The sequence below is a fragment of the Jaculus jaculus genome, chromosome 9 (assembly GCF_020740685.1).
Source record: "Jaculus jaculus isolate mJacJac1 chromosome 9, mJacJac1.mat.Y.cur, whole genome shotgun sequence".
Lineage (NCBI taxonomy): Eukaryota > Metazoa > Chordata > Mammalia > Rodentia > Dipodidae > Jaculus > Jaculus jaculus.
This window is the reverse complement of record NC_059110.1, coordinates 12,678,175-12,822,353: the sequence shown is the minus strand read 5'-3', so window position 1 is coordinate 12,822,353 and position 144,179 is coordinate 12,678,175. Positions and strand designations below refer to the sequence as shown.

At 40.7% G+C, this 144,179-nt stretch overlaps 1 protein-coding gene across 2 annotated transcripts; it reads left to right on the top strand.

Moving 5' to 3' along the window:
* Positions 1-81,010: 81,010 nt before the first annotated feature.
* Oprm1 (opioid receptor mu 1) lies at positions 81,011-137,215 on the top strand. 2 transcript variants are annotated; one of them, XM_004651114.2, is made up of 4 exons: positions 81,011-81,675; positions 118,748-119,100; positions 120,247-120,767; positions 136,760-137,215. In XM_004651114.2, exons 1-4 carry the CDS (start codon positions 81,401-81,403, stop codon positions 136,796-136,798), a joined length of 1,188 nt encoding a protein of 395 aa, XP_004651171.1. In that variant the 5' UTR covers positions 81,011-81,400; the 3' UTR covers positions 136,799-137,215. The 2 variants fall into 2 exon arrangements, with proteins under 2 accessions (XP_004651171.1, XP_012806682.1); XM_012951228.2 differs by lacking the exon at positions 136,760-137,215 and adding an exon at positions 123,321-123,378.
* Positions 137,216-144,179: the final 6,964 nt, after the last annotated feature.

Here is a 144,179-nt window from a genome sequence, read left to right as displayed (position 1 = left end):
ACACAACTTCCTGATTGGAGGAGGATCAGGAATTCGTGGCCAGCCTCAGCTATATGGTAAGTTTGAGAATAGACTGGGTTACATGAGATTGTGTTTTAAATAAATAATAAAATGAAGCAAATTCCTCCCAGTGTACAGATACAAGATGAGTCGAGAGCAACCGTAGGTGACTCTGTGAAGGGTGCAAGGGAGAAGTCATCCCAGCAACAACTGCAACTTACCATGAGGAAATAAATACTCTTTATAGAATGAAGCTTGATTCCCACGGGAGTAGAAACTTACTGTATGTATGTCTGTGTACCAGTCAAGCTGACCTCATGGCCCACTGCCTTAGGTGCACTGGGACTATGTACGCCTGCACCACTTCACACCCCACATCCCAGTTAACACGAGTGCTGGGGAATTGAACTCGGGACAGCCGACTTGCAAGCAGGCACCCTTCTGTGCTACACACCACAGACCCGATCAGGCAACAGAGGCTGAGAGATGAAGAAACAATTCTGACCACCTTAGAGCTACCAACGATCATTCTGTTTCTCCATCCCACGAGGGGCAAGTCTCGTTTCTTTCAGGACAGAGCCCCAAGTCCAAAACCTTTGTGCCTGCAAGCTTCTACCCGGTCCGTCCAGACATCCGGTTCTAGTCACAGCACCTACACACGTACCTTCAATAAGTCAGTCTTGCTCTTTGATGTTGTTTTCCTCCTCCTAGAATTTTGTTCTTGTATTTAGATATCTTCAACCACAGTAAAATGGATCAATTCACTAAGCTCTGAGCATTTATAGGATAAATTACCCAGAGGAAACAAGGTTTTCTTAAATGCCTTTCTCAAATTTTCCCGGGACTCTGCCCCTACTAAATCATATTGTGTCATACCATCATGGGCTTACTAGAAGTTTTTATTAAGAGTCCCTCAAGGATCACTCATTTCATTGATTTTTTTTTCAAACACTGTGGCTTTCACCATTTCCTCGTAGATATATATCTTAGGATCATAGGCATGGAGATTATTTTCCCCAGAAGTGTTGGTAACTTTATTACTGTTAAGTCAGCTGTGAAAATAATCTCAAATGCAATTGCCTACAGGCAATAGAAAGTAGCTCAAATCTAAATAGAAATAGAATTTATGCTGACAAATTTTAATCAAGCCATCAGCTTGCTTTTAATGGGAATCTATCAGAGAGAAAAGAATGTTCACCTCAGATACCTGTGTCATTTCTCTTCATTTAGTTCTGGGGAGAAGTAAAAGAGAAAACATAAATGGGCACATAGAATGTCACAGCTGGGAAGGACTGCCTGGATGAACCATGACCATGCACTGATGAGAAAAATGAATAAAGAGCAAGTGCCTGTCTGCAATCCACATGACCTATCAATATCAGTACCAGATCTGGGTTGTAGCAACTGTTTTTAGTTGCAACATGTTCGTTTATCATAAAGGGACAGTAAATGACTATAACAGCATAGATAGAGGTATTTTATTTTTCCCATTGAACCTGCAGAAAATGACAACTTTGTCTTGACAAAAATATCCCACTGAATTAAACATTTGCTAAACTCAGTAGTGAGTTGCTCTTAAGTTCCTGCTTTTTTGTTATTCCAAAACAACTTCAGACTTTTAAACTTTTAGTACTAGGTCCGCTGCGTACATGGTTTCACCCACAGTTCATGCTTGCCTACATAGGGATTCAGCATCATTGCCATTTCACAGTTAAGGCCAGGGAGGCATGGGGAGTTTCATAAACTTCTTCAGCATGGTTTCCAGGTAAAATTTTCCTGTGGTGAATATTGCAGATGCAGGGCATGCTCACTGCATGATCTGTCCACACACTGTGTCTGAATTTTGTTAAGCATTGTACTGTAGGACTTGTGAGTGGTCCTTTCTTCTGCCCCAAATATTTTCCACCAGAGAGTTTAAAAAAAAGAAAAGGTTACTTTGATATACTTTATTTATTAATTTATTTGACAGAGAAAGAGCGAGCAAGAGAGAATGGGCATGCCAGGGCCTCCAGCCACTGCAAACAAACTCCAGCCAGACGCATGTGTCCCTTGTGTATCTGGCTAACGTGGGTCCTGGGGAATGGAACCTGGGAACTTTGGCTTTGCAGGCAAATGCCTGAATCACTAAGAGATCCCTCCAGCCCCAAAACTTTACTTTATATAGGTCCCATGATTCCTAAAGTTATAGCAGTGCAGGAAGGCCCCTGCTTTGCCTGCTAACCTTGGACAGAGTAGAGTTCAGGTCTATACTTTTAGAAACAGACCATCCACCTTCTGACCATATGAGTAAACCGTAATTAGGATAATATCACAATCCTCAATGAAAACCAAATCACTTTGCAATGAGGGTAGATGAGAACATACGTGCATGCAGTTGGCAGCTAATAGGAGCATAGACTACACATCAGGGTGGGATTTGCCCATAGCTGAGTGGGTTTTGTTTGAGTTTCATCACCTGAACACTTTTCCATCCAGTCATCACTGTATTTCCACCGCAGGCTTCTGTGACAGGTCTACCACAAAGTTCTACATTGCTGCTCTGTCTCTCATTTTCCAATATTGCTGAAAAGACACACCTCCACTGACTTGGCCTTGGGCGTCTATGTTTTGTCTTATCAGCTGTTGTTTCTCAAATCTTTCCTGACTATCATAGGATTTTTGTGCAAGAAACCCAAACATCTTAGAAAGGTTTCCTCAAGAAAAGGGTTCATATGCATACTTTACAACGAGCTATAGTCTATTTATTAAGATGTTCCACACATACAGAACAGAAAAGAATTTAAATGCAGATAACTAAAACTTACATATTGAAATACAACTAAAGTTTGTTAGCAAAGGTATGTGTAAATCCTTTTATGAAATTTCATCTTTTTTGCTCACTGCTAGAGCTGCTGGGAAGCAGCATGCAACTGGCAGGCACTCAGTGACCATCTACTAAATAGGGAGAGAAATTAACATACCTGCAATATCTGGGGAAACATTTCTGATAACTTTGCAGCCCTCTTTCAGATCTATCATCTTTTATTCTTCAAACCTTATTCCTGTGTGACTAGAAATGATACATTTAAAAATCTATCAGTAATCAAAGTACAGGTTTCCATGGAAACCAAACCCAAAATGCCTTCATTTTTTTTTCTCACACAGTGGCAGATTCAAATTTAAAAGGATAAATATTGTTCAAACATTGATGTATCCATTTTGTATGTCAAATATATAATGCGGGTGCCAAATTTCATTTGACTGTGTGCCTACCTAGTTTAAGATTTGAATTTTGTATTTTTTTTGACTTCTTAAATGCATCTATTGCTATTATGGTAAGAAAATGATCATTCTGATTATTATTAACTTCCCTACATAATTTTCAAATAATTATATTTGGTTACTGTCATAGGCTTACTTGAGACACATCAGATTTATTGGGCAATAACCAAAAGTAAATCAATGAATAAATTTATGTCTTGAGATCCCATTATTATTATATTTTCACCAGATAACACATATGGGTACAAACTTTTGAGTAATGTTGTTTTGTTTTATTCCTGAAATAGGCCTTAGGATGCTGTCCACACTGGCCTTAAACTTTGAGCTCAAGAAATCCTCCTAAGCCAGCTCCCACATAGTTAGAACTAGAGACATATATTACCATTACTAGTTGAAACATTTTTGTGAACCAACAAAGTGGTAGTCAATTTCATCTTGAAACTATTTTAAATCCTCCTGCAGATCTCCTGGAATCACCTTCCCTCCTGGTTGTCCTTGATTTTAATTAATGATGCTCAGGATTGAGGCCCTCTTCTCAAAAGCTCAGAAAACATTTAGGTAACCACTCCTCGAACATCTCTTAAAGCACCTGCTTACAAGAAAATCCCCCTAGAGCAGAGCCAGCTACCAAGTTCCCCAGACCGAAACAGTGTCCTGGGACCAGAAGGCACCCCACCTGACAGCAAAGACATGGAGACAAAATAATGCATTGCTCGTGGTGAAACAAGCTGTGTGTGTGGGGGGGGGGGGACACCTAATTGTTACATGGCATTTTCTCTAATCTTCATGTTATTCTTAACACAAGAGTTGTTGAAAAATGGCATTGGGAGGTTTATAACGAATGGCTTGGGGGAAAGACAAGCCCTGAATAAAAGCTGAGAAAATCCTCATCCCGTTGTCCCACACAGCCATTGAAATGGATATATGTAGTCCAAGAAACTTAAAAATTGAATAAAGAAATCTTTAATATCTTTGTAGAATACTCAAAGAAAAAGAAATCTTTAATGGCTTTGTGGAATACTCAAAGGAAAAGAAGACCTTTTATTACTTGCCCTGCTACAAACAGACAGTCTGTCACCAGAGCCATGCCTGTGAATATGCCCATCACACTCTAAGGTCTTAACCTTGTGTACCTGGAATATCCTTTCCTGAAACTGTTTAGAGGCACAAAGCACATGGACTTCACCTGCAGTCCAACTTGTTCTGCCAGAAGCATGCTCTTCTCTCCGCTTCAGAACTCCAAAGATGTTGTCTAAGGTTATTTTGTTGTTGTTGTTTTGTCTGCTTTTCCTCTAATTCTTGTATAAAAATCTTTACCCTATATTCTTTTTCTTTTTTTTTTTTTTTTTAAATTTTTCGAGGTAGGGTTTCACTCTTGCCCATGCTGACTTGGAATTCACTATGTAGTCTCAGGGTGGCCTTGAACTCATGGCAATCCTCCTACCTCTGCCTCCCAGAGTGCTGGGATTAAAGGCATGCACCACCACGCCCTGCCCCTATATTCTTTTCTAACATTTTTATTAGGAACTTTACTACATGAGTGCACGGCAATTTTGTCCCATTCACATCAGGTTACCCTTGACTGTCCCCTTGCCGCCCCCATTCCAGTGAAGACCTTCCTCAAGGTAGTCCTTTCTCTGTTTGTTGTCTCGGTTCTTTTGTCCTATTCATTCTTTAAGTCAAAATTTTTATGAATTCAAGACATTCAGGCCTTAAGGGGGCATCAGTAACTACTGTGGGGTCATGAATGCACCAGTTGGTTCATGTTGGGAAGGCACTGTAATATAGTAAGTCTTATATTCTGTCTGCCCCCTCTTCAGCAATGTTCCCTGAGTCTTGGAGGGCTCTATACTCTTAAAAGGCACAAATTGATTTACAAAACAAAAAAAGAGTCTGTTTGGGCTTCTCAGAAGCACAACTCCTAAGGCACAAACTTCAAGCAAGCTGGAATGTTCTTCAGGGTCTTACAGGTTTCAAACCAATTTTAAAAGTGAAAAAGCACGGTTGGGGAAGAGGGTTATTATGTCAGCTGTTTTTCAGGAAGCTAGATTGTTTGAGGCAGATGGCAGGGTGCCTTCTAAGAAAGAGACTGAGCAATTTAAAAGAATATTCCATTTCCACAAAGGGATGGGGAGAAGACAAAAACAGAAATTTTTCAGAAAGGGAGTTCCAGATAAGAGGACCCTGGTGGACCCCTGTAGGGTGTGAGCATTCCTCTGTGGTGACATACACATAAATTGTTGTGCATGTTCCAGATGGTACAAGGTCATTTTCCTTTTTGTGATAGACAGAACTGAAATTTGGTATCTTGTGCCCTCTCCACCTTTTCCTGTTTATTTTAATGTTTCCAAGCTGTAAGTTAGTTTAAATTACCTTTTACAAAAACTTTGTTGACAATTTTCATACATAAATATGATGTAATTTGATCAAAATCCCTACTCAGTACCTTCACCTGACCCCTGCTTTCCACTGAAATCTTTTTTAGCTCATCCTTCTTCCATTTTGATGGCTTATTTATCTATTTTTATTTATATTTTTGCCCTCACCCACTATCCATATCAAGATGCTGATAAGGGGCTGGAGAGATGGCTTAGCGGTTAAGCGCTTGCCTGTGAAGCCTAAGGACCCCGGTTCGAGGCTCAATTCCCCAGGACCCACGTTAGCCAGATGCACAAGGGGGTACACGCGTCTGGAGTTCATTTGCAGTGGCTGGAAGCCCTGGCACGCCCATTCTCTGTCTCTCTACTTCTCTCTCTCTCTCTCTCTCTCTCTACCTCCTTCTCTCTGTCACTCTCAAATAAATAAATAAAAATAAACAAACAAAAAAAATTTTTTAAAGATGCTGATAAGCTCAATATTATGCAGATTTGTAGTGGTAAATTAGCTTCTTTTAATGCACTTATTGACCACTCATTTTGATTCATTGAAGTTCAGTAAAACTATTCCCTGAACAGTGAGATTTAGAGTAAAATGAAAAACTGCAAAGGAACTGCATATGATGTACAAATTTTAATTAACAATTCACACATTATGGAAGAAGGAGGAATCAAGTGTGTACTTGTGTGTTAAACAACAGTGGATTGTATGTAATTGATGAGAAATTTAAAGGCACTACAAGACATTTTTAAATATATTTGAGCACAAATTTTCAAACATATATGAGAATGCTTATTAGGTAAAAGAGCAGATATTAATACTTGTTTATAATTACAAAAATGCTTGCTTAATCTTTGTGGAATAAGGATGTGTCATGAATGTTATTCTTTCCAAAGAAGAATATGGTTTAAGAGGTGGTTCAGTCAGTAAGTGCTTGAGGTGCAAGCATGAGGTCTTAGCAACCACATAAATGCTGAGAGCAATGGTGTCAGTGAAATGCCAGTGCTGGGGAGACAGGGACAAGAGGTTCCTGGGGGCTTGCTGGCTATCTTGTCTAGCGTAATCAGTGAGCTCCATGTTTAAGGCAACTTGTTTTCAATACCATGTTTTGAAAAATAAGGTAGAGAATGATTGGGGAAGATTCCAGATATAGACCTTAAGCATGCATGTACACACACACACACACACACACATTTTATATATATATATATATATATATATATATATATATATATATATATATATATATGTATGTATATATATATGACATTTCACTGAGTGAAATCAGCCAGGATTTAGAAAACCAGAAACTTAACAGATGAACATGAAGCCATGAGAGGAAAAATATTGTATTTTTTAGAAAGTAGCAAACTCATAAAAGAAGATAAAACAATGGTGCCTACCAGAGATGTGGGAAAAGGGAAGGAGAGAAATGTTGGTCAAAGGAGACAATGCATAGCTTCATGACTACAGCTATTAATACTGCTTTTATACTTGAAGTTTGCTAAGATACTAGATCTTTTCATGAAAAAGAGAGGGGCGGTTTTTAAAAAGAACTTACATTATTAGTTCCATGTAGAGATGACAATCATTTTGATTCCAAAGTCCCTTTTACAATCCAATAATAAAGCATTTATGTGAGTGTACTGGGAAGTACCCTACAGGAAGGCATCGATTTGATCTTGGCTCTTGCTCTAGGCTACGATAGACCAAATCTGAATGAATCACACTCCTAAAGTTAAAAGTTGCCATACTCTGAATTTATTTATCTGTACTGACAATCTAAAAAAAGAAGAAGAAGAAGAAGAAGAAGAAGAAGAAGAAGAAGAAGAAGAAGAAGAAGAAGAAGAAGAAGAAGAAGAAGAAGAAGGGAAGGAAGGAAGGAAGGAAGGAAGGAAGGAAGGAAGGAAGGAAGGAAGGAAGGAAGGAAGGAAGGAAGGAAGGAAGGAAAGAAGGAAGGAAGGAAGGAAGGGAGGAAGGAAGAAAGGAAGGAAGGAAAGGAAATAAAGAAAAGAAAAGAAATGACATGTCATCTGGGAAACAAACCAGCCAGGTCCTCAGACTCATGGTTTGCCATTAACCTTGACATTGGACTGCCTAACATCCAGAAACATGAAGAAATAACCTTAATGTCTGCGTGAATTATCTAGTCTGTGTTATTTTGTAATAGCAGCCAAACTGTTCTAAGGAAATTAAGGAAAATTTGTTTTCTCTGCATAGGGCTTAAATCCCCCCCCTGCTTTTGAGTTCAGACTCTGACTAAAGCCTAACCTCCTGAATCTTGCCCTGGGAATGCAAACCTTGGGTCTTCTCAGCCTCCATAATCTCATTCAGGATCAAAAATCCTGTCTGCGCACATGCATATTTACACCAGCTAGACAGAAGCTGCAAAATATATGTGCATGCTGACTGTGTTTCTTTCAAGTCCTGGGCTGAAAAGCATGCACACACCAGTCCTCCTCTCTGAATGATAAGCACAGAGAGAGTGAGGAAATATGTTTCAACTGGCAGGTAGGTAATTCCTCCTCAACACCTTGCTGTCCTGGATTCTCCCACCTGGGAGAATAATTTAGATTGACCTTGCTGGGTTACAAATTTATGTTTCAAGGTTATGGTAAATCAGGATATCTTTGCTGACTTCATGGAAAAAGATGTTTACAAGAAAAAAAAAAAAAAGATGTTCTTAATCAGGACATATATCCTGAACAGAAGGGGGATAGATCTTTGATAAGTGAAAATAACAGCCTGCTCAACAATGTTTCACAGAGAGCTCTGGCAATGAAGACATCCTTCTCTTTGAGCTCATACAGGGAGGCTCCACTAGCATACCTGACAAAATACAGGACGTTATGCAACCTCTGCAGCTCGGCTTCATATGCAAGATGAGTTTATTTGTATTTATAAGAGAGCCTCTTCTCTTTTTATCCCTTTTTACCCCTCCATCTTTCCTATCTTCTCAAATTAAGAATTTAGATACAAATACAAAGAGAGATGGAGGGAGAAAGAGAGAGAGAGACAGCATTTTTCAAAATATCTGAAAGACATTATAATATGTTTAAAATGCATGTACTGGGATGGAGAGACGGCTTAGTGGTTAAGGCACTTTCTTGCAAAGTCTACAGACTCATGTTTGACTCTCCCAGTCCCATGTAAGCCAGACGCACAATGACACAAGTTCGCACATCTGCACAAGGGGGTGCACCAGAGTTCGATTGCAATGGCTGTCAGCCCTGGCATGCCAATTCTCTCTGCCTCTAAAAATAGGCAGTCTTTTGAGCTTGCCTCAAAAAAAAAAAAAAGTCTTTTCCCCAGGCAAAATCAGTCTTGGTAATTTTTTTTATTAATTAGTTTTGTATTCAGTGGATACAGTCAATTTGGTACCATTGTTAGGTTCCTCCATGTCCTACCCCCTCCCCCTGGCCCCACCTCGTTGAGACATACGGGTCATGCATTCTGGAGTTAGCCCACAGTTATGGGGAGGATAAATGTCTCTGCATATCATGACCCAGCGTGTGGCTCTGACATTCTTTCCGCTAGCATAGACCATGCAAAGCTGATTGGGATGAAAATTTATTTATTTTTTCAGAGAAGGAAAGGCCTCACACTAATGCTAAGTAGGAAATGCCTCATAGTACTTGTGCTCCAACGTGACCAAATCCTGTCCCCTAATTAAGGACCTGTCAGAGTGTCAAGAGGTATGCCTGGCAAGCATGGAGCAGCAGTTCCGCCATCAGTGACCAGAGATCCAAGAGCTGACGGGACAGCAGCGCGAACTGCACAGATGGGTCTCCGCTTAAGTCGCTGCCTTTCTTTGCCAAAGCATTTGCTTATTATAAAAAGGACGGCACAGTACAAACCAGGGGTCTTTTATCGGTGGTTTCTTGGGGATTTAATTCTTATTCAGCTTTGGTTGCTTTTTAGGTAATAAAAGTGTGATCATGGAATATAGAATGTTCTAGCCAATGCTCCAAGCCATACTTCCCAGTGCACTCAACCGTCACCTGGCTCACTGGGATTGTAGCCAAGTGCAAGGTCTAGCCTGGTGCCCTTGTGCATGTGATGTGTCTGGATTTCCTTGAGAAAGTAAGATTACCGACACTCAATGAATTAGGAAAAAGTTCAGACTCAGCCCACAGCTTCCTTTGTGAGCACAACCAAAGAGCCACCTGTGCCATGGAGACAGACCCCCCAACACCCCCCACCCACAGAATCCTCTCCTTGTTTTTTCCCTGGTAGGTCTCTTTATGTGCAATGAAAACAGAAACAGGGGTACTGGGAAAATACCTGGCTCACACAGCTTTCGGATTGTAGTTGTTTAATATGTTAGTATGAAGAAAGGTATTTTCTGGTATTTAAATTCAGTCTGATATTTTAAAAAAAAAGAATATATGGCAACATGTGAATGAAACAACTTAAAATGTTTTCCTTTTTTGTAATTTTTGCTTGTGTGTGTGTGAGAGAGAGAGAGAGAGAGAGAGAGGGACAGTGTACGTAGTTTACGAATGTATATGGACTCCTGACAGAACCCATGCTCTCAACCTGCGGGGGAGACACTTGCCTGTGGTAGCTGAGCAGAATGTGTTCACTCTCTTTCCACCAGTGTTCGTTTTGAGCCAAGATCTCTTATTAATACCTGAGCTTACTGGGTTATTTTTTGTTGTTGTTGTTGTTTTGTGATTCCCTGGCCTCTGCTCCCTTTTGTGGGACTGGCATTCAAGGCACTTGTGGCTGTGCTCAGCTGTGTTACGTAGGATCTGGATATTCAAATTAATGTGTGCAGGTGGTGGAGAGAGGGTCAAGGCTCCCTTAGGCTCTCATGATAGTACAGAAACTGCGCTTAGCCATTGATCCATCTCTCCAGACCATTTTTCTTCAGAGCAAATATTTTAATATTTTACTTTTATTTATTTATGAGAGAGATAAAAGGTAAAGAGAGCGAGAGGTAGGAAGAGAGAGCGAATGGGCGTGCCAGGGCCTCCAGCCACTGCAGATGAACTCCAGATGTGTGTGCCACCTTGTGCATCTGGCTTACATGGGTCCTAGGGAGTTGAACCTGGGTCGTTCAGCTTTGTAGGCGAGTGCCTTAACCGCTAAGCCATCTCTCCAGCCCCAGAGCCAGTTGAACTGTCAGTTAACTCCTCTTAGGCTGGGGTTAGCAGTGTGGATGAGCGTATCAGCTGCTCAAGCTCATGGCGTAAGTTGAAATAAGAGGATAAGGGGCATGCAAAGGGCACAGTGCACGTCTAAAGCAAAATTAAGCAGAATTATTTCTGGGAAGCTGTGTGACACACTGATAACAGCCCAAAGGGATCATTTCTATAGTATGATAATAGCCAAACAGGCCCCTCAATAAATCTGGATCAAATTTAAGATTCTTAACAGTCGGGTGTATGTTCTTTAGGGTGGTGGTGAAAATTACCAACCAATAGTAAAAACAAAATCATGAGGGAAACTTTGTAGTCAGATAAAGCTCACATACAGACTCGTATGTTCAGTAAAAACATTGTCACTAGTCAAGTCCCTCATCTACCCAAATACTCTGTATCCTCTCAGGAAAAAAATGAAGGTCATTTTTTTCTACCAAGATCAAAGCAAAATTGCCATGATATCCCCCACACACAAAAAGCACAGGAAGAGAAAAAATTAAAAGAAAACAAAACCAAATAAGCTCAGATACAAAATGAAAAAAGTAGATTTAAAGAGGGGACTAAAAAAATTTACAGATGAGAGATGGCCTAGCAGTTAAGTCATTTGCCTGCAAAACCAAAGAAGTCAGGTTCAAATCCCCAGGATCCACATAAGCCAGATGCACAAGGTAGCACATGTGTCTGGAGTTTGTTTGCAGTGGCTGGAGGTCCTGGCACACCCATTCTCTCCCTCCCTCCCTCCCTCCCTCCCTCCCTCCCTCCCTCCCTCTCTCTCTCTCTCTCTCTCTCTCTCCATCTCTCTCTTTCTCTTTCTCTCAAAGCAATAAATAAAAAGAGGGGCTGGAGAGATGGCTTAGCGGTTAAGTGCTTGCCTGTGAAGCCAAAGGACCCCGGTTCAAGGCTCGATTCCCCAGGACCCACGTTAGCCAGATGCACAAGGGGGTGCATGCATCTGGAATTCGTCTGCAGCGGCTGGAAGCCCTGGCCCACCCATTTTCTCCCTCTCTCTCTCTCTCTCTCTCTCTCTCTCTCTCTCTCTCTCTCTGCCTCGTTCTCTGTCTGTTGCTCTCAAATAAATAAATAAAAATAAACCCAAAATAAATAAATAAATAAATAAAAAGAAAAATTTCTTAAAGTTACAGATGACAGTTGCCAAAAATCTCAAAAAACTAAATAAACAAGGAATTTTGATAAACATGACAATATTGCTTAGTTTTGAAGGGAAAAATATCACACAGCTAGAAAAGCAAGAAAGACAATTTCAGACATTTAAACCAGTGGAAACCAGTAGCACTGTGCAAGAACATCAAAATAGGCCAGTATATTTTGCTAGCTGCCATGTACTTAGAACTATGCAATAAAATCTGCAATGAGAGGTGTGGATAGGACGCTCATTAGCTTAGCAATGAGGAAGCAAGGCGTATAAATATGTTTGGGCTAAGTGCTCAAGTAGCACGTTTGCTGTTTGTTCATGGTTAAGTTTGCAGAAGGCTTGCCTGTGGGCTTGGGTACATATATTGAGCAGTTTTCAGATTCAGATTCCGCAGTGAATCTCAGTGGCAGCATCTGAAAAGCAAACCCTCAAAATTAGAGCAACATGCACCTCAATAACTATAGCGCCACGTCTGATAGCTACGCTACAATATTTACACAGCAAAAAACTTTCAAAATAAAAATGAGTAATCCGTTGGATGCATATTTGTGGAAAATATTTCATTGTTACTTGCTATATTTGTCTGAGAACTGACTCAATAAGTCACATCTGAGGCAAGTCATGAATAAGTCAGCTGTTGCTTATGCTTGACAACGAAAGACATAATTAAAAGAAAAATAAGGCTATGCCTTCTAGTGATGGCGATGTTGGTGACAAAACAAAGGTGTTTAAAGATGATATGTGAATAACTACCTGCATCATGAAACCCCGAGCATATTTAATGCAGAATTCAGGGCAGCCCTGAACTCACAGGCACAGAAGTGCATCCTCCCAGGCTCAGCATTGGACTGGCTCTATTGTCTCTAAATAGCTGTTCATTTATTCCTTGTGGTTAAGTTCCCTTCTCTCTTTCCTTTCCTTTTGACTTCTCCTTACCTATGATTTTTGACCTTGTAGGATAAAGCCCTCTCCCGCCTCATGGCATCCTCTCAGCTTTTAGCTTCAACCTCCATGCCAGGAACTGGATCTTACAACACATATTTCTAGAATGTACAGTCTGATGGGTGCCACGGCACAGATTTCTGACCGGCCTTTAGATCAGGTGCTGCTTTCGATCAAGACTTCTGCGAATGGGGGTGTTACCTGGGCTTCTCAAGAGGGAATTTAAGTGAGGGAAACTTTCACTTTATAAGGATTGTGGCTTGGTGTCCTGAATGACGCATTCAGTGTTTTTAAGGTCCTCATGCTGAGGAGCGCACATGTTTTGTGGTCAGCATATGAGATATCTGATGTGGAAACCCTTTGTAGATTCTAAAGTGAAATATGTTAGGTAGAAATATTTAGAATTTAAGTCATGTAGCTCTATGTCTGTAATGACTGGCTCTGAAGAGTTTGTGGGCAATCCTCAAGAAGTGGTTGTGAAGGATTCCAAGTGAGCCATCTGTCAGGAGCTATATCTTTTTAGCTGCATCCAGGTCAAATAAGTTCATGTGAATATTCCTTTGAATTCATATGAATTTCCTTCTCATTAGTCCATGTAGAACTGTATCTCAGTGCAGACTCCAAGATTCAACACTGCCTACTATTTCCACAAATCAACAATACCTTACCTTGAAGATATTTTTTCATGGCTGAAAATAGTCATTTATCAATTGCAACTTTCAGAAAGACTCTAAATAAGCTTCTGTCCTCAAGGTTTTACTGTACCAAACAAATGAAAAATAAAAAAAGCACTTCAAATAAAATGGTAAATTATGGGCTTTGAGGTAATTTATCCAACTGTACATTTAGAGGATACAGTCCATCCCACACAAAATCACCTTCGCTTCTGATAGCAATTGAAAGGTTCAAGGGAGCCACCAACCATCTATTTCCATAATTCTCAAAAGTGACTTATTAAAGGCTATTATTCTAGTGGGGATTGTGGCGGGGAAAGGATAGAAATTAGAAATGTCTAAGAAATGGAGTGTACACGTTGCAAGGAAATGAAGAGTTTCTGTTGTCCTCTCATAAGGAGCCAGGGTCATGTCACTCTTCCAGCTTCAGTGGGTGACAACACGTAACCCAAGTTCTGGACGTCCAGAGATTTCAGTAGCACATACCCCCTGTCTTTTCATCGCAATCTCTTCCATAAGTCAGGCTTACAACTTTGGTTTCCTGTTCTTTCAGAGGCAAGACATAAACTGTTTATAAATAACAGATGACCAGAGCCTCCAAGCAATCAAAGATGCCATCTCGAGTATGAAATTTCAGAGAAATAAAGATCGCTTCCAGGTTAGCCTAGGACGTAGACTATTATACAATGACTAAGTGTAGGAAGTGAAATTTAACTTGTTAGTAATTCTGATTTAAAAAAATCCTTATGAAAGATAGAGATGATTGGTAAGGCTATGGAGAATCACATAAAATTGTTTTGCTGTACTTGGCACAGGTGAAAAATGTGGACCAGGGTAAGAGCAAAAAAAGCAGTTCTTTGTATTTGCGATGTTGCCATTTTGTTTGCTTGCTTGTTTGTTTGGTCATTTTGAGGAAGGATTTCACTGTAGCCCAGGCTGACCTGGAGCTCACTCTGTGGTCCCAGAATGGCTGCGAACTCATAGCAATCCTCCTAACTCTGCCTCCCAAGAGCTGGGACTAAAGACATGCCTGGCCTGTCTTCATTTTATAGAGAGTTCTAGTGAGGTATTATTTATAGACCATAGAATTCTCTCACTTTATTGTAAAAATGAAATCAACTTTTTTCTGTAAACTTATAAAGCTGTGAAATCATCCCCCAAAACTCAATGACAGCATACTCATTGTCCTGGGCAGTTCCCCTGTGCCATGTTCTGCCAGTTTTCTCTTCTCAGCCCCAACCATGAGGACCCCTCGATCTTTCTGCTTTTTTATACATTCAACCTTTTTGAACACTGTGCATCAATGGACTCTTATGGTTTGTAGCTTGTTTTTTTTTCCCCATCAGACTTCTTAGCACAGTGTTTCTGACAGTCATTCATAAAGCATGCACCTTGATTTAGTCCGTTCTTTTGCTGAGCGGTATTCCATGCCATCCTCCTCTTACGTCTATCCCTTCTCCACAGATGGACTTTGAATTGCCAGCCACTTCCAATGACACATAATGCTGGTGACATGAGTAATCTTTTACCAGACTTATTGTCATTTTTCTTTCATATGCTATGGTGAACATGTCAGGGTTATTGTAAATTTGTGTTTCATTTTTAAAGAAACTGCTGACCTGCTTTCTACAGCACTTATTGTATTTTATATGCCAACCAAGATGTATGAGGTTTGCAATTCTTCTACCTCTTTGCCAACTCATAGTTCCTTCCCGCTCAGTATGACCACTTTGGTGGTACCATAGTTTCAATGAATCCTCCGGAAACCATAAATTACAAACTTAGTCCCCAAACTCACATGCTAATGGTAACTGCAGGTAAGGTCTTTGGTAGGTAATTAGTATTAGCTAAATTCATGAGGCTGGAGCCCCGTTAGTGGCTGAAAAGAAGAAGGAGAACAAAGCTTGTATGCTTCCTCTCTCTACCATGCTATGATACAGCAGCACGGGAGGCCCTTACCAGACGCTACTGCCTTCATAGGGGACTTCCCAGCCTAAGAACTATGAGCTAAATGAAGCCCTATTGTTTACACATCATCCAGTCTGTGCTGTTCAGTCTTAGCACCAGAAAACAGGCTCAGACCAATATGTTAGGCTTGGCTTCAACCTTGTCTTTGTTCTGAACTAGCTGTGCTGGCACTGTTATCACTGAGGTGCACGCCTGAGGAAGTAGGACGTTCAGTAGCAGGGCTCTGTTTCTTCTCTACTCTAGAGGAAGGAAAGACCCCACTGGGCTTCTTCTGGCTTGACAATTTCATGCCTTTGACCTGTTACTTGTTGCTGGAGAACATCCTGTTATTCTTTATGTGACTGCCACATCCCTGTATCTTTCTGGTGGCAAGCACAGTGTTGTCTTGCCATGATTTGTTTGGACTAAGAGACTGTAGCCACAGTGGAGTGGGTGAGCTAAAGGCAGGAACCCATCAGGACAGATGTGACAGAACATAGGCCGCATTTAGATAAATCATCCAAGCCTTTGCCCTGTCCTGGAGATCTATGTTGTAACTCAACGTCGGATGATTTGGTTAACCTGGATTAAAACTTGAGTTTGTAATAGAACCATTCCAGACATGACTAATCCTTCTCCCCACTTTACACAAAAGCACAAGGCACAAAAAATTGGAAATATAATGAGAAGCCTTAACTACTGAGCCATCTCTCCAACCCTATATTATTATTTATATCATGCATAATAACAGAAAACTACAAATTTTTACTAATAAGTATTTCCTAGTTCAGTGACTTCCAATTGCATGGTACTTATTTCCCATAGTACACATGCCTATGTCTGGAGGCATTTGGAGTGAACTCAACACCTAGTGGGTGAAGTTTAGACATGTCACTAAACACCCTGCAATAACATTATCTACCCCAGAGTCGGTCATTCGGAAGCTGAGGAACACTGCCTTAAGTGGAAGCATACTGATTGTATAGACTGTCCCTGAGTAAGAATGAGTGGCCTAACATCACAAAGCTTATGTGCCCCAGAATCAATCTTCCCCAGCAACAGCGTGGGGTCCACAGACCAAAGAAAGGTGCTTTACAATATGTGTTTGCTTCTCCACATGCTTATTACTATAACGCTAGCACACTAATCAAACAGAAAGCGATCTTACAATGAATGGAGAGATGTCAATGTCTGCCTCCCCATGTGTGCTCTCCCTTCTGCCAATTTGCCTCAAGGATAAAAGGCTGAAGCTATATCCTCATGGATCAAATACCATGGATATAGATAATTGTTTCAAAATCCTTTCCTCTTGCCTATTTGACTTTTTTTTTTTAAATAAGAGCAAAGCACAAAGCTTTGGATTTTGCTTCTTATGCCTGATAACTTCTTTAAAATCTAAATCAAATCATAGGGCTATGTCTTAGAAAGAAAATGAAGGAAGGAAAGTACAAAAGAAGGGGAAAAAAAATAAAAGGTTGGGGAGATGACTAAGTGGTTAAAGGCATGCTGACCCCGAATTCAGTCCCCTTAGGTACCCACAGAAAGCCTGACACAAAGTGGCACAGGTGTCTCTGATCCCAAAACACAATGAGACGTGGATGCAGGAGAATCTGAAAGTTCCTGGGCTAGCGAGTCTGGCACAGGTAGCCATAAAACAACAGGAAAGACCCTCTCTCAAGGGAGGCAGAAGGAGAGGATGGGCACTCTGAGCTTGTCCTCTGACCTCCACATGCCTGCAAACACACACACACATCTGGAATATAAAACTCTATACAAGTTTCAAAAAAGATTCTAAACTTTGCTTGTGCTTAGCAGGTATCTACTGCTCTGTATCCTGGACTTGAATGATTTTGCAACCATCATAGACTTCGTCAAAAATTTTATATTTTGGCTGACCTTTTTCCATGGTGTGATTTATAAGGCTCATGGCTTTTAGCCTCATAGCCAATCATCCACCTTCATGTGTTAATAAACATATTGGGCTTTTTTGGTCACACTTGTGTTTTCCAGTCATGTCTAGTTCCCCCACTGGATGTCTGGGACAAATGGTATAGAAAATACCTCAAATTTGGTCCTTTTTTGAGAGCCAAAAAAACATAAGCTAAATTTTTTTTTAATTTTAATTTTTATTTATTTATTTGATGGAGAAAGAGGGAGAGAGAAAGAGAAAGAGAATGGGCATGCCAGGGTCTCCAGCCACTGCAAACAAGCTCCAGATGCCTGTGCCCCCTTGTGCATCTGGCTTACGTGGGTCCTGGGGAATTGAACCTGGGTCCTTTGACTTTGCAGGCAAATGCATTAAATGCTAAGCCATCCCTCCAGCCTGAAGCTGAAATATTTATGCTGCAGTTACCAGCCATTAGCTAAGGACTGTTCTGGAAGAATGTTGAGGGGAGAGAAAAGATGAAGAAAATATAAATACATAACATTTTTCAGTGCATTTCAGAGATTCACACATACTTTTTTCCCCCTAGACAATAGGTAAATAGTGCATTCCTTTTAGCAGAGTTATAAAATTAACCTCTAAGTGAAAAGGCAATAGAATTTACTTAATCAACATGGAAAAAGAGGGAGGCTAAGTGCCTACATCTTGCTTACCTGGGAATAGGTAGGAAAAGGTGATTCATAAAGAAATGGAAATATATACCTATTATTGACATTTGCAACTCTCCCAGGAGAAGCAGACAGGTGGCAACCACGGGTTAGACTGAATCCTTCCTCCTCACCCCTGAACTACAGGGCCAGCAGGTAGATTCAATGAACTTCTTGTTTTTGGTTATTAAAGCTCAGTCTCGATTTGAATTGTAGGATGGGACAGTGAAGAAGACTGCGTTTAATCTGAGTTCATTTTCCCTTTCCTCTTTTCTGCACTTAGGTCTGGGAGGGAGAGATATGCTGAAGGAAAAGCAATAGGAGCGAGTCACCCAAGTGGCTTTTCGGGTGCTGCTGATGGGACTGGCCCCTGCTCTGTGGGTAGCACTTGGCACTCATGACACTCATCATCCCAAGGGTGCCACAGTGTTTTCTTTGGCCACTGCTGCCACTAACCACCCGTTCAGAGATAGCAGGACTGTCTCCTTTAGCCACAATAATTGATCACCTCCTATTCTAGGATGGGCAAGATCCATCTGGCAGAGCCACAGGACATGCACACATCCTTTGTACCACTTCCAAGGTCGCAGAGAACTGAAATGGATTAGGGGACTGGCTACTCTAACTTCATTCCATCAAACACCACAGTCCCTCCTTGATAACTTGCATGAGAAGCACCCAGTTGGCTTTCTAGATCCTTCCCAAGAGGGAAGGGTTCTCTCAATACCACCCCCATTACTGACTCCTGTAAACCATCTCATTGCTTCTGAAAATGGAAAGACTTTCATCCCAAATATCATCATTCTTGATGTCTGGACCTCAGCTTCTCTTCACTATAAGTGTCTTTGTATAGACTAGGATTAGGAGCATTGATTAGAATTAGACCATATCCATAGCATCTTACTAAATTAACCTTCATTTAATCTCTCTCTCTCTCTTTCTCACATCCAGGCAGAATTTCTCAAACTTAACTTAAACTTATGCATGCATAGCATTTCTGGGTCTTGTTAAACTACAGATCTTCACATTAAGTCTATGTTAAGGCCCGAAACTCTGCATTTCTAACACATTTCCAAGTGATATCAAAGTTACTGACTCACACACTTCAGATGGCAAGGTTGAGTACTTAATCCTACTTGAGGCATAGCACCTGTGCCCTAGTGATGACCTCCAAGGAGAGCTGGAAGGAAACTTACTTTAGAAGCAAGTCATAGAGCTGTGTATTTATTATTACTATATTTTATAATCTTAGAGTAGCCAATGTGAAACTGATTTTATGAAGTCTTGTGAATAATTTGAAACATTTTTTTCTTTACTCTTATTTTTTTAACTCATAAAACAGATATTGTAAACAACACAGAAGCATAAAATTATTTTAAAGAATTATACTCTTACAGAGCGACCTTGAATAATCTGTTTCCTCTTTTATCTGGACTCTCAAGTTGTTTTCAAATACATTTCAGCAAGCTAAGCAGTTCATGTGTTTCTTGCTCAAGATCTAGAGGGGAAAAAAAAAAGTAAATAAAACTGCTTTCCAAGAGACAATTAAAAATGCATTGCCACATTTGCAAAGTGATACTCTACGACTTTTTAAACCCAGAAAGAGTCCAGTCATGTCCTCAGGCATTAAGGATAGAACTTAAGAGCCTGAAACCTCCCAGGGTCCTCCTGCCAAATGAGACCCTCCCTAAAGGGGGCGATTTAACCCAAGAAACTACTTGACGCCCCACTTCTCTCAGAAGCCTTTGGTCTCACCCTTCCACACACATGAACCTGCCCCAGCCTTCCTAATGTGACACGCCCTAACGGAAGTCTTTCTGATTTGCTTTTTTGTCTGCTTGGGTGCCCCTTCGTGTAGACGCTCACTGCTCGACGGTGCGCTGCCCTGATGGATTGAGGATTCAGCTCACAGACTGGAGTAGTCCCGTTTCCTTCCATTCTGGTTCAGGCTAGGCCCGGGTTCCCTGGACTCTCAGCGCCACCTCTGGTCATCCTCTGGAACTGTACGTCAGAAATGGACAGCGTCCTTCTTAAACCTCTCAACTTAACGATCTGAGCTGTGTTTTATTACTTATTTATCCTCATCGTCGTCATGACAGACTGATGGCTACACTTTATAATCTTTAGAGCCCCCAATGCGAAACCGATTTTATGACTCCCCCACCCCCAACAGAAGAAAAATTACAGCCAACTGCTGGGCTTGAGCCCAGCTGTGCCTACAAATTACAGGCTTCAATGTTTGCTCCACCAAAAAAAAAAAATTCTGTCATGGGGATGTTTTACACTGACTCATTTCCCAGTTCTTCGGTGGACATCCAGAAATGTAAAGAATTGCCTCCAGTATCTTCTCGCCTCTTCCTCCCTGGATGGACACTTGTTTGGTAAACCATGCCTAAGTGTTTAAAAGACACAACATTTTGTTCTGCTTAAAGAAGTGTACAACAAATTGTATTGTTTTAAAACAATGCTTAATATTTGAGCAAAATATCATATATGCATTAAATCAAAGTATTTCTGCTAAACTAGGGCATTTTATGAAGTTATAAAGAATATCACTTGTTCATTTTGTTAGTAATTTTCCCTCATTATTTTAAATAGAAGGAATTAATGAATAATATAACCATACAGAAAAAAACTTCAACCAATCTTCTTGCTCAATAAAGTCACTTGTACCACTGCAGTGTTTAAATACGTAAGCACAAGACAGCCTGAGAGAATTTGAAATGTAAAAACATTAATGTGGTTTAAATGATTGTGTGACATCACCTGTGTAATTACATATCAGAAAGGTGTTCTTGAAATGTGTGCCTCACAAGCTGAGTATGTGAAAATTAAATATTTTGTAAAAGTTTTTCTGGCCTCCATCTGATCCATCTTTCATGACTGATTGGTGTGTCTTCCGCACGGCAAGCCCAGCCCCTCAGGAAAAAGTCCTACTTCACATCTCCTGGTTATGCGAGCAGAGTCCTTGCTGCATTCCGTGTAAAATTCACCCTGGATGCGAATCCACTCGTGGGCTGTAGCTCTCTCTTCATCAAGACACAATACTGCGAGCTTCTACTTTGAGGTTCGACCATAGAACTTTTTGCTATGTCACAAAACTTTACAAGCAAAAGCGAATTTACTATTCCAAAACTATAAAAACAAAAGAGCAATAGTTGTTGTTGTTGTTTTTTTTCTCTCCACAGTGGGTTATATTTTGAGGCAGAATCCTGCCATGTGGGAATTGAATTCTTCACATTGTAAAACGTAGGCTCTGTTTGCAGCCCATCTTTGAGCACAGGTAAGAACGGACTGGAGGCATGCTCAGCAGATGAAGTTTAGTCTGTATTCACTTGAGCAATCCTTCTATACTGACTAGATTGACAGATAAACCCCAGAAAGTAGGGAAGATCAAACAGGAATATAAATTATTATACAAACATTCATATAAAATATACACATGTAGAGGTTTTATATTAACATACAGTAAATGAGCTATCATATCAATTTCTGGTTTCTTTGTTTTGTTTTGTTTTTTGAGGTAGGGCCTCACTCTAGCCCAGGCTGATCTGAATTCACCCTGTAGTCTCAAGGTGGCCTCAAACTCATGGCAATCCTCCTACCTCTGCTTCCCGAGTGCTGGGATTAAAGGCGTGTGCCGCCATGCCCAGCTCTCAAGTCAATTTCTTTTTTGTTTTAATTTTTATTAGCATTTTCCATGATTATAAAAAAATCCCATGTTAATTCCCTCCCTCCCCACCTCAAATCAATTTCTTAATCATACTGTTTATAGGAGAGACCCATGCTACCTTGCCGCACTACAGATGCCTTGTGTGTGCTTCCTTTCAGTGCCTAAATTTCCAATAATCTCACACTGCCTCGTATCTGTAAGCATAATGGGATTAACAGCCAAAAGTTAGTAAGATTGAATGTGTTATAGAGTTATTTTTCTATCATTTAGCCAGACCATATTTATCATAAGATATACGTCTTTAGAATTGACTAGGTGGGATAATTAACTTCCAGGCTACCACCTTTTAACATATAAATATTTTAATATTTCTTATATTTGCACAAACAAAAATAGGTATATATTCTTTATGCTTATAGTTATCATATTCATCTTTTTGTTTTGTTTATTTTTTTTTTGAGGTGGAGTCTCATTCTAGTGCAGACTGACCTGAAACTCACTATGTAGTCTCAGATTGGTCTCATAGTCACACCAGTCTCCCTACCTTGTGCATCTGGCTTTACCTGGGTACTGGGGAATCAAAACTCTGGTCACTAGGCTTTATGGGCAAGCCCCTTAACAACTGAGGCATCTCTTCAACCCTAACATTTTTAATCAATATTTTTTTTTTATTTAAAAGATTTAGCTGGGGCCTCTTACATAAGTACTCTAGAAATTGTGTTGATGTGTAGGGAGGTGCTTCAGGAGCAGGGGCATTGTATGACCCTCAAACAACCCCAGAGCACTTTATCTTATGTATTAATAGTTTTACTGAAAAACATTAGTCAATTGGCCTTAGTTATAGAATTTAAATTTTCTGTTTTTATAAGACACAAAGCCATATCTATGATAATATGAAATGAATTGCTAAGATATTATTCATAATTATTTTCTAAATTAAAACAATTCAGGTTAGAGAGTCAGAAGTAATGAACGCACCACCATTTTTAAGTTCAACTTTTTAGCTTTCCTATTCTTCAGTAATTTCTAAGAAATATTATCTTATGAAAGATTGATTGTCTATAATGTATATCTGGAATGAGAGCTGACATTGCCTATTAGCTTGGAGATTATTTCCATGTTGTCTGCGATATGTATCAAAAGTCAAGGTTATAACATTAGATATGTACTTATAACCAGATCAATGAAATGCTTTAGTCTTATGTTGAGTAAAATCACAAATTCGGGCTGGAGGGATGGATTAGCAGTTAAGGCATTTGCCTGCACAGCCAAAGGACACAGGTTTGATTTCCCAGAACTCACGTTGGCCAGATACACAAGGAGGCACATGTGTCTGGAGTTTGCTTGCAGTGGCTGGAGGTCCTGGCATGCCCATTCTCTCCCTCCCTCTCTCTCTCTTTCTCTCTGTCAAATAAATAAATAAATGAATAAAATCATAAATTCCGTGTGGCAAAACATTACAAATGCTGCAAAAATGCTTGGGACAAACATAAATTATTGCTACCCTTTCTTAGTATAGAACAAGTTAAAGAGAACAGACTTCCCAGGTTTAATTTTCAATAAATAAGACATTTGCAATACTGTTCTCTGTACATCAGTGGTCAAGTCATAAGTGATGTGAAATGTTGATTAAGAAATTCCCTTATTTTTTAAATGTCCAAAGCAAGAAGTAAATGATGGGAGACCAGTCTGGCTGGTTTGGTTGTGAGTGTTTAAACCCAGCATAATCCTGAAGACCCAGGAAGGTGGAGAGACACCCTTGCTAGATATGGAAAGAATCTAATCCACAAAGCCTTGATTTACACATGATTTAGATGTGGGGGAAAATGTTCTGAAATGCAGTATAGAATATGTATAATCTAAAATCTAACAGCCATCTCAAGTCCATGGGTACTGTATTGTGTTTTTTCTTTCCTTTTAGTTCATAAAATTGAGATAAGTTGGTAATAAGCCAAAAAGAAAAAAAAACAGTAAAGTTTGACACTAACTTGTAGAGTATGAATCCAGCAGGGGAAGTGTCAAATGGATCCGAGCTTAAGCAAATATAAGCTCGCACTAGTGTTAGACAAAACTTAAATGAAATATTTTGTAAGCTTCACTGAAATTAAACTTTCCACTGAAGATTCAAATTCCACAATCAAAATGGAAAAGGAAATACAAAAAAATCACACTGAAAAATTTAAAAAAAAAAATAGTAACACCCAAAACATGCTTAAATGGCCAAAAACACTACCAGCAAAGTGAGAGAATGTAATTAGTTATGATTTAGATTTATAAGAAATGATTAAGTGGCTGGAGAGATGGCTCAGCAGTTAAGGTGCTTTCCTGCAAAGTCTAATTACACGAGTATGATTCCCCAGTACCCATGTAAAGCCAGATGCACAAAGGGGCGTGTACAACTGAAGTTCGTTTCCACTGGCTGGAGGCCCTGACATGCCCATTCTCTCTCGGTCTCCTATCTCTCTCTCTCTGCTTGCAAATAAAGAAAAATATCAAAACTCAATGCTTCAGACACTTGCCTACAAAGCCTACGGACCCAGGTTCTTAGTACCCATGTAAACCCAGATGCACAAAGTGGTGCATGCATCTGAAGTTCATTTGCGGTGGCAGGAAGTGCTGGCATGCACATACACATCACATTCTCTCTTTGTCTTCTGCTTTCTCCCTCCTGTTCTCTCTCTTTCTCTCTCTCAAATAAAATAAAATAAAATAAATGCTTAGTATATCTACTAAATACTTTCAAGATAGGAAATGGTTGATGAAGCTATTAGATGACTGATAAAAATTAAATCAACTCTTATGAATAAAAGCAAATGGTTGTAACCATGTGAAAACCCATCCAACTTTATTCACAATAAGGGAATATGCAAATTAAAATGATATCCAGAAAGTGATTTTTATTTATTACCTGGGCAAAAATATCTTAAAGCATTTGCTTGTCAAATTATAAAAAAAAAAAAGGCACTTTCATATATCTCTAGAGAGGAAACAATTGCTAGGATAATAACTTAAAAACACAGTGGAAAATAATATAGTGTCTATCTTTCAATAAGAAGTTCCATGTTCCAAGACATTTCATAGAAATACTGTCAAAGTTTGTTAAAAGACACGAATAAGTCATTTTATTATGCAAGCTTTTAGTTAGAGTAACTTAAATGCACTTCAGACGGGAACTGTTTGAGTAACATTGCACAGGCACAGTGGATTAGCACATAGCAATAATGACAAATGAAGACTATATTTACATACTACTAGAGACAGATTGCAGAGAAATAATTTTACTGGAAAAGCAAAGGAAAAAATAGTGGATAAAATGTAATGCCTTTTATCATTTGAAAACGGAATTCCATGTGTTATGTTATTTGTACTTTGTGTTTATAACAAAAAGAAATGAGCAGTTTTTAAAAGGTATCTACAGAGAGAAAGAAGGAATTAGGAGATATAGGAGTACACCTAAACTTTTAAAAGAATGCATTGTTTTGATTTATAAATTATGAGACTATTTAAAATAACCAAATAACAAAGTATATACATTTTTAGGTTTTTTAAAAAGCCTCAAGAAACTTCTGGTTATTGGTGTCAGAGAACAAACCCAAGGTCTTATTCATGCTAAGTATGTGCTTTTCCACAATTCCCTGAAAAGCTTTAAAAAGTGAAACAAATTAATGTGAACATATATTTTGGTGTTACTATATCTGTGCAGACCTAGAAACTTTATCATGTCATGGAAAAACACATTAGAGGTATACTATCACTACTTGGATGCACTGGACAAAAATGACGAAAAAAAGAGTGAAAAACTAAGTTGGGCTAATTTTGGAACAATTATAGCAGTGTCAATATTGTAACTTTCATACCATATATATCACACCATATACATATTAAATACATGAATGTATCATAGGAGGTAAGTTGTATAAATACATAGTTAATGTTCTTTCACTAGCAGTAGCTGTAAGAAGCAGGACTCTCAGGATAAGATAGGAAGTCAAAAGACAATAGAAGAGGCTAATTGAAATTTCCATGGTTTTAAATCTGAGTTTACTATTTACCATTTATTAAGGACATAGGAAACTTTTATTTTTTAATTAATTAATTTATTTTTTTATTTGAGAAAGAGCAAGAAAGAGACAGATAGGGAAAGAATGGGTGCACCAAGCCTCTAGCCACTGCAAACTCCAGACACATGTGCCATCTGTGCATCTGGCTTACATGGAAACTGGGGGCATGAACCTGGCTCCTCAGGCTTTGCAGGCAAGCTTCTTAACTGCTAAGCCATCTCTCTAGCCCAGATGAAACATTTCAGTGTTTCTGGGTGTTTCTAACTGATGGACATGTGGGAGTAGTCACTATTTAGAATCCACAAGTATTACATCCTTGAACTACGATTTTTCTTAGTTGCTAATCTACAAAATAAGATTGTTCTTAACAGCTGTTTTCTGGCCTATTTCAATGAGTTTGGTATGAAGGCATGTTTTAATACTCAAGTTATGACTCTAGAAGTTTAAAGTGATATTGCGTTAGTCAGCTATCTGTTGTTGTTACAAGATGCCTGAGAGATCAATTTAAATATTTATCTGGACTCACAGTCTCAGAGGTTGTGGTTCCTAGACATTGGCTGCATTGGTTTGGGCCTGTGTATGTGACAGAGGAGGTCTCGGTGTTCAGGATGCAAAGAGAGAAGAAAAGAAATAGTCCAGATTCCCGATATCTCCTTCAAGATCACAGCTCAGTGACCTCACTCCCTTCCACTGGGTCTCATGCCTTAAAGTTCCCACAACACCCCAATAGCACCACAGGCTGAGGCTCAAGGTTTTGAAAATGAGCCTTTGGGAGTATCCAAACTATAACAGATATGGAATCCAGTAAGGTTATAATTTCCTTAAAGTGTTCTTAATGACCTAATTGTTTTCACCCATAGGTCAAGACATTCAAGGCTTCTGAGAAAGAAAAGGTACAGGATATATGAGTATTTTTGTCGTTGGTTGTTGGGTTTTTTTGTTGTTGTTGTTGTATGTTTGTTTGTTTTCGTTTTTTTTAGGTAGAGTCTCGCTCTGGCCCAGGCTGACCTGGAATTCACTATGGAGTCTCAGGGTGGCCTCGAACTCACAGTGATCCTCCCACCTCTGCCTCCCGAGTACTGGGATTAAAGGCGTGCGCCACCACGCCCGGCTTTGTTTGTTGGTTTTTATTGTTGGCGTGTGGTATGTGTGTATGTATTTATGTTCAGGTGCGCAGATACATGTGTGTGTGCCCAGGCACATGGGCACACACGCGCATGTGAAGGCCAGAGGACAATGCTGGGAGTCATCCTGTTGTGCTCAGTTCTCTCCACCTTGTCCTTTGAGACAAGGTCTCTCACCGAACTTGAAGCTCACCAGCTCCATGAGGCTCGCTGGCCAGTAAAGCCCAGAGAACGCTCCTGTTTCAAACACATTGCCATGCCAGGCTCTTATGTGGGTTCTGGGATCTGAACTCAGATTCTCATGTTTACTTGCCAAGTACTTTATCCATTCCTGTATCTGGAGGCTATATCGCGAAGTCAGAGTCAGATGGAAGTGTGTCTTATATATTATGACAGCTGTTTATTTGTCGTGGCTTCAGAGGTTAACGGAAACCGAAGAGGAGTGGCGTCCGCAATAGCATTTGGCCTTGACCCTGGTCATCGGGGAAGGGCTTCAACTTCAGATAACCTGGCTTGTCGAACCCAAAATGACAGAAAGCCAGGATTTGCCTTCATTGAAAACAAGCTTCTTAGATGGTAAATATCACAGAGCAAGGTTATGTTGACTGGCATCATTCAGAGTCCTTGAATGATCTAGATCTTTAAAACTAGTTTGATGATCTGTTCACTACATAATTTTATTTAGATATAATATTAAAATGAACACAATTTACCATTGGTAACTGTCTCGTGGAACTAAATTTTAGCATAAAACAAACAAAGTTGGCACATGGCTGGAGGGATAGCTTAGCAGTTAAGACATTTGCCTGCAAAGCCAAAGAACCCAGATTTGATTCCCCAGGACCCACGTGTCTGGACTTCGTATGCAGTGAGTGGAGGCCCTGGCATGCCCATTTTCTCTCTCTCTCTCTCACTTTCTCTCTCTCTCTCTTTTTCTCTCTCTCCCTCTTTCTCTGTCAAGTAAATAAATAAGTAAAAAATAAATATTTAAAAAAAGAAAGTTGGTACAGTCTCTGGTTCTCTAGTAGACAATATAAATAGAAAAAAAATTTCTTTGAATAAGAAATAAATGGGATACATTTTGAACCAAGACTTATGGACAGATCCCTAAAATGGTTTTGTGCTTCCAATTATTTCACCATTAAATAAGATATTTTAAAATCTATAAATGCCTGGGGGTGTTGCTCAGTGGGAGAGCGCATGGAAGGCTGTGAGGTCAACCTCCCATTCCAAACAAGAAACAACAACAAAAGCCATAAATCTATTTAACAATGACTGTTTATTATTTTCCTTTTTTTATAGTCCATCCTATTTAAAATGTTTTAGTTCTATTCTTTTTGTGGATGTCTCTTTTAACAAGTAAATTCATTTTGGTGGAATTCTTTGCTTCATGATTACATTTGATGTGATTCTGGCATTTGGAATCTTACATGCAAAGTGTGATGACCAAGTAGGAAAAAAAAAAATTTGATAAAAAATAATTACTCTGTAATACCTAGGCATTTTTCTTCTTAGAGTAAGAGGTTCATTTTCTCCATATGCAACTTTGTATGCTGATGCAAATTTGATAACATGGCTTTAAACATTAATTTTAATTAATGTTACCTTTTACATTGTGATTGAAAGTTAAGAAAGATTTTTCTTTTTCTCCCTTGAAAGTATTTACTAATGACTTACATACATATACATGCTATATAATGTTTTATAGAGGTATTCAAAATTAGGGGCATAAGAAGAGTGGAATCATCAAGCAAAAAAATGTAACCATTTAAGAAAGCTTTTATCGACTAGAATGGAAAAGATATCATTGTACAATGTTTTTCAAGCTTTAATGAAAACCCCAACTCATATGAATTTCCTCTTTCTTTTATAAAAGAATTTTGATATATCTTATATCGATAAGATTCTCAGAATGATTGAGAGGAAAGCATGCATATTAAAAAATGTTGAGGGCTGGAGAGATGGCTTAGCAGTTAAGCGCTTGCCTGTGAAGCCTAAGGACCCCGGTTCGAGGCTCGGTTCCCCAGGTCCCACATTAGCCAGATACACAAGGGGGCGCACGCGTCTGGAGTTCGTTTGCAGAGGCTGGAAGCCCTGGCGCGCCCATTCTCTCTCTCTCCCTCTATCTGTCTTTCTTTCTGTGTCTGTCACTCTCAAATAAATAAATAAATAATTTTAAAAAAAATGTTGAGTGCTGTCTTCTGAAGGAAAAAGATATGATTTACTAATTCTAGCCTTCTGATACATGACATTTTATATACAACCATTATACTATGTTAGCTATTATATCAAGTAATATATTTTTATTTTATGGTGTAGAGTAGATAAGCCTCAATTTATGTCATCTTGTTCTCTGGGCACCTTTATGTATAAATTTTCTATTGTCCATTTCTGAATTTTAAAATATATAAATTATACATAATCTAAAGATTTCTTCTTTATGGCTCATTCCCTTTTGTTTCTGGGCTTAAGCACTACATGTCAGCTATGCACCAAGCAGCTGTTGCTAGGATGTCTCTGTTACCATAGCAATAGATAAGCTCTTCAGATGCATCTACAATTCCTCTTTTTACTACCATTGCATCCCTTGTCCATATGTAAATCAGTGTCCAAATCTTGAACCATAAAACCTGTTTGAATTTATGGCATCATGAATTTAATGTGCAGCGATGTAGTTCATGGCATGGATTTTTATTTTATTTTATTTTTTTTACTTTTCACTGCATCCTTGCCCCAAGCAGCTTAAATGGTGCAGAAATTCCTATGACCTGGGGATTGACATTTTGCCAAGTTAATGAAGACCACAGACATTTGCTGCCAATGCACTTTCAAAATTAGCAACTGATGAGAATTTGTTTTTTAAAAAAGTCCCAGTACAAATTTCCATTTCTTTGTTTCTTTTTTCTTAGTTTTCTTTAACGTATGATAAAAGAACATGAAGGTACTCGACATGGATTTTAGTCATTCCTTTTACGACTCACGCCCAAATTCCAAACATCAGTGAGCCTGACACTGGACGTGCTTCTGGGTTTCAGAACTTGCAAAGACCTGAACTGTCCATGCCGACCAGGACCCCTTGCTGTACGGGAGGTGATGACATGATCTTCCTCAGTGCATCTAAACTTCTCACGGCATAGTCTCTTGTTTATGGTTTAAGTTTTGTTCAGGAGCTTTGAAAAAACAGGCACGGCCACTTCCATTAACCAACTGCCAGCAGTTCCTAAAGGAAGAGGCGCAATAGAGCTAGCATTAGACCCTTGCATTTTGCTGAATAATCTTTGCCAAGTCCCAAAGTGACTGAGAACCTGGTTGTGTCTGCGAGAAAGCAAAGGTAATGATGGGAAGAAAGAGAATTCTCCACAAATAATATTTGGGTTGACCCTTGGGAGCAAAACTTTATTTAAGAACACAAGACAAGGGCTGGAGAGATGGCTTAGTGGTTAAGCACTCGCCTGTGAAGCCTAAGGACCCCGGTTCGAGGCTCGGTTCCCCAGGTCCCACGTTAGCCAGATGCACAAGGGGACGCACGCATCTGGAGTTCGTTTGCAGAGGCTGGAAGCCCTGGCGCGCCCATTCTCTCTCTCTCCCTCTATCTGTCTTTCTCTCTGTGTCTGTCGCTCTCAAATAAAAAAAAAAAATTTAAAAAAAAAGACAAGACACTGGTTTCTTTACCTAACCTGATTCTTTCTGAGGCAAACTATAACTTTGTGTTTCATACTATGTCTCTTGGGTACAGCAAACATTCATGCTTCCTTAACCTTCCATCTTCCCTGCAGGTATGAGGGGAAAGACGCACACTGTCCATAACCGTACCTACCACGCATCCATCCACACATTGTGTGCACCACAAGAATGGGGATTGATTATAGAGTATCAAGTTTACTAACAACTATTTACTTGGTTATATTTCTAAACAGAGCCAGGCTTCCAGAAGCAGACAAAAGAATAGACGTGCCATAAAAACAATAAAAATATAGCGCTAAGAAAGCACATCAAAGTATGGCTATTCAAGCATAGAAAACAATGAGTTTATCAACCCTATAAACTGGAGATCTAAGACAAGTAAAATTGACTTGATGCTCATTAAGTAAATGGGCAAGAAAAGATGGCAATCAGAATGAAATATATAAGTAATGCCCTGCTAGCTATTGCTAAGTGGCATAATATCTCCATTTTAAAAAAAAATTGTTCATTTTTATTTGTTTATTTGAGAGCGATAGAGAGAGAAAGAGAGAGAGAGAGAGAGAGAGAGAGAGAGAGAGAGAATGGGCGCGCCAGGCCTTCCAGCCACCGCAAATGAACTCCAGACACATGCACCCCCTTGTGCATCTGGCTAACATGGGTCCTAGGGAATGAAGCCTCAAACCGGGGTCCTTAGGCTTCACAGGCAAGCGCTTAACCACTAAGCCATCTCTCCAGCCCATATCTCCATTTTTTGTTTACCTGGAATTCCTAGTTAATATTTTTCACTCCTCCCTCCAACAACATTATAGAACAACTTGTTGGTATTGACTCACCTGAAGTAAATTCCTCAGTACAAATTTAAGAGGTGGTAGATGAGTGTAAGATGGGTAACGGAATATCTGCAATGTTAAGCTATGATTTGTAAAGATGTTTTTATTTATCTACTTGAGAGGAGACACAGAGTGATATAGGTGTGCCAGTGCCTTCTGCCACTGCAAACTCCAGAAGCATGTGCCACTTTGTGCGTGGTTTTATGAGGGCATTAGAGAATCCAACCAGATGATCAGGTTTTGCAAACCAATGCCTTAAACCACCAAAGCATCTTTCCAGCCCCAAATTATGCTTTTTGGTAAATTCTTACTGCTGAGTTATTCTTAACACTAACATCTCTGTACCTTACATTTATCATGCTAGGGAAAGAGCACAAGACTCATGGGAGGCAACTTGGGTCTGAGACCTGGACATTTTGCTAAATTGATGGCAGATGTAACTATATAATCTTCTTGAAACTTAGTTCCATCTTATGTGAGGAGAAAATGGTCGTGAAAATGAAGATTTTGATTTTATCCCGCAAGAGCTCTGTGCTCACACTTTACAAGACACATCGGGAGGTTCAAGCTTGCAATACTTAAGTATTATTTTTTTTTTAAGTACAAGGCCTATGTGACCAAAATTTGTCAGCAATAAATCCTTAGTTGCATTTTAAAAGCATTATCATTGACTCTGTGCTTAGTGCTCCTGGGAAAATCACTTGAAACACCTTGGTTAGCTGGCTGTGCCTCTTGGCTTGGCCTGGCTCCAGGGCTATTCACATTTTCTTCTGTTTACAGAAGATTTGCATTCCATTGCTTCTTTACTAACCCTTCTTTGCAAATAGCTAAGCATTGTAGCATTCATAACTCTAAAATGGTCCTTAACACTAATTTTATTCTTAATAATGTTTGGTGTATTTTCTCCACCATCATATATTCTATACACATCAGCATATCAGGGAGCTCTTTTATTATATTTGGTTCATATTCACATGTTCACATTTCCTCGTTATTACCTGTCATTTTTTATGATTAATGCCGACTAACACATTTTGAGCATTTACTAGGAGCCCAGAACCATGTTAGTTCAATTATGTTGTGCTTTGTATCTGTGCTATACCCTGAAAAGGCCACTTCTAAACTGTGAGGTGTATTGCATTGCCAGATCTGGCAAGTAGCGAGCAGAATGCCACGGCATTTTGAATTTCAGGTGGATAACAAAGAATTTTTGACATCCGTGAATTTCATGCAATATCTGGTGCCTTGTATAGTATCGGCCTATAGACATTCAGAGTGGTATATTGCTGCTTCCCTTCACAAGAAGGTGACAATGTAACACTACCATTTATTCCTAGAATTTTCAGAATATTCTCAAAGCCACCTTACACACACACACACACACACACACACACACACACACACACACACACACACTAGAAAGAGAGAGAAAGAGAAATATAATTATTCCCTTTTCCCTCAGATGATATCAGGAGAACACTGAAGTAATTAAAAACCAAAGTTATGTTAATAACACCTTGATTAACAACACATCAGTATATGTTGTCCATATGTCTACTGCAGATGTACTCCCAACATTGTCAATTACTAGGTAGATAGACAGATAAACATAACTATTTCACCCATAAAAACACAAAAATGATAATATACAGTAAGTAGAGGTGTTTCCTCAGAAATCTTTATTCAATTTCAAGTTGGTCCCTGAGAAGCTATGAATAGGAGTTCCTTGGCACTGTGATGGTTGGTTTTCTGTATATGCCTTATCAACTTAATTTCACTACAAATCCTGAAATGCTTTCAGTTTTCCTGATGCTGAAATTGACTTAGATAATAAATCACTGACATTTAAGTCCCCTTCCATTGATTTTTGTCGTAGCCGTGCTGAAACCTCGGATACTTCTCACAACCATAAAATAATCACATTACCAAACCAGATATGCAGAGACACAGAGGCTCCCAAGACCTCATCACTGAAGTAGACTTAAAATGAACCCAGCATGGCTCAGGGAAATTTGCAGAAGAGGGGTCGGAAAGATTGTTAGAGCCACACGTTGGGTAATTATGCACAGAGTCATTGCCTCTTACCCATAACTGATGGCTACCCCCACAATGCACAACCCATATTCCCCAATGCAGAGGGTCCCTCCGGAGGGGGGAAGCCAGGGAGGAGGCTAACGATGGCACCAACATGACTGTATAAACACTGTGTACATAACTAAAAGATAATAATAATAACATTATAATGCTGTCAGCTGGGACTCCCCCTCCTCAAGCTTCACTCTCTCAAAAACACTTGCAAGATCCCTGGGCAACCCTAAGGGACTTATTGTCCTCTGAAATCTATAACGTAAAGGGATCTGGGTATTCCATACCCTTTTATGCCTGTGGTTGTCACTAACCACACTCAGGAATCAATGCAAGCATCTCTGTTGAAAGATATGGCAAGTTACCCTAGTGACACATTTGGGAACATGATCAGAAAAGCCAGTACCACAACATCTCTGGCACAATGAAGTCCAACACATATGAAGAACGATTACTTCAACATAATCTCCAAGTAATATCCTAGGACTGATAAGATATGAAACAGCACTAAACTGACCACCACTCTTTCTGTTTTCTTGTGGTGCCAGGGATTGAACCCAGGGATTTGTGTGTGTTAAGCACTGACTCTACCCCAGATGAGCTGGAAGAGTTGTACCCAATGGCTTCAAAAGACATGGGGGCATTTACTAGCTATTATTTGCTTTAGAAATACTTTGATTGTTTTATGGAAAAATTTTAACATTATAGAAAATGTGCATGTAAAACCTTTACTCAGGCTGCCCTTTCCAGCCATACCAAACAAATGGGTGAGAAGTTGGTGTTATCCCAGTGTTAATATAAAACCATTAGGAAACTGGTCAGTTAAAGTTATTAAAATTTATCTTTTAGAATTGACTATGATGTATGTCCCCAATATATTTTGCCAATGGATCAGGGTAAACTTAATTAACAAGGTAACTTTAAAACATAATCCAAAGAGGTAACATTTTTACATACAAAGCAATAATCAGATGCAGAAACAGGTAAGTTATTTAGGAATTATTTATTAGATTTCAGACCACTGGGATTCCTTAGGCTAAACCAGTGTTCTTGATTCCTACATTTATTGCCTTGCATCCAGAAACCCAATTACAGTGTCAGTATTTGTATTATAATAAAGCGTCCAGGGAGGTGAGGATTGATTGATTTTCTTGTGATTGCTCTGTATGGGATAAAGATGAGTTGGAACCCTTTCTGGTGAGCAGGGACTCTATCTTTAAGAAAGGTCTTCTGAGTCATTTTCAAGTAGCCTGTATCTTTGATTTTTCAAAACTAACCCTATTTCTCTGTGACTTTTCACCTTGTGCTCTATGGATTCGAAGAGTTTGTCTTTCTTGTTATGCACAGCCGATGCCTAAAACAATGTTAAATGTCTGTTCCTGACAAGATATGGGGGATAGCGATAAGCTGCTTTCACACTTCACAATAAAATTATAGAAATAGTTAAGATTTAATTAAGATATTTTCAAGCTAGCAGATATTACCAAGCTATGATAATACCTTCCTTTAAAACTTGATATAACCCTTTGCTATCCTTTATTTGGAAAAACTGTCTTCTGCCCATGTAAATATGAATTATTTTCTTCATCAGAAGTAATAACAACAGAAATTATAGCAATTGAAAACTTAACATGATATTTGACAGGAACTAGCAGCTAATGGTTGAACTTTCACCAGGCCCTTAGAGAGAACACCTGAGTCACAAGGCATTAGAGAGGGTACAATGAAGACTGACCTTAATCTTTCATAGCTTCTCTCTCTCTCTCTCTCTCTCTCTCTCTCTCTCTCTCTTTCTCTCTCTCTCTCTCTCTCTCCCTACTCTCTCTCTCTCTTTTATATTACTTATCTTTTTCTTCCTTCTCTTCATGGGCACTGACCAGTAACTCCCAATACCAGCAGGTGGCTATCATCCACAATGAGCTTTTGACCAGAGAGACCTACAAGGTTTCCTAAAATAATGACAGATTTCTGTCAGAGTATTTGATGACCCACCAAAGATTAGTGGTAAGACCCTGCTGCTGAAGACACCATATGCAGCTGACATGTAAAATGGAAGCTGGAAGAGAATCAGCCACCAGTCAGTGCATCTAGTGCCAGAAGGTGCTAAATGGGCAACTGGAGGAAAAATGACCAATATTTGTCCAAGCAACTCATGGTTGAAACTACTTAACAGCAAATAACCTGTAGTGATGCTCATACAAGTGTAATAGTGGTGCACAGCCATGGTGGCAAACCAACTGCTCTTGATATGGCTAACTAATCCCCTCAGTGGAACGGGACCCATAGCTGGAGCTAGGAAACAAGTCAGAACCATATCCAAAAATGAGCCCATTTTCCATTATCAAGCTACGACCAATCGTGGGCTACAAGAGGGCCTAAACCTATTAAATTCTCTCTAAGAAAATAAGGGTTATCCCATTTATCTGGTGCTAACTTTACTCTCTGTTGGAGAATCTGCTTCTCTTTTTCAGATAGACGCAGATCCTAAGGAGAGAACCACCCCATCATACCTCAGAAGGGCCCCAGGTGAAACTAAGAATAACTGGCGAAACAAGCAAAAGTGCTGTTTTCTTGGTGAACCTGGTACCAGCACAAGGGTGAAGGAGATTGACATAGAGAACAATCAACTTCTACCAAGTCAGATATCCAGACACACAGAGGCTCCCAATACCTCATCACTGAAGCAGACCTAAAATGAACCCAACATGGCTTAGAGAAATTTGCAGAAGAGGGGGTGGAAAGAATATCAGAGCCACATGTTGGGTCATGATACACAGAGACATTTCCTCCTACCCATAACTGAGGGCTATCTCCACAATGCACGACTCATATACCTCAACAAGGAGGGGCCCGGGGGAGGAAGGAGGACAGGGAAGAGGCTAACAGTGGTACCAGCTTGACTGTATTCACTGAGTACAAAACGAATTAATAAAAAAAGCCTATCCTAAAAAACTCCAAAAAGGAGATATATATGCATACACATATATACATACATACATACATTGGGTAAAAGTGAAGTATCACAAAGGATTGCATAGGATACAATAATTAACAAATGCTCAGTTTGCCACAAACGATTAAGTTCCTTGCATAAATTAAATCACAACTCCCCATGATATTCATAGTCCTTTAATCTTTATTTTACAAATTAGGAAACTGACATATAGAGATGTGATATAATTTGGCCAAGGTAAGAAAGCTGAAGATTGTCAGTGAGAACTTGAAGCCAGGTACTCCTTACTGAACTGTTGATCTGCCTACCCCCCGAATCAGAGGAAAAGAGGCACATGACATGGGGCGGGGAAAGTGAATTGAATGCATATGATAAAGTGAAGTTAGAATCAGATTACTTTTATGCCAGACATACAACTCAAAACACTTCAAGAGGAGAATCGAATTCAAAACTATAAAGCTATTTAGTAGAGTGATAAATAAAAGAGATTATAAGAAAATATAAAAGTAAAACAGAAAATAATTCATTTCTAGGAGTGTCTTATTTTTTAATGTGTGTGTGTGTGTGTGTGTGTGTGTGTGTAAGTGTGCTTGCCTTCCAAAGACCTCCAAGTGTCATCCTCAAAAGAGTTCTCCCCGGCCGGGCAGGGTGGTGCACGCCTTTAATCCTAGCACTTGGGAGGCAGAGGTAGGAGGACTGCCATGAGTTCGAGGCCACCCTGAGACTCCATAGTGAATTCCAGGTCAGCCTGGGCTAGAGTGAGACCCTACCTCGAAAAACCAAAAATAAAATTAAAAAAAAGAGTTCTCCCCTACCATGAGCCAGGGTCTCTCACTGGTCTGGAGCTCACCAGTTAGATTAGACTGGCTCATCAGTGCACCTCAGAGATCCTGTGGCCTGACTCTGCAGAGCTGGTATTCTATGCAGCTTCCATTCCATCTGGCTCTATTATGGGTATTGGAGATTGAATTCAGATCATCATGCTGGAGTGGCACCATCTTCATAGAGTGAGCTATCTCCCCAGCCCCTGAAGTACTGAGTTTTTATGTGTAAAACGTTTTATCCTGTTTCAACCACAGTGAAGAAAGACATGCCAAACTTACCAAGAACGTTCCCTCCCCCATTTCCCCACCTAAATTCAACTACATAAAAAACAAGCAGGGCATGGTGGTACCTGTCTATGATCCAAGCATTCAGGAGGCAGAGGAGCAAGAAGGTCACTGCAAGTTAGAGGCCTGCTTAGTCCACCACGCCAGTTCCATGACACCCGGGGCTACATTAGGGGAGAAACCCTGTCTCCATAAATCCAACAAACCAAACAGCAAACATTTGCAGCTTCCAGGCTGGGAGCAAAAGGGCATGGAAAAGTATGGTGACTGGGCAAAGGGAACCCGGAAAGGTTTCCTGGCCAATCCACCATGCATGGAGTTACTGTCCAAAAGGGATAAGGCTCATTGAGATAGAGACCTGGAAACCAGGTTGCCAGGGGGCTGAGGTACTGTCATGAGTGAGGTGAGACTCTCTCAGGAGAATACTATTTTGTCACCTTAGCCAAATGATAAAAGGTGCATTCATGAAGGAACCATAAAAGCCAAAACAGCCCCCGAGGGCACCAAGCTGGATGGAGGCTCTGGGGATGGAGTGGTGTTAGTGGAGGTCAGAGACCCATTCATCCAACATGCAGGTATTACTGAATGCTCCATCACTGTTACCAAAAAAAAAAAAAAAAAAAAAAAAAAAAAACCAGGGCTGATCTAGAGAGAGAGAAAATAGGCATGCAAATTAAAGCAGAACATTTAGTTCTGAAATAATAACTATGTGATGGAATGAATTACATGGTTAAAAAATAAATTCTTCTTGTATCTGTGCAACAACAACAAAAAAAAATCAAGTGACTTATCACGAGACAAAAAATCAGACTGGCTTTATACCTTTACCTGGGTGAATTCAATTCTGCACTAAACAGAGCCAAATATTTTAAGCGTTACTGATAATTTGGGTCAGGTGATTCTCTGCTGTGAGGAGCTGTTTGGGACATTTACATGAGAGGTATTTGAAGCACACTGTCCTTCTCTCCCGAGGTACAATCATTAAAACTGTTACCGGATGCCTGATGTCCTCATGGTAGAAGATGGGGTTAAAATAGCTCCATGGGTGCTGGAGAGGTGGCTTAGCAGTTAAGGTACTTACCTGTGAATCCTGAGGACTCATGTTGGACTCCCCAGATCCCACGTAAGCCAGACACACAAGGTGACATATACACAAAGTCGCACTGGCACACAAGATGGCACACATGTCTGGAGTTCAATTGCAGTGGCTAGAGACTGGCATGCCAATTCTCTCTCTTTGTCTCTCATTCAAAAAAAGGATGCTGTGTACCATGCTGAAGGCATGATAGCATCTCAAAAAAAAAAAATTGCTAAATGAGCCGGGCATGGTGGCACACACCTTTAATCCCAGCACTGGGAGGCAGAGGAAGGAGGATCGCTGCAAGTTCAAAGCCACCCTGAGACTCCATAGTAAATTCCAGGTCAGCCTGGACTAGAGTGAGACCCTACTATGAAAAAAAAAAAATTGCTAAATGGTAGCTTTCTGTTCCCTCTTCCCTCATACATGTTGAAATATTGATGGATTTGATATTGAAAAGAAAACAAAAGCAGAAGAGGGGCTATTTTGAAAGAAGGTGGGATTCAGTGGAAAGAGGGGAGAGAAGGGGACACAAGAAAGTAAAAGAGCTTATGATCAAATTACAGTATGGTTAATTTATAAAACTTTTCAATATAAAGAAGTAAATAAAACTGTTTTCTTCACACATAACAAGCAAAGAGACAGGATGAAAACGATCCATCTGAACCCATGTGATTGACACCTGGGAGGATGGATGGCTTTGACTGTTATTGCTCCTTTCAATGAACATATGTCTGCTTGAGTGTGCATGTGCACATGCATGCAAACACACACGTGCACCCCTACACACACACACAAATACACACACATACATGCACTCACATATGCACACCAAAAAAAAAAAAAAGAGAGAGAGAAACTAACACAGGCTAAAAGCACAGTCATAAAGAAACTCACAAACTCAGAAATGAGGACGTAGCTCAGGAATGCTGTACAGACAAGAAGTGCTCGGTCAACCAAAGACTGTGAACTGATGCACGCACTCCACCACACGTGAAGGGGATGAACTGAGGCATGCACTCCACCAAAAGTGAAAAGGATGAACTGAAACACACACTCCACCACAGGTAAATCAAGGAAGAGGAAGGAAAGCCCAAGTAGGCAAACACCGAAGACCAGATCCTTTCTTCCCCCTAAATTAATGTTAGTTATGTTTCTTTTGTTGGTAATTTCAAACAGTAGGTATACTCTCCTAGTAAAACTAAGCACTCATAGCTTTTAGAATAAATGAAAACTAGCCCTGTTGTATAAACAAAAGAGCTAAAAGAAAGAGCCTCAGCCAGATGAAAAGCAAAGGGATGAGATTAGTGGATCGGGCAAACAATACAAAAAGGAAAATTGGAAATGTAGTAACGAATTCAGCCAAAGTTCAATTCACAGAAAATATGAAATAAATCACAGAAAGTCATGAAATTTATGATATGTATAAGGATATTTGACACATCTACAACGTGGACTTCTTAAAAAGTCTAAATGCAGGGCTGGAGAGATGGCTTAGCAGTTAAGCGCTTGCCTGTGAAACAGAATGATGGCGGTTCAAGGCTGGATTCCCCAGGACCCACATTAGCCAGATGCACAAGGGGGCACATGCATCTGAAGTTCGTTTGCAGTGGCTGGAGCCCATGGCGCGCTCATTCTCTCTCTCTATCTCTCTCTCTCTATCTGCCTCTTTCTCTGTCTGTCTGTTGCTATCAAATAAGTAAATAAAAATGAGCAAAAAAGATTTAATTAATTTTAAAAAATCTAAATGCAGCTTGGTGTGGTGCCACACACCTTTAATCCCAGCATTTGGGAAGCTGAGGTAGGATTGCTGTGAGTTTGAGGCCAGCCTGAGACTATAGAGTGAATTCTAGCCATGTCAACCTCGGCTTGAGTGAGACTCTACCACGAGAAACCAAAATAAAAAATAAATAAATCTAAATGCTGTGAAACGTATTTAAATGTCTCTCACTATTTTTAGGACAGTGTTTCTCTTTCTCTGTGTGTTTCAGGTATTAACGAAAAGAAAACTAGGTTTTGCATGAGCTCTTTATTGAGAAGTCCACAAGCGCACCTCCAGCCAGGATGCCAGACAAACGAAAGACTGGTTCTCTGCCAGTGTTTTCCTTGGCAAACCAGTGAGTTGATTGGGCTGATGGATCATGGGTGAGGGATCACCCCCCGGAGCACGGGACCCCAAAGGTCTCATCACAACATGGATAATAACCTGCCCAAGGTTCACCATTCTCTTTGGAAGGCGTTGGTGGCATGGTGGTCAGCACAGCTGCCTTCCTTCTCTCTGTGTGCTCGAGCTTCATCCTGAGGCATCCAGGCCATGTGCGTCCTGGCATACAGCTGGCACCAGGGGCAGCGGAGATCTCAGGAGCAAGTCAGAAGCATCTTCTCCACCCCCTCTCTTTCCTCGGGAAATATCAACAGGCCCCATGTGGAGAGTCACGTGAGGTCACAGCTAGGTCTGGTAAAGATGATAGCTGTAGCTTTTCTCAGAGGACTGCATCACACATTTGGGAGTTTGTTTTACAGAAATAAAAGTCAATAAATAAAACACCTAAATGGCTGGTTGTTTCCAACATGCTATTTAACTATTCTTCAATTTTCATGGCCTTTCTTGGAAACTTCCTCTAGTATTCAGAAGTGTATAAAACATCCTTAGTGAATAGGCTGTCCCCCAGCAGACTTCTATGCCATGGCTTCCAAACCCTTGTTCGAGCTAGTGCAAATATGAGTGCAAATGTGAGACCTGCTGTGATTAGGCTCAGAATGCCAGTGGAACCCCGATAATTCTAATAGAGAACTCAAGACAACCCAAAGTTAGCAAACCAATGTGGCCTGATATCTAGATCCTGAAAAACAAAATTAATCTCCCCCATGATCTTTCTGATGTAAGATGCTTGATGACTTTGCTCTAATTCTATACTTAGAAATCTCCTTCTTGACTGAAATAAAAAGCTAAAATTCTAAAGGTGGGGGGAACACATTGAGCTGTGCTATCTCTCACTGTGTGAAATTGTGAAGATGATATTCTTCTACTTCCAGAAGATGGACATTTTAATGGGGCCGATGAGAGGATGAAAATCCCCTTTTAGGTAACAGATTACACAGATAAAGGCCCATGGGCTGATCAGCCTGAGTTCAGAGGCCAGTGAGGGACAGCATGAAAGAGAGAGACGGGGGAGGGGTGAAATGCCAGTCAGGGATGGAGGGAATGGTGTAGTGACCCAGAAGGTCAGAGAAAGCCTGCGGAACAATTTGCCCCAGAGTGTAACCTGACTTCAGCACTAAAATTAAAACTAAGAAAAATGAAAGCATTTGAGGGAAGAAGATTAGAAAGACATGATTTTTCCCCCAATTTTCTTCCTATTTCTGGCAAGTCCTTACTGTATTGTTTGGGTAGAGAATGAAATGGGGAGTGGGAGACAGTAGGCCTCAGCAGTGAGCCTGGATTTTGTTCAGTGCTGTAGACAGTGAGGAAAAATGTTCTGTTTTAAATAAATTGGAAGAGGGATGTATGAAGGCTAATGATGGAAACTCATTTTCTGGGAGGCAGTTTAGAGCCTTAAATATTCTAATATAATCTGTTAATTTCTAAGTGGAGTTAGAACATAGGCACTTCCAAAGGACACCCGAAAACAAAGTGCACCTTCCATGAATAGCATCCGAAGCTGGGGAGACGGCTCAGACATTTGTAGCACTTGCTTCTAAAGCCCAATGGCCTGGATTTGATGCTCCAGTATCCACGCAAATCCAAACTCACAAAACGGCTCACGTATCTGGACATTATTTGCAGTGGCAGGAGGCCCTGTATGCCCATACTACTTGCTCTTTTTCTCCCTTTCTCTCTCTCTATTTATTTCTTTCCCTCTGATACATATTTAAAAGAACAATATTCATAAAACATAACTTTCTAAAATACTGCTTTTGTGATAACTGCTTACTAAAAACTCTTGCCCTGGAGTGATAATTGTAGCCAGACATACTCAAGCTAAGAAAAAAAGTAAAATTTATAATATATATTTAACAGATTTATCTCTCTGTGACACCAGCTGTGGGAAATATTTACTTATAACTACTTTCCTTATTTTATTTTATTTTTTTATTGATTTGAGAGAGAGAAAGAGGCAGAGAGAGGGAGAGAGAGAATGGGCAAGCCAGGGCCTCCAGCCACTACAAGCGAACTCCAGATGCATGTGGCCCCTTGTGCATCTGGCTTAAGCGGGTTCCTGGGGAATTGAACTGGGGTCCTTGGGCTTTGTACCAAATGTCTTAACTACTAAGCCATCTCTCCAGCCCCTATAACTCCTTTCTTTTTGAATAACATTTTTAAATTTTTTTGTTTATTTTTATTTATTTATTGGAGAGTGACAGACAGAGAGAGAAAGGCAAATAGAGAGAGAATGGGTGCACCAGGGCTTCCAGTCACTACAAACCAACTCCATATGCATGCGCCACCTCATGCATCTGGCTTATGTGGGTCTTGGGGAATTGAGTCTTGAACTGGGGTCCTTAGATTTCACAGACAAGCACTTAACCACTAAGCCATCTCTCCGGCCCTATAACCACTTTCTTAAAAGCAAAGCCTTCAACATACCAAAGCTTGACAGGGGTGCTGGTGATATAACCCAAGGACTCACTTATGCTGTCGGCATGTGAGCATCCTCACTAAATTTGACTACGGAAATTGATTACTGATAAGAGAAGAAAATTAAAGAAAAGAATATTGCTAAATAGGGGCAGCAGAGATCACCCCATGTGTCAGGTGCTTGCTTATAAATGTGAGGACCTAATTTCAACCAATACCCACGTAGCAATGCTAGGCATGGAGGTAGGCTCCTGGTCACAGTGCTGGGGAATAGATGCAGAAGAATCCCAGGGGCCACTCTAGTCTAATTGGTGATCTCCTGGCCTTATCCTCTGGGACCATGGGCCAAAATAAAGCCATTCTCCCTCCAGTTGCTTCTTTTGTTTTTTTTTTTTTTTTCAGAGACAAGAAAATAAAGTTATATTCCAGTTTTGAATTATACCATTCTCGCTTTTTATTTTCATTATTTATTTAAAATCAGAGAGAGAGAGAGAGAGGGAGAGAGAGAATGGGCATACCAGGGCATCCAACCACTGGAAATGAACTGCAGATGCATGTGCCACTTTGCATCTGGCTTTACATGGCTATTGGGGAATAGTACCCAGTTGTTAGTAAGCAAGTGCCTTAGCCACTGAACCATTTCTCCAGCCCTACACTCACTATTCTTTCACTAAAATCTTCCCCAAATTATTTCTATTCTACGTATACAAAGTAATAGTTCTATAGCAAAAAAAAAAAAAAAAAAAAAGGAAGTTATAGGGCATTGACTCGGAATATCACGTACTGTGAAAAAAATCATCTGATTTTCTTTATATTAACTGTAAGAGAAGAAATGCATACAGTCATCTATGATAAGTATCTATAATATATAAATTTTATAGCTCTTCAAAATTCAAATGACCAATTTGAAGTTATTTTAGTGACTGTGTCTTTTTAATAGTTGATCTTGTGTCTGAAATGATAGGGTGCAATTTCCGGCCAAGACTTTTAAATGATGTTTTCAAGTTCTTGATGTGATAATCAACAGAACTTGCTGCACAATGAACTTTCAGGAGAATGGAATAAAGACCATTACCATGGTTGAAATGGTATTTGAGGATTCAAAAATATCTTTCTTTCTTTTATTGACAAATTAATGTTGAGATTTCTCATGGAAATGAGGATACCTTCTGAATCTAATACAACCTTGGCAACTCAACTATTTCAAATTACTGATGAAGGTCTAATTTGCATTCCCTGCTAGAAGGAACACCCCAAGGCAATATAAATGGGATACACCTGCCACAAAGCAACGAGCCATACAACCTACGGGAAGACAGCCATTCAGGGATTCTATTTTCTGCCCTTAGAAGAACCATACTTAAGATGTCTATGAATTAGCTCTTGTGCACTTGAAACATTTCTTCCTTCTCTCAGAGGCAACATAACCCTAATGGATAGCAACACACTCCACCTCTGGAGGCAAAAAGAAGTCATCACAGGGTTAAATGCCAGCAATTAGTCCCAGATTTTACCCATTCTGTTCACCACCTGTGCCCAGCACTGCTCTGGAAAGCTTAAGGGTTGTTTGTGCTGAACAGACTCAACTGGAAGAAAGATGTGTTTGGCCAAGCTCCATGGTGCTGGGCTCTGAGTCTTTCTGCACGAGTCAACTGAACCGAACCAAGTTAGGAGGTGGTGAGGACTTTCTTCCAGGTGAACACACCAAAAAGCAGGGACATGAAGTGAACAGCTCATGCACGCATAATGACCCAGGTTGAAGAGTGAGGGTGTCGATTCAGGTTCATGTCTGGAGCCCCTTCCTGGTGCTTCCACAGACATTCCTTGATTTGCTCAGCGTAAAAGCTGAGAGGACAAGGTTGAGAGAGCAGACTCATTACACTGACGCCGTTTTCAAGTTGTGACCTATTGATCTACACATAATAAACATCTACAGACAGGGCAAGGCGGTATATTCCTAGAGATCTAGGACATGGGAGGTAAAGAGAAGAGGATTCAGAGTTTAAGGTCATTCTCAGCTACATGGCCAGTTTGAAGCCAGTCAGCCTGGGCTGTATGAAACTCTGTTGCAAAACAAATGAACTCCGCATATTTTCACTAAAATAAAATAGAAGTCTTTCAAGTCATCTTAACCTTTTTCCTGGACAAAACAAATGGAGGAGAGCTAGTTTGCTTCCAAGCTTACTAGGTTAGGACTATGCAAAACTGATGATTACAGTGGTAGCTTTAACTGCAATTTTGAATTTTTCAATATTTTAATATGAGATTAATATTAAATTTTTTAAGATTTTTATTTATTTTATTTTATTTATTTATTTGAGAGTGACAGAGAGAGAAAGAGGCAGATAGAGAGCAAGAGAGAGAATGGGCGCGCCAGGGCTTCCAGCCACTGCAAACGAACTCCAGATGCGTGCGCCCCCTTGTGCATCTGGCTAACGTGGGTCCTGGGGAATCGAGCCTCAAACCGGGGTCCTTAGGCTTCACAGGCAAGCGCTTAACCAGTACACCATCTCTCCAGCCCTAATATTAAATTTTTTGAGTATCTTTTTCTTCTAGGATGAAACAAGAAGAATTTTAATTTCCAGAATTAGTCATTCATTAAATTAGAACCTGAGTAATTCTTTTGTAATAATAATAATAAAGCAAATCATATTTGTAATAAGGAAATCACAAATCACTTAAGTAATGCCATTGGGGTATTATTATTCAAGCATATTCTCAGTTTATTACGTCTTCTACATGGCTAAATTAGTGTATGTATGATTACATAGAATTCTACAAACAAAACAGTATTTCTGTAGATTTCTATAAGCTACATAACCACAGTTTTTCTCACAGGTGTGTGTGTATGTATGTACATATGTATGCGTGTAAAGTAAAAAAATAAATCCACTCAAACTTCTGATACCTAGAGTTTTAGAAATCAGAAAAAAATCCACATGGTATAGTTAATAATATTTTAGTCTCCATCAAATAATAAAAAGAAAAGAAAATATTCCTAAAAAATACAGATTGAACCTCAAAATTCAGAAACAAAGCCTGTTACGTAGGTTAATATAGGTCTTACATTATCCATTTTATTAACTTTAAATAATTTAGTCACTTACATTGCCAAGTAAAGATATAGGAAATTGTTTAATGTATTTTGTTGTTTTCTTTTATAATTCAAATGTATGGGGCTGAGGAGATAGCTCCTTGGTTAAAGGTATTTGTTTTCAAGGCCTGATGACCCCTGATTGATTCCCTAGTGCCTACATAAAGCCAGATATGCAAAGTGGGGCATTCATCTGGAATTCATGTGCAGAGGCAGGAGGTCCCGGTGTGCCCATTCATTTTCTCTCTCGCTATCTCTCTCTTTACAAATAAATATATATTTTAAACGTAGTAAAGTGTATGGAATGAGCACAACAATGACATGGTGTGGCTTATTGTAATGCTTGCTTACTGTGTTATTTTTTTTTAAATTATTTATTTAATTATTTGAGAGCGACAGAGACAGCGAGAAAGACAGATAGAGGGAGAGAGAGAGAATGGGCGCGCCAGGGCTTCCAGCCTCTGCAAACGAACTCCAGACGCGTGCGCCCCCTTGTGCATCTGGCTAACGTGGGACCTGGGGAACCGAGCCTCGAACCGGGGTCCTTAGGCTTCACAGGCAAGCGTTTAACCGCTAAGCCATCTCTCCAGCCCGCTTACTGTGTTATTTTAAAATCAATTTTCATCTGCTTTTTTTTCTAGCTGATCCATTTGATTATACGTTAATATCAGCTCCTCTTTACCTCAGCCCATCGTGCCAGCATAAAACTGGTGTACGCAATTCGCCTGACAGTGTTTTGTTACCCATGTCCACTTTTCACCATATTCCCTCAAAACACTCGCTTGGTGAGTCGTCCTCGCTGTCCCTGGCGGGTATAGTAGTTTGCTCCACATTTGTAAGAACACATTTATTATCTGCTCATAAACATTTAGATTTTTTTCCTGCTCTCATTTTGTGAACCCGTCCGTGCAATCTCTGAGTGTGCTGAAACATCTTTCTCGTTTGCACATCTCAGGCAAGAGACTTGATGAGTCACAGTGTGTGCATGCACACGCATAAATGCACTACTGACTGGCTTTGCAGAAATGTTACACCTATCTACATACCAAACACAAGAGAGATCCATCCTGTTTTCCACATTCATATCTGAGCTTAATCTTCATGAAAAAAAAATGGAATTTGGTTCCTCTGATTTTCTTAATTTGAGAAGTCCCTCACTAATTAAATTGAATGATCTAAAGGCCTCGTAGGTATAACATACCTTCTAGAAAAGTCACTTAATAACATTCATGTTTGACAACTCACTTGTGTTTCTGCCTTATCCTTCTTAAATATAAAGTACTTGTCATACGTTCCTGATTTCAGCCCTTGTCACTTGTACTACAACAGAAATCAAGTTCAAGCTTATGCCCCGTTGTACCAGATTTTCTTGGTGTCATTTGAGACCCTTAAATCTTGTCTCTTGTGTTTTAGTACATTTTATTTTAAATATTTTTCTTTAGGCTCAACATGTACAAAAAAAAAATACAGGTTCTTGAATGTGTGGTTCATGAATGTCTGCATGCACTCAACAAACACTCAACAAGATACAAGACAGTTTTAGCCCACCAGAAAATTCACTTATGTTTTCTCCCAGCCAAGACCTACCTCCTTCTCCATAGCCACGATCCTACAGGCAGACCAGGCAGATGCAGTCAGGGTCGTGAGCTTGCTTTCTTCTCTCATTGTCATGCCGCTGAGGTGATGCCTCATTGTCTCAGGCAACGCTCTCTTTTTCTGGTTATGCAGCTCTCCATTGAGCAAATTGACCACAGCGCCCCCTGTGCATTTGTCCGTTGGTTGGTGATTTGCAGTTTGATGTGGCTGTGGCTAGTGTGTTGCATATTACACATAGAACTTTACAAGCATATTCAGTGCATTTGTCTTTAGGTAAGCACTGCAATCATTTCTCTGGAACCTCCTGATATAATACATAGTTACACACCTATAGATGGGACTATATAGATGCTCTTCTGGGCCAGTGTGTGCTTATTTAATGTTAGTACACATTCAAAACTATTTGACAAAGTGGGTGTCCAGCTAACCTCCAGAGCCAAGCATGAGAACTCTGACCTCCCTATGTCCTTTTGATTGTTTGATTCAGTCTGTCATTGGAACTATAGCCATTCTTATAAGTGTTAAGGCAGAAGCCCACGGTGTTTATTCTTATCATTATTTAGGTTTATTTCTCTGCTTATTGTGGCGCGTGTGTGTTATGTGGTGTGGGTGTATATGTGTGTGGTATATAATGCATGCATGTATATGTACCTGTGCAGCACCCCGTGTATACTCCTAAAGCAGGCCAAAGTAGAATGGAGGGTACCCTGCTCCATCAATCTTGCATCCACTCTTATTTTGTTTTAGATTTATTTATTTATTTATTTATTTATTTATTTATTTATTTTTGGTTTTTTGAGATAGGGTCTCACTCTAGCCCAGGCTGACCTGGAATTCACTATGGAGTCTCAGGGTGGCCTTGAACTCATGGCGATCCTCCTACCTCTGCCTCCCAAGTGCTGGGATTAAAGGTGTGCGCCACCACGCCCGGCTTGTTTTTTATTGACAACTTCCATGATTGTAAACGATATCCCATGGTAATTCCCTCCCTCCCCGCACTTTCCCCTTTGAAACTCCACTCTCCATCATATCCCCTCCCCCTCTCAATCAGTCTCTCTTTCATTTTGATGTCATGATCTTTTCCTCCTCTTATGATGGCTATTAGAGACAGAAAATGAGAGTGAGAATGGGTGTGCCAGGGGCTGTAGCCATTGCAAACGAACTCCAGACACATGCACCACCTTGTGCATCTGGCTTACATGGGACTTGGAGAATCGAGTCCGGGTCCTTAGGCTTCACAGGCATGAGCCTTAACTGCTCAGCTTTCTCTCCAGCTCATATCCACTCTTATTTGAGCGAGAGTGCCTTACTGATCCTACAGTTTAACATAATTTCTAAGCTCTGGTGTTTCTTAAGTCTCTGCTCCCCTATTACACTGGAATTACAGATGCATGTGACAGTTCCTAGATGTTTTGTGTAGACCCTGGGGATTGTCTCTCAGGCCCCCCTCGGGCCATCATGCTTGTACAGGAAGTGTTCTCAGTCACTGAGCTGTCTCTCCAGCCTTTCTCTAGCTTTTGAATAGTCAGCCTGTCTTCAGTTTGAAGCACACTGCGTTAGTCAATCCACAGTCACTGTACACAGGACAGTTTTCTGCCCCCCAAGAGAAAATCGCTGCCTAACCAGGATTTTTCTGTTTTCGAACGTAGAAATTAACTTTCATGGGCTGGAGAGATGGCTTAGCAGTTAAAGCAATTTCCTGCAAAGCCTAACAACCTGGGTTCAATTCCTCAGTACACATGTAAAGTCAGATGGACAAAGTGGCACATGCATCAGGAGTTCGTTTGCAGTGGCTAGAGGCCCTGGTGTGACCCCTTTCTCTCTCTCTCTCTCTCTCTCTGTTCTCTCTGTCTCCCTCTGTGTACAAATAAATAAATCAATAAAATATTTTCTTAAAAATAAATTAATTTTCATTAATTTTATTTTCTACATCTATGAAGGCCTAAAATTATTATATTGTGATATATCCGATCATGAATGTTAAACTAAATAGATTTCTTAGTATTTCTTCTATTTTATATAGCTAAAATAATATGCAGTTGACTATACTATTAATGCATTGATAAATTTTGTTGGCTGATAATTCTATTTACTTAGAATGTTTATCATTATTTATATATAGGCTCATCTTGACCTTTATATGATATATTTTGAGATCGTTAATATTAAAGTTATAGTTGCTTCATAAAATGTAAAACATTGCTTTATTTCTATTTTTCTCTCCAGCTGGACAGAAAGCATTAATTATTATTCACACAAAGCATGTAAGAATTTACATGTAACTTCTCTAATCTGATGCTTTTTTCAGGATGTAATGCTTTGAGACCAATGCTCATCTCTTCTGCAACATTTGGCTTACTTATACACTTGGAGAGATGATTCGATAAACTTGGCTCAGCCGTGGACTCTGGAGCCAGAGGGTCATGATTAGCACTGGGCTCACACCTGGATTTGATGACCAGCTGCTGGGCCTGTATTTCTTCATCTGAAAGTGAGAACCAAGGCAAGAAGACTCACCTCAGAAGTTGCTTGTGAATATTAAAAGAATCCTTGGGCTGGAGAGATGGCTTAGCAGTTAAGCGCTTGCCTGTGAAGCCTAAGAACCCCGGTTCGAGGCTCGGTTCCCCAGGTCCCACATTAGCCAGATGCACAAGGGGGCGCAAGCGTCTGGAGTTCGTTTGCAGAGGCTGGAAGCCCTGGTGTGCCCATTCTCTCTCTCTCCCTCTATCTGTCTTTCTCTCTGTGTCTGTCGCTCTCAAATAAATAAATAAAAATTAAAAAAAAAAAAAAAAGAATCCTTGAGAATGGCGCCCAGTGTAGAATAAGCAGTACTTAGTGCTATCATTTCCTCTCTTCTGGGGCGACTTTTTTTTTTTTTCTTGCAGAAAATGTATGTCATGAAGCTAAAGTATGTGATATGAGCAGTTCATCTCTTCTGTGTTTTTAAATTCCCTTCACGTCTTTTTTTTTTTTGTTTCCATGATCATTTTTTTATGTTTTATTGGCATCCTGCTTCCTTTTCCTTGACTTGGTTTTCCTAACAGTTTTAACAACTTCATGGTCTATTTTTCCCCAACGAACTAACATGAAAGCTAATCATTATTTACGGTGACTTTTTTTGCTTTCTACTTCATTGTTTTCTGCTTTACTTTTTTTTTTTTTCAATTTTCTTTGGATTTACTTTGGTTCCACTGAATACTTGTGTTGGGAATTTAATTCTTTTTATTTTACTTCATTTTTTAAAAAATTATTTACATGGCTATCGGTGGTGTTTTGAATCTACATCCCCTAAAAGACTCAGGAGTTAATAAAATTGAGCAGCTCCTGTCCCCAGCAGGCAGACTCTGGGCAGAGGCGTGTAAGGTGCCACGGTGGGGAAGCAGATCTGAGTGCCAGCCTAAGGTTTGCAGAGTAAAACTCTACCTGGGTCCCTGCCGGGTTGCTGGTGGCATTTTGTTGCTGGTCGCTTGCTTTGTGCTGCTGCTGGTGGTTTTTGCCTCTGCGTGGATTTGATAAAGGGAGGCCAGCTTCTCCCACCATTATGGAACTTCCCCTGGGTCTGTAAGCCTGAAATAAAGGCCATTCCTCCCACAAACTGTGTATGGTTTGGAGGTGCAACCCAGCAGTGTGGAGCTGACTGTGACACGATCTTAATACATTTTCATTTTAATACATTTTCATCTTAATACATTTTCATTTTAATTGCACATAATGCTTATACAGCCTAGTATGATATCTTCATACATGTAGAAAACACAGCTACTTTATTGCATGTCTATATGTGAAAGGTTCATTTTAATACATTTTCATCTTAATACATTTTCATTTTAATTACACATAATGCTTATACAGCCTTGTATGATATCTTCATACATATAGAAAACACGGCTACTTTATTGCATATGTGAAAGGTTCAGATAGCTATTCTTGCAATTATTTAGTTGTCTGAATGATTTGAAATTTCAGCATAAATGTTATTTTCATTGCATAATTCTTGAAGAGAGCACCTTGCATGCTGGTTTTATTTTTCTATACTTTCAATCCCCTTGTAGTGGATGTGGGCTTATTCTCCAATTGCATTATAAAATTTGATTTTACTAAATTTTTCTTCAAAAAAAAAAGTTTCTGTTCTCAATTTATGGTGCTACGACATTTCACGAGAAAGTGGTCAATATTTATAGTGCTATTACCTTTCCTGGGAGACTTCAAGCCACTGAAGTCATTCATGTCTTCTGTGGTCCTGTTTACATTTTGTTTGCTTACTCTGTCATGATGGGAAAATACCACATTAAAGGCTGAAGTTGATGTTTTTCTTCTGTGTTTCTGGTACTTTGGGCCTAGTGAATGTTGATGTTACTATTGTCCAGTGCCTGTCCTAAATTAGCCCATCTAATCTGTTTTTGATCTGATTTCTCTGTGTTCCGAAATTAAGATAAGGTCTCCCTTTGTGTTTTCTTGTTATTCCATTTCCTATCTTTTTACTTTCAAACTTTCTAAAATCTTTTTAACATGTATCTCATGCAAAAATCATTGTCATTGTTTTACTTTGTAATTGAAATAGAAACGTTTCTGCTTGTGAGTTCCTTCAGCCCCTTTGTACTGACCAGTGCAATACTCAGTCTTATCTGTGTTCCTGTGTTTTGTGGACATTAAATCTCATTGTTAGTTTTATTTAAATTGTATAATTGACTTTATTTGTTTCACTTTATTTTAGGGACAGTTTTTCAAATGGTTGAAATGATGCATATTTTTGTTTCTTTTTTGTTTGCTTGCCTGGATATGTAGACATATAAATACTACCTATTTTTTAAAAATTTATAGTATTTAAAAACAGTCTATGATAAATGCTAGTAATATTGTCCCCTTCAGTCTTCCTATTTTATTTCTCTATTACCCAATTGTTACATATTTTCCTCACAGTGTTACTCATTAATGATCTATTATTTTTCAAACATAGCAACAAAAGATAATAACATCAGTGTACTTCATTTCTCTCCAGTACTGTCTTCCTCTTCATAGTTTTTTTTTTTTTTTCATTTTTTAGTCAGGATCTCACTCTAGCCCAGGCTGACCTGGAATTCACTCTGGAGTCTCAGGGTGGCCTCAAACTCACAGCAATCCTCCTACGTCTGCCTCCCAAGGGCTGGAATTAAAGGTATGTGCCACCATGTCCAGCTTCTCCATATTTATGTCATATCATTTTGACACTCCATTCCATATTATATATATATATATATATATATATATATATATATATATATATATGAATGGTGGAGAATTCCACTCCTTGAGTTCCTATCTATTTGAAGTGTTATTTTCTATTTGATTTTTATTTGAATTAAAACATGACCAACTAATAAAATATTGGCACACTGTTCGAGGAAACCATATGTCTTCTCATATCTGTTAATATTTTCCACTGGGGAATCAAATCAAGACATCAGGCTTTGCAAGGGAGTGCCTTTATCTACTAAGCCATCTTCCCAGCCCAGGGTTTTACTTTAAAGTCAATTATTTCAGTTTTTTAAATATTAGAAAATATTTATTTTCAGACAAAATTAAATTTCAACCAGATTTCTCAAATCTTCTGTCATAAACACACTTACATGAAAGAGGAAAAAAAGTGACTTTGCCCTTATTACAAACATTGTCACGTCTGTGTCTTCATGGCTTTAGTTTGACAGCATTCTTGCTATGCCTCCTTCTGACCTTGAAACACCCTGGGATTGCTATCCCTGAATAATGAAAGCTTTCCTATCAGAGCTGCATAGTGTCTGAGCCCCTAATCAGGCTCTAACATCTATAGGTCAGGAAAAAGTACCAAAATTTACATTAGTATGGAATGCAATCTGGATGAATCCTTGAATACTCTATGGCAATCAAAACACAACACATAGCGAGACCTTCAACCCATACGTAAGAAAATCTAAACCAAGTGTCTTTAGCATTAATTCCACTGAAGTTATAATTCTAGCCTCTCCAAATTACATGGCAAGCCCACATTTTGCCTCTCATATTCTTATTGAAGCCACATTTGTGAAGGCCACACCTTCAGGAACCCTTAGGCTCTGGAAGTAATGAGTAGAATACATATTCTTTGAGCTGTTCAAGCCAGTGTCCTCAGAATGGTTTGGGTTGGGTTGTGCCTAGCCACGCTAATTTATTACAGACCCATGCTTTTATCTGAACTTAAATTTCAGCCTGTGAACCACCGCCAGCCCCATTTCAGTACTTGGGTGAGATGGGTCCCTAGAGGCAAAGAGCTGGGAAAATCCTGGTGCTATCGCTGCAACTTCAGAAGCTAATGCTCATTGCATGGGATGAAGTGTTTGTTCCCCAGAGTGACTCTGGGAGCCGAAGAGAATGTTTAAGTCACCTGTCCATTAACACCCTGTAATGCTTCTGTAGCCACTCCATTAGATAATCCAGTGACTCAAAGCCACATGTATTTATCCCCAAGTGAAAAGTCCTGTATTTTGTCTAAAATTACAAATATACACGAGTGCAGAAAATGGAACTCTGAAATTGGCCACAGTTTAACATCTCAGGGTTTACAGAATTTCCGCACTAGCCCCAAACACTTACCTTTTATATACAGATTATCTGTATCAATATGTGTCATGACATATTACCATTGAATGACCAATAAAACTGTGTCTGGGCACAGCTATGGTTAAACTAAACTGTGTCTTATTATGGGGCAAAGAGATTGCTCAGTGGTTAAGGCTCTTGTGTGCAAAGCCTGACCACCTGGGTTTAATTTCCCAGTGCCCATGTAAGGCCACATGCACAAGGTGGCACATGCATCTGGAGTGCATTTGCAGCAGCTAGAGGCCTTGGTGTTCTCTCTCTCTCTCTCTCTCTCTCTTATTGTCTCTTTTCTCTGTCTTTCTGCTTGCAAATAAAATAAATCTTTTTAAATATTATTATGACTTTTCAGTTCAGCACTGAGTAAAAGAAAATGGTATTATTACCTTATTTATACCACTGGACCATCCCGACTCACTTCCTCCATAATACTGAAGAGTGATATTTGGTTTTTATTATGTGTGGATGTATGAGACGTGTGCACGGGTGTGAGCATGCCTCAACACACACGTGGAGGTGTGAGGACAGCTTTGCACTATTTGTCTTGTCCTTCCGCCTTGCTGTTTTTCCCATTGTTTGTGTATGCCAGACAAGGTGGCCCCAGAAGCTTCTAGATTCTTCTGGCTCTGACGTCTCTGTCCATAGGCACATGGAGATTACAGGTGCATGCGCCACGTTGCCCAGACTCATGTGGATACTCCAGAGGTGAGTTTGAGTTGGCAGGGCTGAAGGCAATTGTCTTTAACCACTGAACCATCTTCTAAGCCCCATCGCTACTTTAAAAAAAAATAGGGGGCTGGAAAGATTGCTCAGTGGTTAAGGCTCTTGCTCAAAAACTCTAACAACCCAGGTGTGATTCCCCAGTACGAACATAAAGCCAGATTCACAAAGTGATACATGCATTTGGAGTCCATTTGCAGCGGCTAGAGGCCCTGGCATGCCAATTCTCTCCCACCACCTCTCTCTCTCATTCATACTGTTTCTCTCTGTCTCTCTCTCTCTCTCTCCCTGCTTGTAAATACATAAAATTTATAAAATACAACAGCCCATTTTTAAGCTTCAGCTGATTTTTTTTATATTTACTACTTCAATAAATGGGTATTTATCTTTAAAAAATTATAAATTCTACATAGGATCATGGAGTATATGACTCAGAGATAGAAAATAGATAGTCGATGTTAGATAGATGGAGAGAGGGATGGACAAATGATGGATAGATGATAGATTAATGATAGATACATGATAGAATTGTTTTTGAGTCTTAAATGTTTCCCACAGGCTTGTGTCTTAGTCACTCGGTCCCCCAGCTGGTCATATGAAGACAGTGAAGGTTATGGAACCTTCAGGAAATAGGGGGGTCTATGTCCCTGTTCCAGCCTGTGTTTTCAGTTTCCTGATCTGCAGTGGAGTAAGAAGCTTCTGGCACGTGCTCCTGCTGCCAGCTGTTCTCTGTAATCGTGGGCTGGGACCCCACCCCTAAACTGTGAGCCAAAACAAGCCTGTTCTCCTTCAAGCTACTTTAGCAGGTTTTTTTAAATCCCAGCCACACAAAAATAACTCGTATAGAAAACTGGTAGCAGAGAAGTGGGATTGTCATTATGATCACCATGACCATGTGGTTCTTAGATATAACAAGGAATTACATGTGTTAAAATCACTGTAAGTTTATTGATTATGAAGTGGCCATTTAGAAGACTGTAACAAAAATAAGATACTTAAATATACCTTGACATTGTTAAAAGTTTTCTAAGTTAACCAAACTCTGACAAAATCACTCAGAAAACAAAAGCAATTAACTTAAAAATATAGAAAATTTACAGGCCGGGCATGGTGGCACATGCCTTTAATCCCGGCGCTTGGGAGGCAGAGGTAGGTGGATCGCCATAAATTCAAGGTCACCCTGAGACTCCATAGTGAAGTGTAGCTCAGCCTGGGGCTAGAGTGAGATGCTACCTCAATAAACAAACAAACTTAGGGGCTGGAGAGATGGCTTAGTGGTTAAGGCACTTGCCTGCAAAGCCAAAGGACCTCAGTTCGATTTCCCAGGACCCACATAAGCCAGATGCACAAGGTGAGGCATGCATCTGGAGTTCATTTGCAGTGGCTAGAGGCCCTGGTGCACCCATTTTCTCCCTCTCTCCCTCTCTCTTTCTCTCTCTCTCTGCCACTTTCTCTCTCATTCTCTCAAATAAGTAAATCGATAAACTTCAATATATATATATAAAACAAAAAATAATAATTAATAAATAAATAAAATTTAGATAATTTTATGACATATATATAATACCAGATTAGATAACATATATATGATACCAGATTAGATATCAAAATATCTAATCTCACTACATTATTTATAACAATGCGTGCTATTAGCAATTATCCTAATAGCAAAATTAGTCCATGTCAACATTGACAACGATGTATTTTTTCACATGAACAAATCCCCGGAATCATGCAGAACTATGCCTATATACAGGTCAATCCTAAATTGGCTGTGCTTTTTCAAAACTTTTTTTCTTATGTTTTTCTCAAGTCAGAGTGGCATTACTTTTATGCCAAATGCTCCTACCAATAAGCATAGATATGATGTGAAACTTTGTGCCTGGGAAGATATGAACTCACACCTGTTCACTTCGGATAGTGCACAGAAAACAGGTCACACAGCCTGACTGCACAAAACCAGTCTTGGTGAACGGATGAGGTTATTGGGGTCACTTACAGAACAAGGTGAGGCGTGCTTACAGGTGCTTACAGCGTGGGTGGCTCAAAGGCAGCTGCATCACTGAAAAGCCCACCCCAGCATAGATACCAGGACAGTGCAGGGTTTGCATGCAGCTCAGCTGGTCACAAGCAACTCTTTTCCCTTTCTGTAACCTTGGAGAGGAGTCTTGTACCTTTAAGTTTAGAAAATTGCTATACAAGACTGGTCAGAGTCTGCCACTCAATAATTGTTTCCTGCTCCTATAAGGTGAGGCAGTGGTCATGTGACCTGTTAAATTTCAGCTCTCCAAGATCTGTAGATCTCTTGTCTCCCTCCTCCTTCCAGAAGGGAATGTTTCAATTCAGTGAAATTTGCTACACAATAGACTTTGATTCCTCTCTTTGCCTCAGACCCTGCCAATAGTCCATCAACAAGGCAGATCAACCGTGACTTCAGTATCTCACCTGCCCTTAGCTCAAGGGCCCAACATCTATCACCTCATTAACTGAACAGACCTCTAATTGTGTTTGCTGCATCTTCTTTTGTCTTTCTATACCCACGTTCTGGTTGTCTGTGACTGTGTAGCAGACTTTCTCAATGAGTAGTGATTTGAAGACACTAATTGTCTTGGTGTGTGTGTGCTTGTGTGTTTCTCTGAGCTCAGCTGATTATCCAGATATTTCATTTGGTGGCGTCACCACTATTGCAATTAAATGATGCCGAGAAGGCTGGGCCCCTCTCTCTCTCTCTCTCTCTCTCTCTCTCTCTCTCTCTCTATCTATCTATCTATCTCCATCTCTTCTGAACACAGGAGCCAGGTTTCTTACATGGTTCTAAAGATATGCACACTTAAAGAAAGAAGGAGTTCAGATGCCATGGAAGTTGGACAGAATAGTACAATATCACTTCCGTGGTTTATTTAAGGAAGGAAAGGTTCATTGGAACCCATGGGTCAGGGGAGACTATTTAACAGGGCAGGAAACATAGGCACATAGGCAGCAGTGGCTCCCAGTTCTGGTCCCTGGGAGGAGCATGCTCGCATCTCCACGAGTCAGGAAACCGAGAAAATGGCATGCTCCTTTTTAATTCAGTCCGTGTCCTCATCCCGTGGTATAATGACACATTTCCAGTGTTTGTTCTCTCCTCAGTTAATCCTCTTTGGATACCTACACAGACATGCCTAGAGTTGACACCTAGACATTTCTAAATCCAGTGAAGTTGACAATTAAAAGTCCACCCTTATAAATATAACACTGAAACATAGCACTTTAATTCACAATATTCTATCCCCAGCACCTAAGTCTCATATTCACCTCATGATGAAGAATTTATTCAGTCCTCAATCTTAATTAACAGTTAAAATTTTCCACTCTTAACAGATTTAACAATATTCAGAAGCCCAAAGTAAGCAGTCTCTATGAATCTGAGCGTGGTGGTGCACACCTTTAATCCCAGCACTCAGGAGGCAGAGGTAGGAGGATTGCTATGAGTTCAGGGCCACCCTGAGGCTCCATAGTGAATTCCAGGTCACCCTGGGCTAGAATGAGACCCTACTTCAAAAAAAAAAACCAAAAAAAAAGTCTCCTTTGAGACTCAAGGTAGTATCTTAACTATAAGAGAAACTATATTTAAAAAAAGATTATAGCCTTCTGATACACCAAAGTACAGAGAGCATTTCCATGCTGATAGGGAGAAATGCAAGGATAGCGAGGAAAAACCAAGACCAAAGGAAAATGGAAACACCAGAGAGTACACGCCAAGCCCCACAGCTCCACATGTGGCATCTGAGAATCTTAGGGCAGCGTCTAGATTCCATGAGCAGGGACAGCGCCACCTCCAGAGCTCTGCTCGTGACCTCCGTCTTGGACCAGGCCCACCAGGTGCCTGCCCCCTCCCTCTCTCCTCACGCCCCCTCTCTTTCTTCAGTCACCATTTCAGGTTTCTGAACTCTACTGTGACCTAGGCATCAGCTCCATTATCTGAGTAATTGCTTCCTGAGTTAGCTCATCTGACATTTTTATAGTCTCAGGTGAACTTCAGAAAATGCAAATTTCCAGAAAGTCAGAGACATGTGGGATGAGCAGATAAGTGTCCGTGCCTCCAGAATGAGACTCTCACAGAGAGAACTGCCATCACCTTACCCACCTGATGCCCTACAAACAACCCATCCCATTCATTGTATCTACTGACCACTGTGTTAACAGCAGAGTGAGAATTTCTTTGCTTCTTTTCAGATTCCAATCTTTTTTTTTTTAATTTTTTTTTATTTATTTATTTGAGAGCGACAGACACAGGGAGAAAGACAGATAGAGGGAGAGAGAGAGAATGGGTGCGCCAGGGCTTCCAGCCTCTGCAAACGAACTCCAGACGCGTGCGCCCCCCTTGTGCATCTGGCTAACGTGGGACCTGGGGAACCGAGCCTCGAACCGGGGTCCTTAGGCTTCACAGGCAAGCGCTTAACTGCTAAGCCATCTCTCCAGCCCCAGATTCCAATCTTTTAACCACAATCTTTGTTTAGTGCCAAAGATGTAATAAGTGGCAAAGCTAGAACATAGAACAAACTCTTTTAATTACTTGCTCAATGTTCTTATTGCTACTCATAACAAACAAAATCATATAGAAGAAATCCTGTGATATCTGACTTTTGAAAAGAGAACAAGTAATTTACCAATGTATATTTGAAGTTTGTTTTCTTATCTCCTCAACTGAAGTACAGGATTAAAATGATATTACTAGGTGGTCCCTCGTACTTCCAGGAGGTGATGTACTTTGCTGGGTTTTAGTTTTGATTTTGTTTTGAGGAGGGATATTACTATATAACTCAGGCTTTCCTCTCACTGGTAATCCTATTGCCTCAGACACATCACCACACATGGCTTTAGAATTACTACCCTTACTAGTGTAAGCTAGGGTGAGATGTGGTTGTCTTTGATCTGGCATTTATTCGTATGTTTATACTTTTCTTCCTTCATCTGTCCTTTCAGTTATATTTTTAACTTTTGTTGACAGTTTTCACATATGTGCATAGTATATTTTGATTCTAGTCCCCTCCCGTGACTCTCCCTTGTCCTCCCTCCCTTGTGTTCCTTCCACTGAACATCCTCCCTCAGACCAGTCCCTCGATTATTTTAATGTCTTTTACTTGCCTTTCTTCACCATCCATGAGGACGCACTGATGGAGCCAACAGTGTGCAGGTAATGACGGCCGCTGTGAGGCCATAGGGGAGAAAAGTTTTAACCAGCAGTGGACCCTGTGAACTATGTCTCTGGCAAGTGAGATGAGCCCACTGGTACAAAAATAATGAAGAATGTTACTGGGATCACCAACTGCTCTCTGATTGGATCGGAGGTCCACTCCACAGAACAGAACTTAATCAGAATCCTATGGCTTGAAAGTCACAGGCACTAGATTTGGGGGAAGGGCTGCTACTGTTATTAGACTAAATGAATAAGATGTACCCATGAAATATCCCTGTAAATACTCGTGTTTATATAGCAACGCTCTCTCTTTTGATCAGAAAAGTTCCTTTTTGCAGATGGCAGTGACCACAAGGAGGACTCAAAACTCATTACAATGAGGAGAACTGACTGTTACATGGTCAACATTAAATGTGACATCTCTATCACACCCACCAAGGCTCGGCGAATATTGTGGAAGAGGAGGCAGAAAGAAAAAAAAAAAAGAGTGAGAGAAGAAGAAAGGGTGCTTTGGAACACTGTATTCTGAATACAGTGTGGGCATTGCATTTATCACCTCCCACTTATATTTTTAAGTGCCACATAGCCCAGTGTCATTCCGCCCTTGTGACTGACACCACTATTGCAAAATAAATAGAGCATAAGAACTCAATCCTGAAAGGGCTGGAAACGTAGCTGAAGGGAGGAGAATCAGATATACTACAATGCTAGAATAAAGCAAGAAAGTTAGCCACAAGTGAAAAATAACAAAAGGCCAGGCATGGTGGGGCATGCCTTTAATCCCAGCACTCAAGAGGCTGAAGGCCATGAGTTCGAGGCCACCCTGAGACTACATAGTGAATTCCAGGTCAGCCTGGGCTAGAGTGAGACCCTCAAAAAAATCAAAAAAAAATCAAAAAAAAAAAGAAAGAAAGAAAAGTCTGGTAATAGTATTATATGTTCAACATATATATAATAACATGTAAATACTTATTTTGGTGTTATAGATATAAGCCAACATTAAAATGAGAAATATGGGCTGGAGAGATGGCTTAGCGGTTAAGCGCTTGCCTGTGAAGCCTAAGGACCCTGGTTCAAGGCTCGGTTCCCCAGGTCCCACGTCAGCCAGATGCACAAGGGGGCGCACGCGTCTGGAGTTTGTTTGCAGAGGCTGGAAGCCCTGGCGCGCCCATTCTCTCTCTCTCCCTCTATCTGTCTTTCTCTCTGTGTCTGTCGCTCTCAAATAAATAAATAAAAAAATTTTAAAAAAATGAGAAGTACTCAGTAAATTGTCATCTTAGAGCATTCAGGTTTCAGTATCTCTATGGTAGGTAACCTTTCCCTGAAGAAAAATCATAGATTTATAATCATTGAAAATTTGTCCTATTTTTATTCTTTAACAAACATATTTTTACTTCCACTGTTAGTGAAGCATAATAATAAAAAGCTAACAATTAAAGTTCAACACATTGTAGGAGACAATACAATTAACAACTTAAATGAAATCATAAAATTTGCAGGGAAATGGATGGAGGGTGGTGTTGTGAAGGGGAAAGTGAGGGGGAGGGAATTATCATGGTTTATTGTCTATAAAAATGGAAGTTGTCAATAAAAAAATAAAATAAATTAATAAAAAAGATACAAAATAAATGTCAACCAACTTAAAGAAAGGATAAGAAAAAAAGTCCACAAAAGAACCCGAAATAGCCAGGCATAGTGGTGTATGCCTTTAATCCCAGTACTCAGGAGGCAGAGGTAGGAGGATCACCGTAAGTTCGAGGCCACCGTGAGACTACATAGTGAATTCCAGGTTAGCCTGAGCTAGACAAGATCCTACCTCAAGAAACCAAATAATAATAATAATAATAATAATAATAATAATATGACAGATACAAGTCAAAATGTGTTTAAAATAAGGTAAGTTTCAAATTTCTTTTCTAACCAAAATGTAGTAACAAAGAATTAACCATCCCACGTGAAACAATTGAACAAAAATTTAGTCAATGTGATTAAAAAAATCATTTATTTATTTATTTATTTACTTGCAAGTAGAGGGAGATAGAGGGAAGAGAGATAGAAAGAGAGAATGGGAACACCAGAGCCTCCAGCCACTGCAAATGAACTCCAGATGCCACATGGTGCATCTAGCTTTACATGGGTATTGCGAAGTTGAGCCTGTTTCCGTGGGTTCTGGGGAATTTAACCTAGGTCTTTAAGCTTTGCAGGCAAGTGCCTTAACCATTGAGCCATTTCTTCAGCTCCAATGTAACGTCTTAAGTCTTCAAGATATTGGATATACAGCAAAGGCAATTGGTCCATGAGAAGTATAAACAAATGAGACTCGCACGTCCAATTACCACAGCTCAGTTGCTGCCAAGGGGTTTCCTTCCAGGCAAATGCCTACAGCATAGGGAGAGTCTATTCAGAGCAGTTCGGACGCTAAGAGATAGAGACAAGAACCCAGGGAAAGGAAGGCAGACTAGCTCACTGAAGCGCACGCCTGCGCTGGAGGAGAGGCCTGCGTGCAGGAGCCCCGGCGTCTGCAGTTGGCCCTGGAGTATTGAGAACAAACAGTGCCTGAGTGGGGACACGATCGCAGGCAGGGGAAGGAACCACTCAAAATGACAAGGAAACGATGCCTGGTACTTACCTGGTGCTTCAAACCACGCCTTTCCTATGGGCAAAATTCTGTGAAGGCTCTCTAAAATTCACAAACCCACAAAGGCACATGGCTCTGGAATAGAACTGACGTGCTTCTGTGATCTTCTTTATCTTGTCACAAAATCAATCATTTTTCTATTAAATTTCTCTATTTTTTCCATGCCTTTTTTTTTTTTTTTGGTCTTAATTTCACTTCCTTTGGAAAGTAAGCTCCAATGTATTGGAGCTTCCCCCACCCCACACTCATTGTAGGGTTATTAATGTTATAAATTTCCATCTGAGAATTCCTTTAAACTGAATGCATCAAATCAATTTCAAAGTGTTGTGTTTTCATCCTCATTAATTTTGAAATACTACTTTTACTTTTAAATTATTTTTCTCATAGATAATCTAAAAGAAGTCAAAAGTCCAAAAATATATTACTGCTTTCTACTTTAATTCCATTGTACCTAATATGACAAATCTTTTTAAAAATTGACTGATATTTATGGTCTGGAATATGATCTATCATGTCCGATGGTCCATGTAAGCTTACAAAAAAAAAATGTACAATTCAGTGTAGTGCATGACAATGTTCTAAGGACTAGCTCAAATTGAACAAGAGCATTCCACCTTTCTACAGCCTTATGTTCTTTCTATCTACTTTCCCTTCTGGTTCTGAGACAAGATATCCAATTGTAATTTTGGTTTTGTATGTTTCTTTTTGCCTTCCATCAGTTTTCCAGCTTTTAAAATATTTTAAATGTTATTTATTTAAGAGAGTGTGTGTGTGTATATGTGTGTTTATATGGTGTGACAGAGCATCCAGCTACTACAAACAAATTCCAGACGCATTGTACCACTTTGTGCATCTGGCTTATGTGGGTCCTGGGGAAACCTGGGTCCTTAGATTTTGCCATCAAGCACCTTAACTGCTAAGCCATCTCTCTAGCCCAAGTTCTCCAGTTTTTGCTTGATGCTCTTTAGGCATGCTCGTCAAGTGCACAGATATTTACTGCTATGTCTTTCTGATTGAATATTAACATCACTAAACCCTATTCTTAATTGCTTTTAATATCATTTTGAGATCATAAAACAAATGCTACATGTTTCTTTTTTGAATATGTGTGTGTACAGGCTTACGTGTGTTTAGGGTGGTGCATATTCCCCACTACTCAGATAAAAGACTTGAGTATTTTCCTTGATACCCCATGAATTAGGAGGTTTTTTAAATTCTTGTGAATATGAATGATTCTCAACCCTCATGCAAGTACAATTTATTCAGTTTTTCCAAGTGATTCATCATCTAGCCTCAGACAGTTTTCTCACACATACATGCTTCTTAGAATGGACCTAAAGACCACAGCTTTCTCTATTTACTGTGTTCTTTTCTCCAGTACTTTGTCCTGCCCACTTCATCTCCTTTGGCTTCGTTGACTTCCATACCTCTCTCTTCAACTCAAGGAGACCATCAGGACCTACCTTGGTTATTCCTTCCTTCACAATAGCCTTAGGCAGAAAATTTACGCAGCATTTACTCATATGTTGCATATTTCTCTTCTCCAAGGCATCATTGACTGTTCTAGAAAATGACTTAATATATATTTTAGTTATTTCAAGCAATAAGAAAAAGAAACTAGCCCCTGCTACCCCATCCTTCATTGAACCAAAGTCTCTGGGTTGAGGCTTTACTTTACAAACTGCTGATCCTGGGTAAGAAATGAAACTGTATGTAACATATTATGCCCTAATTCTGCCCAAATATTTATTTCTCGTTGAAGGAAACTGAGGGATTAGTAATAATGGCAGAAGTCTGATAAATCCTGGGATCATTTTTTTTTTACCTTCAAATACAATAAAGAGAAGAACAAGTATTTCTCCCCCTAAAGGCACCTTAGTCTCCCTCCACTTCTTTGACAGTCTATTAATTTCCCATCAGCTACATGGAAGGGCAAACATTTCACCAAATGCAGTGACTGTGTAGCTTGCGTGTGCTGTGGATGTCTTTTCCTGCCTCCCAAACATCACAGAGAATCACTCTGGGAATCATCTGGGAAGCCAGAGACTAGGCACTATGCTCAGTGTTTTTTTTTTATTTATTTATTTATAGCTTCTTTATGGACTTTATATTGTACTTGGATAGAGGTTCATAGATGCTTTAATAAATGTAAGCCTCTGGAGCTCACAAACCAGGCCCCAAAGTCTGTAACTGTAATTGTTCTTTATTTTGCTTTGTCATAAAAAGTGCTGGCATAGACCATATCTCAGAACAATTTTCCACTCCATTTAATTGATGTGTTTATTCAACAAATATTTGAGTACCTACTATGGCAAGTCACCATGTGAGATATTAAGCATATAGTACATGGAATAAAAATAGCTGCTGTACTAATGAAGTTTATAATCTAAGGAGAAAATGGGTAATACAGATGGACCAGATGAGTGAGCATTTAGATATAAACTGTGCTTGCTGCTGGGTGTGGTGGCATATGCTTGCAATGCCAGCTGGGCAGAAACAGTGGATTGCTGGGAGTCACTGGGCTGTCAGCCTGGTCTGCTTGTGGAATTGCAGGCCAATGGGATACTTTGTCTCAAAAAAAACCTGACAACAGAAAAAGAAGATGGATTGTAACTGAGAAACAACACTCTAAGATGTCCTGTGGTGTGTATGCATCATATATGCATACACACACACCAAGAATCAATAGTGGAAATAAAGATATCAACTGGGGACTCATGCAGTACAGATGAGGATTGTGGGAGAAACCATGGTATGTGGTGGTACAAAGTGAGAATACTAGATTCCATTTTGCATGGACGATATATGAATGGATGGATGAATGGATGGGTTTAGATATGGAGAAAGAGAGGAGCTCTTCAATGACAAAATGTTTCTGGTTTAGAAAACAGGTAAAAATTATGTCCTCTTCTGAGATGGATGGGGAAAAAAAATGATATCAATTAAGCTCCTAAGATCTATGCAAATAGATACATTGACCAATCACCTGAATAAATATTTCAGAAGAGAGGTCTGATATAGAAACACAATTGTGGTAGTTGTTGGAATTTAGGTTGTATTTAAAGAAATGGGACCATATAAATATGCCAAGGAAGTCTTCCTGGAAGCTTGTAGCAAATGCAATAAAGAACAGCAGTGGGGAAAAACCATGCCTTAGTCAAGATTCAAAGATAAGGATGGACCTGAAAGTTGTCCTCTGCCCTACACACACACACACACACACACACACACACACACACACACACACACTAGTCAAATAACAAAAATCTGTCATCACTTAAGATGACAGCATATTAAGTTCAGATGAAAGGACTATACCTGGACTTGACAGTTTCCTTCACAGTAAGCTTGCCACACATGTATGATTTATCCTTTCCAACCACCAGGGAGTTTATATTAATTTTTAAATTTTTTTGTTCACTTTTTATTTATTTATTTGAGAGTGACAGACTGTTGCAGTCTGGTTCACATTGCTGGTAGAAATCACCCAACCAAGAGCAGCTTCTGGGAAAAAGAGATTTATTTTGGCTTACAGGCTCGAGGGGAAGCTCCGCGATGGCAGGGGAAAATGATGGCATGAGCAGAGGGTGGACATTACCCCCTGGCCAATATAAGGTGGACCATAGCAACAGGAGGGTGTGCCAAACACTGGCATGGGGAAACTGGCTATAAAGCCCATAAGCCCGCCCCAACAATACACTCCCTCCAGGAGGCATTAATTCCCAAATATCCATCAGCTGGCAACCTAGCATTCAGAACACCTAAGTTTATGGGGGACACCTGAATCAAACCACCACATTTCGCCCCTGGCCCCCATAAACTGATATCCATACATGATGTAAAATACAATGCATTCAGTCTGACTTTAAAGTCCCCATAGTTTTTATCAATTCCAATGATGTTCATACATCCCCATAGTTCAAGATCTTTTAACTGAGCCGTAATACCAAAAAATAACCTCAAAAAACCCATAATGGCACAAAATAAATATTCACACTGCAAAAGATGGCATTGGGCATAGCAAAGAAACATTCAACCAATACAAGATTTAAAACAACCAGGGCAAACATCAAACTCTGTAGCTTCAAGTCCAGCAACGCTAGCCAGGGACAAATCTTCAAGTCCGATAATTCTAACCAGCAACAAGGCTCTGGCATTCCAATTCCGCCCCTCCAGCTAGGCTACTCACAGTCCTGGAAAACTTCATCGGGGCCGGCAGCTCCTCGGCAGCCATCTCATGGTCCCGGCATCTCCACTGGGTCTCCACTGCAAGCCAGGGTTCATCCTCCTGGCCCCATGGGGTCTCTATGCAGGCAATCAGCAAACCAGCTTCTCACTGCCCATGGCCATTTCCAAACCACAAGACCATGTTGCAAACTCAATGACCCTCTTTCCAGCATTTCTTATACTCCACGATACCAGGTAGGGTACCAATTTGTTAATCCAGGGGGGAATAAAGCAGAATTTGAAGAACAGGACACTCCTTGAGCACTCAGGCCCCTTCAAAAGAATCTACATTCTTCTTGTTTTCCCAGCGCAGGTCAGCTGGCCCAGTCTCAAAAGTTGTAATCTCTCAGTTGCAGCTGAATGGGCAACAGTTCACCCAAAGATTTTTCTTTCTGTGCCATATCCCTCTACTCACACCAGTTCATTTCTACGCAAAGCAACCCTGCACAACTTCTCAGGACACGGGCATAACAGTAAGCTTTTCACACAAACTGCTAGCCCAGTCCAAGCACAGCTCTTTCTCACCCTCATAAGCCAAACCTCACAGTCCATAGTTCTTACTGCCTTCAGGTCTTTCAGCTCTGACCAGGATAGACCATCAAGCTGTACTTACAGCACTGCAAAGCATCTCTTAGGCCAAGGTTTCAAATTCTTCCACATTCCTCTTGAAAATCAGCTCCAAAAGGCCAAAGCCACACAGTCAGGTGTCTAGCAGCAATCCCACTCCTCGGTACCACTTTACTGTTGCAGTGTGGTTCGCATTGCTGGTAGAAATCACCCAACCAAGAGCAGCTTCTGGGAAAAAGAGATTTATTTTGGCTTACAGGCTTGAGGGGAAGCTCCACGATGGCAGGGAAAAACGGTGGCATGAGCAGAGGGTGGACATCACCCCCTGGACAATATAAGGTGGACCATAGCAACAGGAGAGTGTGCCAAACACTGGCATGGGGAAACTTGCTATAAAGCCCATAAGCCCGCCCCAACAATACACTCCCTCCAGGAGGCATTAATTCCCAAATATCCATCAGCTGGCAACCTAGCATTCAGAATACCTAAGTTTATGGGGGACATCTGAATCAAACCACCACACAGACACAGAGAAAAAGAGGCAGATAAAGAGAGAATGGGCACACCAGGTTCTTCAGCCACTGCAGACGAACTCCAGATGCGTGCGCCTCCTTGTGCATCTGGCTAACGTGGGACCTGCGGAATCGAGCCTCGAACCAGGGTCCTTAGGCTTCACAGGCAAGCAATTAACCACTAAGCCATGTCTCCAGCCCAAGTTTGTCCAATTCCAGTGCCAGAGCATCTCCAAGACAGATGAAAAGGAGAGATCGTGAGCAACCTGCCTATGTAAACAGTATGTCCAAATCCTCAGCTAATCCCCAACTCCATTTTATATTACCTTTATGAACTGGGCACATCATCTTCCATCTCCATTTTCCTACCTATCAGATAAGGATGATATTTACTTCCTAGTATCTTTTATTTTAAGGACCAATGATTAAACAGTACCAACACTGTGGGCTTCAGCAAACAAACAAACAAAAACAGTGTATTATCTTCTAAGTAGGCTTCTACATAACAGGGCCACTGCTTTAATAGTGTTCTTAGAAACTTTTGTGAGCAAAAAAAATGTCAGTCACATCACCCTAAAACATTTTTTATCTTATATCCTGACATGGAATATTAGAATTTTAATCTCAAAAAGGCTGGCAAAACTGTTTTAGGCCCACTTCTGCATTTGGTTATTGCTCAAGCTTCTTCCCTCTCCATCAATAACCTTGTTTTCCTTTTTTGTAAAAAAAAAAAAAAAAAAAAAAAGAGGAAGACAGGGGCTGGAGAGATGGTTTAGTGGTTAAGGCATTTGCCTGCAAAGCCAAAGGATCCCCATTTGATTCTCCAGGTTGCACCTAAGCCAGATGCACAAGGGGGCGCATGCATCTGGAGTTCGTTCACAGTGGCTAAGTACCAAGGCTGAGATTCCTTCCAGGTTCGTTTGGAGACTGTTCAGTAGAGCTCAGAGGCAGTGGGATCCACCCTGGCCTCATGAGCCTGCCCTGTCTGCATCCTAAGCCTTCAGTGTGAAGAATGCAAACCCGAACATCCGTTCCGGTAGACTGTCATTTCCAGAGTGCAGTGAAGAGCCCACCTGAGCTAATTGCCTCTCTCTCCTGCTCACAGTCAACTGAATGTAGCAGAACTGGGTTGCTATGATGTTTGAAAAAGATTCCTGCTTTTTATGCCACTGCAGCCCCTTGTTCTTGTGGCTGTTACATGCAGTAAATGTCACTGTATCAGAACGATCAGGCCATCAAAGTCTTTGCTGTCATGCAGGCATAGAACTATGAAACCTTCCCACGTGGGAACAAAAACAGCAGTGGAAGGAGGCATGTGACCGAACAGGGTGGAAATAGTCAATTTCATTAGTCATGGACAGATGTCTATTCCCACCTAATTTGCTGGCAAAGCTACTTGATGCCCTTATCTGAAACGCTGTCTCTCTTGGCCTTATGATGGAAGAGTAAATGAGGAAAGACTAAGGAATCCCAATCGTGTTCTTTTTTAAGGTAAATGAGGGCTAGAAGACTTAAATCTAGTAATTGAAAATATTAAGACTTAAATAGTAGTGTGTGTGTGTGCATGCATACGTGTGTGTATGTGTGTGTGTATTTCCCTGGAGTTGATATGGAATAAATTATGCCAAATTTTGTCTTTATGGGATACATTTCAGAGTTCTTGTGGTTACTTTTTTAATTGTATCATATATTTGGGAGTTTGGACAACTTTTAAAGATATCTAAAGCCCCAAGCTGTGGAAATTAAATATTTAGAAGGAGCAGCCAAGGGTGGAAGGAAACAGAAGGAAAGTGATTTTTAAAACTTTAACAGATGAAAAGTTTCATTAAAAATGTTGATTTTCTTTTCAGTATAAACTACTTTCTGTCAGTATATTTCACGTGTATGTGTATTTACATATGGTCACGCTCCATGAAACGTAAGCCCAAGTAATTTCAATTGAAATAATATGCATGTTTCAATTACATAAATGGTATGAGAAGAGGTTAGCAGCAATAAGTATTGTGGAGCCAGAGAGATAGTTCAGCGGTTAAGGCACTTTCCTTCAAAGCCGAATGACCTGGGTTCGATTCCCCAGTATCCACACAAAGCCAGATGCACAAAGTGCTGCAAGCATCTGGAATTTGTTTGCAGCAGCTGGAGGCTCTGAGGTGGCTGTTTTCTCTCTCTCTTTCTCTCTCTCTCTCTCTCTCTCTCTCTTTCTCTCTCTCTCTCTCTCTCTCTCTCTTTCTCTCTCTCTTCTTGCAAATAAATAAAAATATTTAAGAAGAAAAGGTTTGGGAGAAATTTTTTAAAAGTATTGTGTCAAGTTACTTGAAAGTAGCTTCCAAGTTTGCCATTTTATCCATACCTGCACTCTTTACAGTATTTTTATTTCTTCAAAATAAGATCAACTTGGTGGCCATTATAATAGGGAACACAATAGGCCCATTTATTTATTTCACACATGGTCTATGAATGCAGGTGGCACTGGTAAAATTATGTCAGAGCAAAGTTTTCAAAGCAGATTCAAATTTGGAAATCAAACATGATGAAAAATGTTCATTCTTAACTAAACGGTCTTGCCTGAGAGTGAAGATAAGTCACCATTATGAATAACTGACAGAATGTAAACCTTCATTGCCTCCTATAAGATGGGTTTTTTTTGCATGTGATTTGTCTTAACAGCACAAATAAAGGAGATAATTTATTGGATCTTTAGCACTTATGTAATGGGACCAATTCAAAAATTTCACTGAATTCAGTATTTGCAACCACTGTTTCAACAAAAGGCTGACTGGGATAATTATTAAAAGTGTAGCGATCTGAGATTTTTAATGAGTTTGTTTAAGTAATTGGCAAACATGTGAGATACTCTCAAATAAGACAAAAGAAAATTGCTGTCACAAAAGAAATTCCATGGCACAACTTATCAAAAATTACTACTTCTCAGCAAGGATATGTGAATGGATACAACTCTTCTTGCTCTAAGAGGGGTTGGGCAGATTGAAGATTAAAAGACAAATTTCACTGTTCATTTTTGGTAGAATGTTTACCTTAATAGTGATATTTTCAGAGGTCTCTTGGTTATGTCTCCACCAAAGGCATAAAGTGGTAAACTGAGCCACATTCCAGCATCCTGGAGTCGAGCCTGAAATCTCTGAAGAGAAGTAGAATTTCAGTATGATTTCTTTGTTATCAGTTATATTTCAAACAATTAGCAATGCCCCCAGGGGGTGTGTACGTAGCTCATCTGCTCACTGTGTAAGCGCAGGGACATGAGCATCCCGGTGAAAAGCGAGGCTTTTTGTACTCAAAGGGCAAAGGTGAATGGAGAACAGAGGTTCCCTGGATCTCCCTGGCCGGCCAGTCTAATTGGAAAATGATGAGTTCTAGATTCAGTGAGAGACTGTCTCAGAGAAATAAGGTAAAAGAATGCTAGAGGAAGACCACCAAATTCTGTCTCTGGCCTCTCTGTGTGAGTGCACAAAGGTGCAGTGTGTCTGTACACACATGGGCATCCACCCTGACAATTTTCAAATGGATATTAGTCTTGAGCCCCAAACATTTTGATCCCTGCTTTTAAAATTTATCCACTGATCAAAGAGAGCAATAACAATGAAGGGAGTGACGTCTCAGGTACCAACCAGCTATAGCTAGGAAGCTTGCAAATAGTGATTTGTTAGATGCTCAAGGGAATTAGATTTAAATCATTTAAATGTTGGCATGCATAGGAGAGAGAATACTAAGACATTCCATCAAACTGGGCGTGGTGGCACACACCTTTAATCCCAGCACTCTGGGAGTTTGAGGCCACCTTGGGACAACACAGTGAATTCTAGGTCAGCCTGAGCTAGAGTGAGACCCTACCTCGAAAAACAATCCCATCACCAATGTGTTTCAAGTTTCCCAAAATGATTAACACATGTTGATGAACCATACAGAAAAAAATTGTGATTTCATATATCCAGTAAATATTGATTGGAAACCAATTTCATATGAGATAAAATTCCTTCATAAGATAAGAATAAAAAGGTAGAAACAATAAACACAAAAAAAATTTTAACTGGCTATGAGAAGTATTAAATAAAGCATATTTGGCATAGTTTAAGTGTCAGTGGTAATGGAGCAAAGAAGATCCTGTAAGGCCAGTGTGGGCTGCATGGTAAGATTCTGACTCAAAAAAAATAAATAAATAAAATAAAATAAATAAATAAATAAAGGAAAGAAAGAAAGGAAGAAGAAATCAATAAACAAAAGCTCTATTTTGGGCTGGAGAGATGGCTTAGCAGTTAAGGCACTTGCCTGCAAATCCTAAGGACCCAGGTTCAACTCTCCAGATTCCACATAAGCCAGATGCACAGCTGTTCAAGACACACATGGCGTACACTTCTGGAGTTCAACTGCAGTGGCTGGAGGACCCGGCATGCCAATTCTCTCTCTCTCTTTCATAATAAAGAATTTTTTTAAATGCTCTATTTTGCTTTTGCATTCCCTTAAAATATCTAACTACACATAAGCAAGTATTTTCTGCTGAATTGTTTTATTTAAATTATTTTAATTGTATTTTAACTTTATTTAAGGAAGGGCAAGACGCACAGAGAGAGAGAGAGAGAGAGAGGGAGAGAGAGAGGGAAAAAATGGGCCTACCAGGGCCTCTAGCCACTGAAAACAAACTCCAGATGCATGTACCACCTTGTGAATCTGGTTTTTATGTGGGTATTGGGAAATCTAACCTGAGTCACTAGACTTTGCAGGAAACTACCTTAACCACTGAACCATCTCTCCAGCCCTAATAAATTATTTTCTAATGTATGTATTTTATAATGCATTATTTGTGATACATCACAACCAGTTAAAATTTTTCTTTTATATAAAAGCAACATATACTATAATATGAATATCTTAATAAAAATAGTCTAAAATTGATCATCTGGGGAGATTAAATATTTCTAGAAATATTTCCTATTTCAAGAACTAACCTTGAAATTCCTTAAAAAGTTTATAATCCAATATTTAAAAGATTCATCTTCACCCTTAAGGACTAAATATTTCTTCTGAAACTCATGATAAGACCACCTGCATATAATACATGCAATTATTGTGAGATGATTTTGTTTATAACTTCAGAAAAGCAATTTTTCATTTACAAAGTGCAGATTTATGCACATGCAGCTGTATGAAAGTGTCAATAGGGAATCGGAAGCACACCTCCAGGTAAGGTTTCCTAGAAGTACTAAAGGGTGTTGTTAATAATCCTATAGCTGAGCTGGAGAGATGGCTTACTAGTTAAGTGCTTGCCTATGAAGCCTAACGACCCCAGTTCAAGGCTCGATTCCCCAGGACCCACGTTAGCCAGATGCACATGGCGCATGCATCTGGAGTTCATTTGCAGTGGCTGGATGCTGTGGCATGCCCATTCTCTCCTCTCTCTCTCTCTCTCTCAAATAAATAAATAAATATTTTAAAAAATAAAATGTTGGGCTGGAGAGATGGCTTAGCGGTTAAGCGTTTGCCTGTGAAGCCTAAGGACCCCGGTTCGAGGCTCGGTTCCCCAGGTCCCACGTTAGCCAGATGCACAAGGGGGCGCACGCATCTGGAGTTCGTTTGCAGTGGCTGGAAGCCCTGGCGTGCCCATTCTCTCTCTCTCCTTCTATCTGTCTTTCTCCCTGTGTCTGTCACTCTCAAATAAATAAATAAATAAATGGATAAAAAACATTTTAAAAGAAAAAATAAAATGTTTCTTCAAGATTAAGATAATAACAATTACTCCCATCTAAGTATGACCACTCTGTATAAATTTGCATTTAATAAGAAGGCATGTTCACATATTTACAAAGACTTGTAAATTTTGGTCTTTGTTCTTGAGGTTCTTAATTTGATTAAGGATAGGAAGACAAACCTTGTGGGAACATTGAGGTTATGGAACATTTTAATGAGATTTTCCCGTCCCTTTGAGAATTTACTTGTTTAAATATTTTATTCTTTTTTTTTTTATTTAGTAGAAACTTTGTATGGACACATCACATGTTGGTGCCATTGTTTCCCTCCTCCCTGGCCCCACTTCAAATGCATGTGTGCAGACATAGGCACATAGAAGCCTGGGGGCAGCCTTGAATGTCGTTCTTCAAGAAATCTGTTGACCTGCTGCTTGCCAAATAAGCTAGACTTATTAGTCAGTGTGTGCAAAGGATCCAATTTTCCCTCCCTGATGCTGGGATTACAAGCATATACCTGCACATCCAGCATTTTTTTGGGTGGGTTTGGGGTATCAACTGCAATTTTTCATGTCATTTGAAATGGTAAGAATTTTAACAACTGAGCTATCATCTCCTCATCCCCAAGTAACTGAATTTTAGAGATGTTTAAAACAACAGGCTACCAGCAAGTCATAGCTGTGTTACTTGTTCATGGTTCAGAAAAACTACTAGGAGGATAATCAATATGGGAATTATGGAGAGAAATGGCAAAGAATATCAAGAAGAGAGATTCTATAAGATAATGATTGATGTGCCAATAGGCTTAGCATTATGAAAGTTCCTAATATCCTGAGGAATAAAAAGTCCAGATACTAAAGTAAGTGGGAGCTGGAAAGGCTGTGGGAAATGAGAGAAACTGTGAGTAGGAGTCGGTTAGAAATGCAAACATAAAGAAAATTCTAGTTTTAAAAAATGTAATGACTCCTGGTATTCCTGTTCCAGTAAGACTGTCTTTCACACACAGGTCGATTGTAGTGCTTTGCATGCAGAGTTAAGAATGCAAGAAAAGTGGCATCATTGCTGCTTTCTCTGTGAGCTGGGGAACAGGAAAGTTCAGGGAGAAGAGAGAAGTAATAGAAAGGAGCAAATTACAGAGAAATATACAGAGGAGAATGCAAGTTATAAGATTTTTTTTCTATGTAGTAAGCCATTGAAGGCTGTAGAATAAAGGAGATTTGTTCAGAGAGGGACCTGGGTAACATTCAGATGATTCTTGTACAGCTATTTTCCACAGGATGGAAGGAAACAAAAGTAAAAAACTGGGGTGTTTTTATAACTGTCAAAAAGTGGTTCAGAGCCAGGTGTGGTAGTACACACCTCTGATCCCAGCACAGGTGGGCCAGGGGGAGGAGAAGTAGAAGGATCCCTGTGAGTTTAAGGCCAGCCTGAGACTATGTGAATTACAGGTTAGCCTGGTGAAGAGCAATTGGGAAAGACATCCTATGTTGACCTCTGTCCTCCACTCCACCCACATGCACCTGCACATCCACATGTGCCCACACACATACAAACAGGTGCACATGCATGCATCCCATACACACATACCAAAATAAAAATCTTTGATATTCTGTGTGAGAAAATGGGAAGTATGCAGAGTACAAATCCACTACAAGCCATAGGAAGATGCTCCTCCTAAGCACAAACACACAGTTGATAGCCATGATATATGGACAAGGAGCTTTAATGAAGGACGTGATTAGAGAAACAGAACAAGGAGATATTGAAAAGGAAAGGGGAATTACTGTTGGCACCAAGGTGAGGAACATGGACATGAGAGGGAATAGTGAGGGAGAATTTTATCTGAACTGAAAATGTCCATTGGCCTTGTCATGATTTCCTCAACACTGTATTTACATAGCCTTTATATTATGTTAGGAATTACAAACATTTTTGAAAAAAAGAAAATGCCCTTATGTAGCACAGAACTATGTACAATGAATATACACAAAGAAAAAGTGGGATATTAGATTTTAAGAAAGACATTTCAACCCATTAATACCTAACCTACTTGTGTAGATGAATTATTTAAAAAGCTGATAGAGCTGGACCCATAGCCCTTAAAATTATCTGGTTCTTAACATCAAATTTATACCATTAAACATCCCATGACAACTCTAGTAATTCTTCTTACCAATTTCAACAGGACACACAATAAAATATAAAAGGACAAAGGATGCATTCTTCTCATATACACAGGTAGCCCTGTAAAGCCCTTTTATATTTGATTCTCATCTTTTTATTTTACATATTTACCTTCTTATTGTTGGGATTAAAATGCCAAGCCAAAAGCAGCTGATGGGGGGGGGGGATGCTTTTTTTTTTTTTTTTTTTGTCTTATAGTTTCAGGGGGAAGCTTCATGATGGCAGAGAAAAGCATGGAATGAGCAGAGGCTGGACATCACTTCCAGCACAGCAGGTGGAAAACAGCAGCAGCAGAGTGAGCTGATCTCTGGCAAGGGGGAGCTGGCCATTACAGTCGTAAACCCTCCCCTCCAACAGTACGCCTCCTCCCCCATGAGGGCTTCACCTCTTGGCTGCCATCAGCTAAGGACCAAGTATTCACAACACATGAGTTTACGGAGAACACCTGATTCAAACCATGACAATAAGAGAAACCAGTTGTCAGGAAACATAACTAATGTAAGTCACAAGAAAATGAACAGTAGAGCCTGGATTTCGAGCTACTTTTGGATTTAAAGTGTGAGCCATTTGCCTGCTCTATCTCAGATCTTCTCTCATGGAGGTTGGGGGAGGATTCTTGGCCATTATTATTATTATTATTATTATTATTATTTTGCTTTGAGAATATCCTCTTTTGTATGTGTATGTATATGGTGTACATATATGTGTGTTTGGATGAATTGTGTGGGGTATGTACATAAGCGTATGTGCATAAAAACGTCAGATTAATATGGGAGTCTTCCTCCATCCCTCTCTACTTAATTCTTTGAGATGAGGTCTCTTGCTGAACCTACAGCTCACCAGTTGGGGTAGACTAACTAGGCAGTGAGCTCCAGGGATTCCCAGTCTCTACCTGGGATCAAAGGCACGCACCACCAGACCTGGCATCTTATGCAGGTGCTGGGCATCTGAACTCAGGTCTTTATGTTTGCAAGTCAAGAACTTTACCCACTGAGCCACCACCCTAGCATCCCCTTTTTGCTTTTAATTATCCATTGTTTACTATGTAAATAAAGGAAGCCCATTCCTTTATTTTCAATTCAGTAGTCTAGAATAACATGGCACAAAAAAAAAAATGCATCTGTCTTCTCACTCACCATACACATTTAGATGTTGAATAACAGAACAGAACTACAAAACACATACCATGTTCTTCCAATGGAGCCTTGGATGCTCCTATTTTCCTAAGCTTCTAACAACTACAGCTTATGGATAGTATTTATGTCTCTGTTCCTCATTAACAGCTATTAATCATGTGTTCCATCTACAGTCACCCTCAAAAAAGACCAGAATAGCCCTGGTTCCCCCTTCCTGATCGAAGTGCCCCTGGGTTCCCACTTACCAAATACCCTACACAGGAGGGTGCTTGTGGCAGGGTGGAAATCTGTTCTTTTTCAGAAGGTAGCAAGTCTGGAGGAGATAAACTACCCCTGGCATTTCAGCCAAGCCACAGCTGAATCCACAGAGGAATTGGGGAGCTGAGCAAGAGAGCTGCTTCCATGCTGTTCCTGATAATCAGCGCCAGGGTGAAGAAGACAGACCCCGAGGACACGCAACACCTACCAAAGCAGAGATCCAGAGGCTCCTAAGAGCTCATCACCGAGGTAGACTTAAAACTCACCCACCATGGCTCAGAGAATTTTTCAGAAGAGGGGGTGGAAAGATTGTAAGATAAGACATCATGCCCAGAAGCATTCCCTCCCCCACAAAAATAATTGACTGCTGCTCCCACAATGCATCAGCTACAATCTCCTGGGGAATACCTGCAACCCCACTGAGGAGCTCCCCAGTAGAATGAGGACAAAGATGAGAGAAAAGAGGGTGCCAACACATGGTGTACCCATATGAAACATCTTGTTAATAATAATAATAAACATTAAAAAATAAATAAAATTTTATATTAAAAAGACCAGCTATTAAAATAAGTAGAGAATGATGGCAATTATATGAGTAACTAAAGCCAATTTAATTTGAAATTAAAGGAAGGGAAACAACTTTTAGAACTTTGCTGGGATCCCTCTATATGATGGCTAAGGGCATTGTTTTGAAACAATCAATTTTATAAAAAAATATTTTATGATATGGGCCAGATGCATTGAATCCAGAAATATAGACAATAAATTATTCTTGCTTCAAGTACAAAATCAGGTCTGAAGTAAGAAACATTAAGAAAGAAGATAGTCCATAAAAGATAATGTACTAAGGTGCAAGGAAATTAAAATTAACAAGGTTAGAAGCAGGTTATGTAAAATGATTGGGATTGTAGTTAATTTATTAGTCATTTATTGAAAATCTACCCCTGCTATAGGGGTTCAGCTTTCACATCAGATTCACGATCACTCTGGTAGGAAATGTTCAATTACAGAGAAAAAAAAAAAAAGAAACTGGAACTTAAGATCCTTTTACACTGTCTATTGGGTGATATTAATTTATTATTTCCATATAGCTCTTCATAGGTTTCTCGGGGCTATTCATAACAGTATATTTGAGGGGTGCAGGGATTGTCCCGTGGTAAGTGCACTGGCCTAACAGGGCCTGATTCACTCTGAGTTCTGAGTTCGGTTCCCCAGCACCCAAGTAAACAGCAGGGTGTGATCACACATACCTGCAACCTCAGTCCAGTAGCAAACACAGACAAAAGTATCACTGGGGCTTCCTGGTTAGCCACGCTGATGGAAAATGGCACCAGGTCAATGAGGGACTCCATCTCGGCAACATAAAATAGAAGATGCATAGAGGAGGCCACCCAGTGTTCTCCTCTGGCCTCTGCATGTGTGCCACAGGGTTCACACACACATGCACACCCTACAGTATCCTGCACACACAAAAAATAATGATTATGTGTGTTTGAAACAGAAATTCAATTTGTCCGCATTTTCCCAAATTTTATATTGAATGCACAGGATTTACAGATATATCCATCAATACAAGTTAAAGAAGGTCACAGAATGTTGTACATTAAATATACTCAGAGTAGGAAATGGGTCATAATCATGCTCTTTGAAATGTGAGAATGAGTACTAGAAGGAAGACATGACCCTCAGCTGCAAACACGTGATTTGAAAGGGCGGTTCAAGTCCTTACTCTGAACAAAAAACAGCGACTCGGTGAGGTAATGTATTCAGAATCATACAGCTAAAAGATGGCCAGTCTGTGTCGCAAAATGTTGACTGCAAGGGCACCTGGACTGCCTGTCTTCCAACTGAGGAAAGAGTCGACAGGTTCTGTGTGTCCTCCAGGGACTGAATAGCAGGTTGATTTCAGCTCTATACAGGTGAACTGACACGTTTGTTGCCCAAGGGAAGATGTTTAAAGGCATTTTAGTAGTGCCTAGGAAATCTTTGCCACATTTTTATTACTGAAATAACAACCTTCCATGTAAAAGTATAAAAATAATGCTGAATGTGGGTAAAAATAGCCCAGGATTAATCATTTGCCTGTGATTTATCTGTTTTCAAGACAATGGTCAAAAAATAATACAGTACTTAATTGATGCCTCTAAGCTTGCCTGCCTCTGCTCCAGGAGAGCAGTCAAGTTGCCACAGCCATTTGGAGACATTTGTTTCTGATTTTATGGTATAAAATACATAAACACACACATGCACATGCACAAGCATGAGAACTACTGAATTACTTAAGAATTAGTATTAACTTTATGTCCCCTCCCCCCAAAAAATTTACAACTGTTGTATTCACAATTTTATTTGTAAAGCAGGAGTGATTGTGAAGCTAGAAATGAGGTGTGAAACCTTTAAAGGCATCAGCCAGGTTTGAGAAGGACCTTGTTTTGGGCCACCTCACTCCCACACAAGTACATAGTTGCTCTCAGAATTTCTAGTCTACCAAACAGTGACATGATGCAAGTTTTTGTTTGATTTTAGCAACTTTCTTCTCAGAAGCATGTTATTCTCAAGAAAATGTGAAGGCAAAAAAGGATAAATAATTCCAAACAGGTCTATGGGATTTGTAATATGTAAAGTCAATATAATCTTTAGTTGAATTTACTGTTCTCTCTCTCTCTCTCTCTCTCTCTCTCTCTCTACCCCTCACTGTCTCTTACACACACACACACACACACACACGCACACACACACACACACACACACGTTTCTGCAACCGCTTTTTTTTTATCTCCTAACAAGGAAAAATTCAGGTGCAAATAGAGCCTTCTACTATAAGAGAAACTGAGGAAGCCAGGAGTCAAAAGCAGGAGCAGGGCGAACAAGTTTCCTCTTCAAAGTTAGCTTATTTCTTTTACAGAGGGGGGAAAAAAGAGAATCACTCTTGTTTCAGACAGGTTTGCAGGGTTGAAAATTTGGAAAACAAAATTCTCTCTCTCCTCTCTCTCCCCCCCTCTCTCTGTGTGTGTGTGTGTGTGTGTGTGTGTGTGTGTGTGTGTGTGTTTCTTTCCAAATGAGAAGAACTGACTGAGGCAAGGAGGAATACTGTCATTGCTGGAGGTAATGGGGATGGAAGAAGACGAACGTTGGAGGCTCTGAGAGCTGTCAGGGCTGTATGGGGCAATGCCCTTCTGGTCTGATTGTTGGGGTGGGGGGACGCTGGGAAAAAATGGGGCGATGTGCGTCTCTTTTCTTATGTTTTGTTGGTGCTGACAAACTTACTCTCTTCGTACCCTTCTGTCTAACTCTCTTCCCCCACCTGCTTTTAGATGCGTTTGCTTTGGAGAGTAACTACTCTTGGAATTGCTTTGCGCAAAATCCTCTCTCCCTCTATCTCTCTCTCTCTCTCTCTCTCTCTTTCTCTCTCTCTCCCCTCCCTCCACTCCAGCCTGGGATGCGCAGGGCGCTCCCTCCCCTCTGCCGCGCAGGGGATGCGCCTCTGGGTACCACTAAGGTGGGAGGGGGCTGCAAGCAGAGGCTAATGTGAGATGCTCAGACGTCCCTTTCTGCCTGACGCTCGCTCGTGTCTCTCTCTCCGGTTCCGCCAGGGCTGGGCTCGGTAAGAAACAGCAGGAGCCGAGGCAGCCAGCTGAAAGAGAGAGAGGAAGAGAGGAAGCGGCTGGGGTGCGCCGCGCGGGAACCCGAAAAGTGGCCTTGCTCTCAGTTCCCTCCTCCACCGGGTCCTCACCGCCATGGACCCCGCGAGCCCCAGCAATTGCTCGGATCTCTCCGCGCAGGCCAGTTGCTCAGCTGCACCTGGCTCCTGGGTCAACTTGTCCCACGTAGATGACCGCAACCTGTCCGACCCGTGCAGTCTGAACCGCTCCGACCTGGGCGGGAGTGACAGCCTGTGCCCCTCAGCCGGCAGCCCTTCCATGGTCACAGCGGTCACCATCATGGCCCTCTACTCCATCGTGTGCGTGGTGGGTCTCTTCGGAAACTTCCTGGTCATGTATGTGATCATCAGGTAAGGAAACAAGGTGCCAGGGCTCCGAGCTCCGCTGGGGCGCACTGGGGACAAAGCCGCCCATAGCCCCAAGGGAGAGAGGGCGGCGAGTGCGCACCAGGGGCAGGTACGCAGGGGACACCGTGGATGACGGAGTGTTGGCTGCTAGTGTGTGCAAAATCGACTCTTTTCGGGTTTTTTTTTTTGGGGGGGGGATGTTGTTCTGTTCCTCCCTTGATAAAGCGAGCAGCCAAGAATTCTCAAATCGAGAAGTTTCTTTGGTGAAAGTCAAAATGTCTGGGAGATGGGGAGCTCTGTCTCAGAGTCGCCTCTTATCCTGAGCCGGGAAGCTTGCTTGTTCCTTGAGCGTGAGCTGTGTGGACAGCGAAGTTGTGATTAGTCAATGACTGGAGGGCTTCTACTGAGCTGTCCTAGTTGAGAGCTGGGTCTCTACAGTAGTTTAAGGAGATGAAGCCTTGAACTTAAACACCTGCTGGTGTAGGCTGAACCACAGCCCCACCCCTTCTGTCTCTTGGCCTGGGAGCCCTTATCCCTTCCTCCATCCATCCAGAGACTGCCCTAGGGTGAGGGAGTTCCCCTGGCTTAGCTGCCCTGCACTGTCACTTTGATAGAGTAAACAGGACAGTTGTCCTGCTTCCTCTGGTACACTTTGTAGCCTCAGACCAGCTACGGTCCCTGAGTTGCACTGGAATTGATAGGGTGGTTGGGGATTAGTGGTTCAGTGATTTTTGTTTTGTTTTGTTTTGTTTGTGTTTTGAAGCTTCCAGAAGTTGAAATCAATTAGAAGTGACTCAAAGCAGCTTGTTTCTGTCTTAGGAATGACTTTATTGAAAGTCATCAAGCATGGTCTGGGGGAGGGGGAAAGGGCTTTATCTAGAGAAACCATTTCCAAAGAAATTGTGGTCCACATCTGACTCCAGATGTTCCAGACGGATTTGGCAAAGATTATGCATGCTCAGTACTGAGACAGATGCTGATAGTGTCAGCATCGAGTTTCATGTTCAGATTCAACCTTGTTAATGTGAAATATTACATATTTGTCTTGAATAAAAATAGATTCAAAAAGTTTAACACGCTAAAATCGTTCCTAATTTGAGTTTTATTTCCCAATAAGTATTATATGCACATCCTGAATTTTTATATTTAGTTATGACATCTGCCTCATTTCTTCAGCAAATATTGTGGGTTTGAATGGAAATCTTAAATCATTTTAAATGAATTATCCTCGTTACGTTTTATGGTTTCTTTTATTCCCACGGGGCTGCAGATTGCTTGTGATCAATTCCTTCTACTTATGTGTCTGATTTCTTTAATTAATGATTGTTAAAGAGTAAAGCTAATTTCCCTGATCTTTTGCTGAGGAGCACATAGGTGGCGTGGCGTCCCTGAGAAAAGAGCACCATCTATTGAGAGGAAGGTTAACAGCAGAATAAAAAAGACTAGAAGGAAATCAATGCAACTGATGCTTGAGAACATCTATTTTCTGTGATTCAGCATAAAGATTCATTTCAAAGATAAAAAGCCAAGTCGCATCTGGTAGTTATGACAATAATTAAAAGCTGATTTTGTGAAGGGATAAAGCTATTGCTCACCTTTTATGTAAAGGTCACAGAATCATAAGCGGAAAGAACTAGAAGGGACTAGAAATTAGCTATACAAGATTAGACGAAGAATACAGAAGTTCTATGTTGTCCAAGAACAGAGTTCAGAACTACTGAATTTCACTTGGCAAACATGGTTTTCTGGTTACTGGGGTAGAAAATAGTAACTTTAGATCAATGCTAGATCAACAATGTAGGGTTAGTTTATAATAATGATGATGCAGAAATAACAAATCATCCCAAATTAGATGGGGGTGGTAGATTTTAAAAGTTATGAAAGAGAAATGATCAACCCTGCTGGAATCTGCCTTCATGAAATGCAATCTTTCATTCTTCCTCCTTGCACAGTCTTCATTTTTCTCCTCTTTGGGTTATTTCACAAGAATTTGTGGTCCACATCTGTCTCCAGATGTTCCAGATGGATTTGGCAAAGATTGTGCATGCTCAGTACTGAGACAGATGCTGATAGTGTCAGCATTGAGTTTCGTGTTCAGATTCAACCTGTTAATGTGAACTATTACATATTTGTTTTGAGTAAAAATAGATTTTGAAGATTTATGGGTTGTGGGTTATGTTTGGGTTATGTTTTCCTGTAAGGAGAGCCAATAGAAGGACAACTAACTGGCTGGCAAGTGGCTTTATCCCAGACTGCTGTTGGAGAAGTTGCCAGCAGGGGCGAATTTGTTTTAAAGACAGGGCCTCTCGCTTGCTTGTTCACTTGGGGCAACATGGTGACATTGTGTCTCACTGAGCACATGAGATTATGATTGAGTCTCTGCACTGAAAGTTCTGACAAAACGTAGCTCTACTTGAAAGGCCATCCCAAAAAACCCACCTGAGGAAGACTGGGTGTTTCATTCCATGGTCAGATAACCTTTTGAGAATAAGAGTATGAAGCAGAAAGATAAGCAGGTCAGTGATAGACGGGGTGTTGGGAAAGCTTGTGAGGGTTGAAGCAACTATGTCTCTTTAGCCGAGGGAATTTAACTGACTTTCTCCTGCTGTAGTGTTTTAACTACAAGCTGATCGTCTCCTGACTTACCTCCTGCTAAAACCAAAAGCACAGTGCCATGTCTGTTAAGGAGGGAGGCGCACTCACTTCCCTCTACCATGTAAAACTCAGCACATATTATATAACCAAGGAGCTACAGTTCTGGCTACATCCAAAGGTAGTGTTTACTAGAATGTCTTAGTACATTGAATGAATCATGAGGATCAGATGACTATAGCAACAATAGAAATAAAAATAATTGGTAGTACCGATGCTGTGAATAAGACTTGTCTGTTACATCTCCTGCCCTGTCATCCCCATGCTTTGACATCACCAAGCAATATAACTCGAGTGGGATTCCTACACGGTGCTGTTCTAAGGAATAGAAGAGAGATACCCTCCTATGACCCAAAAATGTGACATCCATTTGAATGTCCAGATAGAAATGTGATAAGTAACCATTCCTGAAAGTATATTTGGTTTTAAAGAGGGGAGGGAATGCCTTCAGAACAATGTTATGGAAATTACCAGGAAGGTTCTAAAGAACATAAGGACAAAAATACTTCAAAAGGTATCAAATATATAAGCAGATGGTGGTAGTTTTTTCCAAGAAATTTAAGCAAAATATCAATATAATACATAAAATTATAGCCACCAGAGATGTTTTGGATACCAAAACTATCAGGCCAAAGTATATAAATAGTCATGATTGTAAAAACTAATAGAATGCCTTTTATTTTTATTTTGTGAGATTTTAAAAAACAAACAAAATTTTTGTCTATGTATCAATGAACATGACATTCCCTGCCATTGCTTAAAAGAAGTGGAGGGCTAGAAACTTTGAGATGCCTGAGGGTTATGTAAACCATTCTTCTAGTAAAGTTCCAGGAAAGAATATCATATGAAGACTGGGGTGCAACAGAGTTGTAGAAAAAACTCCAGGTTCAGAAAAAACTAGCATTACCTTCATTTTGAAGATTTTTTTTTCTTAATTTGGTTAAATTAGCAGTATGTTTAGATACCAAAAAAAAAAAAAAAAAAAAAAAAACTTAAAGATGTAGGATGGTGTCACATAATTAGATTTGATGGAATGACTTTCAACATAAGGTTAGAAGACAGAATTCAGCATATGACTAAGTTGGGAATGTGAAGTTAGTATGATCTCCCCATAAACTAAAAGGAGAATGGAACAGAGGGGTAAGGGGAAGGAGTGTGGGGGGAAGAGAGTGGCCCTCCCCACCTGTGGAGCCATGCTCTTAGATGTGCAGTCCCAACACACATAAGCAGACCTAACTTAGACCCTCCTATAACTAAGGAGCCCATTTGTGCCATGGTAGGTTACTTACTGCTATAGACTGCGTATGTCTTATCAAAGTAAGTGTTAATCCATAATCCCTAATGAAATCATATTTTCAGGAGGCTCCTTTGAGGTGATTAGGTCATGAGAGTATCACTTCATGAATGAGATTAGTGTCCTTGGAGAAGAGGCTCTGAGAGCTCCCCCTGCACCATGTGAAGTCACGGGGAGAAGCTAGCTCACTTGTAACCAGAATGTTGCCCTCACCAGCTCACCCAGTTTATTGTTTTCTGAGATATAAGCCTAGAACAGACAAAGATACCCACTTAAAGATACCTGATAACCTAATTCAGATTGTATTAGAAGATAATACAAGACTGTATTGGACAGTACTCTTGCCTCAATGGAAACTTATATCCAGAATCAAATAATCCACCTCTCATAAGGCCAATCTCCTCATCATCATGTGTGAGCGTTGGGAGGTCTGCATATAATCTAAGGGAATCCTAAAATGTATTAGTGTGATTTAATGTTTGAATTAATTAAAACAACCTAAACCATTCACTAGTTTCCAATATTTCCCCTGGATTTTTTATTTGTTTGTTTGTTTTTATTTCTCCTCTCCATCTTACTCTTATCATCTATCTTTCTTATATCATTGAAATCCTGTTATGAACAGGGGAGTCGCTTGGGAGGCCACTCCCCTCCCCACTGATAGGGGTAGAGGATGTCATTCTCTTCTTTGGTGTAGCCACTGGCAAGTGATGAGAAGAAAGAGTGCAAAAAAACGGAAGAAGGTCATGTGAGATACATATGAATTGATAACTATACATGCACACACATGTATATACATATATATAACATATTTATAAAATGTCAAGAACAAAACTTTAACTTATATAAAAAACATAATCAACAGGAAGAAAATTGTGCTTGTTTGTCAAGTCTCAAATCTGTCCCTGAGTTCAGCCTCCCTGGGAACTCTCACCCCTCTAAGAGTGCACTGAAAGCCCACATACATGCTACTGTTTGCTGTGAGAATCTGATCATCCCTCGTTGCCTTGCAGAATGTCCCATGATACTCTTGATGGCTTGGACTGCACCTGTCTCCTGATGATATGTAAGAAGGTCAACCTTCCATATAGATCAGCAGAACTACATGTCTTTATAATAATGTGTACTTGAAAGTATTTATCAGTTCCAGTTTACCTGGGGTAATTTGGCTAGAAACTCTAACTCAGAAAATGTCTTAAATGTATTTCTTTTTTATATGTCTTTAAGTTTTAACCTTTGCCATGAAAAAAAATCGATATAACCAGATGTGGTTTAATCCCAGCACTTGGGAGGCTGAGGTGGGAGGGTCTCCATGAGTCTCTCCCTGAGACTACAGAGTGAATTTCAGGTCAGCCTGGGCTTGAGTGAGACCCTACCTTGAAAAACCAAAAAAGAAAAGCCTCAATATGATAGATGGATACCAGCAAATTTGAATAGAGAATAAATAGCCACTCTGTCCATGGAAATAAAGAAGTGAATACAGTGATTTTCATCAGTCTGATAGTTACATTCTATAAGGTCAAAATGAATAGTGTGATGTTGCCATGAGTTCTGATTGGAAAATGTTTACCAACTAGTCAATATAGAAATTGGTTTCATGTGTGATTCTGTTTTTGAAGATACTTTATATAATATATACTGTGGGTTTGATATCAGTGAACCCATGGCCCACAGTACATGCCTAAATTTGTGCTTAGTAAAGTCTGTCCAACACTTTCTCAACACCATAACCTCCTTGTTCTTGGAACACTAAATAGAACTTCATCACTGTACATGGGAGCATTTTAACCAGTGAAATTGTTATGGATGCTAAACACTGAGAAGGTCTCAGAGATGGCCACCAGATCACCACTGCTCACTAGCTCTTCAGGTTTCAATCATGATCAGAGAAAGAAGTCAGAGAAGACACAAAGTTAAGAATTGGGAGGAACTTTTGTTGCACACTCACAAGGAAATGTGGGCTTCTCAGGAAAGAGTCAGATCCTGAAGAATTTTGCATAGTTCATCTTGTAGACAAGCTTCTACAGAGGGAACAATTCTTCATGAACTGAGATGGGGGACCCACAAGGAATTCAAGGAATGGGTTGAAATTTTCCTACCACAGGGTTTTTTTCCTTTTTCTATCCTTATGTGGGGTTTTAGAATGTGCTATGGCATCAGATGGTATCAGACACGTGGAGGGAACAGCCAATTCTACAAGGCTAACAATATGTAGTCACCATTATACTGAAGCAAGGAGGGCCTAGTCAGCCATGTCCTACCGAGGTCTTGTGTTTTGCTGTGTGAGCAGTCACGTGATGCCCTGTTGTAATATAGCTCTGAGGCTGCATCAGCCTCCAGACCCGTTAAGTTTGCTGTCTTGTCTCTTTGCCTATCTAGTCTGCTTCAGGACAACAAACAGAAACTGCCAAGAAAAACAAAAGGCAAAAAACAGACTACAGACAAACTTCTTGCTCATAGGGCACAGTAAAACCAGGAAGCTGAGCACATCTCACTTCACTTTGTCTGAGAAATTGCATAAAGAACACTTGGAGTGTTTCACGGTTTCTCACATGCCCATACAGGCCATAGAGTGGAAGCCAAAGCACACAGGTAATTTTTTGGAAGAATAGATCATTTCAGTTAACGGTCAGATATAGAACTCTCATATAATGAGATTTAATGATATACACAATGATCTGTAAGAAAACACAGTCATCTCTCATGACCCATAGGGGATTGGTCCTGAGACCCCTGTAAATATCAAATCTTCACAAGTGCAAATCCCTTAGATAAAATGACATAGCATTTATGAAAAACAAAACAAAACAAAACAGAAAACCAGGTACCTCCTGTCAGTCAGGTAGTTTTGCCCAACCTTTTGACTCTGCAACAGGATATAGTTATCTGCAAACTTTACACTTGAGAGCTGTACAGTCAAGCTACAAGAAAAAAAAATGTGCAAGAAATGGCATACTGTTCAAGTAAGTTTACGATTTTATGTTGGGCTGCATTCACAGCTATCCTGGAGCTCAGGTAGGACATGCCCGATAGAATATTTGTAATCCTGATACAATGCAAATGCTATGTAAATAGTTACCATGCTATATTACTATGGGAATAATGGCAAGAAAAACACATCTGTATTTTGACCTCTATCTTTTTGATGTGCAGTTTGTTTCTAAGCCCTCAGATGCAGTGCCCTTGGTTCTCAGATTTGGGCAACAGACTTAGTTTTCAAACTGAAACCAAGAAGGACAATCAAGAAGCTGGATTTGACATGGAATTTGGCAGCAAGCCTGGGCTGGGAGGTGTCATGCTTTTCTTATCACGTATTATCAGATAAAATAGTCTGAAAACAAAATGAATTCCCATATGATTCCCTCACATCAATTTGACAGATACCCAAACATTCTACACACTTTTAAACACATACTTGGCATGATTTATTTTGCATATTGAAACAAAAATTTCAAATTATATTGATTTCCCTGTACGTCTCAAGACAGAAGATTACACGTAATTGGGGTATTGAAACATGAGCATGGGAATGCCTGGGTCATATTTATACAATTTAGGGCTCACTTCAGTTTGAAATTTTACTTTTTTTTTGTTTGAGGTAGGGTCTCACTCTAGCTCTGGCTGACCAGGAATTCACTATGCAGTCTCAGGGTAGCCTCGAACTCATGGTGATCCTCCTACTTCTGCCTCCCGAGTGCTGGGATTAGAGGTGTATGCCATCATGCCTGGCCTTGAAATTTCACATTTTATCTTCAAAGATGCTCTAAGTTGAAGAAACAGTTACCAAGTATAGCAACTGTGCTATGGCTTCACTAACACAATGACTTTGTGCTTGTATCTCAACTATGTTGAAGCAGTGTTAAGCAACAAAACCATTATCCTCAATGCACTAGTCAGGGTCTGGCCTACAAGGTAGTGGCTCTAAGTCTATACATTGTTCTATCCCCTCCAACCCTGGGAGTGATGAGAATAGACAAAACGGAGATTCAATCTGGAACAGGAAACCCGATCTTAATTCCCCAAGTGCTTTCATTAGCTAATGTAAATTTTGTTTCCATGGTTCCAAGGGAAGTATTTTGCCTCACTTGAGGGCATTCAGCTGCTCAGGGCACATAGGCACAGGATGACCCCCTTGTCCTGGGAGCTAGCATTGTACAACCAGATGAGTTCTGTTGTAATAACTCAACTCTGACATTGTAGTTCAGAAGTAGACATAGACAGTATGTAAATAAATGAAAACAACTGCATTCCAATACAATTTTTTTTTAATTTTTTTTTGTTCATTTTTTATTTATTTATTTGAGAGCGACAGACACAGAGAGAAAGACAGATAGAGGGAGAGAGAGAGAATGGGCGCGCCAGGGCTTCCAGCCACTGCAAACGAACTCCAGACGCGTGCGCCCCCTTGTGCATCTGGCTAACGTGGGACCTGGGGAACCGAGCCTCGAACCGGGGTCCTTAGGCTTCACAGGCAAGCGCTTAACCGCTAAGCCATCTTACCAGCCCTCCAATACAATTTTATGTGTGCTTTTAGTGTGTGTGTGTGTGTGTGTGTGTGTGTGTGTGTGTGTGTACACATGTGTGTGGAAACCAGAAGACAACTGCAGTGTCATTCCTCACAAACATCATCCACGTTTTTTTAAGACAGGGTCTTGCATTCACCCAGAGCTCTCTAATTAGGCTAGACTGGTTTGTCAGTGAGACCCAGGGGTCTCCCTGACTCTGCCTCCCCAGTGCTTGGATTGTAAGTGATTGCTACCACCCCTGGCTTGTTTACATGAGTTCTGGGAATCAAACTCAGACCTTCATGTTTACATAAAAACACTTTAGCAACTGAGCTATAACCTTAGGACCAAATATTTTCTTTTATTTTCTTTCTTTAATTCAACCACTAAAATGTGAGATCATTCCTAGCCAATGGATCATAGAAAGAAGCAGTGGGTTAGATTGGGTCCAAAAGCTCTCCTTTGCCAAAAAGACTAGCACAGAGTAGACTAACTAAAGTTTATATTTTTCTTCCAGTTGTCCTGAAATAGGAACATTTGACCTCGTCTACCAATTTTGATAGAAACAAATAATTTTGTTGAAATAACCTGGTGACAATATATTTTATAATCTCAGAAAAAAACAATATAAGTATGAAGGTAACACAAACTAGCACAGTTTCCATAATTTGTTTTGACCACATGTACTATTTTCTGGAACTGATGTGAGATTGGGGTGAACACACAGGTTTCTCTGCATGCCTCCTCGGATATCCACATCTAACCCTAACCCTCCACGAGTCCAGCTGATCAGCCACATTACCTACCACAATTGGCCAGTGAATGTGTGCTTAAAAAAGAGGATTTCCAAAGAATTTCCCTCTTGAATATGCTTTCTGGTTGTCTTGATTCAGTGTAATTTTCTGGGCTTTCTCACAGCATTTTCATTTTCAATCATTTAGAAGCCTTCAGGAAAAATTGAAACCGTCATCTGTGCATTCGTATTAACTACTTGTTCTTGGCACACATAAAATCTGTCCCCAAAACCACTGAGGCCTGCATCCCAGGCACACTTTCAGTCACCACAGGCACCTAGACAGTGAAGGGCAGTATCATTTTACCCAACGCCTTTGTCCCGTTTCAAACACTAACTGCTTAGTTTATTTTAACTGATTTCTCACTTGCATAATTCCCTCATGTTTTCAACATTAGTTTGCTGGACTTCTCAAGTGAATCTTTATTGCTCCAAAGGCTAGAAAGATGGCTCAATCAGTAAAATATTTGTCACACAAGCATGAAGACCTGAGTTCAGCTCTCCAGCACATGTCAAAGTCCAGGCATGGTACTGGGTCCCTGCAATCCCAATGCTGGCGTGAGGTAGAGTCAGGAGGACCCCTAGGGCTTGCTAGCCAGCTTTTCTAGTCAAATCATTGAACTCCAGGCTCAATGAGAGATCTTGTCTCCAAAAATAAGGTTCAGAGCATGTGAGAGACACTCAACATCAACCTCTGCCCTCCGTATGCATGCACATACGTGTACCTGTGCACCTGAATACACATGCGAACACTCACGTGAACATGTACACACAAAGACACACAAAATTGTTGTTGCCTTTATTTTTTAATATTTTATTTATTTCTTTGAGAGAGCAAGGCAGATAGAGAGAATGGTGCACCAGGGCCTCTAGCCACTGCAAATGAACTTGAAACTGGGTCTTTTGGCTTCGCAGGCAAGTATCTGAATGCTAAGCCATTTCTCCAGGTCTGTTTCCTTTCTTTTCAAATCTCTGTGTGGCCATCTGGCTAGACAGAAGCCCTAGGAGAGGCCAAGGTGTTCTGAGGATGTGTGATCACCTGAATTTTGTCCATGGTTTTGTTTAATGATTTCCTGTGGATTAATTGAAACCTCCTTCCTCCCTGACTCCATGTCATTAATGCAGTCCTATCCATCTATATCTGAGTAACTGCTTCTTTGATCAGTTGTCCCTAGAGTAGACTTTCTAGCAAGTATAGGAGTGCATTCGCTTAGCCAGCTGGCCACCAGGTTGGGGTCTGCAAGAAGAGAGCCAAGTTTCAGGAGAGTTGTAACTGGTTGACACAGAGTTCCCCCAAATGTGTATCTTTCCTACAATCTCTTAAGTAAGAACAGAATCTAAATTTTAGCAAGGTGCATAGAATAAAAACTAAATTTGATTTCTTCCAAGTAAAACATGGACCATCAGAACTATTGCATATATCCTTGCACCACACTTTAACTTTTTTTAAAACTTATTTATGTGACAGTGACATGCAGAGAGAGAGAGAATGGGCACGCCAGGTCCTCTAGCCACTGCAAACGAACTCCAGATGCGTGTGCCACCTTGTGCTTCTGACTTATATGGGTTCTGGGGAATTGTGCCTTGAACCGGGGTCCTTAGGCTTCACAAGCAAGCAGTTAACCACCAAGCCATCTCTCCAGCCCCTGCAGCACAATTTAGACACATAGGAGAGGCCTCCTCAATCTCCCAGGACAGTGGCTCCCCTTGTTACACACCAACATCGCCTAGGAAGTTTAAAGAAGAAGTCCACATAAGGTTCATTAGCCCACAATGTTTGGAACATATCCCAGGCATCAGTGTGCGCAAAAGCTCTCTGATGTCTCTAACGTGTATCCATGACTCAGCATACAGGTCTGTCTGGTCCCCACTACCCATCTTATGAGTGAGAAAACAGCCCTGATTTTCAGGAGATTTATAAGATCTGCACTGTCGGAGACTGTTCACAGAACAACTAGTAAATTAAGTTCCAAAAAAGCTAAAGTTCACATTGTTTGAAAATTTTCCCTAAATATTGCCCATCAGATACTATGGACGGATAGAGTAGAAACCCTTTCTCTCTGTCTGTCTCTCATCTATCTCTCTTTCTGCTTACAAATAAATAAATATTTTTAATATTTAATATTTTAATATTACTAAACCATGCTCAGTCTCACAGGGATTTTACATGTAAGTTATATAACATGGATAAAAATGCATGGATATTCTAAAGGAAAGAAAATTTGTCACTTATTCCCAAACCTTGGCCCTTCCACAGGACTCAGGCTATCATTGCCCGCACAGTAACGTTTACCAGAACTCTTGCTTACACCTGTGCCATAACTGCCATCCATTATAATATTCTTGATTGCAAGGGTTGCCTTGTTAGGACCCCATTAGAGACAAAGCCAAGCACTGCATGAGTGTGTCTGTCGTCATTCATCTAACCCTTCCTATTATCTCTTTCCCAAGGCGGGGGCGGGGGTGGTTCACTCCATGCCCGATTTTTGTGGATCATGATGAAAGTAAGAAACATTTAGTAATGGCGAATGATGGAACTTACTTGCTTCATTGTTTATGGGCCTTTTGTAATTTTGTAATAGTTTCAGAAAAGACGCAGGGAAAAAAAAGATTTAGAAAAAAATATGGCCACAAGTACAAGGACAGCCTAGGCTACATCATGAGTCCCAGTGCAAGGTTCGAGAGTCTATCTCAAAATAAAATCAAACCAAAACCAGTCATTTTGTTCTACAGATCTTTCACTTTTCAAGTGCTATAGTCAAAGTCTAAAAGCAGACGGCATGGGATGGACCCCTGCTAACTCAACCGTGTTGTTCATTTGAGTCAGAGGAAAATACAACAGCAGCATGCTCTGAACCCTAGCTTTGGAAAGTTAGACATTTAAAATTTCATCTTCATGAAGAGTCATCCTGTCCCTTCTTGGGGCTGGTTCTCTAATCAAAGTGAAACTGGTCAAAAGATGGAGCTCTTCAGGAAAGACACAGTAGTGGAGATTCAATGACTCTGTGTCTGTTTATTTCTAATACCTTTGCTGTGGATTTTTCCAGGACTTGCAAATCAATGTCTGCCAACTTACAAAATTAACACTTGATCCCTCTAAGTAAAGCTAGCTCAGGGTGGAGCTGGGCAATAAACACCTCTGAGGCTTACAGTGCTTCTGAGAACAAAATCTCTTCCAAGTACAGAGGCTGTGGGGACCTGCAGATCAATGGAAGGGAAGGCTTTCTTTGTTTCTCAACACTTCCCCCACCCCCAAAACAGTGTTCTGTGCCAGTGAGAGGTTGAGCTTTCTGTGGGGGAGTATTAAATGTTAATTGAAAAATCTTTCCAGTGGTACAACCTGAACATCAAGACCTGATTGTACTTGCCAAGAAGAATAAAGGAAATTATTACCGACATTATAATTTCATACTTACTCAGCCCCCATCCACACTGACAACAAAAGCATGGGAGGGGGGTGAAATTAAACATGAGTTTGCTTCTTATGATGTTGATGATCTAAAGCTGATAAAATGAGTGATTGTATTAAAGTAGACAGTGATAATGGAGAGCCTTTGAGCAGTCCTTCCTTCTGATGACAAAAGGAAGCTTTATTAACTTCTTTGTATAATAAACAATGTATGTCTAAGAACTAAAGAGGCTGCCTTAATATCTTATGGGCATTAAAGTCTTAATTATATTAAATAATTGGATTCTCATAATATGTGACCATGTCTAGGGGCATAAATGTTATTATTGTTGGTAGTGGTGATGATTATTTGATAAAGGGTCTCATGTAGCCCAAGCTGGCCTTGAACTTGCTATGTGGAAGGGGAAGAGGATCTTGAGCTCCTTATCTCCCTCCCAAGTGTGGGGATGACATGCGTGTGCCACCACGCACATTGTTAACCAGACTAATGGTAAGGAAGACCAAGCATATTGGCTGAGCATCCACATGTACAAAGCACGAAGCTCCAGTTCTAGGAGTGAACACGTTACACAACAGTCTTCCTCTTCACAGAGGCTCAGGGTAACAGAAAAGACAAACCATTTCGCCAGGTAATAAAGGCCAAGGAGAAGACTACAATGCACCTTGTGTTCTTTCAACCACGCTTCCAGGAAAACCCTGTTGTAAGGGCTGGTTAAAATCCACTGCTATTGGGATGGAGAGATGGCTTAGCAGTTAAGGTACTTGTCTACAAAGCCAAAGGACCTAGGTTTGATTCCCCAGTACCCATGTAAAGCCAGATGCACAAGTTGGTGCATGCCCATTCTCTCTTTCTCTCTCTCTCTCTCCCTCTCTCATCAATAAATAAATGAATAAAGTATTTTTTTAAAAAAAAATCACTGCCATCATGTGTCATCCTCTATCTCCAAACCCATCAGTAGGACCATTCCTGATTGAAGCCTTTGTTCCGTTTCTCAAGTGTTCTTAAAGTTACTGTTGAAGCATCAGAGACAAGAAAGACATGGACACCTGGAAAGGCTTAGTTATTTTTTATAAAAGAATTAAAGATGAGCTTGGGAAATGGCTCAATGTGAGAGGTGTCTGCTATGCAGGCATGAGGACCCTAGTCTGGGTTCCTGACCCCCATTTTTTTTTAATTGTATTTTGTTTATTTTATTTATTTATTAGCGACAGACAGAGAGAAGGAGGCAGAGAGAGAGAATGGGCGCGCCAGGGCTTCCAGCCACTATGAACAAACTCCAGATGCATACGCCCCCTTGTGCATCTGGCTAACGTGGGTCCTGGGGAATCGAGCCTCGAACCGGGGTCCTCAGGCTTCACAGGCAAGCGCTTAACCGTTAAGCCATCTCTCCAGCCCTTAATTGATTCATTTATTTGAGAGAGAGAGAAAGAGGCAGATAGGGAGAAAGAGAGTGACCACGTTAGGGTTTCCAGCTGCTGCAAACAAACTCCAGACACATGTGCCATCTTGTGCATCTGGCTTACATGGATCCTGGGCATTCGAACCAGGGTCCTCTGGCTTTTCAGGCAAATGCAGGTAAGCCATCTCTCCAGCTCCAATAGTTAAAGTCAAGGGCTGTCTCTCCTCAGGCCCTGCAGGTCCTGCTGTAACCAGTGCTGCTGCTCAGAAGGTCCTGTGGTCCACATCTGACCCCCATTTAAACAATACTGTGCATGGTGGCATGCATCTTACTTCTAACACTGGGGAGGCAGAGACAGAATCCCTGGGTTTAACTTCCTAGCTACTTTATCTGAATTGGTGAGACCTAGGTTCAGCAAGAGACTTTTTCCTCAAACAATAAGGTAAACAATGACTTAGGAAGACACTGAACATCAAACCTTGGCCTCCACACATACACATGCACACGCACACACACACACACACAAAACATACACGTGAGCATGTGCACACACATGTATGCCCATATACAGACTAACATGCAAATGCACGTGCACATATACATGCACATATACATGCCAACACTAAGTCGAATGCTATCGACCATTGCCTTGCTCTGACAAAAAAAAAAAAAAAAAAAAATCCCTGACAGAAACAACTTAATAAATGAAAGGTTTCCTTTAGCTCATGGTGTGGGATAGTTTGAACAAGATGTCACCTATAGCCTCATGTGGTTTGAAAACTTGGTCTCCAGCTGGTGGCAGTTTGGGAGGTGGAACCTTGCTGGAGGAGGTGTGTCGCTGGACGTGGGCTTTGGGGTACTCTAGACCAGCTCCACCTTGCCAGAGCCGGCTCACACTACTAGCCAGCTGCTGAACCAAGACATGATGCCTGTGCTCAGCTGGGCTTTTCCCATCGTAGTGAAACTTCCTCTTGAGACTGGGAGCTGAAATACACCATTTCCTCCCATCAGCGGCTCCTGGACAGGCTTTTGTTCCAGCAGTGAGAAGGTAACCACAACATGTGCCAGACGTCAGGCCATCGGCATCGTGTCAGGAAAGGCGTGGCAGCAGAAACAGCCCAGTCGTCGTGGTGGTACGGCCTTGCACCAAAGGCTGCTCACACGTAAAGGAACAGCAAGCTGAGAACACAGGTCAGAACACCGTCAAAGCCTCCCCCCACTTGTGACTGCTCCTGCCCCTCCCCAGTTCCCACCTCCTAAAGCTTCCTACAGTTTTCAAAATAATGCCAAAGACTGGGGACCAACTGCTCATCACAGTGGTAGATGCTGCTTCATAGAAATCAGAATGAAAGAAATAGGAGATGTGTTTCCCTACAAGCCTAAATCTGGAAGGGATTTTTATATTATGCTGTGACAGTTTTTAAGTTATCCCTTAGTCTAGGATAACTGGATTTCTCTTGAGTCTATCATTCAGCAAAGAAAACCAGAATCCACTAATTATTTATGGAATGCCTAATTTCAAAGACTCCCTTGTGATATCTGGTAATTTTGTGCTCAGCTATTACTAATGGCAACATTTCTGATGAGGTGAGCAGTGGATGCTAACAATTCATGTCCATGAAGTGACAGGAGACCATCATTGTGCTGGGCTCAAAGCTAACAGCTGGTTTTGTCCGACTTTATAGCTCTGTTATTCAGCGAGACATCGTGTCCCATATTACTGCTTAAATCAGTGAATGGTATATGTATTGAGAAGTTTCACAAGTTGCTTGAGGAGAGAGACTTAATTCATTTTTCACCCTTGTGTTCAGAGCCCAACAGAGGAAAAGATGATCACAGGATGTAAGGTATTTGAACTGCTTCAGTACATGGAATTATGACTGACAATAATATTGTTTTAATTTTCCACTTATTTTAGCTCTTTGCTTTTCAGTGTCTTGTTTCTAATTTATAAAAATAATAGTGTTGGACTGGGGATGTACCTCAGTGGTTAGGGTAATTGTCAATGATCTGTCAGGCCCTGGGTTCAATCCCCAGTAATTCCAAAATAAAGAGCAGAACAGAATGTTCTTCATAGGTAAGGTCCAAAATAAACATTGAATTCTCAAAAGTAAAAGTTCTTATAAAAGTAGTAAATGTGGTTTGACTTGGGAAGAAAGATATTTCTCTGGACTATTTCTCACATTAAGAAGGGAACCTGAAAAAAATAAAAATAAATAAAAAAATTTTAAAAAAAAGAAGGGAACCTGATCTACGAACTCTGCCTTTTCCATCTCCCACTTCATTGTCCAAGGAACCCTATGAGAGAGTGGCTGTAGGAGATACTAGTGATTAATAAAAGTTGAATGTAGAAGAAGAATTAAATCGCTTCAAGGATGTAAGGAGAGGAACAATGTTACTCAAGGATTTTGCTAAGGTCTCCTCCTAATTAAATTCAGAGAAAAGCCATTCTGCTCTGTGCCTTTCTGTCTCTACTAAGCAGAGCAGCAGATGGACAGGTACAGCACATTAACTAGGATCACCACCAGGTCCAAGTACTCAGGCACGTCAAGTACGGCCCCAAAGCCTGAGGATACTCAGTAGATTTCCCAATGCTCTAGAAATCCCTTCTCACACATGGCTTCTACCCAGAATTCTCATCTTTGCTTCTGACATAGCTGATGGAATCATTATGAAAAGATGGAATGCTAGCCTCTTCAAATCCCAAGCCCATCACTTCCATAGACTCTTCCAGTGCCGTCTGCATTCTATGCCTCAAAAGCAGATCAGAGGGCTGGAGAGATGGCTTAGCGGTTAAGCGCTTGCCTGTGAAGCCTAAGAACCCCGGTTCGAGGCTCGGTTCCCCAGGTCCCACGTTAGCCAGATGCACAAGGGGGCGCACGCGTCTGGAGTTCGTTTGCAGAGGCTGGAAGCCCTGGCGCGCCCATTCTCTCTCTCCCTCTATCTGTCTTTCTCTCTGTGTCTGTCGCTCTCAAACAAATAAATAAAAAAAAAAAAAAATTAAAAAAAAAAAAAAGCAGATCAGAGGAAGTGAGGTATCTGATGAGCATGGCAGTCAATGGAAGCCTGCTTTGCTGTGTCTACAGGGTAGGATAAAGCTGAAACTGAGAGTGGGTCCTCCTACGTTGATTAACCTACACTAGGACCTATCAAGTAGATAATTAAGATTAGCCACCACACATGCTAACACAGTGTGGCCACTGAGTAGAGTTGATGGTGAACTAATTTAATTATGAAAATACATATTTATGAAAATTAAGAACATGCTCATGACTCTTGAGATGCATCCTTTACAAATGGGCCAATGAAATTTTTACCCTAGCTGGGTGAAGTTGTGATGCATACCACGTTGGTGACACAGACAAGATATTAAGGACTCAACCTGTTCTCAGACTTGTCTCTATATGTTAGTTATGATTTCTGCAGCAGAACACCTATACACATATATCATATTTCTGTAGTCAGATTTTTAAAAGATAAATAATATGATAAGGAAAAATCAGTTATAGGCTGAAGGGATGGCTTAGTGGTTAAGGCATTTGCCAGAAAAACCAGAGGACCCTGGTTTGATTCCCAGGACCCACATTAGCCAGATGGGGCACACACGTCTGGAGTTCCTTTGCAGTGACTGGAGGCCCTGGTGTGCCCATTCTCTCTCTCCCTCCCTCTTTCTCTGCAAAAATAAATAAATAAATAAATAAATAAATAAATAAATAAATAAATAAATAAATAAAAATATTTGTTTAAAACACAGTTAATAAGAAAAGAAGGGATTCCTAAAATAGTGGATAAACCTATAAGGCACTAAAACACTGTGCTGAAGAACTTTTAGAGTAAAACATAAATCACAGTCATGTCTGGAGTTTTCATATTAAAGATGTAGTTACGGGCTGGAGAGATGGCTTAGCAGTTAAGGCGCTTGCCTGCAAAGGCAAAGAACCTCGGTTCAATTCCCCAGGATCCACGTTAGCCAGATGCACAAGGGGGCGCACGTGTCTGGAGTTCGTTTGCAGAGGCTGGAAGCCCTGGCGCGCCCATTCTCTCTCATTCTTTCTACCTGCCTATTTCTGTATTTATCTATCTATCTTTTTTTTTTTTTAAATTTTTTAATTTATTTATTTGAGAGCGACAGACACAGAGAGAAAGACAGATAGAGGGAGAGAGAGAGAATGGGCGCGCCAGGGCCTCCAGCCTCTGCAAACGAACTCCAGACGCATACGCCCCCTTGTGCATCTGGCTAACGTGGGACCCGGGGAACTGAGCCTCAAACCGGGGTCCTTAGGCTTCACAGGCAAGTGCTTAACCGCTAAGCCATCTCTCCAGCCCTATCTTTCTTAAATAAACAAATAAAAATAAACTATTTTTTTAAATGTAGTTACATTCCTAATATATTGTGACTAAAAACACAGTGCCAAATGATTCCATTCCAAATTTGAAGGCAGCGCTATATTGATTGAATAACCCTACTGCTCCATAAGGCTAAAATTTCAGCCTTTAAAAACTAATGGGACCTTACTTGCTTTGCCAAATTACTGGTTTATTCATGAATCATGTTTTCTCCTAATAAATGCTATTGAATTCTCCACAGGGGGAGGAAAATCCCTTCCAAAAGCAAAAAATCTCATTGCCTGAAAATACTTAGAATAAAATCTCAATAAACTACTTTCTGTTTCCTAGAAAAATCCCAGGTCAGCATGATAGCTAAATTATAAAGAATTATGTAATCTTTGGATGGAAAACAGTCATCCTAAATATATAATTTTACATAAATCAAGATCCCCAGGAACCAAATTGCATTACCTTTACTTTTTTTTTCTTTTTTTCTTTTTTTTTAGTTGGTCCTGGAGGATTTAGGAAAGCTACTCTGGCAGGTGTTAATGAAATGCTAAAGTCTTTAGGTATCAGCAGGTGGCTCAGTGAGAGGGGTGGGTGAGGAACGCTCAACCACTGTGTTGACAAATGGAATTCAAAGTTAAATATTCCTGGTTCTTAATCAAATCTGTTGTGAAACAGCAAGAATAAGAACCTTTTAATTCTAATTTCAACTCCCCTGGATATATCCTGGTATAAAGCTCTAACATGCTGTGCTATTATTTAACACTGCTCATGGTGAAATTCCAACACACACACACACACACACACACACACACACACACACACACACACAAACCCTACAAATAAAGTAAGTCCTAATTAATCCACATATTTTTCTTGTATTACAATCATTACCCAGGTATTTCAGTCTACACTTAAACAGGTTTGTCTTGGAAACATGTTCTCTTCTCTACACAGCATAGACAAATGAAGGACCCAGAAACTCACTGACGCCATGAAAGGCTTCGGTAGGGCTGGTTAGACCTAAGTTACAAGTTTCAGTTTAGACAGAGGAACAAAGGGGGAGCTGCTCTGGCCCCTGCCCAGGACACCTGAGACTTGTCCCTCCTACCTCCCTGCCCCGGCCAATTAAGAGATTTATCCCTCCTACTTCGGCCAATCGAAATACATACAAATGTTATTGTTGCTTGTTGCTTAGTTACCTAGCTCCCGCCCACCAACTTTGCCCGCGAAATCCTAAGCCAATCAGAAGAGTACAAGTGCAGTGACTGTTTAAAGCAACCAATCATGTCCGCATCCCCTTCTTCTATGTTCAAATCCCTATAAAAACCCTGCCCTCCCGCTACTCAGGGCTCTTGCACGGACCCACTGCGTTGGTGAAGTCAAGAGACCGAGCTTAAGCCTGAATTAAAGCTCCTTGTCCTTGCATATATGTGTTTGGTTCTCCTTGGTGGTCACTGGAGGTGCCGAGAACTGGGCAGAACACAATAATCATAGCTCCCTTGGCTACGAGGAGGGTTTGGCGAGCATCCGTTGGCACAGTATGTTGAGAAATGAGCTCATGTTCGGGAGCGCACACTGTAGCAGTTCGGGGCCAATACTCAAGAACACAGACAAGGACAGACATGCATTTCAATCGCACCTCCACTAGGGTTCTTCTTTCCGCTCTGATGTTTTGTTGGAGTAAAAGATACCCAGTATAAGATTCGCCATTTCAGTTATTTCTCTCAGAGTTTTCATTTATTTGTGTGAGAGAGAAAGAGAAGGAGAACGAGCACTCCAGGGCCTCTTGCCTCTGTAAACAAACTCCAGATGCATTCCCAGCTTTGTGTGCCGGGCCTTACGTGAGTACTGGGGAGCCACACCTTGGCCGGCGTGCTTTGTAGGCAAGTGCCTTGAACCGCTGAGCCATTTCCCCAGCCCGGTTTCAGTTATAGTTTTTATTTTATTTATTTATTTGAGAGAAAGAGAAAGAAAGAAACAAATATTGAGAGACAAAACGGGTGCACCAGGGCCTCTAACCACACTGCAAACAAACTCCAGATGCATGCACCACTGTGTGCATCTGGGCTTACGTGTGTACTGAGGAATTCAACCTGGGTCCTAAGGTTTTGCAGGCAAGCACCTCAACCGCTAAGCCATCTCTACAGCCCACCACCTCAATTATTTTAAGGGCACCATTTGTGATCTTAAGTACATTTATGTCATGGTGCAAGCATTGCCACCATGTAGCTCTGGAAACCATCTGATCTTCCAAAACTAAGACTCTAGGCTAGAGAGATGGCTTAGTGGTTAAGGCTTAGTGGTTAAGGTGCTTGCTTGCAAAGCCAAAAGACCCAGGTTGGATTCCCTAGGACCCACTTAAAGCCAGATGCATAAGGTGGCACATGTACCTAGAGTTCATTTGCAGTGACTGGAGGCCCTGTTGTGCCCATTCTTTCTTTCTCTATCTGCCTCCTTCTCTCTCTCTTTCAAATAAATAAAATAATTTTTAAAATTTTAAGAAAAATAGCCAGGCGTGGTGGTGCACGCCTTAAATCCCAGCACTCAGAGGCAGAGGTAGGAGGATCACCAGGAGTTCAGAGTTCAAGGCCATCCTGAGACTAAATAGTGAATTCCAGGTCAGCCTGAGCTAGAGTGAGACCCTACCTTGAAAAACCAAAAAAAAAAAAATAAATAAGAAAAAAAAAAAAAGCTGAGACTCTATACCATCAAACATTACTTCTGCATGTTTCCCTTCCCCAGTCTCTGACCATCACCACCCTACATCCTGTTACTTTAAGTATCCACCTTTTAGTAACTGGTTTAGTCCACTGGCATCACACTCTTCAGACTTCACCTGTGTTGTAGCCTATGTGAGAGTTCCCTTCCTTTTAGAGGCTGAGTAACACCTACTGTAAAAAGCTGGTGTGCCATTTGTTCCTTTGCTCATCTACTGAGTTCCATGTAGTAGTGGCCAAGGATAATGGCACCATGAACATGTATATATGCATATGTCTTACAGACCTTCCTTCCAATTCCTTCATGTATTTCCAAAGCTAAAATGGCTGGGTCATATCGTAATTCTGTGTTTTATTTTTATTTTTTTTTAATTTTTTTTTTAAATTTGAGAGCGACAGACACAGAGAGAAAGACAGATAGTGGGAGAGAGAGAATGGGCGCGCCAGGGCTTCCAGCCTCTGCAAACGAACTCCAGACGCGTGCGCCCCCTTGTGCATCTGGCTAACATGGGACCTGGGGAACCGAGCCTCGAACTGGGGTCCTTAGGCTTCACAGGCAAGCACTTAACCACTAAGCCATCTCTCCAGCCCCTGTGTTTTATTTTTATTTACTTATTTTTATTTATTTGAAAGCAACAGACACAAGAGAGAGAAAGAGGGACAGAGAGAGAGAGAAAGAATGGGCATGCCAGGGCCTCCAGCCACTGCAAACAAACTTCTGATGCATGTGCCCCCTTGTACATCTGGCTAACGTGGGTCCTGGGGAATCAAGCCTTGAGCAGGGGTCGTTAGGCTTCACAGGCAAGTATTTACCCACTAAGCCATCTCTCCAGCCCCCTGTGTTTTATTTTTAAGAGTAAAATTTTAAGTACTGAGCATGATGTTTGCTGGGATGTTTTATATACAGTTTTTGATAGGTTGAGATGTTTTGTCTACTCTTACTGTATTGATTATTATTATTATTATTATTATTATTGGTTTTTTTGAGATAGGGTTTCACTCTAGCCAAGGCTGACCTGGAATTCACTATTTAGTCTCAGGGTGGCCTCAAACTCACAGCAATCCTCCTACCTCTGCTTCCCGACTGCTGGGATTAAAGGTGTGCACCACCACACCTGGCTTGTGTTGATTATTTTATCAGGAGTATATTCACTTTTGTCAATTTTTTGTTGTTGTTGTTCTGTATCAAATGTGACTATAACATGTTTTCCTTCATTTTGTTCATATGACGCTTTATGTGTGTCAGTTTTCACATACTGAACCTGGCATGCCATCCAAGGATAAAGGCATTTGATCAGGATGTGCCACCCTTCCCAAAATTCAGTTTTGCAATATTATCCTTAGAATTTCTGCATCCATTTTTCACAAGGGGTATTACTATATTGGTTGTAGCTTTCTTTTTGTAGGGCTTCACCATCAATTATCCCTCAGGGGATGAATTAGGAATGTTCTCTCCTCTTGGATATCTCAGTAACCTTTCAAGATTTTTATCAGGTCTTGGGTAGATGGTTAGTGTAAGTCATAAATGAAGCCATCAAGTCTAGGGCTTTTACTTATTGTAAGTTTTTAGGTTGATGACTTGGGCTGGAGAGATGGTTTAGCAGAGAAGGCACTGGCTTGCAAAGCCTGAGGATCCAGGTTTGATTCCCCAGGACCCACATAAATCAGCTGCACAAGGTGTCATGTGCATCTGTAGTTCATTCACAATGGCTGGAGGCCATGGTGTGCCCATTCTCTCTGTCTACCTGCCTTTTTCTCTTTCTCTTTCTCTCTCTCATAATAGAAAAATAAAATTTTAAAAAATAGGTTGCTGACTTAATATCCGACTATTTATCAATCTATTCAGGATTTCTGTTATATTATTTTCTTTAATGCATTGAATCTTATGGAGAAAACAAAGTATGGAATGAGTTCTAAAAGAAAGTTGCAATAATGCCATTTAGCTTTTAGACTAATAATTGCATTGCAATATTATAACTCATGTAGAAAACAAATTGTCTAGCTACAAACCTCTGTTATAAAAATGCTAGCTTGGATAATTACCTGTGCATTTTGTGTTAGCAGGATTTATTTCTTCGTGTGGCCTCAAGTTGTTCTCTATTGGCCTTTCATTTCTGCCTGAAAGACTCCATTAGAGTTGAAGCACACATCTTTTGGAGTAATGAAGTCTCTCAGATTTTATCTGGGAATGTCTTAATTTATCCTTCACATTTGAAGGAGTTTTGTCACATAAAAGACGCATGATAATTTTCCTTTAGCACTTTAAAGATGCCAACCCACTGCCTTCTGGCTTCCAGTGTTACTGATGTGAAAGTTACTAAACAGAGTCCTTGTATGTGATGCGTTTATTCTCTGTCCCTCGTTTCAAGGCCCACTGATTTCATCCTACTCAGGAGTCACTGGCTTCTGGGAGCTTGCTATCCATGTCTGTTATCACACTTAAGGAGCTCCAAGTGATCATTTCTTTAAACAATATCTCCTTCTCCTATATTCTTTCTGGGACTCCCACAGTGGGGATGTTAGTTCTTTTCATAGTGGGCCATTGGCCTCTTAGGGTCTCTTTACTTTTCATCATTCTTTTTCTTCCTGTTCTTCACATTCAGTGCATTCCCTGGCTCAACCTCAAGCTCATGGGTCTTCTGTTTTCGTAAACATCTGCTTGAATTCCTCATAAGATTTTACTTTCATTTCAGTTATAATTTCAACTCTAGAATTTCTTTTCTTGAAATTTTCCATCTCAAAGTTTTGATTTTGTTTGTTTTTGTTTTCTTAACTTTTTCCACATCTTCTTTCAGATTGTGTAATATTTTTAAGATGGTTGTTTTAAACTTTTTTTTTTAGCAAGTCTGGCATCTGGCTTCTTCTAGGGACCATTTCCTGGTGTGTTTTTTCCTCCTCCTGTTTCTCTTCTTTCTCCCTCATTCTTTTTTTTTCTTCCTCCTTTTTCTTTATAGCACATACTTTCCGACTTCTCTATACAGTGTGTGATTTTTTTGTTGAAAAATAATCTTATCAAAATATGATAATGTGGTGGCACATGCCTTTAATCCCATCACTCAAGAGTCAGGAGTCAGAAGTAGGAGGATCACCGTGAGTTCGAGGCCACCCTGAGACTACATAGTGAATTCCAGGTCAGCCTGAGCTAGAGTGAAACCCTATCTCGAATATATATATAGTAACTCTGCAAACAAGATTTTCCCTTTCCCTGAGGTTACAATTATTTCTTTTGCTTTATTTTAGTTTTCATTCTTGTGGAGTTTTCTTCTTTGCCAGGGATCAACCAGAAATGAAGACTTTCCTGGATTTTGCTGAGCCTTAATCTTTCACGGGACATGCCCAGTCACTTTCTCATTCTCCCTGTAAATACCTTCCCAGTAGAATTTCCTAAGCTTTCATGTTTGTCTCCTAAAAGTAGTGGGGGGGGGGTGTTAAAAAAATAATGAATAATAGGTTGTTCTTGATCAACCGTGTGGAAGAGAGAGACAGAAAGATTGTAAGAGCCACAGCATGGGTGGGAATTCCCTGAGACACAGGCCCCCACTATCCCATTAAGAATGAGGTCCTCATGACCCCATGTAAATCCCAAAACCCCACAGAGGAGGCAGAAGGAAATGGGAACAAGGAAGAGGAAATAGCCCAAGACCCTCCAAGCCTCTTGAAGTAGCTTCAGCTGTAAGGGAAGGAGCTTGCAGCATTGAAGGGCAGGGGATGCTGCAATGGCTACCTGCCTCTACGTCTGCCCTTCCGGAAAGCATACTGTGATATGTGTAGGGCAGGGTTACTACCCGGGCTGCCTGGCACTGCGAAGCTGTGTTCAGATTGCTCCTGCAGCTCGTACTTCTGCTTACTACCAGACTGAGGGCAGGAGCTGAGGGTGTGCTCACCAGCCAACATTCTGAAACGGACCAAAAAAATTAACTACAGTTACATGCCCAAATGTTCCTCTGGAAGTTGCAAGCATTCAATAGGCTCCAAATTTCTAAAATATTTACATAAGACAGATTCTGCCAGTGCAATTGTTATGGAGATGGGGAGACAGATTCTCGGTGCTTCCTACTCAGCCATCTGCTGAGATGCCTGGCCACTGCCATTCCTGCACAAGCTATTAAACCTCCACGAATCATAACTTATCTGTCCACCAAGAAAAGTGTTATGAAGATCGGGAAAAATCTGAGCAGGGTCATTGGAACAATGCCGAGTACAAAGCAAGCGCTCAGCAAATGTTTGCTGTGACTACTGTGCTTGAAAGAAGCTTCTATCTCCATGATCATTCAGTTTCTTTTAGTGCTCATTTTATGTGATCGCTGCCTCGTGGTGTAAAAATTGAAACTCAGCCACTTGGCTAAGGTCACAGACACAGTGCTCAGTTGTATGCATTCTAATATTAGACCCAAAGTTATTCCTCTTGAGCTAAAATGCTTTCTTCCTAACTTAATAAAGAAGCCAGCTTAAAATAAATTAACAACAACAACAACAAAAAATCAAGAGAGCTTCAGTTGCTCATTGGTCTGTGGGTTCATAGCACTTGAGCAGGATGGACTTTGAAATGCCTAGGCTGGGTGCTACCTTAAAGGTCTTTCCTTATCTGCTAACACATAAGATTTTAGCGAAGGGAACACTCAATTGGCATAAAATGTAAAATGTCCCAATCTCATATCCAGATAAGAGATTGCCCACCATAGTTAGAAACCTGTTGATTATAATAGATCAAGCACATGTACACTTGGAAAAGCTCAAGAATTAAAGTCTTTTCAAGTAGGACTTGAAGAGGTGAAAATGCATCTTAGAGGTAGAGTTAAGCTAGAATATAGTGAGAATATAGCTACAGGCGTTGGGCATGGCCAGATGCTCTGAAATAGGGAGGGAAATTTGACAAACAAGTTGTGATGGTATATCTGTTCTCCCACTCCAGACACACTGAAATCTTTAAACACCTTGTACTGACAACAGGTCAGACCAGCTTCAGGCCGTAAAGGTGGCAGTAATGCCATTGCATCGTGAGGATGTCTACACTGGGGTGGGAGCAACTAGCTCAGTTGATTCACATACCTCCAGTCAGCTAGAGAGAAGTAACAGAATTTAAAAATAAACATAGCAGGATTTATCAGTTAATCTTTTCTGACATATGAATAGAACCAATGCTTCCATGAAAGAAGAAGAAATGAATGCGATCCAGGAATGATGAAAAACAAAAAATACTAATATCTATCTATTAAACAACATGAAGGTGGGATAGAAAAAAAAAGATAATATTTGAATAAACAATCCCAAATATTCCAACACTTAGGAAACTGATGAGACTTTTAATAGCACAGGCTTCTTTCTGAGTGTTAAAGAGAATGTGCCCTTTTTAAAAGAAAATCACCATATTTTATATTGAAGATTGAAAATAGTATAGAAAGGGTAAAATGATCTTTTATAAGACAAGGAATGGAATGAGGTCTCATTGGGATGGGAATGGAAAGAAAGAATGGTGTGTCCAGAGTGAAGGAAAGCTACATTAGTTGTGAAGTCAAGCTGAAAATTCAGAGATAACATCCTCAATATACACTAGAAGTATGTTATTTATCATAAATAAACAAAATTATCTGCCATATGTATTGGAAATGATCTTATAGGCAATTGGAATGATATGCAGTGGATGGACTAGCATTTTTAATGACAACAATGAAATTATGTTCATGTATTTTGTTGATAGACATTAAGTCTTGTTTTAAGTAATCAAATAAAATTCACATTTTGGGGTTGCTACTTTGAGCTAGGCCTAGGAAAACTGTGAGAGACAACCGTACCTTGACTCCCTGTCTGTCAGAGGTGCCAGAGGCAACCTTAGCTGTCATTTACTGCAGTTAGCATCTAGAGAAAAGGGATGATGTCCTAGATTCCTCATCTACAAAATGGAGATCATAAATTGCCTGTAACTAAATCCCTTAGGTCTGGAGAGATGGCTCAGCAATTAAGGCACTTGCCTGCAAACCTAATGACCTAGGTTCATTTCCCCAGTACCCACATAAAGCCAGATACACAAACTGGCACATGCATCTGGAGTTCATCTGCAGTGGCTGGAGGCCCTGGCTTCACCCATTCTCTCTGTCTCTCTTCTCTCTATCTCTCCTTGCTTGCAAATAAAAAAGTAAAACTATTAAATACCTTGGACCAATACCAGTGTCTATGACCAATCTCTTCCTCTTCATCTATAAGGCATTGGCCAAAAAGCTATCTCCAGGTACTAATATATAAGGTTTTTTTTATTCTTTATATTGTCCTGCATTGTTGCACATATTTTTACAGAGTCTTGTAGCATTTTTATAAGACACAGTTAAGAATTATGCCCTAAACAAACCATTATTTTTAAATTATCCAGAGGGACATTAGGTAATTTTAATAACCTCAGAGTAACAAAGCCTCTAAGAAAAATATGCACACATATGGAAAGTTAAAATTTAATACTTCTTAAAGTTAAAAACAAACTTTAATGCTTAATAGTAAAAATAAATAAATAAATTTGAGCTGGAGAGATGGCTTACCAATTAAGGTGCTCGCCTGTGAAGCCTAAGGACCTAGGTTCAATCCCCTAGTACCCACAAAAGATAGATGTGTCTGAAGTTCATTTGCAGTGGCTAGAGGCCCTGGTGTGTCCATTCTCTCTCTACTCTGTCTGCCCCCCCATGTCTCAAAGAAATAAATAAAATATATTTTTAAATTAAGTTGAATAAACACAGGAAATTTTAGAAAAATATTTATGGTATGCATTTCAACCTGTACAAAACAATAAGAAAATTATACTAAAATGGTCACAAATGAAAAGAAATTTGTAGAAATGAAAAATAATTGGATAAGATACATATAAAATTATTTTCAAACCTCTAGAGTGAACTGCTCACTAAGACAATGACATTTCAGTTCACTCTTTAGCCATCTCCCCAGCTCTCTGTTGATATTTTACTTGTGCTGGCTAAGTATATTGTCACCATCCATGCGGTTGGCAGACTACCACCAAAGTACATATGAGGACTGATCTTTGTTGTAGTGAGTTTCAAAGGAAAATATTTTCACTGAAAGTTTATACCCTCTAAAAAGTGTTTTTTTTAAATATTTATTTAATTTGAGGGAGAATGGGCACAACAGGGCCTCTAGCCATTGAAAATGAACTCCAGTAAACCCTGTGCATCTGGCTTATGTGGGTCCTGCGGGTCCTGGGGAATCAAACCTGGGTCCATTGGCCTTGCAGGCAAATGCCTTAACTGCTAAGCCATCTCCCTAGCCCTAAAAAGTTTCAAGTTGCACAAATACTTGAGATTCAAAGCTTCTATAAAGTAATTTCTAATACTGATATTGCTATTTTTTCCAAATATTGTGTTATTGATGATACATTGTTTTATCACATACAAAGTCATCTTCTTTATTGTCCCTCAGTATTAACAAATATCTACACAGGATTGGAGAAAAGGTATATAAGTTAAACTGCTTGTGTATGAAGCCAAAGGACCCAGGTTCAATTCCCCAGTACCCACGAAAGCTCGATGCCCAAGATCACACATGTCTGGAGTTCGTTTGCAGTGGCTAGAGGCTTTGGCATGTCCATTCTCTCTCCCTCTCTCTTTCTCTCAAATAAAATTAAATTTTAAAAACCTATACATATACCATTATTTGAAGTTGTTGGTAATACAAAAACGATTCATGCATTGTAATACATGGAAAGATGGCTTAGTGGTTAAGGCACTTGTTTGTAAGCCTGGCAATCCAGGTTTAGATCTCCAGTACCCGTGAAATGCTAGATGCAAAAAGGGGTACATTCATCTATAGATCATCTACAGTGGCAAGAAGCCCTGGCATGCCCATCAACCCTTTCTCCGTGCTTGCAAATAATAATAAATAATAAAGTTAAATATATATGCACACATAAGATATTTTCCCTACTCTTAGAAGTACTTTTTGAAAGCTATTTCTAAGCTCTAAATACCAAGTTCTTAGGATAAAAGCAAAGCAGTTATTCATGAGCTTAAAAGCCATAGCATCTAAGATAAATACTCTAATGCTGGTTTCAAACTCATCTGATTCAAAAATATAAATATTCTATATAGTTTCAAGTAAAACTTAGTCACAGAAAACAGTTTCCCTAAGAAAACTGCTTATATGTACCAGATAATATAGCATAGCAATATTTATCTAAAATACATAAATTATTTAACATATTATACAAAAATCTAAACAACAAAATCTGCTTTTCTATGTAAACAGAGACAAATGTTATTTGTGTCCTGATAATAGAAAATTCAGAAATCAGATATAGCAGGAAATATATACTTCCAAAAAGCATAATCCAAAAAGAATAAATCAAGGTCTTTTAGAAATACTAGTCTTTCCTTTCGTCTGTATTGACATCTAGTCTTTCGATCTTCCCATCCTCTACCCTCGTTTCTAATTTCAGGAAAAAAATGTACAGAACCTTGCAAAAGCACATATACTAAGATAATAGAAAAGAAGGTGAAATAGAAACCAAAGGAAAAAAAATGAAATAAGATGACCAAGACTTAAAACAATTAAAATTATATCTATACCATTCAGAAGGGATACAAATTTTACTGACTTTTCATAGCAACAAATACAAAAGCAGTTATTACTCATTTTACATTTTCTATATATAAAGCTCATCATTGCTCTGAGAAAACAAAGTTTTCCTGGCTTTATCTGGAAGATTCATTCTTATGACTGGTCACAGGAGGAAAGTAGAAAAGATAAGGAGAGAGCCAACAGCTCGAGAACACGCCAGCAAGAGGGCAACTTCAGGCTCTAGTGGCCCCCACTCTGATGGCACACAGAGAATAGAGTTGAGCTCTGTAAATTGATAACTTTGGTTAATCTGCTATAAGTCTCCATCTTCTATTCTGGATCACATGGACATGTAAGACACTTGGAGCACGTAGGAAAACACCCATGTCTGAGGTCACTACTCTTTCCATTTGCTGGTTTTAGCTCATTGGAGATATGGTCAGAGACCACATGGCATGAATTCCAAATACAGATAAGTGGAATGTTTTACAACATTTTATAGCAAAGCAAGTGAGGAGCAGGAAATAGCGAACTGAAAGTTGGTCTCTTTCCGCACTCATAAGTGATGAGACTATAGACTGTCTATATTCACACACGTGCAGAGTACAGATGGTCTCTTTCTATATTCACGGATGATAAGAGCATAAGTCATCTCTGTCTGAATTCACAAAAGATGACAGGATAGACGGTCTCTTTCTACGCTCGTGGATGATAAGAGTAAGAGCTCTAGTTTACCATTGGTTTATTATTTTAGAATCTCTCTCTTTTTCTCTCTCTTCTTTTATCTCCCTCTCACTTCCCCTCCTATTCACTTGCCCCCCCCCCCACACACACATATGCCTGAAAAATAATGGAGAAATGGACCATTTTATTCACTTACATAATAACTTGAAATGTAGGACAGGCATCCTTAATTCATTTGATTTACCCAATTTACCAAGAGACTGAAAAGATGATACTCTAAGTATTTTTTCTCTCCATTTGTGGGTTAGAGCTGGGAGATGGCTCAAGTTAAAGGTTAAAGGCACTTGCTTGCAATGCCCATGAGCCCAATTCAATTCCCCAGGCATCCATGTAAATCAGGTAGGCATTCATGTGCAGCAACAAGATTGTGGCACACCCACCCACCCCAAACACACACATACACACACAAATAAGTAAATAGTTTTACATATGTGAGTATAAAGGTCATTATAAATGCAAGAAGATTAACTTTCCACTCCAATGCTGATCATAGGAAGAGTGCTCATTGGCTCCTTACTGAGTTCAGTCACTCCTTTTCCAGTTTGGTAAAGACATGAAAAGGCCCAAGGAGAAAAGGTGTTCTGCACATCTCAATGGCTTCATCATGAACTCCTCAAAGAAGGCAGTGAGATTTGAGTAACAGGAGGGACATGGTTTAATATGAAACCAGAAAACAGCATCACAAAGCACCTTCATCTTCTCCAGCTCCCTTTGTGAGTTTGATTTCTGATCTGAGCTAGATCAATCCACAGCTGAAACAATTCACTCAAAAATAAAATATGACAAAAGTTTACAAAACCCATCATGGTTTAATCATGGCTGGGCTCAGGAAATGTATTCTGTGTGGCTTCCTTTAGCACCAGTGGATCAGAAGCCCTGGAGCATTAGGAAACAGAGCGACCTTGAGAGACGGCATAAGGAGCAGGTCTGAGGACAGGTAGGGATGTTACAGGCGCCCACACAGGAGGGGCATTCACAAGCAGAAGAAAAATGCTCTGCACAGGAGACTGGAGAGCCGCCAACTGAAGAGGCTTCACTGCATCTTCCCAGCACAGCACCTGGACACTCCATGACGTCACTTCAGCAGGCCAAGCACTGAGGGTCCTAACATGAACACAACACACACTACTAAATGACAATTGTCCGGTTATGCATTTGAGTGAACAGAACATAAAAAGCCGTGTCATCAATTATCTAACAAGTATTAAAGAAGTATTTACTATGAAAATTTAAATGGCATAAATAAATAGAAAAATAGCTTAGAGGCTGGAGAAATGGCTGAGGGGCTAAGAGGTGCTTGCTTGCAAAGCCTAATGACCCGGGTTCAATTCCCCAGTACACACATAAAACCAGATATACAAGGGCACTTGCATCTGGAGATTTTTGGCAGTGGCTGGAGGCCTTGAAATGCCCTTTCTCTCTCACATATCCTCTTTCTCTCTCATCTCTTTTCTCTCTCTCTGTCTCTCTCTGCTTGCAAATAATTATATAAGTATCTTACATTTAAAAAAGAAAATTACCTGAGGTCACTGTTTAGGAAAAAGGCTCACTCTGGTTTCGGTAGATGCAGGAGAGCTGTGGGAGTCCAGGCGAGGCTCCGCAGGGACGCACCACCTGCCCCATCCAGCCACTCTGAGTTCTTCCACATTTATGGCCCGGTGAAAAGTACTAACTGGCACATTCATCGCCCTGCAGAGTCTCTGGATACCCCACTGAAGGGGACCCTCGAGAAAATGGGGGTTGGCTAGAGGGAACAAAAGGGTAACCTGATGGAAACACAGCCAATTTGTAATATGTTCATAAGTTAAAGTCCCATTAAACAAAAACACAGGTCTAAAGGAGAGAGAAAGGATTGTATTTAAGTATACACAAGTTCTACTAAGTCCCATCCAAGTCGACAGAACAGCAAAGATGACCCTTCCTTCAGCTTGTCTTCTGGTCTGCTCTCAAACTCGGGTTCAGGTGCTCCTTCCTGTACCTTGTAATGTGTTCCAGTTATTATTCATTTAACTTTCCTGGGTCACATGAGAACAGATTACAGCGAAGAGCCTGTGTTTGCTGAGTAACAGGATCCCTTTCTCAACCAAACCACTTCTCCATAACAAAAGATTTGTCTCTTTCACACAATTAGAAAGTTGCTGAGCTTGGTTGATATGACTGAAAGCATGAGTAATTGGGACAGAATGCTTTCTTTCTTTCTTTTTTAATGATTTTTTGAGGTAGGGTCTCACTCTAGCCCAGGCTGACCTGGAATTCGCTATGTAGTCTCAGGGTGGCCTTGAACTCATGGCAATCCTTCTACCTCTGCCTCCCGAGTGCTGGGATTAAAGGTGTGCACCACCATGCCCGGCTAGAATGCTTTTCTTTAGAAGGATCCATAGATATAACTTGTAAAAAAAATTAACCATTATGGTTTAATCAGAAGATTTTTTTGTTTTGTTTTGTTTTTGAGGTAGGGTCTCACTCTAGCCCAGGCTGACCTAGAATTCACTATGTAGTCTTCTCAGGGTGGCCTCGAACTCACTGCAATCCCTGCAATCCTCCTACCTCTGTCTCCATGTGCTGGGATTAAAAGTGTGTGCCACCACGCCCAGCTTAAATCAGAAGATATTATAAGACATTAATTTTATCATGCTCAATAGGATAATGTAAAATATATATGAAATGTGGAATGGACCAAATAAACTAATTAGCATAAGCTTTGTTTCACAAGCACTTCCTTTTGGGGTAGGAAATTATTGTTTTTAATTGAAATAAGCAGTCATTGTAAGTATTCTATGCTCAGATAAGCCTGAAGAAAAGGTTGGAACTACCATGAGTCAGAAAATTGACCTTAAAGATCCTGATGGTTTAACACAGACATCTTATTAGTTCTTCTCACACTACACTAGGGTGTGACCAGTGTCCTCAGGCATGCCTATAGACCACAGGTAAGCAGTCGTCAACAGCTTCTCTAGCAAAAGTCAGTTTCTGCTTTGAGGAAGAACTTTCTGCTTATAAGCAACGTCAAAAATGTTCAGGGCTAGCAAGATGGCTTAGCAGTTAAACACTTGCCTGTGAAGCCTAAGGACTCCAGTTCAAAGCTCGATTCCCCAGGACCCACATTAACCAGATGCACAGGGAGCGCACAGGTCTGGAGTTCGTTTGCAGGAGCTGGAGGCCCTGGCACACACATTCTCTTTCTCTCTCTCTCTCTCTCTCTCTCTCTCTCTCTCTCTCTATCTGTCTATCTCTGCCTCTTTCTCTCAAATAAATAAATAAAAATGAAAAAAAACATGTTTAAACATTTTAGACATCAAAGGTCAGTTATTTTTAAAGCTTAACATTGTTGCTTTAATTTGGTTTTTATTTGTTGGCTTACGAGGGGATCATGTTTGAATTACCATTTTTGCTTTAGTCATATGTAAAATCAGTGCATAGTTTTAAGAAAATCACTTAATTTATTCAAATTAAATAGCCTGTCTAGATCTTGCTCCACTAAAACCCTTAAGAAAGGTGTGTGTGTATGTGTGTGTGTGTGTGTGTGTGTGTAGGTGCTCATGCGTGTGGATGCTAGAAGTTGACATCAAGTGTCCTCTCTCTCATGCCTCACTTCATTTATTGAGACCAAGTCTTCCACTAAACTCCCTGATTTGAACCAACTTGACCCAAGAATCTTGCTATATCATTACCTCCAGAGCGCCAGGATGAAAAGCACACATCACCACACCCACAGATGCTTGAGATCCAGCCTCAAGTCCTCGCTCTTATATGGCAAGTTCTTTTACCAACGGAGCCCTCTCCCAAGCCCCAGAAATAACACTTCTGAAACAGCTGAAGGAAACTTCGAATTAAAAACAGGGAGCTATGCTCCTTCCAGAAACATTGAAAACTGAATCAAGTATCAGAATGCTGGAGATTAACCAAGACTGGTCCTGAGGATGGCTGTAACATCTGCCTTTATATTTTCAGATTCTTGGGGTTCACTAAAATCAAGGTTCACATTGCTGAAACATTGAATTAAGACCCTACACCAATGGGTCTATAATACAATTTCCCCCAACCATCAGTCATGTGGTGCTGAATGAGTTTGGCTCACATTTATTTCTGACTGAAAAGCTGAACATTGCATAGAGCTCACTATCTCATGTAAACAAACAAACAAAAAAGTCCAAAGAAAACCTAGCTCCAAGAATTGAATTCTCTTATGCTTTTTCAAATCCTCAGACAGGCAAATTTGAAAACCTATTTGCAGATTATTTTTCAGCAACTATGTGCTTATTATACATCCTCTAAAGTTTTGACTCCTTGTGAAAAGTAGCATACTCTCTCCAAAATTATCCTTGAAAACAAATCTCATTGGTTTTTGTATTAATCCATTTTTGATGACTAAAGCAGAACATTTTGTTAAGGCTGGTTGATATGTAAAGGAAAGAGGCTTTGAGGTGCTTTTTTATTTGAGCTAGGATCTCACTCTACCCTAGGCTGACCTGGAATTCACTCTGTAGTCCCAGGCTGAATTTGAACTCATAGCAATCCTCTGACCTCTGCCTCCAAAGTGCTAGGATTAAAGGTGTGTGCCACCATTCCTAAGAAAAGAGATTTAGACAGTTCCAAATTTTGGAGGCTCACATACCAAGCAGCAGAGACACCAGCTTTGGCGACAGCCCTCTCTGCATCATATCGTAACAAGTACCACTATGACAGCATTCACTCCGGGAGAAGACTAGGGGGCAGAGGAAGCCCAGAGAGACTCCAGAAAGAGGCCAGTCTTTCTCCTTCATGACAGTCCTCCCTCAAGAACTGACTGGGGTCTCACAATAGCTAGCTATTGTAATTAATTTTGAGAGCAAAATCCCAGAGGCCCAATGGCCTCCTATTTACCCCTTCTCTCTTAAAAGCCCACCATCATTTAATCACCCCCATCAGAGACCAAACTTCAAAGACATGAACCCACAGGAAAACACACAAGCCATAGCGGCTCAGCTGAAGCTTGGAGGCACCCCTGAACACGCACTGTGGCCCCAATCACTTGACATCTGCTCGTCGCTGATAGCAGAGCTCATCCACCCCTCTGCTGGGGTGGTCGCTGCTCTCTCTGCAGTGACTTGCTTCTGCCGCCTGCCAATTCCTATTCTCATTTGCAACTTAAGATTTTAGATAACCTTCACTTCTGGGGCACTTCCCATCTCACTTGTCCTTTTTCCTTTACCAGTTACCTTAATTCCTTTCCCATTTGCTGGGACTAAATTCCTGATCAGAAAGCAATGTAAAGAAGGAAAGGGTTTACTCTGGCTTCCAGGGCCAGAGGAATCCAGTCCATCCTGGCAGAGAAGGCTTGAAGGGAAGAGTATAAAGCTGGGCTGATCATAACAGCAGGCAAGAAGTGCCTGTGAAACTTCAAGCACCCCGACTCACTTCCTCTGTTAAACATCTAAAGGTTCACAACTTTCCCAAATAGCACCATCAGCTGGAGAACGATGGTTACAAATACATGAGTCTATAGGGGATATTTCTCATTAAAACCATAATACTTATTGCCTATTAGACATCAGTGATCATTTCTATGACCTATAATAGCCTGTGCTTTTATTTTTAATTTTTTTGTTCATTTTTTATTTATTTATTTGAGAGCGACAGACATAGAGAGAAAGACAGAGGGAGAGAGAGAAAATGGGCGCGCCAGGGCCTCCAGCCACTGCAAACGAACTCCAGACGCGTGTGCCCCCTTGTGCATCTGGCTAACGTGGGACCTGGGGAACCGAGCCTCGAACCGGGGTCCTTAGGCTTCACAGGCAAGCGCTTAACCACTAAGCCATCTCTCCAGCCCTGGCCTGTGCTTTTGTATATGCCTGCATTGTGGTTTTTTGTGTGTGTATATATGTACATGTAGAGAAGTAAACATTCTAACACTATTAGTGTTCTTTAAATTTACATCGATATACGTCTAAGATGTCCTCTTTATTTTTTACAATATTTAGAGTTATAGTTAGAATTAAGAATTATAGTTAGTAATAAAAAAATGTTTAGAATTATAGCTAGTCTCTGTCTGTATCACTTGACTGGGAGTTTTCTGTAGCAATTGCACCAACCAATCAGAGTACCGTTTCATGAAAGACAGACAAGCTTTGAATGGTTGTGCACACTTCTAAATCTAGCACTTGGAAAGCAGAGGTAGGAGGGAGCATCATAAATAAGGTGACTATAGGCCTTGTTATGTAGTAAGTTTCAAGCCTACAAGAAATTCAAAGAGAAATGGAGAGATGGCTTAATAGTTAAGGTTCTTGCCAGCATAGCCAAAAGACCCAAGTTTGATTCGCCAGTACTCATGTAAAGCCAGATGCATGGGGACAGGTGTTGCATGTATCTGGAGTCCATTTGCAGTGGCTACAGGCCCTGGTATGCCCATTCTCTATATCTGCCTCTTTCTCTCTGTCAAATAAATAAATATTTTAGAAAAAAAAATATTCAGTAAGTCATCATGTTGTATAAATAAGAAATCTGATAAGCAGAGAAATTATGGACGTAACCTGTAGTCACTTGGTTGTAAATAGCTAAGCTCTTTCCTTGGAAGAATTCTATGTCTAATCTCAAATGTTTGACATCAGCTAGTGCCGTTTTCTTCTGAGAATGTCCACTGCGTTTCATGTTGTCGTCTCTATGCTGTCAGTGTTCTTCTTTCATCTCCTAGATACACCAAGATGAAGACAGCCACCAATATCTACATCTTCAACCTTGCTCTGGCAGATGCCTTAGCAACCAGCACGCTGCCCTTCCAGAGTGTCAACTACCTGATGGGCACATGGCCCTTTGGCACAATTCTCTGCAAGATCGTGATCTCCATAGATTACTACAACATGTTCACCAGCATATTCACACTCTGCACCATGAGTGTGGACCGCTACATTGCTGTCTGCCACCCCGTCAAGGCTCTGGATTTCCGTACTCCCCGAAACGCCAAAATCGTCAACATCTGCAACTGGATCCTCTCTTCTGCCATTGGTCTGCCTGTGATGTTCATGGCGACCACAAAATACAGGCATGGTAAGAGACAGTTCAAGCCTAAAGGTTGAAGAACTTATAATATGAAGTGCTGGTGATGTCATGAGCCAAGTAGAGCTTATGCAGTGGTCCAATACCATAGTGAAATTTATGTTTTTAGTAATTCTTTCTAACAAAATGCCTTTAAGTATTGTGAAATAAGATTTCCTTTGAACTTTAATACCAATATTTTTAAAATATTTATTTATTTGCAATCAGAGAGAGGAAGGGAACCCAGGACCTCTTGCAAACGAACCCCAGATGAATGCACTGCTTTGTGCATTTGTCCTTCCATGGGTATAAGGGAATGAAACCCCAGTCCAGCAGGCTTTGCAAGCAAGTACCTCTAACCATTGAGTCATCTCCCCAAGCCCGGCTGATTATTTTAATGAGAATAAAATCTATTTGTTGCCGGGCGTGGTGGTGCACACCTTTAATCCCAGCACTCGGGAGGCAGAGGTAGGAGGATTACTGTGAGTTCGAGGCCACCCTAAGAATACAGTGAATTCCAGGCCAACCTGGGCTAGAGTGAGACCCTACCTCAAAAAAACAAACAAAAAAATCCGCTTGCTTATGGTTCCTCGGTAGTTACTTCATCAAAATGATGAATAAATCTGTACATAACTCTGCAAGAGAATTTAGAGTTTAAATCCAATGAGCACCTCATTGAGGCTTCTTTAAAACCTTCCAGTCACTGCCTTCCTGATAAATTTATCTCTTGGGACGTAGAAAGCAGATTAATGAACTAATAGGCAGAAGTGAGGAGAAAGCATCCATTAGCCAGGAACTCCTAGGAAACTTAGACAATGACTCTATTTTTTTTTATAACAGCATAAATCCCTCAAAGTGACTGATTTGTGGTGAGAGACCCATAACCGCTCATTGAATCAAAGCTTAATATGATCCAAGTGGACAGCAGAATGGGAAAATATGGGGGAATAATAATAATAAAAAAAAAAGATCAAAGTAACTTTCCCTGAAAAAAATCAGGAGATGTTAAGTTGCTTCCATAATTTCCTTACTGGCTTGTATAGAAATAGCCTTCACTTAGTTTTGGCCAAGGGCAAGAGTAAGGAAAATGGCAATATTGATACATGATGAGAAAGCTAAGTGTTGCTGCTGAAGTTCCTGGACATCCTTTTCTTCTAGGTTCCATCGACTGCACTCTAACGTTTTCCCACCCGACCTGGTACTGGGAGAACCTGCTGAAGATCTGCGTCTTCATCTTTGCCTTCATCATGCCCGTGCTCATCATCACGGTCTGCTACGGCCTCATGATCTTACGCCTCAAGAGCGTCCGCATGCTCTCAGGCTCCAAGGAAAAGGACAGGAACCTGCGCAGGATCACCAGGATGGTGCTGGTGGTGGTGGCTGTGTTCATCGTCTGCTGGACGCCCATCCACATCTACGTCATCGTCAAAGCCTTGATCACAATTCCAGAAACCACTTTCCAGACCGTTTCTTGGCACTTCTGCATTGCCCTGGGGTATACAAACAGCTGCCTGAACCCCGTCCTTTATGCATTTCTGGATGAAAATTTCAAACGATGCTTCAGAGAATTCTGCATCCCGACTGCCTCCACGATTGAACAACAAAACTCCGCTCGAATCCGTCAGAACACTAGGGACCACCCCTCCACAGCCAATACAGTGGACAGGACGAACCATCAGGTAGGCATACAGTTTCTAGAATTAATGCCTAGTGGGGAGTGATATAAAAATACAGTATTGTTACAAAGCTATTAACCCTTTAAATCAGCTACAAGAAGGGGCTGAGGCTCTCTCTGACTGAGAACTGATAGGAGGTAAGAGTCAAATTCAGATCATGGTGTCAGAAAGTAGATTTGTGACATAAATGGTCTCTATGTATTTGGACATCTCATTTAGGTATAAAAATTCAACTAGAATTACACAAAGCTGCTAAAATATATGGAACTTACCCTGTTGTCTAATTCTCCTTTTCACAGAAACTTTCTATACTTTAATGTTATCAACTCAGTACTCTTGCTATTTCTTAAAAACCAGTCTTGTTCTAAGGCTATGGTTAAAGAACCCTGTCCACCATGGCCATAGATGAGACATTCCAGAAAAATCAGAAAATGACAACAGAGTTGGAAGAAATAGCCATCCCTAACGTTGGTTAAGACATTGGTCTGTAGATACTGGTATCAAAATGCTAGCATAAGTATCAATTTATTACCAAATTATTAAAAGAAAATTAATTTGAAACAATCAGTCTACCATCTGAGAACGGCACAGGAAAGAATAATTATATTTTGAATATATATTCCTCTATTGAGGAGAGTACGTGATTGAGGCTTACCTGTAAGATTCAAAATTTACACACAATCTTGTAACCACACAAGAAATAAGCAAGGAGGAAAGGAAACCCTGTGTTCAAGTTAATATTGCCTCCTAACTCACCATTTACAAAATTTGACATTTGACCTAGAAAGTCAATCTAAAATATTATTTAATTATTAATATTAAATAAATTCTCAAATGATGGCTCCTACATCCAAATATCACAATGTGTATAATTTTAGAAGACAGAAACTCAAACTTCCTGTGGAGTAAATGCTCGAGTGAACACATTAGATAAATTTTCTAGTCTCAAGGGGCAGGACTAGGAGGACAGAGATTCCATAAAGAGTGACTAAAAGATGGGTTCAAGGAGCAGCCAGAGAGAAGCCTTTGATAGCATAGGTGGAAGCTGCTTCCTCTGGCTGTGTCTTCCTTACACTCACTTCTCATTGTTCCCTGTGTCCTCACTATAACCACCCAGTGGAGTCCAGACTTACCTTTCCTAACTGGTTATAGGGCTTATCTAGATGAATCTGTCTTAAAGAGCATTGATACTCATTCCCAAACATGAAATATTGCTCAAACAAAATATTGGAATAGGTACTCCCTAAAGAGCATGCAGTAATGAAGGCAGATTGTCTTCCAGCTAAAAGGAAATTATTAACATACTCTGCTCACCTCTGATTCCACCTCAGAAATAAAAGCCAGAGAGAAAGACCTCTCTACTCTGCTTCGTTACTCTGATTTTTTTTCCTTACATGGAGACTATAAATGTTCATTTTAGTCAGCACCTCTCCTATTTAGTGACTGTAATAATCCTGCAAGTGACTTTAAAAAGATTTTAATTGATTTTTCTCCAACTCAATACGAAAGATTGTAGTTTGAAACTGTTAATCCCACACTGGGGTCAAAAATCTTTGACATTTGGAATCAGGCATTTCCATTGGGGCAAAAGTATGATTATCAGATTCATGGGTTTTCTCTCCCTGGGTACCTTGCTGTGCCTTCTCTACCCAGCCCATTAGGGTGTGCCCACTTCATAGCTTACCCTGGGCTCCCACTGGGTCTCTCATCACATCTGGCTCTCCTGGCCTCCCTCACTGGCCTCCACTCCCCTCTGCCCCCCGCACCATAGACACACTGCTCCCAGTCAGCTTGGTGGAGCGCATCTCCGGAGTTAACACAACTGCCTAGTTTCTCCAACACCTCCTTTGACTCCTTTCCAAGCCCAGCATTTGCTTGTCCATGTGGCTCTCACACAGCCGGAGAGAAGAGAAAGGAAGCTAATTGGAGAAGTTCTGTTCTAAGTAACTAAAAGGTTTGCTTTTAAAAATACATCCAATTAGAGCTTATCTTCATGGCTGCCTCGGTGGGGCAGCGTCCGTGTCAGATAACAGAGAAACACATTTAGCAGGAATTGGCCACTTCCCAAATGCCCAGCTGCAAGAGCTAGAGAAGAGAGGCTGTCCACAAAGGAGAAAAAGATGCCCTGACATTCTTGAAAATTAACACGATTCAGAGATCATGTTAACTTCACATATCTGTGCCGATGTTTACCCATTTGGATGAAGGCAGTTCCACACAGATGGCTGGGACAAAATATGATTCTTCAATGGTCATGTCTGTAATATATTTCAATTGGACCTGAAGGAGAAATCAACAGCAAGGAGTCATTTGATTAGCTGTACATAGGAGGGACTTGATAAGCAGCTGCTTCATTACCGTGGGGTTTATGTTTGTTTGACATCATGAGCCATCATGCTAGGAGACAAAAGCTGTAGCTGGATTTGCGTTAGCTTTTCTACTGCCCGTTAGAAGCTTGTCATGTTTCTCTTTATGTTCTGTCTACTTGTATTTTCTCCAAGAAATATGCCCTGTGTGTCCCATTTCAAGCACATTAGTCAACTTGATATTCTGCAGATCAGAGATCCAATGTCAAACCTTCCCAGGGTGTCTGTGTTCTGACAACTATTCTGAGGCCATGCTCCCACAGCGCAGAGGGAAGTGGCGAAGTGGCAGTTAACAAGGTAATTTGATGAGCCATTTGAGAAAGTTCTGTGCCCGGCGTAAACCCCGCGTCATGCTTACTTAGCTATGGGCATATCCTTCAGGTTTTACTGTAGAACAAATTGCTCCAAAATCTGGAAGCCCAAAGCAAACTTTTATTTACACAATAACTGGATGCAGCAGTTATACAGGCCAGGCTCATCTGCCTGCCTTTCCATTCTCACCTGGTTTCATTCTGAGGCTAACCACCAACGTAATGAATGACCAGATCCATACCCTCATCCTTCAACAGGTTAGCCCAAGCTTGTCTGCATGGTGGCCACAGATTTGGGGGGAGAAACAAGAGAAAAGGCCTCTTCACGCTTGGTTTCAGAAGAGGTGAAAGTTACTTTCACAACACGTTCTTCTAGATTTGGAAAGGTAGGAGGAGAGACACCGCCTCTTGCTGACAGGTGCTGCAATCACACGGCAATAGGATGGAGAGGGGATGGCTTAGTGGCCAAGGCACTTGCCTGTGAAGCCTAAGAATCCAGGTTTGATTCGCTAGTACCCACATAAGCCAGATGCACAAGGTGGCACATGTGTCTGGAGTTTGTTTGCAGTGGCTGGGCACCCTGGCGTGCCCATTCTCCCTCTCTCTCTACCTCTCCTCAGCCTCCCCCACCCCCGCTGTCTCTTTCAACTAAATAAAGATTTTTTTTAATTTTTTTTAAATATTTTTTTGTTCATTTTTTATTTATTTGAGAGCGACAGACTCAGGGAGAAAGACAGATAGAGGGAGAGAGAGAGAATGGGCGCGCCAGGGCTTCCAGCCACTGCAAACGAACTCCAGACGCGTGCGCCCCCTTGTGCATCTGGCTAACGTGGGACCTGGGGAACCGAGCCTCGAACCGGGGTCCTTAGGCTTCACAGGCAAGCGCTTAACCGCTAAGCCATCTCTCCAGCCCAAATAAATAAAGATTTTTAAACGAGGATGGAGGTATGGTAGTTGAGGAGAGAATTGCGGACACTCCCACACATGCTGGTAAAAGCAAGCTGTCATTTCTGAGGCAAGAGCATCTGTGTCTTACTCCTCCTTGGATCTACCCAGCACTGTGTCTGACACGTTAGAACTGCCCGTGGATAGCTGGATGGTGTGAGGGCGCTTGTCACTTCAGATGTTTGGGTTGTAGGAAGGACCTTTCCCTTGTGAAAACCAGTTGATGCCTCCAGTGGCCAGATGGCACTGTGACGTTATTTTGGGCCCAGCCTTCAGGAACAGCAGATACTCACAGCTAGCCTTCATTTGCCTCTTCCACAGCCTTGGGGTGTTTTACCCTAACTTATACTTTTCAAAACCTCGTTTTCATATATGCTTGTCCTCTGACTTTATGTTTAACAAGATATTGTCAGTAAGACCTGGGCCCTAAAGAGGCGTCGTCGTAGCTGAGCCCCGGGAACGTGTCCTTCTTGTGTTCATTCCAAAGCTCGGGCACTGCCTCCGCCGCAGCTTCCGGGCCTGACTGATGCTCAGCCTGCTGTTCTTAGGGCTTCTTGGTCATTATCAGTCGACCCAGACAGAAGCACTCATTTTCCATCTGCTCTCCGTACAATTGAATTTCTCCGCCCACACGCCATCCTGCTGCTGCGTGGAGCTCTGCTTTGCTTCTGACCGCTTTCACCACTTACTCTGACCAACATGAGTTCAGTTCGTGCCTGGATTCCTTGCTGCCTTCCCTGCTCCGTTTCTACCTTAACCATATTCCACAACGCACTATTTGGACAGCTAGGTGAGGATTTGAAAACATTAAACATTGCACAGGAAGAGAAACTACTCAATCAATGGTTATTATTTAAACGCTGTGGTTAATCCTATAATATAACACTATATTATCTCACTATCACAGCATATAAATTAAAAAGTGCTCTTATATGCTTTAGCAATCTGCTTCCTATAAGGTCTCTGGTGGATAAGCTTTAGGAAACAACTATGGATGGCGGTGAAACGATTACACAAGATGAAACAACCACATGAACGAGATGGACTACAGAGGAGAACCCTGGGTTCTAACACCAACGCAACCACTTGTGCTTCCCCACGCCGAACCTTTCTCAGTAATGTCGTTACGACCCCAGCCAGAGAGTCTTACCCTTGCCTATGAGCTCCTGAACAGTTTTAAGAAAGTGTGGCTCTTTGTGTGGGTTCAAGAACCTGCGTTTTGAATTTTAAAGACTTTACTGGAAATCTAAATTGAAAATACAAATACTACCAAATGTGCTCATCTCCTAACAAGGGTCATCACTTAAGTCAAGTGATTGCTGTCAACTTTTTCATCAATTGTAACTTGAGCTTTATAAAATATGGTAATCTTTGAGGTGGGGGGAAACCTTGACTTTCTAGTATATCTTTCAATGAACTTTACAGGGCGGGACAGTCACATGTAGTTGCAATCAAGTTGACATCATTGTACACCCTGCTGATTCCTTTTCGCTGACAGAGTAAGTCTATTTTCACAAATCCTCTTGTTGCCATCTTGAAAGCACTTTTTTAAAAAAATTATTTATTTATTTGAGAGCGACAGACACAGAGAGAAAGACAGATAGAGGGAGAGAGAGAGAATGGGCGCGCCAGGGCTTCCAGCCTCTGCAAACGAACTCCAGACGCGTGCGCCCCCTTGTGCATCTGGCTAACGTGGGACCTGGGGAACCGAGCCTCGAACCGGGGTCCTTAGGCTTCACAGGCAAGCACTTAACCACTAAGCCATCTCTCCAGCCCGAAAGCACTTTCTTGACTCTGGGATTCAAAGCACCAGGTCAAACAATCAGGAGATGCTTGCATTTGCATAAGCTGTAAAACCCTCCGTCCCCAACTAATCTAAAAACTGGGGGCTGATTTTTAAAATCAACCTCCTCATCAACCACATCTCTCTCAAAGCTGGATTCGTGTGTGTGTGTGTGTGTGTGTGTGCGTGCGTGCGTGTGTGTGTGTGTTATGAGACATCTGTAAAGAGATATTTTGGGAGGAAAATCATTTCAGTTCCATGATAAAAGCCCCAAATGATAATAGCTATCAAAATTACAGGACTGAACCCACATTAGTGCATACTTGGTGAATGAAATCAAAATGGCTTTTCTTTCAATTCCTTGGTTTAAATGTAAAATGAGTCTACCGTGTGTGTGTGTGTGTGTGTGTGTGTGTGTGTGTGTGTGTGTGTATGTTAGGAAGGTGCCTGATTATGTATGACTGGAAATAGAATATACTTAGGCTGGAAATAAATAACGTATCATAACTATTAGAAGAGCTTATAATTGCTAACAATTAAAATATTGTTTAATTCTAAATGTGTTTATTCTCACACAGAACTCAGTTTATTTATTTATTTATTTATTTGAGAGTGGTAGACAGATAGAGAGAAAGAGGCAGAAAGAGAGAGGGAAAGAGAGAATGGGCACACCAGGGCCTCCAGCCACTGCAAACAAACTCCAGATGCACGCGCCCCTTTGTGCATCTGGCTTACATGGGTCCTGGGGAATCGAGCCTCAAACCAGGGTCCTTGGGCTTCACAGCAAGCGCTCAACCACTAAGGCATCTCTCCAGCCCCGGCACTCAGTGTTAAGACGACTATTGTGGCTTGAATGTAGGATGTTGTCCTCCATAGGCTCATGTGTGCGTCATTCAGCCTCATCGTTGGCCCGCAGCCGGGGGTTCTGGGGAATGCAGCCTTAATGGAGGAGGTGGGCGTTGGCATTTAATGGTCCAGGTCAGCCTGCCAGTGCTAGTGAGCTCACTGTACTTCGTCCCTACTGGTCTGGGGAGGTGTGATGCTCAGCTCTCTGTTCTAACGATGATGAAAGTTGCCCCTCAAAACTGTAAGCCAGAAATAAACTACCCCCCCCCCCCATTAGCTGTTCATGGTCAGGTCAGCAACAAGAAGGTAACTGTTAACAACAACTAACAATAACACTTACTGATCAGTTTTTAACTGGGATGGTCTGTCTTGATTATATGGTATAGATAATAGTCTATAGCTGAGGAAATCAAACTTTTAAGGAAGTGACTTCCCCACAGCCATGGTTAAAAGCAATGGCTAAGAATCAATTCAAATTAAATTTGATTTTATAACCCACATTCTCAACCAGTATGTCATTCTGCCCAGCATTCTGAAGTGCTTTTATTCAGTTTTGTTTTGTCTTATTGGCAAGATAGTTTTTAAGTTAGACGAACTGATATAATTAATAACATATTTTCTTGTGTTCGCTGTTCCCAGTAATGCACATTACAAATAAAATGTAGCAACAGTTTTTAAAGATTTTATTTTTATTTATTTGTTAGAGACAGAAAGGAGGAAAGAGAGCATAGGTGTGCCAGGGCCTCTAGCAACTGCAAACAAACTCCAGATGCATGTGCCACCATGTGTATCTGGGTTATGTGGGACCTGGAGAATCAAACCTGGGTCCTTAGGCTTCACAGGCATGTGCCTTAACCACTAAGCCATCTCTCCAGCCCAATATTTTTTTTTCCTTTAAAACTTAATTTTCACTGAGATGTTATCTTATTTGGCTATATTTCAATGGCAAATTCTTATATTATAGCCATGTACGATAAAAATATTATCATTTTTGAGATTTGGTACTTTGAAATGTGTCATTCTATCTTCTATGCCATGTAGTTTTAGGGACTAAATACCCCCAAATTGAACATTTTCCTCCTTGAACTTTCCACAATACCATATTTGGTTTTGTTTCTACCTCTATAGGTTTGAAAATCCATTTCCTGGTGTCTTGGTATTTGTATTTGTCCGTTACATTAAATGAGTAACTCTTTTAATAACATTCACCTACTACCAACCAGCTCGTACTTGTCAAAAATCACGAACACTGGGAACTGGGGAAATGGCTTAGTGATTAAGGAGCTTGCCTGCAAAGTCTAAGGGCCCCAGTTCAGTTCCCTAGGACCCATGTAAGCTAGATGCATAAGGGGGCATATGTGCCTGAAGTTTGTTTGCAGTGGCTGCAAGCCCTGATGGGGCCAATTCTCTCTTTCTCTCTATCTGCTTCTTCCTCTCTCTCTCAAATAAATAAACAAATATTTTTTAAAAATCATGAACACTATATTTTTGGTAGGTTGAAATACATATTTGTAAATTCCCACAATTTGATAACAGAATTATTTTGGAAATGACATTATGAGAGCCACAATTGCTAGAATAAATTATGTCTTACTCATGATCCCCTTGCCTCATTACTTCCCAGGAAATCAAACACCCAGCCCACTTATCAAATTTTTAAATGATGCAGATGAGGCCCACGCTATGACTAGCGTGCATTTGAGCATTTTAACTTTCTGCCAAGGTTTTAGAAACTCAGAGGAACAAACAGACTTTCAAATAGCCGTAGAATGTATCGCTGTTAACATCTAAATCCCAATAATACAAGTCTATTTGTTGAGCCCTTGCAAAGTGGTTGCATTTCTCAGAACACTGGAAGTGATAAAGAAGAAACTGCTTTCAAACTTCTCTAAACTTCTCCCTGCACAGAGGGAAACTAAGTCAGAAATGTACTTTTTTCTATGTATGCCTTCTTCCTAAACATCAAATAACAATGATGCTGTTTTTCCAACTACTTAGTTTCCAACTAGCTCAAGAAAAAATAAAATAAAATAAAACTGAAGAAAAACTCAGGTAAGTATGTTTCTATAAGCCCTAGTACAAGAAAATTAGATTTTAAAATGTGATATAAAATTATAATTAGACAAGAAGAATGGCTATAATATTAAAACCTAAAGTATTTCATGTGGTTCAATTATTTGACTAGCAGAATGACCTTGGGTAGGTTTCTGAAGCGCTTTTCTACTTAATTTCCTCATCTAGAAGAATGGTGAGAACTGGAATAACCCCCCAGGGAGGTCTGATATAATTATGATACACGACTATGAAGCAAAGTGTTACACAAAGGTGCTATCATCCTCAGCCACTCAACAAGGCTTTATTAGTATTATCATTTCCCTTTTCTTTCCCCCTAGAAGCTGAATTATGTCTTTTGCAAATATATATATATATTTATAATCATACACCAAAGAATAATATGAAGTGATATAACCCAGGCCTTCCCAACCTTGGCACTAAGGATGTCTGAGGCAGAAATCCCTTTGTCATGAGCCCATATCCCCTGCAGGAGATTTCACAACAGCCCTGACCTCTACCCAGTAAATGCCAGTACTACCCACCCCCACCCACTCTCAATTGAGTTGTCATAGCGAAAAGGTCCCCAGACATTGCCAAGTGTCCTCTGAGGAAGAGAAGCAGAGAATCAGCTGAGAACGGCTGATCTAATGGAATCAACTGTGTTGAAGAGATGAAAAGACATCCCAGTCCAAGTTAGTCATGATCCTTAAAGCCGTGCCGTAGAGTGGGAACGAGACACCGTGTACCACGATTTTCACCTTCCTCCTTAGAACCATCACAGACTCCTCACAGGAAAGTCTGCCTTGGCCCTTCAGAGGACTGGTTCCTGCTGCGGGGAGAGAACTCAGCATTAACCAAAGACGGGGCAAGGCATGGTTGCTCGGTTTGAACATTCTTTCAAGCTCCTTTTTCAAAGCTAATAACCTGCAGCCTGAGCCATTATTAAGAAAGAATTAAAGGCCAGTCAAAGTGAAAAGACTGTTAGAGAAGGCTCAGAAGGAGGTCAACCCTCCTGGCAGTGTTCGAACATTAAAAGAACTTGCAGACAAAACACAATTAATGAAACGCAAATCAGAATCCCTTAAGTAACAAAGAAAGAGAGGAGAGCTGGAAAGGTCAAGAAAAGAAATAGAGTCCCAAGATTAATGAGAACATGTTAGTAACTCAATAACCACAAAATATCTACTTTTGTAAGCTGTTTCCACAATCTGGATTGTGTTAGTCAAGCGTATCCTAAGAGCACTTAGAAAGCAAGCAGATAACCTCTGAGAAGCAAGATAGGCTTACAGCACAGTTATGGAAATTGAACTTAATTTTTTTCTTTAGATAATGACTGGACAGATAAATATCAGGTAAAGTCAAGATCAATAGTGTCTTAACAAGAATTGCCAAGTTCGCATTGATCCCTGTAACTGTTTGCTGTGCTTAGTTATGATATAAATTTATATAAATTTAATAGTTCAAAAGCATAGCTGTATAAACTTTTAATTGACTCAGTCTTAACAGTCTCAACCATGGAGGAATGCTGAATAACTTAAAAGATTGATAAGGCACCCAAAAAACTACAAAAGTAAGACAAAATATAAAATATAGAAGTTACTAGTGAAAGAAATTAGTCAAAAAAATGAACTCAAGTGAAAAAAAATACAGCAGATGTATTTTTTTAAAGTCACAGAGGTTTTATTTTGAGGCCATCGAAATGACTTAGGCCATCTAAACTAAGGAAATTCCCAGTCACCTTCACAGAACTCTGGTGTCTAGATCTGAGGTGACTCTAGCCTACTCCAATAGCCTACACAGTTCTGGAATGGAATAAAAATCACACTGTGCTCAAAGATGACTAAGTAATATGACAGAGGACGTCCAAATAACCGCACATGATTAGCTGGAAAGCGAAAGACTTTGGGAGGAGCAGATGGGTGCCATACTTCAGGAGCTAATTTGAGAAGGTTTCGAAGCTTTGAGGTACTGAGTCTTCCTTGTTGTTGCTAGACATTTCTAATGTTCAGGTGTCTGCATTTTCTTACATGAAGAAAACAGTTAGGGAATTCATGGGTTAAGACTTGGTCATTAGGGCATCAAAGACAAGCTTCTGATTCAGATGTTCAGCTTAGAGTGAGATATAGATGTTAGCACCATCAGTAAAACATGAAGTAAAAACTCAACAGACAGATGTCAGGGTGTATTTCTATCTTATTTTAGTCGTGGGGATTGACACTAATATAATAACATTCTATAGCCTTTGAAAAGCTTTTTTGTGTGTGTATATGCACACACACACACACACACACACACACACAGTACACGCAGGCTTCGTATGCACACACTTTTCATTTTTAAGACAAATGACTCAACTTTATTCCAGCATAGACCCAGTTGTTCCCAGGGAATTTTGTGACATCTCACATAATGCAGGCTTGACAAGCCCACCATAGGCCATCTGTCCCAGTTATCCATCAGTCCATCCAAAGATCAGTGTCTTGTTAGGATTAATGGCAATGTCTTAGAATTATAGACATTCACCAGAATTCTAAAGTTGATTGTTTAAACTCTTGTTTCCCACCTGGTTGAAATAAGTAATCTAAGCACTACAGTATACAAACACAACAGTCAAACGTCATTTCTTTGAAAACAAAGCAGGTTTGGGTTCTCACTTTTGCTTTGTTCAGAAGATTGCCACTTACTGGTTATAATTATAAGGGAGATGTCTATATAGCTTTGGGATATGTTTTTAGTGAACTAAATTGCACATTGCTAAGAGTAAGTTTCATAGCTGACACATTCTTTTGCTTTGAATAAAGTGTCACTGCAGAAAATTAAACATAGTTTAAAACGTGTGAATGTGGAACTGAGAGGTGCATACCAAAGATTGACTATTACAATATCTCCTCATCACAAAACACAAGCTTGGAAGTCATGGTACCTGGGTTGTGGTACCAACCTTACTGGGGACTACCAGTGTGAGTCTAGCATCCCATGCTCTCGTCTGGTTGTGTGATCATGAGCATTTCTCAGCCTCTTTTGACTGCCTAGAATGAAAACTTGGTTGGTTACCCCATTCAGAGACTAGAGCCAGTTACTCTGAGTGGACTGCAAAGGCAGTCACCAAGTGTTCTTTGGTGATGGAAAAGATTTATTGTTGTGAGCAAAATCAGCTTCCATTGAGATCATGAGGAAGCATGTGCCATATTAAATGTGGCTGCTTTGAGCCGCAAGAGGCTCCTTCAGTTCTGCTTTTCTGAAATTGCCGTATTCTCTCCCACTGTGTCGCTGTGTTTTAGAGACGCTGTGTCGAGCTTCTCGGCCCATATGGCAGACAGACCTATAATGAAGTACAGGATGGTAGTGGCATAGAATCTGCTCGTTGTAGGTGAAAGACACATCCTATGTAAATTTCTGTCATGGGATAGAAGCTTCTGCCACATTCTCACAAGATTCTTGCCCCCATATTGCACACAGCCCTGTCATGAACAAACAGGACTAAGTTGAAATCCAAGTCTGGCTGGAGCTAAGAGGAAGGGATGAGCTTCCTGTGGTATCTTTGTCTATGAGTCACCAAGTCCACAGGGCTTTTGTGTGGCTCTGGGTGGTTTGGTTTTGTTTTTTTGTTTTTTTTTTATGTTTTCAATAATAAACGAGAGTTTTGAAGTCTATTACAGGCTAAAATTCTGATCAGCTTCAAAAGTACCTAATTCAGTGATGGGCTTTGATTACAACTTTTGATAGCAACTCTAATAGGGAAGAGAAAATGGGAGTCAGAAGAGCAGCTGCGAAATGGCAACATTAAATCGGCATTTGCATCCAACACACTGCGGCGCACCACCTCATCTTCTCGGGAGTATAGTTCCTTCCATAGATTGATGAACGTGAGAGGCATAATCTCTTACAGACTTTTTCCAGCTCTGAAACTACAGGAAATACATATCAACCTTTGCCTGGAGAGGGACTAACAGTCCCTTAAATAAGCTTCAGTTTGAAGCTTAAAAGCTTTTCAAAGCTCGTATTTTTTTTTTCTATAAAATAGGGCAAAAGGGACCTTCAAGTTGACTTCCTGGAAAAATAATAGTTTAAACACTGTTGACAAAAAAAAGAGAGAGAGAGAATTAACATGAGAGAACTCTATTGCATGTACGTATCGAAGTATTATATCTAATGTCAGTTGCCAGGTCGGCAGGAACATTGGTCTCTGTGGGGGCGGGGGAGGGAGCCGAGATGTAGACAATGGAAGAGAGTTCCAAGGAGAAACCTGAGCGAGCAGAGCAGCTGGTCACACCCCTATGGCTGACAAAAACAGTGTGGTGCAATGGAGCCGACAGAAAGGCAGAAAGGCAGGAGCGTACGCATGGCAGGGCAGAGCCTTGTCCCGTGTCGTGTCTCACTGCATGACTCCTTGTGCACGCATACATACAGGGGAAGATGTCATGTGCTCTCCTCTGTCACTCTTTCATCTTATTTCCCTGAGACAGAGCCTCTCCCTGACCCTGGAGTTCCTGACTCTTGGGTTAGAATGGCTAATCTGAGAGCTCCAGTGATCCCCCCCCCCCGCCGTCTCCAGCTCCCCAGCACTGGGGTGACCTGCGTGTGCAACCAGTCCCACTTTTTGCTTGGGTGCTAGGGATCAAACGCAGCTCCTCACACTTGTACAGCAAGCACCGTCACCTGCTGGGACACGGCCCCAGTCCCTCGTAGGCCTGTGTTTTGATTCTCCCATGAGGCAGCAAATAGCAGGAGAAGCACATAGCACCTGCGCAGTGAACTAGCATGCTGTGGAGGGTCAGTCAAGTGCAAGGTCTTCATCTTTGGTTGCAAAGAGTGTTAAGAAAAAGACAAGACCGAAGTCCAAATGGTATAACAGGTGATGTCATTGACAACTGGTTCATTTTCAGGCACAGTGTTGCTTGCCCAGGACTATAGTCTACATTCTAGAACACCCAAGACGATAATGCCAATCACCTACCATGAGTCCCTAGATCCTATTGGATTTTTTTTTTTTTTTCTGGCCATACAGGGCCATTGTATTGTGATGTTGCATTTTTCATGAGCTTCGTTGCAATTTCATCCTTTAATCAAAGCTGTGGTTTCCTTTCCTCATTCTAGAACTCTAAATTGTTTCTTTTTAAAACACAGATGGGAATCAAAAGCTGAGGGCGGTCTGCCTTGTGTGGGTCTCACCATCCCGTCTCTACAAGTAGCTCTTTCGGAACAGGAAAATCTCCCCTGGACATCATGGGCATTGTGAATGCTCATGTTCTGTGGAACAAACATGTAAATTATCAGCGTCAATTAAACTGTCAGCTTTTGGCGAAGCAACCGTACTGCATAGCAGGAAGTCCAATCAACCTCACCCAATGGCCACAATTACATCCTGTCCCATTTTATTCTCTTTCAAATCTGTCTGATTAAATGCATGCTCCTTGCCCATCAAAAGAACCCAGTACTTACTGATCAACTCAAGCATATTGAAAAAAAGGCACAGTAGTTATATTCTGCACACACACACACACACACACACACACACACACACATGCCCACGCACACAAGCACACTCACACACACTAGATGTCTCATGTATCTCCTTTGTGCTATCAATAGAGCGTCCATCTTCTGATTGGTCAAGGAAAGGTTATAGAGGTTCTAAAGAAGGAAGGGGCTCTGGGGCAGCCAAGGGACTTTCTAGTTTCTTCACCAGAAGAACATTGATATCCATGAAGGAACTGGGTTTTTCAGAAGCATGGAGAGTTTCTCCTGTGAGAATTATCTGCCTTTTGGGGAAACCCATCCCAGCAGTAAGTCAACATGAGTTCATACGGTAATCATATGAGCAGACTCTTCTTGTGGTACCGCTGTCTACACAGGCATATCCATGTTGCCCTATGATCACGTCTCTCTGGAGGAAGTTAGGTTTTCCCTTCTGAGCTTTGTTTCGCATGACCAGCATGTAACGTGGTTTAAGTTGTATGTTTATCCTGGGTGTCTTCTGGCCATCGTTAGTACAGCTGAGGGTGCAAGTTCTCCGAGTCTGAATGACGGTAAACTCTTTGACCTTAAAAGGAAGGGAAATCTTACCAGGTCAAACATTCTGTCCAGGACACATCTGAATCTAAACCAATATAAGCCATCAAGCTTTCAATAGGTTCTTCGTGGCATTTCATGAAAGTTGACTTCGAGGAATTCAGCTCAGGTTAAAACAGACATCAGGAGTAGCCAACATTGGGATGGGGCATGAAAACATCTCAGTGTACTACGCAGCAGCATAGTCTAAAGACAAGGACTCGTGTGAGATCACTGGGGTGCCACTGGTGACAGGTGAAGACGTAACCACTCCGTCGTCACAACGATGCGAGATCAAGTAGCTTACATACCCCTGGTCCATCGATCATAGGAGCCCTGCTCTTCCTTTGCCTCTGTCCATGGGCCTGTGCTCTCTACCTGAATATGCTTTCCTTCAGACACGTCTATGTGCGACTTAGTGCTTAGTATGGCTGTGATTTCATCCCTGATGGGGCCCAGTGTCTCCTCACCCCAAGAGGCAACTATAGCCCCTTGTTAAGTTTTCATCCTCACCTCTCAGCCACCATCCTTGAACTGAACTCATGTTCCTCAGCAGGTAGAATGAACAGCGGTCATTCATTGCTACCTTCTGTGCTTCTTTGGCAAGGACCCCAGGTAGTGTCCAAATGGTGCCTGAAGCCAGCCCATGAGCCTGTGTCTCCTACTTTGTGGATGGATGGATGGATGGATGGATGGATGGATTGATTGATTGATTGATTGATTGATGTGCTTTGGAAGATTCCTTGTCTCTCTTGGCCTTCTGAACTTTATTCCACTTTGCCTGACAAGAATCCCGACTTCTCAGAAGATGGCCTAAACTAACTAGGCTCCAAAGGAGATGACTAAGCAAGCAAGCAGGTGGTCTTGCTACAGTGCCTTTGTGCGCTGCAACAAGAATATGGAAAAGTTTAGGTTCGTTCCAGCACAAGCAGACAACAGGAGTGTTAGCATGCTGGTGCCACTTCCCCTGTCCACAAATCCCGCAGGGCAATGCAAAGGAACCAGATGGCAGCCACACACGCAATGAGTTCTGTCATGGTTGACGGACCCAGAGCCAGAGTCGCAGCACCTAGAGGATCAACAAACACCCTCCTCCCAGAGCAAGTGCTGACACAGAGGTCAGAGCTGTGCTCACCCAACTGTCTTAACTGCCTCCGTGACGAGCTACAGAAAGGGTCAGCCTAGGGACAGGCGTCTTTGGCACAGTCAGCAAGGGTGACCTTTGGCCCATGCTGGCCTGCCTTTTATGAGTTGACAGTAATCTGATGCAGTCTTTGCTCTTGGGAAACATATACTAAAATATTCAGAAGCAAAGGGCTATATTAATTACCCTTCTTGTTGCTGTAACAAAATACCTGAGAGGAAAGCAGTTGAAAGAGGAGGGTTATTCCGGCTTACAGTTAAAGGTTACGTTCCATCAAGGTGGGGAGGGCACAGTGCAGGAGCAAGAAGCAGAGCTGGCCACATGGCATCCATCCACAATTAGGAAAAGGTTAACGAATATGCTGACATTTAGCATAAACAGAGTTGCAGGTGAAAGTAGACAATACCGTTCTGACCTCTAGCAGATGCCCAAGTGCACGTACGTTGTGACAGAACGTAAAGTAATGGCTGTCTCCACTCTTTCTCTCCTTGCAGCTAGAAAATCTGGAAGCAGAAACTGCCCCATTGCCCTAACAGGGCCCTGTGCCATCCCGACTCCCACTGAGCTTGGAGGCCACCATCTTCATGGAAGTAGGTCGCTACCAAGATGCATAGGAGCCTCTGGTTTCCTAAGACAGTGCCTGATCCTGAGTCATCAAAAGTCTGATCTCTCTGTTACTCCACTCTGCACACTGGAGGGACATCTGAACTGTGCCAAGCACCTGAAAGGAGCAGACTGCTTCCCACTAGTGAATCAGCTCATGTACGTCATCACCAGGAGCACACCCAGGTGACCACAATGCTCCGCGGTGTGTCAACTAAGGTCGTCATAGAAGGCGACCCTTCTGTATGTAGTGTCTATTTTTGAGCAAATGTTTATGACCTAGTGAAAGAAAGCCCATCGATTGTCAACGTTACTATAGTAACATGTCAAGTAAATGCTACCTCTGACCCCCCCCCACCCCCCCACCCACCCTCACATCACCCTCTGTGAAAGGACCAGGCTCTCTGGTCGTTTGTGAGACAATGCATTACTTTTGAAGTGTCATGCTCACCATCACATTCTCATTGGCCGAGGACATCCCGCACACATCCGCTTTTCGGTTTGGTGTTGTTTGAGAGAACAGTCATGTCTCTCTCCCCAGCTCCACAGTGATGGTGACGATGAAAATGAATCTGAAGCCCGGTCACATGTCTATCAGTGGCAGAACGGTGGCTCCTCATGCTGAAAGCACATCCTGACGGTCACAGTGAGGGAGAGTCCATTCCAGGTTTTCAGTGTTTGCTCCCCGACTTTGACGGTGCATTCTCTTGCTGCTACGTGAAGGCTCTTGGAAGTCCAGGTCAAGAAATCCCCCAATGGGCTCATCATGCCGTCCACACGAGAAGCCAATCTTTTTGCACACTTCATTTTTTTTTAGTAATTTCCCCATCCTGAATCTGTCTTTCCATTATTTTTTAAACTTGGCTCAGAAGAGTAGTATCTTTTAAAACAATATGATAAAATGTTTTCATTGAATGCCAGGAAAGTTTAAGTGTGTACTTAAAAAAAAAAAATATGTGGACCTGATAAAATTAATCACAAGCCGGGTGTGGTGGTGCACGCCTTTAATCCCAGCACTTGGGAGGCAGAGGTAGGAGGATCGCCATGAGTTTGAGGCCACCCTGAGAATACAGAATGAATTCCAGATCAGTCTGGGCTAGAGTGAGACCCTACCTCCAAAACCAAAAATAAAATTAATCACAAGGCAGATTCAAATAACCATACAGAAAAATCTGGGATCTATTTTCTAACCTATGTTGTTATTTGGACGTGAAATCATCTCCTACAAGACTTGCATTTGTATGTTACCATCGCCAATATTTTGGTCTTTTTAATCTTTGCTCAATGTCAAGATTTCCTTTGTAATATGTCCGTCTTCTATGTACTTGTCCTAGGACAAGCCGCCCCTCTGACCAGATTTCCTTGTTCAGTTGAGACTTGGCAGTGCCCCATTTTATTAAATCTGTGAGGACGCCCATGTCAGATGACTCATGCCAAGGCATTCAGCTTGAACTTGCACAGGCATCAACCAAATGAATCGAGCTCTTTTTCATTGGCTATGGAGGTGGTAGTGGAAAACAGAGTCCTTGGTCCCCTGACAAGTATCTCACAGAGTTCGCAACAGCCAGCCAGAAGATCCAGGTGTGCAATGCACACCTGTTTAACAAGGCACAAGCGAGCATCAGACAGCCAACCCAGCACTTCCAGAAGCTAGCTGCTGCGGATCAGAATAACTGAATTTACTGTCTCTGAGATGATCCGTTGTAATTGTGTGGACCCAGCCATGTATCCATTAGAGGAGGAAAAAAAAAAAAAAAAACCCAAGATAAGTGTTTTAATGTTTCCTTTTGATTATGCCTGGCGTTTGCCTCTAATAACCTCCATTTCTCAGAAATTATGTCTCAGGTTAGATGTGCATTATGTTTCTTTTTTCTTTTCTTTTGTTTTTATTTTCTGATCAAAGTAATTAAAACCAGAACCTTAAGGTGATTTAGAATTTTAAAATGGATAAGGCAAATGAAATACATTAGGGAGAATGAAATATTTGTACATAAATGGTAGAGAGGAAGATTCTTGCTTTTAGTCTGCTGTGAGAACTCGTATTTCTCTCAAGGGATGATGTAGCGTTACTTTCTGCTCATCAGGCTATTTCTTGGCTACTACTGTTTCCGCCTAATGTCTCACTCCTGCCTGGTATGAATTAGCCTGCATGTGGTTGAGAGAAACTTGATCTTGATGTAGGAGGTGATCCAGCTTTTTCTACAAGTATCACGTGTGTACACAAGGTTCACCCGTGCCGTCTTTCAGAATCTACAAAGAACACACAATCAAGGGGTTCATTTCCAAAATCTATTCTAAAGCAAGTAAGATGGGGTCAAGTTGCTGAATAGAAAGGCATTTTCCCTGTGAGTTTGTTAGAACTGCCACGGACATAGATTCAGTTGAGGAGTGCTGATGGGAATTTGTAAGGTGAAGAAAATACGAAGCTCTGCCTTGTTCATTCGTCTGATTTCTCTGTTGCCCTTCTGAATGGAGTCTCTTTCACATTTGGTGCCCCAGGAATGGAGATTGGACATAAAAGGGAAGTTCTGCTGCTGGGGAAACTAGATGCTATGAGAATCCTAGTGCCCTTAGTTCGAGGCACATGTTGCCCTCTTTTCTTTCAGCTTTAACCCTCACTGCTGTTTTGCCCCTACACCCTTCTCTTCAGAACAACCTCTAGAAAGGAAAGGAAAGGACTGAAGCACACCTTCACTCATCTCAGCGGGGTGTGGAGGCAAGACTTTGGAGGGGCCTGAGTCAGACGTTCATTTCTACCACTGAGTTTAGAAAAGACACTGATGATTTGGGTTTGAAGGTCATGCCAATAAATATCTGAGCAGACAGTGTGAAGTTGTGTTTTAAAAAAAAAATTGGTGATTTTCAGTGACCTATTCAAGCTTGCCTAAGCTTCAGTCACATTGAAAGCTTGGACAATAGCAGGAGGGTCATGAGTAAAGTCAAGTGAGATGATGTATTAAAGAAAAAAAGAAAGCTTAGTACAGAGGGTAGTAATAATGACTTCCCATTTGTGGTGAAAAGTACACATGGAAACTATCCAGGCCGACAAAACAAAACAGTAACCAGCAGAGCCTTGGGAGCTTTACTAGGAGCCATCTATACCTGACTTGCCACAAACACTGAGAAGAGCATGTGTCTTCCTCAGTTTGCAATGGCTCAGCAAACAGGCATGTGGATGTGTCTGAGACATCGGTCCCTCAGGCTTAAGGCAAAAGCCCGTGAAAGGGCCCAACTTGGTAACATCTATCCAGGAGCCATTTGAATTTCATTAGAAATAACTTCTTCCTACAGTGAACATTCTTCACTTCCATGAAGATATTAGAAGTGGGAGCTAGGGAGATGGCTGGGTGGGGTATCAGCATGAGCACATGAATTTAAATATCTCACCACACACATAACATGCTTGATACAGTGTGTGTCCCTGTGATCGCAGCGCTGGGGTGACGGTGACCAGGGGACCCCTGGGCTTGCTAGCTGGCAAATCTAGCCAAATCAGTGAATATTGGTTCAGTGACAGACCCTGTCTCATAAAAATAAAGTGAGGGGCTGGAGAGATGGCTTAGCGGTTAAGCGCTTGCCTGTGAAGCCTAATGACCCCGGTTTGAGGCTGGATTCCCAAGGACCCACGTTTGCCAGATGCACAAAGGGGCGCACGTGTCTGGAGTTCATTTGCAGTGGCTGGAGGCCCTGGTGCGCCCATTCTCTCTCCCTCTCTCCCTCCTTCTCTCTGTCACTCTCAAATAAATAAAGAAATAATAAACAAAAAAATTAAATAAAGTGAGCAAGCATGAAATGGAGACACCAACATGTAACTTCCACAGGCAGGCATACCCACACACATATCCGTGCCCATACATATATGAACATGCATGCATACTACACATGTATACACACAAAGCAAAAAAAAAATAAAAGTACAAGGAATTGTGAGCAAGACTCACTGATTGGGAAGCAAGTAAACCAGTAAACTCAGAGGTCAACAGCTTCATGGGCAACAGGGCATGGCAATGGTCATGTCCTGTCATGTAAGCCCATGGCATTTCTTAGAGTAAGCAGATGGTCAAGTTCAGTTTAATCCAAGCAGCTCTACTGAGTTTCAGATACTTGGGTTACGAACCTACTGACCATTAAACTTGAGAGCTAGGCTTATGAAAAGACTAATGGGGTGAACCGACCGTGTGTCCTATAACCAGACTTACTTTCTTTTTCAATGAAATACTAATAAATGCTGTCTGTACATTTAAAGGAATTTTAGCACCCAGCAAATAGTAAAGCTATATGTATCAATCTTTGAAATCACCTTTTCTTCTTATTTAACTACATGAAAGATGCTTCTAGACCCTTTCTAGACCTTTCTAGACCTTTTCTGAGAAAGATTAGCTTTTCAGAGTTCTGTTCATTGCACATTTAGCACAATTTAATAATGCTTCTTCTCAAATCAGGTTGCATTTCCTGTGTTTACAGTGAGAACTTCATTAAAATCTGCACTTGGAAATTACATGTAAATTTCACAAAGTGGCAGAGGAAGGTAGGAAGACTTCGTTGTTGAAACAGAACAAATACGATGCCAAACCTTTGTACAGTACTTAGTGTTAATCCAAACAGTCCCCTATGTTTCAATGTAATTGTAGATATGTTTATGTCCTTCAAGTGATATCACTGGTTCTAGTTTTAAGTACAGAAAGGGGGAAGTAAAAGCAATGTTCTTAAGATTCTGCGTGAAACTGAACAGCCATATACTTGAAACAGGGTGAGTGAAAGTTAGTATTTTGGGCACAGTAAAACTGCTTTAATTAACACAAGCAGAGAAAAGAAGAGATGACATTTCTGTAACATCGTGGTTGTGACTTCATTGACTTAGAGGAAAATTAGAAGACAACTGGGATTTTCTCAATTTCTAAGAGGACAGAAGACCCCCCCCCAACCCAATAAAAAACGCCTCATGATAGAACCTGGATGACTTAAATTCCTTACACTGGTTCCCTGAGAAGATGGGATCCAGCTTGCCAGGGATATTTGATTACAGTGGCAACAACCACCTCCTCACATTCATGTGAGGTCAGAACAACAAGGCCTACAAATCAAGGGGTACCTCCTGTAGTCACGGGGTGCCTAGGGGGCCCAGCTTCCGGGTTTCCCAGAAAGCCTAGTTCCAGGCCACTGGCACTCCTTACACACGTTAAGGATTTCCAAGCATAGGTCAGCCCAGACATCCTGCTGGATCTTGAGAGACGCTGGAGTTCTTTAGGCCCCAGAGAAGAAACAATTTATTTCTCAGCACAGCCTTAAGATATAGTTTTCAATTTTCAATCCTATTTTATTCCCGTTAGAATGATATGTATGTCTTTTCTCATATTGTGGACCAAAGCTTATTTACATTTTAATTTATTACATTTATCACTATAGGATTCTATCAGGAACGTCCAAAAAAAAAAAAAAAGAGAGAGAGAGAGATTGAGAGGGAGAGAGAGAGAGAGAGGTCAAATTAGTAGAACATAGACCATTGGGTATTTCTTATTTTCCTAGTTTCTAAAAAATTTTTCACTGTATATATTCACTCTGCATGACATCTTTATATAAGGACATTTTCATTCAAGTATTTATTTTAGGTTAAGTATATCCTCATACCCACTACCCAGCCTTTCTTACCCCTCTCCCTCTCCATTAGTCCTCTAAACAGATGTTTTAATGAGAGAGAGAGAGAGAGAGAGAAAGAAAGAGAGAGGGAGAGTATGTGTGTGTATGTGTGGCACACATGCATGTCAGGATCTCCTGCTGCTGCTGCAAACAAACATCCGTCCAGTTTTTATCTGGCTGGCTGAGGAATCAAACCTGGGCCAGCAAGCTTTGTAAGCCAACATCTTTCACTGCTGAGCCATCTTCCCAGCTGCTCCTAAAAAAAATGTCTCTTCTAGTGTTATTGCTTGCTTGCTTGTTTTCTAACGTGGAGAGATGTCGGTTCTGACCATTGCATAATTGTGTGCGTTCACCCATCCCCACTTCTGCCTAAAGTGTGTCGGATGTGTCCACCTCCGATCAGCATCTACCAGCCCTTCTTCTCTCCCGAACAGACTTCCTTTAGCAACGACCAGTGTAGGAAGCCAGCACTGCCTACTCAGCAGGACATGCCTGAGCCCACAGCCTGACCTCACGGCCACCCCATGCCCCACATGCACGAATAAGGGCTCCCTTTCACTGCCACCTTAACCATAGAACCAGTTAGAGCACCCAGCGCTCTACAAAGACAAGCAACCCCTGAGCCCATTCTTGGTCTCAGGCATCTATCTCCGCAGGTGGTGAACCTGATTCCTGATGGCTGCGCCTACCTCCGCTGGGCTTCCTTCAGAAAACAGGAAAATTACAAGGCTTCCTGTTACTGTCTTTGGCTGTGAGACAGTTTGTTCCCATCTGGCCCCAGGCTCACCCTGCTCTTACTCAGTGGGGAGCTGCTACTGATCACTGCTGTATTAACTCAAAACTCATTTGCTTTATGGAAATTCAGGGCCCTTATTTCTCAAGGGAATAGAGAAAAATCAACAGGCCTCCTGCCCAGCTGCCACTTTCCATGCAAGCCCTTGAATCTGTATGAATTAGATTCAAACAACAGGTTATGTTGAGGGCTTATCATTTCAGTTTTGCAGATATTAATCTTGTAAGTGTTCTCAGAACTCCGTTCTGTGAATCCATCATGTAACGTGTACATAAAGAGAGGGGAAAAAAATAGAAAACAGGGGAATATGAAGACGTGCCAGTGATTTTTGTATATTTTAGTTTGATTACTTGCTTGTTTTTTTTGGTTTGGTTTGTGTGTGTGTGTGTTCTCTTATTTTTTTTTGAAACAGGGCCTAACTTGGTGGCACAGAATACCCTGAAACTCATTAAGGAGCCCAAGCCAGTCTTAAGCTTGCGGTAACTCTCTTGCACCAGTACCTGGCTTACAGGTGTGAGCCATCACACCAGGCTCATTTTGTTTGTTTTTAATAAATTCCATCCATTTACTAATAGAACTAAATGGGGATGGTCATATTGATCATACGATTCCTTATTCACTTTAATCATGAACTCCATCCTTTCTAACCAAATCCTATAACAAAACCCATAAGCCAAATTGTACAAGACTATTCCTCGTGGCTGTAAGTAGTGTCACCATAATGAATTCAAGGGACACCTAAGAACTGAGACTGTCCATCGAGGTCATTAGTACTAGGACACAGCTTGGCACAGGTGCACAGATGTATGTATAAAAATATGGATGCCTTTTTAAGCATTATTTTCCTCATGATAATACTGAAGCTTCCAGTTTAAAAAAGA

Excerpts from the sequence above, each read along its gene's own strand:
- Oprm1 (XM_012951228.2), top strand. The coding sequence starts at position 81,401 with ATGGACCCCGCGAGCCCCAGCAATTGCTCGGATCTCTCCGCGCAGGCC. Across the intron at positions 119,101-120,246 it reads GACCACAAAATACAGGCATG|GTTCCATCGACTGCACTCTA; the intron begins GTAAGAGACAGT and ends CTTTTCTTCTAG. Across the intron at positions 120,768-123,320 it reads TGGACAGGACGAACCATCAG|ATCAGAGATCCAATGTCAAA; the intron begins GTAGGCATACAG and ends GATATTCTGCAG.